The sequence below is a fragment of the Vulpes vulpes genome, chromosome 6, assembly GCF_048418805.1.
Source record: "Vulpes vulpes isolate BD-2025 chromosome 6, VulVul3, whole genome shotgun sequence".
Taxonomy (NCBI): Eukaryota; Metazoa; Chordata; class Mammalia; order Carnivora; family Canidae; genus Vulpes; species Vulpes vulpes.
In genome coordinates, this window is record NC_132785.1 from 19,818,040 (window position 1) to 19,962,218 (window position 144,179).

At 33.9% G+C, this 144,179-nt stretch overlaps 2 pseudogenes; one reads left to right on the plus strand and one right to left on the minus strand.

Annotated features, from left to right (window-relative positions):
* Positions 1-5,448: 5,448 nt before the first annotated feature.
* Positions 5,449-6,549, minus strand: LOC112933480 (CBY1-interacting BAR domain-containing protein 1 pseudogene; annotated as a pseudogene).
* Positions 6,550-13,671: 7,122 nt separating this feature from the next.
* Positions 13,672-109,492, plus strand: LOC112933483 (large ribosomal subunit protein uL1-like; annotated as a pseudogene).
* Positions 109,493-144,179: the final 34,687 nt, after the last annotated feature.

Sequence of the window (144,179 nt, forward strand, 5' to 3'; positions counted from 1 at the left end):
ATAGAATTTCTTTCTTTATTCTCAACAGGGAGAATTAAGCCTCTTATTTTTAATTTATATTTGTTTTTATCACACACACACACACACACACACACACACACACACACCCCACATGCAACAAATGGAAGTTGCCTGAGTACAGAGAATAGCAAAGTAGCATACAAATGTGTTGTTTCTCTTTGGTCTTGCCACCCTCTTAAGCTTTTATACCTTACCTTGCTAAAATGGAACAAGCACCCTTTAACAACATTTTTAGATATTTTGCACTGGTCACTTCTACTGATACCACTGCAAAGATTAAAGAGGACTTTGTATCCAGATTGGGTCTTTAGACCTAACCTCTGCTTATTGATTGTTCTGTAAAGTAACACATCCAAAGCATCACACACTCAGCATGACATTTCAGCTATTTTATAAGATATATTTTATGTCTATGGAAGAGATCTCAGGAAACCAACAAGAAAGTGACTGATATGCAGAGTCGTTTCAACAATTTGTTCTCCGACAGCTTGTCTATACCATGAAGCCAGAGAAACTTCCCTCGAGACCATTTCCTTTCTGGAAGCTTTCCACATATTCCACTCCTATTTTGGTCCCAACTATTTCCTTCATAGACATCTGACAATTTTGAGCTAGCTGCTCTTTGGTCTGTGTCTGGAAAGTTTTAAATTTGTTTCTTTTCTAGACTCCCTGCTTGCATCCTGCTGCTAACACATTTGGTTATTAAGCAATTACTCTTGATTGATTCTGTTTGCTCCAGTCTTTTCCTTTCCAACTTCTGTTAGAAATTTCCCTCCATACCTTGTGAATTGACTCCATGTATAATTCAAAGATCTCAGATTATTTCCTTTACTATTTGTGTTTCATTACTAAATATTTATCTCATTAAATCATTAGCATTCTGAATTATTTGCATTACCCCCAAAATATAATACTTATCACTTATAATGGAAAAATATATTAAGGGTAGTGTAGTTTTATACTAGCTGGAAGGAAATACAGGATAAAGCATATAATGTGTCCCTAGTTTTACTGCCAGATGGGGCCTCCCATGGAAGTTAATTTCATTTGAATTTATAAGGAAGAAATGTTCAATATCATTTAGAGCTTTAAATTTTATAAACAATTTTTTCTACTCCACATCATTTTCCTCAAATTTTACAGAAAATTAAAATAAAGAAAAAATAATTATCAAAACAGAGATTTAAGCATTCTGTAAGTCATCAGATATAGCTGCTGAGTTAAAGCACAGGAAATGGGTAATCATAACCTTTTACTTTCCCTAAATCTGATCAAATTCCATTGAATTTAATTTTCAAGGACTGTCTGGTTTTAGTTGATAATGAGCAAGCAATAGTCCTGAGCTTCAAAATCATTATTGATTGCCAGAAGGGTTGAATTAATCTGATTGAGTCTACTGCAGTCTGGTTCAAAGATGGTTAGATAAGGTAACAGATTTAAAAACTCACTGGACTGAAAGCTGTTGTAAGGTCATGGTCATCCAGCCTGTCAAATCCTTCTTTATGCCATCTACAGCAATTAAATGTGGAGGTCATAGATATGTATAACTGGGCATAAGTAGTGACACATGATAGATCAATTAATTCTGGACAATTTTAAAAATTTTAAATTCCTTTGTGATAACTTTTTTGAGAAATGTTTATAGTATTACTGGGCAGTATTTGCTTTTTTATACTTAATGAATGGAGAGCCATGAAGTTAATCACATAGCACTATTGTTAACCAGGAAAGTGCCAGTAGAACTAGGATTTGACTCCTCAATCTTAGTTGAATGAATTTCACTCACGTGTAATTCATTAAATATTTAGTTGGCTCCATTCTTCACATTTTAGATGCAAAGTAACTTTCTCAGGAAAACTTTATCCAAGCCCTAACATGCATTAGAATTGATCTCATTGCTGGATTTTTCCAAGTTGTGTATTTCTAGCAGGCATTTATCCCGGATGTGGTTTAATATTTGCTGGACAATCTGTTGTTTGTCCTCCTTTTGGAATTTATAAAAGCAATAGCACTGCTGTTTTGGGTAATTTATATTCACAGTATCTAGACCAATGAATTGTACCAAAGATTTGCTCAAAACTATTGATCAATTAAATGCATTTGTTATATTAATCTTTTTGCTTATGTAAGGGTTGTGTAGAATATCAAGTATAAAAGATACTGAGTTGGAATTAAGCAGTTTTACAGGTTACTCTGCTCCTACAATTCCCAACGTATCCCTTCATTTCAGTCCATGTAGAATAATGATACACTGGTGTGCTAGAAACATTTGAGAAATTACTGTTTATTTTTTATTTTTTATTTTTTTTATTTATTTATGATAGTCACAGAGAGAGAGAGAGAGGCAGAGACACAGGCGGAGGGAGAAGCAGGCTCCATGCACTGGGAGCCCAACGTGGGATTCGATCCCGGGTCTCCAGGATCGCGCCCTGGGCCAAAGGCAGGCGCCAAACCGCTGCGCCACCCAGGGATCCCGAAATTACTGTTTTTTAAAGTCAGATTGAACTTTTCCTTTTTCCCTACCCCAAAGATGAGCATGGTCATACAAAAATTATTAACCATTAACATTTATATGTTTATTGGCGGATATCAATTTCAAGTGTCTTGAAATAGCAATGTCTCTGTTCAGGAAGAATCACTTGAGTGGACTTTTGGTAAATAGACATTTATTGTCTGGAATGGTGGAATTAAACAATTCTGTTCTGGTTTTTTCTTTTCTAATTTCATGAGATCTGTTTTATTTAATTTTGTTTTGCTCTTTTCCTGCATAATTACCAGTATATTAAGATGAACATTAGTAAAAAAAAAAAAGGGGGGGGGGGAGTGGATACTGTTAGGAAAGATATGGAAAGAAAATGATTAAGAAACAGACTTCATTTAGACATTAAACTTTGTAGGGGGTACCTAAGTGGCTCAGTGGTTGAGAGTCTGCCTTCCTCTCAGGTCCTGATCCCAGAGTCCTGCATGGGGCGCCCCCCGCAGGGAGCCTGCTTCTCCCTCTGCCTGTGTCTCTGCCTCTCTCCCTGTGTCTCTCATGAATAAATAAATAAAATCTTAACAACAACAACAAAACCTTGTAGAATGTCGAATCAACCCCCATATTTCTGGTAATATAATGTATTTTTAAGTTCTGTAATACATATACTCCATGGTTTTAATTTATTCTGTGGTTAAATTAATAGAAATCATAAAATTTATAGCAATACTGTTTTATATATGAGTAAATTCAATGAATAAAAAGAACTTAGTAACTCTGCTTAAAATTATCCCTAATGGGACACTAGCATAATTATCACAGATATGCCAGTAACAAAACATATTTTTCAGGAACTTCAGCTTCAAGAATATTCATTCTTTTTTCATCTCTTTGTCAATGTAATTCTGGATTTCTCTCTCCTTCTCTCTCTTTTTCCCCTATCATTTTTTTCTCATGTGAGTTAGATCCTGTACTATATGTCTTGTTGAAATTAAATTGTCACTTCATCACCATGACACAATATTCACATAGTTTTAGTAAAACTAGAAAACTCATTGTTCTTTTTAGAAAATATGGATAATATTATGGACCACTATTTTTTTATTTTTGTATTTCCCCTTCCTGTTAAAGAGTAGGTACATCCAGTGAATCTTTGAACTTAAACATCTAGGAAGGGGGAGATCTATGGGCAGAGGAAATCTTTGAACTTGGCCATTGTGATAGCACTGGAGTTGATTTTAATCCAGCATCTGCATCATTTGAGACTAATTTGAATCAATAGAAAAATCATGTTGAGAATGCAGAAACATTAAGAAATTTAATACACATTACCAAAAACATAATTTTAGAAAAAATTGCATTATGAGTGATATTGTCTCTGGACTCATACATATTTTATTCAATAATATGCAGATGGAAATCTTTTATAAAAGGGTTTTTAGACTTGGGGAGCCACAATTAGGCTATCTTCTGATATAAATTTCTAACTCAGTGACATAATGGCCAAAGAACAAAAACCACGTAATACTATTTGAAACAATAAATCAAGCAAATATTCTCAAATCAATATTGGTATTAAAGATAACTTTATATTAAACATACAATTTCAAAGCAACTAAGTGGCTTTCCACAAACTGAAAGAGTCCATTATTTTGGCATCAGCTTGCTCACTTTAAGAATGAATAAGAGCGAATAACTATGAATTCTAAACTAACCCACAACTTATTATGGCATAGATATTTTTCTGTACTTTTTGAAGATGAGGACACATTTAAGTCAAACCTTAAACATATATTTTTTTGACCTTGTTATCTATGAATTCTAAACTAACCCACAGCTTATTATGGCATAGATATTTTTCTGTACTTTTTGAAGATGAGGACACATTTAAGTCAAGCCTTAAACATATATTTTTTGACCTTGTTATCTATCTTCAATAACTTTAACAAGCACATAAAGTTATATCAAAACTTCAAAAGCCACTTTTATTACTTTTTTCTAGAAAGCCTTTATTTTTCCATCACTGAAAATTGCTTTTTGTGATTAACCCAAATGATTTTGTAAATTTCATAATTTTTATATGTTAACTGGTATCCATGAAATAATAAAGAGTACAATCCCTATCCGAAGAAACAAAAGCATTGGACATACTGAAAATCTCTGATTAAATTGATTATTTTCAGGGATAAAACTACATACTGCTTCATTAGTTAGATGGTGGTTTGGTGAAATTTTTATAGACTTTTAATGATTTATGGTTTTCCATGACGTTTTCTTAGGCAAATTCCACCAAATTATAGCTTTCCAAAAGTTGTAGTATTGTGAATAATGCTTTAGTATGATAGCATTTTCAATTTAAAACCCAAATCAGGCTGAATGTGCCTTTCTTTTTGAGGGTAAAATTTATTCATAGTGCTTTTAAGACACTAATATCCTAGTTTCCTGTTACCTTTAATCAAAAGTAATTACAGTCTTGTTGAAAAGTATATTACGTATCAAATAATGAAACTTCAAGTTGTAGTAAAAGTGAAAAAAATGTAAAGGGAAAAAAAACCCTGTCTTTTTGATTAAGGCCTTATGGAATAGGATTTGTATTTAATCAGAATTACTAGAGTTCCTTTTTTGGTGATGAGTGCAAAAGAAGCAAGTGGAATTTTTAGATCTCTTGTTTTCTGACATCTTCTTTTATTCCAACTTCAGCCAAGTATGGTGTGTTGATATGAGATACTTTTGAAGCTCATAATCTTTTTTTAAAAAATGGAAACTACACAAAAATCACATATTGCTAGATTGGGTGTTGAAATTATTGGTTTATATTTCTTATAAACATCATTTCTGGTCAGCATAAATTTCCTTTAATTTCCATTTCTAGTAAGGTTTCATTTTGAGATTTAACATGTATGAAGCCAGTATAAAGTTTTACAGTTTAGTAATTCTGGATGCCAAATCATTTAAGATGAAAATTGAAATGTGATGTTTATGGAAGAAAATTGATTTTCCTCTTCTGTAATGTCTAAATCGTTGTCCTCCTCCTCATCTTCTGCTTGTTAATCCTTTCTTAGTTGACAGGTGGATAACTGTTCTGTTCCAGATACACAGTTAGCTGATGGTAATCTTAAAAGAAAAAAAAGATTTTATTTATTCATTTGAGAGAGAGAGTGAGTGAGAGAGAGAGGACAAGTGGGGGGAGGGGCAGAGGGAGAGGGAGAAGCAGACACTGGCTGAGCAAGGAGCCCATGTGGGACTCTATCACAGGACCCTAGAATCATGACTTGGACTGAAGGCAGACCCTTACTGACTGAGCCACCCAGGCGCCCTGACAGTGATCTTTGAAGGGGCCACTTTGAATTTCCTTTAACAATATCTAAACTGAAAAAAAAAATCTGGTGGATATAGAGAATTTTGGAAAACCTCTAAATCCTCCTCATCAATCTTTTGTATGTTCTCTGGTAGGCAGCAGTGTAGACTTTTAATGCTTTGCCAAGAAATAACATTTTGGTAATGATACATTCTGAAAATACAATCTTTATATCTTTTATTTTCTGCTTTCCAAAATTGTCAAAAATTTCCTCCAGAAGGCAAGTTGTTCAGGTAGGATCCATAGAAACTCTCTGCAATTTGGTTTCTGCCTGTGAAATGATATGTTGAACATCAGGGTTTCGCTGACGTGTTCTTCCTGAGTTAACTGTTTAGCTTCTCTATTCCTTTCTATTAATGTCACTTTGAGGTCTTCTGCTTTCATTTTTACAAAGGCACCATAAACCTTCAAAGGTTCAACCACTTCAGCTGCAGATCTTTCCATCTCTGTTCATTGATAATCCTAAGGTGTGGCAAACTCATCAAACTTTTCAGGCCCTGCTTTAAATTTGAGGTCTCTGTAGAGGCAAACATGCTTATTTCATGCTAAGTTTGCTTTGTCTCGCAGTCTAGTGGTTTTCTGCACATAAGCAGTGAAGATGTGGCATTGCCCTCCACAATGCGTCTCCACATTTGATAGCATCATGTGGTTCTCTGGTTTGAGCAGACTGGTTTTCCAAGCGGCACCTCCACATCTTGCCTTGTGCTCCACCAGATCCCAGGCTGGGGCCTCTGACCTGGACATACACTGAGGGGCAAACTGCCACTCCCTGGAGCCCCTCATTTTTAATGTTTTATTTTCTAATTTTTCTTATTTTGTTGTAGTAAAAAAAATCATACAAAACTTATCATCCTAACCAGTTTTAAGTGTATAGTGTGGTAGCACAACTATATGCAGTTTGTAGTGCAACACATCTCTATAACTTTTTCATCTTGCAAAGCAAGTTCTAAACCCACAGAACAACTCCCCTTTCTCCCTCTCCCTCACCTCTGGAAACCACCATTCTACTTTCTGTTTCTAAGAATTTGACTACTTTAGATACCTCATATAAGTGGAGTCATGTAGTATTTGTCGTTTTGTGACTGGCTTATTTCACTTAGCACAATGTCCTTCAAGTTTAGTATTGTAGCACAGAACAGGACTTCCTCAGTAGCATCTAGAATGTCATAATTACTTTGATGTGTTTGTTGAAAAGTTACTTAAGCAATTCAGAATGATTTTTTTTTAGATTTTAAAGCAAAGAAACTTCTTTGTGAATGATACCTAAGGAGAACGCCCATTATATAAAGTGATAATAATGATCATTTAAGTATAACTTTTTTATGCACAGTTTTATTTAATAATATTTTTAAAAAATTAATGAGTACGAGTCACTAAAATTATCTTAATAATATGATGACACAGCATGCTATGAATTCACTTTTTCATTTGAGTTCTACCTCCTGTGGTGCGCACAGATAGAGCAGATGCTCTCAAACTTTTACTTGCACACAGGCCACATGTATTATAATGACATTCGATTGAACAGAAAGGAGTAAAATCATTTCCTTTCTAAAAGTGAAATATTTATAGAAAATGGTTGTATTATGCAAAAATGATGTCCATTAAAAGTATATTATGATACACAAAAATTGAATTTAAAAATATCCCCTGTGCCTAAAACAATAGTTATAGTTAATAAAAATTCGTAAGAGGTCATGCTTGGTCATGTGTAGGGAGCAAAAGAGACAGATCTCAAACTAATTCTTGTTTCTAGCCAGAGTAGATAGCAATACTATTCATTTTTTAAGAATAAGAAATTTATGGGAGGGTACTAGTTTTTATAGAGGATAATAGCTTCAGTTTGGAAAATCTTGGGTTTTGGAGATCGATGAGTGTTCCAAGTAGAAATATTCAGCTAACATTGTATGTATGGATTCAGATTTTAGGAGAGCTCTGGACTTACAGATATTGATTTGGGAGTTAATACCATACAAGGGAAAAACTTACGTAATGAGAAGATAGAGTTCAGTTGTCTATGGGATGAGCTTAGTTCTTAATCCTAGTTAATTTATAATCTAGTCAAGAATAATCAAGAATTAACTACGTATTTTAAAAGAACAAGTGAATCCAAGTTTTGCTGAAGTCCTGTAAAGCCTCTGTGGAAACCTGCTTAAAAAACATTATCTTATAGGATAAACTAAAAGTAAAATTCAATCAAACTTTTCAAGGTAGCTCCAGTTATCTTTCTAATACTTCTGTACTTAAAATAATTTAGTGTCTTCTCACTACATACAGAAGATTTAAAAGATGACCTGAAATATTTTATGTAGATTTCATTCATATATTATGGATCTCCCTGTATTGTAAACATTTATTTTATTTTCGTTTGTTTGCCTTCACAAATTGTGAGATATTTGAGGTCAGGGACAAAATTTTATTCCTAAAGGCTAAATGTCATTTACTTTATTGATAGTGATACTTCTACTTGAAACCCTGAAAACATAGAAATTGTGACTGACATCCAAGAAATGTTGTTGGACTTAAAAATTGACCTAAAAATGAAATTCTACTGATAATGTGTTTGGCAGGCTTATTGCTTCTTCCCACCAACCAACTTACTGCTAATGTTGCTGGTCTCCCAAATGATGAGGAATCATGATTTCTCCATCTGATCAGTCTTCCCTGTTGTGAAATATCTTACTGGTCTGCAAGGACTACATAATTTACTCAATCAGATAAAACAGAGTTTAGTTGAGTATTGTCTGTGTGTGTGTGTGTGTGCGTGCACGCGTGGGTGCATGGGCTCTGAATTGAGATTCATATAGGGCCAGAGAAATGCTCTCAATTAATGTAACTATATCATCACAGACTTGGGAATCTCATTCCCTTTGCTCATGTTTATTATGATCCTTCCAGTTTGAAAACAGTGTTCTTAATAGAAAATATAAAAGCACATTTGAAGTTGACTGTTTTGTTCTTTGTATATCATCTTTACTTGAGATATTATTTGTCACAACAATAGTCCCCCTCTTTCTAGTTCTTCCCCTCCTCCTTTCCCTTCCCCTCCTTCCCCTCCTCATCTCCTCCTCCTCCTTCTCCATAACATGCTTCACAAAAAGGACTTTTTAAAGGATGTTAGCATTTACTGTACTCCTCTCTCATTTTAGGTTCAGATTTTTCTGATTCTGCTCTTAAAGTCCATGCTCTTTATTTGTCTTTGGTTAGACATCACAAACTGCTGTCTTATATACATCTCTTTAAAACTGGGCTGGTCAGAAAATAATCTTTGTAGTTCCATAAATGTCTAGGTTCTTCGCTATCTTTTGTTCTTGTTTTACTTTTTTGTTTGTTTATTTTCTTGAGTAATAAGGTTGAATGAATCAGAAATAATAACTGTGAAGTCCTGTATTCTGAGGCCTAAGAGCAACCTATGACAACATCCGAATCCAAGCCTCATATTTATGTATATTTCACCTGAATAAAAGTTTAAATGTGCACTTTTTAAAGCATGTATCCTTACTTTCTCATTTTGGATGATATACAGCATACTGCTTGTTAGAAGAGGTTATTTATAAGATTTTTAGACACCTGCAATGCGGTCTGCTTGAGGATTATTACAATAGCCTGATTTAAATATCAATTTGTCAGTTTGAAGAATTAGATTTCTACAGTATATCAAAATTGACTTTTGGTTTTTAATCAGATGGCAAACTAATGTGGGTTGCTGACTCCTTCTTTCCAGTGTAACCCTAGAGATGCTGTAGGTGGAGGACTGACAAAGTTGAGATACTCATATAAAATTTTTGAAAAAAAAAAAAAACTAGGGAAATCGAAGTGTCAGAAAATGGCAGGCCAGAGCAGTTGGAGGGACCATTGTCTCTGAGAGAACCTATGAGGGGAGCCTGTTTGTTGTGCAAATTTTGGACCCTCACAATACCCCAAGTTCCTCCTGTTCCACTCTTTCACCACTGAGACGCCAAGCAATAGAATTCCAGCTGTCAGAGGGATGGATTCAATGGGGGAACACTAATATGATTTAATGAGGATCTTATAACGAAAAGGAAGTCACTGAGCCTGCCCTTGACACTCCTTCGTGAGCCCATCACCATGGAACAGCACAACCAAAGGACATATCAATTCAGAAGTCCAGAGAGCTCCCTGCTAAGCAGAATCCCCTAGTGGGAAGGAAATAAATGGCCATCTGATGATGGTGGATCTGAGCTTGTGAGAGAAGCTGTCGGAACTGAGTCAACCTCTCACCCAAGCTGGATTTTACCTGGGATAACAAATTAATATGAGAGAAAAAAAAACAAAAATAATCAGGGAAAAGTGGGATTTTAAATACTGGTAAAAGAAAGATCTGCTCAATAAAATACAATGACCATGAGTATATATTAAAAAGAGCAATATAATTCGTCAAATGTAGTTGGAAGTTTTAGCATCTGTTTCTCAAAAATTGATAGATTTGGCAAACAAAATATAAGCAAAATTATTGAAGATCTGAATAAATAATAATTAGCTAGGATTAATAGCTGCATATTTCCACCACCAATATAAATATATTTATTCTTATTGTGCACACTTGAAACTTGACGCTTTTTTTAACTTTCTTTTTTTTAAGACTTTATTTACTTATTCATGAGAGACAGAGAGGGAGAGAGAGACAGACAGACAGAGACACAGGCAGAGGGAGAAGCCAGCTCCATGCAGGGAGCCTAATGCAGGACTTGATCCCGGGACCCCAGGATCACGCCCTGGGAGGAAAGCAGGTACTAGACCACTGAACCATCTAGGGATCCCCTAAAACTTGACAAAATTAAGCAAATATCAGATCATAATGGTACCCCAAAGGAGCCTCAAGTAAAGTCCAAATGAAACAATATAATATTTCATGACCAAATATAAAATACTAGGTATAGATAAGAAAGGATAAATTAAAAACTAACAATCATAAGACTATGTATCTGGAAAAAAATAAAATACAAGTAAATAATTTGTCAGTTTTTTAATGGGAAAAATCAGAAAGTAATTATTTAAACCTAAAAACTGAGGTTCAAATCAAGTCTGTAAACCAATATCAAGTAATTAACCTTATTTGACCCCTGAGCAAAATTTAATATCTTTGAGAATTTCCTTTCTCTTTAATACAACTCTTTCCTTGGCCTCTGTGACAATAGCTCTGTCTAGCTTTGTGGCCTGTTGCCTCAGGTCCCTTGCAAAGTAATCCTTCTTAGTCCTTCCATGAAATGCTCTAATTCCTCAAGATCAGCGTAAGACTTTATTCTCTAATTTTTCTCTTCTTTATACCTATACAAATCCATACACCTGATCAAATGCTTACAAAATACTTCCAAGCTTATACTCTGTTCTATACCTTTCCTTTGAGTGACAAACCCATATGTCCCATCTGCCTATTGACATCTCTGCTTGATTACCTAAAAGCAGATCCAACTTAAGACTCCCAAGAATATCCCTGTGACCTTTCTCTTAATCAGATTCCTCTCTAATAATGCTGATAATACTGTCCAATATATCAATGTTGTATTAATAAAACATTACTATATTGATATAAATGATACTAGCTTCTTGTGTAGTATACTTTCTATATACTTGATGATGTTCCTAATAATTTATTTATATACTTTCATGTATTCTTTTTCACCACTCCATAACCAGGGTTATTAATTGTAATCAGAACTTAAAGACTTAAAGTGATTTATAGAGAGATTTTGTAACTTGCTCAAAGTCACATAATTAGAGAGTTGCTGAGATGAGCTATGAGCCTAAGTTATCTGACTCCAGAGCCCTCACCATAATCTCTCAGCACACATAACTGAATCCTGCCAAGTCCAACTGAGCAATTTCTGAGTCCTGCCTATTCTATAATATTCACTAAATATCTATATTACTGTGAGTACCTAGATGACTGTAACAAATACCTGCCTAATGTGTAATTGCTCAAATCAACTTAAAAAAGGTATTTCATTCAGAAAATATTCCAAGATGTGATACACTTGCTTGTGCTTGACTCCCTTTCATGCAGTCTCCCTCTGTCATATGGCTTTGTGTTTCCCTATGACCTTACTGCATCTGTATCATGCTGGTAAAAGGGTGAGGGCATAGAGGGTACATGTTGGATTTTTTTTCGATCAGCTACTAACAGAAGTGGCTCATATCCCCTCTGCTCAAAGCCATTAGTTAGAACCCATTCAATAGATAATATTTAATAGGTAACTGAGGAAAGAGTAAGGAAATCTCCCCCCACTGTATGAAGGTATACATCCTTGCTCTTGTATAAAGCTATAGGCACTTCTCACGTGGCTAGCTTATATCCTCTCCCAAGTAATCTCTTTACATTTTTTCTTATTCTTTTCCAGTGTATTCTCTAATATTAACATAACCTGATCAAGTCCTTTTCTTGCTAAAAATTCTTCAATCCTTTCCATTGCTTGTGAGAAGATCTCAACTCTAGCAAGGTTTGGCCTCCCCTTGTATTTTCAACCTCATCGCACTTCATACTCTCCTTTTTCGGAGCTCCAGAGCTCCAGACTATCTTTAAGTTGCTTCATCTAGCCACAGATAATCTTTGTATATGATGATACATCTCCTTAGCATGCTGTCCACCTTCCTGGCCAGTTCTAACTCATTCTTCAAAACTAACAAACACCTCACTACCCCAGGGAAACTTCATAGCATTCTCTTTAGGCAGCACGTCCAAAATTCTGAAGTCAGTTTCTTTCATATTCTTGCTGCATATTTAATGTTCTTTCCTTACATTATAATGCTGCTTTTATTAATTCTAATAATCTAGTGCATATTAACATACATATTAGACTATTTCCGGATGGACATATTAATATCTGTTCTTCGCAAATTTTTCTATCATTCTAATGCCAGGAAGCATGTTTTTTCGAAGGGGCTAAATGGAGACTATATAAGCATTCTTTATGAAAATGTGTGTGTGTGTGTGTGTGTGTGTGTGTGTGTGTGTTAGAATAAGTGAAACTATTCAAGAAGGACGAGTGGACCCAGAAAATTTTATTTGGAGTTTTTGTGGCAAGATTCTAAATTGTACAGGGTATACCAAAATTATGTTAAAAGGGTACATCAAGACAAAAATGATTTCTTAAAAATATTTTATTTATTTATTCATGAGAGACACAGAGAGAGAGAGAGGCAGAGACACAGGCAGAGGGAGAAGCAAACTCCATGCAGGGAGCCTGATGTGGGACTCGATTCGGGGACTCCAGGATCACGCTCTGGGCCCAAGGCAGAGGCCAAAACTGTTGAGCCACCCAGAGATCCCCAAGACAAAACTGATTGTTGTCAGAGTCTGATTTGAAATTTGGGTCTTCTAACTTCCAAATCTTTGTTAAGTTGATCACGTTGTCTCAAAGAATTAGTATGCGGGTTTTTTTGTTTTGTTTTGTTTTGTTTTTTTAGTACATTCTAGTTCATTCATGTTTATAGTCTACCAACTTGCTCAGACATTAACCAGGTAATCATGAAACATACATAGATAGAATTGGCCTTTTAAATCTCAATGAATCCTAAATCATCCTTGTTCTTCACCAGGAAATTCTGAGAGATAGAAAAGAAGTTGGGAAAAAAAATTATTCCTCCTGCTCTATACCCCAAATCAAGAATTCATTGAAATATATCAAGCATTATTTTGTACTTCTTTTTGTACCAAACGTCACGTTTTTGCAAGATACAAGGAATAGAAAGATGAAAAAAATGATGAGGCTCATGCCCTTCAGCTGAATCACTCAGCAAGCAGGATTAGAAGAAAGAATCTTCAATTGTGGGGATTTTTCTCACGGTAAAAGTGGCAATGACAGTAGGAGAGAATCCCAAACAGCTGTTGAAGGATAAGGTGAGATAGGGAAGCCACAGGCATTTGGGCAGAAGGTACTCTTAGCACAACACAAAACAATTTCACATAGTCACGGATGTTTGGAAAGTGAAAGCAGCAGACAGACCACCCTGTGTGTGATCATCTGAGATGCATTGGCTCAATTTCAGCAAAACTGTCATGTAGCCTCAGGGACAGATCCATAAAAGAGAAAGCTGAAATTGGGCGGTAGCTTATAGTTCCTCAAATCCTGTTTGGGGAGAAAGGGAAAAAGGCTTGGAAAAAGGCCATACATCAGCATGTATGAAAGGTCATCCAATATGTTTTCATCAAATTCCTAATAAAAATGATAGTGTCAACACCTGCTAAGAACAGCAAAGACTAAATCAGTTCTCTGCAACAAAAAGTGTCGAACATTGGCCTCTTCAGCTTCCTCAAAGTTTGTCAAGCAGGTTGTGCTACTGACCACAGCCTGGTTTATGAATATTGAGGACCGAATTCACCACACTGGTCTAGAATGGACATAAATCACCTCTTCAGTTTTCTTAAAACAAATTGCTCCCTTCCTTCCATCACAACCTAGTGAGAAAGAACAAAATGCATATATTTCAGTGTGATGGGTGTTTTTAAAAACTCTCTTTCCCAGGTCATTTTTACGAGGTTTTATTTAGTGATTGTCTCAGTGTTCTGAATCCATGGTGCAATTTCCTATTTCAATATTTGACATTGAGACAGAGAATGGCTAAAACTTGAAATTATGCATTTCATGAAATATGTATATACATGTACATATACACATATAGATGTAATTACTACTTGTCATATAAATAAAAGGAATTGACTTTCAAAATTAAAGGTATGAACCCCATGAAATTTTTAAGTCTCTTTTTGGAATCTTTTGTCTCCAAATAATAGAAATTCTATTACATATTACTTAGAGGAAGAAAAGTAGAGAGAAAATGAGCAGAAGGAAGAACAGAAGAAGGATAGAGGGAAAGAAGGAGGAAGAATGAAAAAGAGGCGGAAGGAGGAAAAGTGACATATGTTATTAAAATATCGAAATAAGTTATAGTAGTTCACTGAGATATAGTCCAAACTTCTGAGACTGGAGTAGGAACTAGAAAGCAATTACATCCTAAGGCAGATGTGACTTGGTCCTCTTTACAATGCTGAATGACATCCTATTGCAGGTCCTCTCTGAGCATATCCTCCCTTCTGTTTCTCTTCAAGCTAGCTTTCTCCAATTCTCTGTGTGCATAGCTGTATATGGGAGCCTTGCAAATCTAGCATTCAGAGAGAAACACAAATGTTTCGCAATCCCAAATACAATTTTAGAAGACAAAGCTTCTTTTTGGCACCATTTGGATCAGGTGCCTAACCCTCTTACCTTCAGGTACGGCTAATGATTAAGGGTCACGGTTCTCAGGGGTCACATCTCAGGGTGGGAAAAATTCTTGGAAAAATGCAGGTGAGTTAGGTTCCAAATAAACCATTTAAAATGCTATTTAAAAATAAATAAAAGCAAATTCCCATTTTAAAACATCCCATTCTCATATATGAAGTTAGTGAGATCTCACATGTCTGTATGAATAGTGTATGATAGAAGTATTCTTTGAGAGCTTTCTCCCAAGCTTAATAATCTAGCCTCAAATAGCTACTGGCATTTTCAAATCCTTTGTTGAATAATTAACATGTGATTAAACTACACATAGTTAAAAGTGAACTAATTCATAAATTTTGACATTAGATTCACCCATGAAAACACAACAAATCAAGACAATGGACATAGACATACACTCCAAATCTTTCCTCATGCCTGTTTATAATTTTTCTAAATTGCTTTCTTCTCAAGCACTCCCCCATCCCTAGGCAGCCACTGTTATACCTTCTTTTGTTAAAAAACAAATCTTTATTTCTAGAAGCGTATATAAATGGAATAATAAAGAGCTGACTCTTTTGTCTCTCCTTTCACTCGGAATACTTCTGAGATACATTCATATTGTTGCATATGTTCAATATTTCATTCCTTTAATTGCTGAGTAGCATCCACTAGTATTAACACTCTAAAATTTGCTTATCCATTCATCTATTAATGGATTTTTTGGGCTACTTCCAGTATTTGCATTATACATACAAACCTGTATGAACATTTTTGCACAACTTTTTGTGTGGGCATATGCTTTTATTTATATTGGGTAAATACCTGGGTATGGAATGCCAGGACGTTTCTGAAGCAATCTTATCAGTTTGAATTCCCACCAGCAGTGCATGGAGATGCTAATATGCCTGTTTTGCCTATACTTGGTATGATCAATCATTTTAAGTTTAGTCATTCAAATATGTGTGTAGTGGAATTTCATCATGGTTTTAATTTACAATTCTTTTTTGACTAATCATGGTGACACCTTTGCATGTAACTGATTATTTGCAATCAATATATTTTCCTTTGTGATTCAAGGCTTTTGTTCATTTAATAAAATTGGTTGTTTGCTTTCTAATGATTAAGTTACAATAATTCCTTACATATTCTACATACGATCTTTTTGTTTCAAATGTGTTTTGCAAAAGGGACACAGTCTGTCTCTTACCTTCTCATTTTTTGATGAAATTCAATTCATTGATTTTTTTCTGTTATTGTTCACATTTTAAATCATATTTTAAAATTATTTACCAAAGCTAAAATCATCACTTTTTCCTAATTTTTGCTTAGATATTTTTTATTCTTACATTTATATTGATGATACATTTATGTTTATTTTTTCTGAATTAAATTTTATTTATGCTAGGGCAAACTCAAAAGGTTTTTTGTTTGTTTTCTTTTCATTTTCCCTAAATCCTACCACATTATTATCAAAAATCCCTAAACATTTGCCATGATACACTTGAAAGCAAAGCAAGTAAGACATAAATACAGATATGGATATAACATAAAAAGCCTAATTAAATTTTGAATATGATATAATGTAAGAACCAAGTTGTTGGGTTTTTTTTTTTTTTTTTTTTTTTTTGGTATTGCATAAGGCTATCCAATGTTCCAGTACCATTTGTTGACCAATTTATCATTTTCAAATTGAATCACCTTGGCATATTTATCAAAAACCAATTGCTGATATACATGTGGGACTATTGGTTCGACTAATTTATGTGTCTATTTTTAGTACAATATCTTAAAAACTTTATATAACTGTAGCTATATAAGAAGTGTTGAGGTTAAGATACTTTAAGTTCTAAAATTTTATTAATCTTTTTAGCATTGCTTTAACTATTTCAGATACATGGCTCTTCTATATACATGTTAGCTTTTTAACATTATAAATAAGCCTGCTTGTATTTTAACTGGGTTGACTTGAATATATGGGTCAATTTTGAAAGAATTAGCATTTTAATTATATTGAGTCTTCTGAGCCATTAACATAGTATATCTCTTCATTTATTTAGGTCTTTCACTTCTATCAGCAACATTTGTTTTGTAGTAGTCAATGTAAAAGTTATGCCTTTGGTCAAATATATACTTACATATTTGTTAAATATATTCCTAAGTGTTCCACATTGTTATACTATTGTAAATAGTATCTTTTATTTCAATTTCCAGATTTTCATTGTCTGAGCCTCTCCAATTTTCTTTTTTTTCCTAAGATCTGCTATTTATTTATTTATTTGATAGAGAGAAAGAAAGAGATAGTGATTGAGCGTGAGAGGGGAAGAGAGAGGGAGGGAGAAGCAGGCTCTCTGCTTAGAGCAGATACGGGGCTTGATCCCAGGACCCTGGGATCATGACATGACCCAAAGGCAGATCCTTAACTGATGAAGCCCCCCAGGCACCCTCCAATTTACTTTTAATAAAAATATATAGATACTAAAAAAAAGAATATAGATACTCCAACTTGCTTTTGATAAGAGTATGATTTATCTTTTTCCATAGTTTAAATTATAACCTATCAGTATCTTTATATTTAAATATTTTGGGATTTTTCTTGTTTGTTTCCTTGTTTTTGTAAACAGCACATAATCAAGTCTTGCGTTTTTATTCATATGATAGTCTTTGTCTTTTAGTTGGGGATTTGAAACCAGTTGTATTTGAGTATGAATGGATAATTCATACTCAATTATTCATATGAATAATTATATGACTAGATTTAAGTCTAATGTCGTATCTCTTATTATTTATTTGACCTCTGTTTTTCTTTTTCCTCTTTACCAATTTCCTTTAGATTATTGAATATTTTTTCATGATACCATTTTGATTCATTTTTCCACTATTTACCAGAAATTGTTTTGCTCTTTTAGTGATTCCTTAAACTTTCTAGTATATATTTTTAAAACAATTCATTCTACTTTCAATATATATTACACCACTCCACAAATAGTATTAAAAACTTAGAGCAGAATATGTCCATCCTCTCATGGTTTTTCTGCCATTTGTTCTCAGACATTTTATCTCTGTTTTTTTATTAGTCACACAAAAATTGTATGTATGTAGGTATGTATTGTACTGTAAGCAGTCACTTATCTTTTAAAAAGATTTGAAAGCATAGTATTTTGCATTTAACAAGTTAGTTGTTTCATGTGGAAAGGTAAATCTGTTCTCTGTTTTTTCCTCTTGGTCAGAGAAACATGCAAGGTTATCCTTTACATGAGATTTTATGCCTTATTCTTTAGAGTTATATAGTCTGTCCAAAGATAAGTATTATTTATTAATCAGATAAATAATAAGCAAAAACAAAGATAAAAGACTCTAGATTTAATCATCCTTGATACTTCAAACCAAATATTATAGTATTTGGAGATTCTGCAACAGTAAATATTTAAGCTTAAGAATCATTCTGGGTACAATTATGAATCTGAAATATTTTCTACTTTAATTTTTTCAGTTGAAAATTTCAATTTTCAATTTCAAAATTTTGTTTTGGGAAAGTAACAAGACTGTGATATCAAATTGCCACCAATTGATTGATAGATGTTTATATAATCCAGCAAACAAAATTCTGTGGGGCTATATGTATGTTTAATAGGGTCAGACAGTACAAGGGATAATAAATAAAGCTTGGATTTCTGATATCTGGGTGTCTATGAAACATCTAACAAGTACTTTAGTAGAATATTTATGTATGTGCCTAGAGTTCATTGGGGAGGTTACAAATTATTGGCAGTATTAAAAATAGCTAGCCAAGTTCTTGAGTATGAGGAAACTGTCAAAGAGAGTTAAAAAGAGAATAAAGAGGCAACCCGAGTGGCTCATCGGTGTAGCGCTGCCTTCAGCCCAGGGTGTGATCCTGGACACCCAGGATCGAGTCTCACATCAGGCTCCCTGCGTGGAGCCTGCTTCTCCCTCTGCCTGTGTCTCTGCCTCTCTCTCTCTCTCTCTCTCTCTCTCTGTGTCTCATGAATAAATAAATAAAGTCTTTAAAAAAAAAGAGAGAGAGAGAATAAAGATTAAATCTGATGTGTGATACTGGAAAACGCAAGTACACAGCCACCAATTAAAACATAAATCATATAAGAAGACAGAATGAGATAATGTTTCTAAAGCTTTATTGCATTGTTGAACTAAATTAAAAGAATTCTCTTCTCTAAATAAGAAGACTGTATTTTTTAATTCTATAACTCAAAACAGGATATTTTTCATTTCTAGATTTTAATATACAAGGAAGGATCAATTGTTTTGAAGATAATACACTCATCTACCCCTTCTTTATTTTGAGGAAAAGAAAGTCATGTTATTAAAATAGACCTAGAAATGGTGAGGGTGTAGATTAGCACATTGTCATGTAGTTGGAGACTTTTATCTGAGCTTGAAGTACATAGTTTAATTTAACAAATATTTACCAAATACGTGCTTATAACCAGTTACTATTTTTGGAGCCAAGATATATGAGTGAGTAAGGAAAAACATCTCTGAACTGATGGAGTCAGGATAGATTACATAATTTGCAGGGTTCAGTGCTAAATGAATATACATAGTCTATTGTAAAAAAAAAAAAAAGGAATTTCAAGGTGGTGAAGACAAGAGCATTAAACTAACACAAAGAATAGGTCTCTGTAATTTCACAGGTCATCCATCCATGAAGCTATTCCAGTGTGAAGTTAAATCCTGTGGGAAGAAATATATGATGTATAGAATTTTAAGTATATTCCCAATTCTGCCTTAAAATCTCCTCCCTTACATCCTAGATTTAAGAGAAGAATTTAAAAAAGAAGATATTTTCCCCTTTATATGCCTTAAAAATATACTCTGTTGGAACATTAATTTGAGTATTTCAGTAAAATTTCCATAATACTAATAAAGAATAAATACTTCTACAAATATTTAAAATAGTGACAGTTTCCATATAGGGCACATAGTAAATAAAAAATGCAGTTTAAAATTCTCCAACAGTTCACTATCACTTTTCTTATACTTGTCTTCCCAACATTGAGGTTTAATAGGTAACTTAGATTTAATATACATGCATACACATTTTAGAAGATACTATGGGATGACATACAATTTCATTTCAACAGCCAACTCACCTGCATGTCCCAGCTTCAAACATAATTAATAATACTAGCTTTTGATAGTCTACATTTTGTGAATTGGTTATCCATTGACTAGGTCAGTGCTCAATCATTCTGAATAAGCAATGTGTAAACTATCTGCAAACATTCTAACCGTAGATTCTAGAAACCCATGATATTGTTTTGTCACTGCTTCTATGTAATGATTGTGCAATGGGTTGGAATTTATTTTAGGGAATTTTATTTCCTGTTGTTCTAAAGCATGCATCTTAGTTCAAATCCATATTCAAAGTTACAATTTGGTATTCATGTTACCAAATATTTGTATAGAATTATCATCAAATTATGACTCCAAAATATTGATATTTTTTCTAAGATTTTATTTATTTATTTATTTATTTATTTATTTATTTATTTATTTATTTTTATTTATTTAAGACACAGAGAGAGGCAGAGACATAGGGAGTGAGAGAAGCAGGCTTCCCACAGAGAGCCCGATGAGGGACTTGATCCCAGGACCCTGGGATCATGACTTGAGCCGAAGGCAGATGCTCAACCACTGAGCCACCCAGGCATCCCTCCAATACTTATATTTTTCTGCAAACATGACATTAGAATATGTATGTATTTTAGCATTATCATCCCCATTCACATAGGACGATATATTCCCAATTTACCTTATCATAGAAACAACTTGTTAATTTATCTATATTTTCCTACAAAAGATTTCAGAAGATTCTAATTACATATAGCTTAGAGATGTGCCATTTGAGGATTCAGAATGACATTTAATTATATTTTTAATTCAATTTTCTTCTTTTAAAATAGTTACTCAACTTTCACAGATGTTATCTCAGTTCATATTTAACTTAAATTTCATATTGATTATTCCATTTATTGCTGACTGTGTGGTAAATTGTGTTTATTAGAGAACTCAGAAGATGATTTTTTTGATAGGGTACTATAGATGAGGCATACCAAATACTGATTTTTAATATATTCAACATCCATGTTATTTTATGATAAATTGTTTGGTTAAATTTTCTGAGTTTAATGCCTATTCCTAAAAATACAGTGCTTGATGATGAAAAATCATATGGATATAATTATTTTGCACAAATAAATATTTATTCAAGTTATCTTGTGTGCTAGGCTTCTCATTTCATCTCTAAACTTTACGTTAGCAGACAGCAAAAGGAAAACGTGGAGGAATTATTTAGGAAGTAATGCCAACAAGCTGCTAATAAGCATTAAAGTTAGAATTTTTTCCTTACAAAAAATTTACAAATGTCAAAAATTTGACAAAACTTCCAAATTTCTAATCTATATAATTTGTAATCTTTTTAAATTACTGGAGAAATTCGTATCTCTGCTTGCCAAATTTATGTGGGTTTTTTTTTTTGCCATATACCGCTCTAAGGATTAATACCTCAATATATAGTGGCCACTTTAATTTTCAGACTCCAGCTACTTTAGATGGATGTTCATTATTGTACAGGGTTCCAACTTCTCTCAACTTTTCAGGGACAAGAAAAATCTATAGCAATTTTGATTCAGAACTGGAAATATCAAGATCCAGCTGATGGCAACTTCACAGAGTATAGATCCATAACAGTATTTTCTCCCAGAGTTAGCCTGAAACAATGGAGAAGGTTGAAGCATACTTGAACTGAAAGACTCCTGAAGACATTCTAATGATACCTAAACTCCGGATCTAACGTTCTTGAGGTCATGCTGAAATTCCATCCTTGGTCTAGTGGAAACCAATTATGTACTCATTCAGTTTTTGGCGCATCCTTTCATTCTACGTAGGGTGTGTGTGTATGTGTGTGTGTAAGTAGCAACTATGTACCACCTTGGGTCTCAGCAGGAAAAAGACAGCACACTTGAAAGAGAAAATTGAAAAAAATTCAAAAGGAGTATATACAAAGGTGTGTGCAGGGTATAGAGAAATAGCAAGAGATAGCACAGTATGTGGGGAGCTAGCAAGATTGGGAGGTTTTTATCTTCATCAGATTTTTTTAAAAAGGCAAAAGCATAGAGTGATTTTCTGAACCTGAAGAGAGGATATGTGAGCTCTCCGCTTCCCACTGGAACTTTGTCCTTTGGTTAAGGAAGGCAACCAGCCTAGGAAATCCAGGACAGAGAAAGCTGGGGGAGTAAAAAAAATACTCAGTCCTCATTATCTTGAAGCCTTTTTCGCCAGTGCTTTTGGCCAGTAGCCAAACTCAACTAGCAACCTAAAGAAATAATGCAATTATTAAGACAAAATAGACTAGATTTGTTGTTGTTGTTTTGTTTTGTTTTGTTTTTAAGATTTTATTTATTTATTCATGAGAGACAGAGAGAGAGAGGCAGAGACATAGAGGGAGAAGCAGGCTCCATGCAGGAGCTCGACATGGGACTCAATCCCTGGTCTCCAGGATCACACCCTGGGCCAAAAGCAGGCGCCAAACCACTGAGCCACCCAGGTGTCCTGAGGGACTAGGTTTTAAAGAAGATTTGAGCATCTCAAGTTGAAAACAAAACTATCCAGAATTTGAAATTTATTTTATTTAGCCACTAAGAGGGTATTATCTCTCTAAAAAAACATTAAACATGGTGTATATCCTAATGCAAACTCTAAATCAAACATAATCACTAATATGTACTTTGTGAGATTTTGAAAGAAAACTTACAAAATTTCATATTCAACTTTAGTTCTTATTGGTTTAGTATATACTCACAGACTCATACAAATATGCATAAACACACATAAATCATATATTCAGCATCATGTGGCAGATAAATACCTTAAATGTAATACATTCACTATTACAACACTTCATTATAAAGAAGTTGAAGACAATTTATGAAATACTAGTTTATTATTTAAAATGCTTTCGTGGAACGAAAACTCAATTTTCTTAAGAAATTGAAAGCTTTGGCTTGTTGTTTATAGAATATACTTCTGGGGAAGTCTATCATCTTATTTCTTATTTTTCTTTTCCCTCCAGGCTCTGTCCTTACATGAGATATATATAGATGGTCCAACATAAAGACTTGGAGTGTTCAAACTATGGATTGGTTTTGTTTGTATAATGTGAATCACCTAATATATAAGGGATTTTGTTATTTACATGTTTTTTTATAATTTCATACAGCCATCTTGTTTGATAAGATCATAGCCTGGGGACACCTGGGTGGTTCAGGAGGTTGAGCATCTTCCTTTAGTTCAGGACATGATCCCAGGGTCCTGGTATCGAGTCCCACATTGGGCTCCCTGTGAGGGGCTTGCTTCTCTCTCTGCTTGTGTCTCTGCCTCTCTTTTTGTCTCTAATGAATAAATAAATAAAATCTTAAAAAAAAAAGATCTTAGCCTCAAAGTTGCATAGCTTTTATGATCTACTATAATATTTATCAATAAAAAAAGCTGGCATTAAGGGTGCCTGGGTGGCTCAGTCTATTAAGCATCTGACTTCAGCTCAGGTCATGATCCCATGGTCTTAGGATGGAACCCCACATAGGGCTCCCTGTTCAGTGGAGATCCTGTTTCCCTCTCCTGCTCTCCCTGTTTGTGCTCTCTCTCTCTCTTTCTGTCAAATAAATAAATAATAACTTAAAAAGAAACTAATCTCCAACATTTTTAAGTTATGAAAAAGTAAATGTAAGATCAAGAATATATCACAATATTATGTAAAATGCTTCCTTAAATTTGTGTGTTGAATGAGAGTATATTATCAAAAGGATATGGTCATTAGCAATCAATAAATAGCTTAATAGTGCAATTCTAAGACCCCGAAAAACACTATCGAGTAGTCAAAAACTATAGAGTAATAGTTTATTTTTTATATGTGTATTTTTTTCTGTTCTTAAAATATTAGGGAAGAGATAAATACCATATAGCAAATGTATTTTATATCTTGAACTTATGAAAATTAATGTTTGTAGGTTTTTTGGAAAAAGATGAGAACACTTTTGGGTTTGTAGGTAAGGAATGTATCATGCAAAAAGCAACACTGAGCTACATTTTGAAGAATGGGTAGGTTTTTGATAGGCAAAGAAAAAAGAAGGGTATGTCATTTATCACTCATGCATGACTCTTGAATGATAAATGGTAAAGCATGTCCAAAATACACTGATTTATGCCTTCATCTAGGTATCTTGATTTGTATCAGTTTCTTTAGAATAGTAGTTTTTGTAAGGAAATAATGGGTGATAAACCATAAAAATACTGGAACTAGATTGTAATAAACACTTTGAAAATCATGTTCCTTTCACTGTATTAAAAATGCCTTTGCTGAGGTCACATATCAATAAATTGCATGTTCCTCAGTCCTTCAGGCCTAGTCTCATGGCATCCCTTGAAATGGTTGGTTGGTCCACAGTCTTTTTTGCCTTCTGTCTTAGTCTATTTGAGCTGGTATAACAGAATATCATAGATTGGGTTGCTTATAAACAACAGAAATTTATTTCCTAAAATTCTGGAGGCTGGGAAATACAAAACCAAAGTGCCTGCAGATTGGGCGTCTGGAAAGGGCCTACTTCCTGGTTTGCAAGTGTCCATCTTCTTCTTTTACCCTTACATAGAAGAGAGGTGAAAGAACTTGAGGTCTCTTTTATGAAGACACTATCCTATTCATGAAGACTCCACCCTCATGACCTAATCACCTACCAAAGGCCCTACTTCCTAACATCATCACATTGAGAGTTTCAACATAAAAATTATGGTTAAGGAGGCAGGGAGGGAGACACAAACATTTAATTTGTAAAAGCTTCCATGTAACTCCATCTCTAGTATTGTTTTCTTTTCTTCTTAAACTTTTATCTCATCTCTCCTAATTTCCTTTGTGGGCTTATTTTTCTTTTATTTATTTCTTTTCTTTTTTTTTTAGATTTTTTTTTCTTTGAGAAAGAAAAAGAGAACAAGCAGGAAGGAAAAGCAGAGAGAGAGGGAGAAGTAGATGTGGGGCTTTATCCCAGGACGCTGAGATAATCACTTGAGTGGAAGGCAGATGCTTAATGGCCTGAGCTCCGCACCCCCCCGGCCCGCACGCTGGTGTCCCGTGGGTTTACTTTTCTTTCTGAGCTCAAAAGTTGATATTGTGCATATTGTCCTATGACCTCTTTTTTTCTCATTCTACAGAAATTCCTTAGATAACCACATATTTTCCTATAATTTTATTTAATTTTTTTTTTTTAAGAAGGGGTCGTGGGGAAGGGCAGAAGGAGAGGAAGAGAGAGTATGGAGCTCAATGCAGGGCTTGATCTCATGACCCTGAGATCATTACTGGAGCCAAAATCAAGAGTCAAATGCCTAACTTACTGAACCACCCATGTGCCCCAATATAATTTTATTTTTTAATGTTAATCAGTAAAATGCTTTGTTGATTTTACTTAATTTATATTTGAACTCTTATGGACCTTCAACACTGTATAGTCAATTATAATAGGTAGATAATATGAAGAAATTTGTAATTCAATGTGGCTAAAAATCATATTCATAACCAATGTTATATCCTTCCAACTGTCTCATCACCAGTCTGAATACTCAAGTTAGAAACATAAGTCATTATTGGCATCTACCTCATGCCTCACAGCCATATCCAATGCATCATAATTGTAGAAGAAGATTCATACATTCTTTTTAATTATTGATGTTTTGATTGCCCCCTATTCGCTTTATTCTCATCGTGTTCTGACTGAACAAATTTAATAGTTTTTATTTGCTTAGAGATTAACTTTCAAGCTTGCCAACATCATTTTCATCAATTTCTTCAGACCCAGGTTCATTTTCAAGAACGTTTTTCTGTGTTTAAAATCTTTTTAGTCTTAGAAAAAGGAACAGTATATAGGGATTGTTTCATCTACACAACATTCATTATTCGTGGAGAAAATCTTTACTGAATTTTCACAATTAACTCTAGAGATTTGTTTATAAGCCAAGACTCTTCCAAGCCTCCCAATGAACCTTATTGGTTGGAATACACATACTGGAAGAAAGAGTATAAGCAATAAGCAGACATGCCCTAAAGCAACCATATAAACCTATGGCCCATGGATTTTAATGGCATATTCAGAGTAGTGAAAATTTTAGGAATTTTTTTTTACCTATTCTGAACAAGATTGGCCATATGCATAAGAGGACTGTAATTGTTGCCCAGGGCCTCCTTTGTGATATGCTTGCTTTGTAATATATTGTGATGGGAAAAAATATATTTTACTTAGACAAGAAAGTCCTGTTTCTTCACCCTAACTTTGTAATGTCAAGTCCAGATAATTGGTGATTCTTTTGATCATTTCTTTGAGTACCTAGAAGTTTTTATAACATTACACTTAAAAGATTTTTAACTCAGCATCTTACAATTACCCTGAACATGAAAGTCAGTCTGTCTTTTAATTCTTTGAGACCAGTCACTTCTTCTGCTGTAAAAGGAATACACAGAATGGACAGTGCTTTTCAAATTTACTTCATATACCTAGAAAATATTCATTGATTGGTTCTCATTCATCAATACAGTTTTACAAAATGAGACAGTTATATACAATTACTTCAATGTCAACTATGTTGCTCCCTTTGCCATTTTTGTTATAGACTATGACACAACTCATGAATTTATTCAACCATATAAGGCTTTTTTATATCAACTTCTTTGCTGACTCATGACTCTTCTTCACAAACTCCATCATCAGCTTTGCAAGCAAGGTCATTACCTTCAGCTGGATCAACAAATGAAGGAAGGGATGTTACTATCACTCAGATTCTTCATCCATTTTACTAGTTATTTCACAAGGTTTTCTAGCACATAATTATGTGTTCCTTTTGTACTCTGCATTTTACTATCAAATACTATCTACAGAGCTTCTTGTTCACTCTTTATGATAGTACGCACTATGGTAAATGGCATATTCAACATTCATGTTATTGTTTTGCCATGTGCTTCTTTATTAAGACTATTATGTTCTCATTTGCATTTATTCAACACATCTTCTCAATGTTTTTGAGTTCAAATATGGTTCAAGAAATATTAAAAACAAGGACTAAATAAAAAAGCTTTGAACAACACATTGAGAACAAATACAAAACGTTAGATAACTCTCACTGAGTGTGACCCTGGGCTGCCTTAGAGCTAACAACATCTCAGATGCTCTTGTTGAAACTCCCTACACTTTTCAAAAATAATAGATCCAAACTTCTGTGATTTTGTTTTCAACATAGTTCAAAGATTTCTACATATATATTGCCTTTTTTTGGATCAGGGAATCTATTTTTTTTTAATTTGTAGGTATTCAGCCAAAATCATTAAATTAAAAGAATATGTATTGAAACACATATACTCTATAAAAATGATATTAAGAAACAAGGAGAATTCTAACAATTTGAAGAAGATGGCAGAGTTGACAGGTTATGCCTATAGTAAAAATTTTACTTCCCATTTGGATATATCCAAAGGAGAAAAACGCCAAAATAATTTTAAATTGGATGTGTTAATCTTATTGTTAGAAATTATGGGAAATTATTATTTTAAATTATTGTATGTATACAACACAAAAAAAGCAAGTAAGTAATTATGCCCAAGTCATTAGGAACCAAGATTTTCAGTATACAAGAAAAGAGATCAAGGCATGAGATCTAGAAAGTTAATTAAAACCTAATAGCCTCTGATTTGAATGGTGATAGTATTACGAACATATGGCTTATTTTTTAGCTTTTAAAAATTATGTAATTTTAACTCTGAGCACTGAGAAATCTTTTATTTTACATTTATTTATTTATTTATTTATTTATTTATTTATTTATTTATTTTTAAGATTGTATTTATTTATTCATGAGAGACACAGAGAGAGACACAGAGACATAGGAAGAGGGAGAAGCAGGCTCCGTGCAGGGAGCCTGATGTGGAACTCCATCCCGGCACTCTGGGATCACACCCTGAGCTGAAGGCAGATGCTCAACCACTGAGCCACCCAGGCGTCCCTGCACTGAGAAATCTTAAAAACTATAACAATTAAAAGAATGAGAATCCCTGGGCTCTTAGTTTCTATAAGTACCACTTCCCACTAGAAAAAAAAAAGTGGCTAATTCTAGGTTTGGAACAGAAAATATGAAAGATGGGACATGAATAAGACTAATGCGATTTTTGTCAATAGAATCTAGGCGTTAGCTTAAAGTGGCTCAAATGGGGTAAAAGATGAGATATTTTGGACACCAAAAACAGTTAAGATGTAATGATTTGAAGTACATTAAATATTTCAAAAATTGGCCTATCTATAATAAAAATCAGCTACAACAAAGTAGAGCCTCACTGGCCATCATTGAGACTGATAAAACACCAAGTAATTAACCTGAAAATGTTAAATAAAGGTAAAAAAAATTTTTTTAAGGGAAAAATGAGGTAACTTCTCATTAGAATTAAAGCAGGATCAGAAAAATGAGAAAGAAATATTTAATCTCTTCTTAGTTTCCCAATGCCTATATGCATATCAAATCCTATATATCAACCTTATAGTTTTGTAAGGGCAATATTAAGACTTACATTTTTCAATTTATTAGCCATTATCCACTCTTATCTCTATTTCCATATAGTAAAATTGTGGTAAGTAGCATTTAAATTTAGGTCTGTTCTATCAAGCAGTATAACTCATTGTTTTGTAAGTCACTGGATTAGTAAATAGTAAATTTAAAAATAAATGAATATTTTATGGACTAGGACAATGTTAAATGATTACATCATAAAGACATACTTTTAATATTTTTCTTAAGAGGCCCCAAACTAAAATGCAGTAGGCCTCTTGGTTCCCATGATCACTGATTTTCTAAAGTCCAAGAATCTTTATGAAATTTTAACTAGAGATTTGTTTTCATTTTATAAATGTGGGCTGCATCAAACTCTCTTCTTACCTCCATGAAGGAAATGGTGTGCTCTCTCTGGGAACGTACAAGGTTGTACATTGGATTGTACAATGGGTTGTACAATGTATATTTCGTCATTATTAGGAATAATTTAAAACTAATATTTCTCTTGTACTCAGAATGAATGTTTCAGATCAAATAATGGTATTTATGCCAAAGGCCTAGGAATGGAACACTGGAAAAAGAAAAATAAGTAATGTGGTATAGATCTTAGGTGTTTTTAATTAACATATAATCTAATAGGATAGTTTGAATTCAGATGCCTAAATATAACACAAATGGAGTAAAAAGATACATATTCTCTTCTAGTATTAATAAGAACAGAATGTATACAATATTGATTCAAAAAATAATGTACAGGGCAGCCTGGGTGGCTCAGCGGTTTAGTGCCATCTTCAGCCCAGGGCCTGATCCTGGAGACCTAGGATCAAGTCCCATGTCAGGCTCCCTTCATGGAACCTGCTTCTCCCTCTGCCTGTGTCTCTCTGTCTCTCTGTGTCTCTCATGAATAAATAAATAAAATCTTAAAAAAATAATGTACAAATATAGTATCTGTCATTGGGAATACAGTAGTTCACAAGATATGTGCATATGATCCCTGTCCTTAAAAGATCATCAAACATTTCAATGTGGAAAGTCCAACGGCAACTACCACCACTTTATTATTTACTCTGTTTCCATGAGTTCAACTTTTATTTTTTATTTTATTTTTTATTTGTTTAAAGATTTTATTTATTTATTCATAGAGACACACAGAGAGAGAGAGGCAGAGACACAGGCAAAGGGAGAAGCAGGCTCCATGCAGGGAGCCCACCGTGGGACTCGATCCAGGGTCTCCAGGATCACACCCTGGGCTGCAGGCGGCGCCAAACCGCTGCGCCACGGAGGCTGCCCCAACTTTTATTTTTTCATTTCAGATTCTATTTATGAGTGAGATTATACAATGGCTAGGGAATGGGGAAAACAGATATATGCGGTCAATGGTTGCAAACTTCCAGTTATAAGATGAATAAATTCTGGGGATCCAAGATATAGCTTGGTGGCTGCAGTGAATAATACTGTACTGTATACTTGAAATTTGCTAAGAGGACAGATCTTAGGCAGTCTTATCACACATACATAATAAAGGTAACTATATGAGGTGATGAATGTGTTAATTAAGTGGTAAAAATTTTTTCACAATATATACATGTATTAAATCATCATGTTATAAACTTTAAATAAATATAGTCTTATATTTCAATTATACCTCAATAAAGCTGAGGGAAAGCCATAAATTGAAAAAAGAGAAAGAGAGAAAGAGAGAGAAATCCCAAGGGTATTATTGTGGAACATTATGTAGCAGTAGGACAAGAGCTATTATATCAACAATGTGAAATAACTAAAGATAATGTCCCAAGAGGGATAATTTGCATTCAAGTTGATTAATACAGGACAGAGCATGTTAAGAAGAATAGCTGGCAATATGTCCTAAACAACTTCTGTTAGTAGCCAAAAGGTGTCTGAAGGGAAAAGAAGGTCTCATAATTTGATGAATAAAAACAGAACAGGAAGTAATACTCTTGTGACTTAATGTGCATTTGTTTTACTAATCCAGGTATCTTCAGGGCTTAGAGAAATTTGTCTTTATCTCTCAACAGAAGATCTTTAAAAATTGTTTTGATGCCACTCAGAATGAAACACAAATCCTATCTCACCATACCTTTCCATATTCTTTATACCTTCTAATGATACCATGGATATATCCTTAGCTCAGGCCACAGTCATGAATAAAATAACCTCAGTTGCTAGCCTCCTTTAGTCATAACAAAGTACTAAATGTTTATTTCAGCTGGTTTGCTAAAAATAAATTGTGCTTTTAGACAGAAGAAACGTAAGATGAGAATGTAGAGGTAGAACTGGAAAATTAGCAGAGTATAGAAGTCAATACTTCATCTTCATACTTGAAGGACTGCACATTATTTTTGATATGCACTTACTTGACATGTTTGCTTCAGCCCACCATATAATTGATCTTTACAAGTCGACTGACCATTTGTGCCTTCACTTTGAGAGCTGAATTGAGTCATTACCACACATGTCTGGCATCTAATAGACTCCAATGAATGTAATTACTCCAGTTTATTGGGTCAATGATCTGTGAACAAAAAATTATCTATAAAGATTTTGACAATATAGATCCAGTGAGTCATTTTATTTTAAAAATATATCTTTTACTTTGGAAGATGAAGAATTGAAAAAAGCCAAATTTTAAAAGTCTTACTAACACTATAATTATTGGATAAACAGTAAGAAATAAACAATTACTTTGCTGAAAGTCAGTAGGTAATAATCGTCTGATGATACAAAAATTAATTTCAGGTGTTGAAGCATACCAAACTGTTAATTTCCTAGGTTTTAAGAAGGGATAATAATATAACATGCTTGCTTACAAGAACATAAAAAGATTTCAAGAATTGAGGAAATATGTAGTAAAATCAATGCTTCTGTTAACTTTAGAGTTTTACTAGGGTTTTGCCTTCTTACCAAAGCAGATTACTTTTAAAAAATGTATTTTTCAAGGACTTCTAGGATATGCTTGACAGTTTTCTTTTTCTCCAAAAGGTCATCAGTGTTGTTGATTTGATAGAAAGACAAAAGTCAATTAACTGCGGATCGATAAAAGGTCATTTTTCTGATCTAGATGAGATGTTTAACCAGAAGGTTTTGAAATGTGTTTTTTAACCTAATCATAAATATTTCTGACACTGAAGGTAATGCGATTAAGGTGTATTAAACACATCAAATTATATACAACTTTTTAAAAAATATTGTTCCAACTTCATAAACAGGCATTAACATTTCAAACAATATTTAATGAGAAGGGTGGGCTTGTGAATAAAAACTAGCTAGGCAAATATTTTTGCCTTAAGTCTGATGTTACTGTAAATATCAATACAATATTGGCTAAATAAGGTCTAACTGCACAACAATAGAAATCATCCTTCAAGGATATTCACAGCCTATTTGTGTGTTTTTCTGTGAGTTATTTTAAACTCTTACCCTTGATTCAAGATATTGATGCATAGTTAGCATATCTGTTTAAGGAATTTAGCCTATAGATTGGTTTTATATTATATTAGATGCATTCTATCATAGCATGATTTTAGAATGTACTATTTGTGGTCTTCCGCATTCTATAATGATCTGTTAAAACATTACCTTTTTTAGTTCCCGGACAATGCTGCCTCAGATAAATTTTCTTTCTCTATTTAAAGATTTGAGGACCTACTAAATGCAGAAGTATAAGAGGATATCCTGCCTTCATGTATCTGCTGTCTTTAGGGTAGATAAGGAGGGAGAGTGTGATGACTCTTCTGTGATGGGTCAGAAGAAAGGGTGGAGGATGGTTAGTGGTGGTTAGTGGTAAAGGTTTGCATATAGACACATTAATGGACTGTTAAAAATACAAAGACATGAGGGGTGCCTGAGTGGCTCAGTTGGTTACGTGTTCTGCTCTCGGTTTCAGGTAGGGTCATGATCTCATGGGTTGTAGGATGGAGCCCTGCTTGACTCTGTACTCAGCAAGGATTTGCTTGGTTCCCTCCCTCTGTCCCTTACTCCGCTCATCTGCACACACACACACACTCTCTCTCTCTCTCAAATACATAAATATTAAAAAAAAAAAAAAGAATAGAAAGGTGTCACATTATACTCAGGAGCAGTAAGATAAAAATGCAGGAATGGGGAATCAGGGCATGCGCTGTGGTAGGAACATCAGAGCCCAATAGGGCAGCAGAGTACATTCCTCGATGGCCACCTGGAAAGAACTGAGTAGCAGGTGATGGAAGGTTGATCTGGGGTTAATGACTTAATATGGGCCCAGAGCTGAGGAGCAGATGTGCTCAGACTGGGACCCGAGCTTTCCATGAAGCTCTTAATTTACAGGAAGCACATAGTATAAATACTATTCTTGAGACCTGGAGTGATTGGACACGGGAGGAGGGGAAGGCAGGGATGTAGTCAGAATTAAGCTTGTGGAATCAGAAAATGGAAACTTTTCTAGTGCAGTAGAATTCTCTTCTTGCTTCAGCTGCCAAAAAATTTACAGCCAAGATTATTGCTGGATTGTTGTGTTCACCCCCAGCCAGGTAGACCGTCTTTTACTCTTAATGAACCTATTATGCTTATGCCCTGAGTCACCTTGTGTTCTTTTGGAATTGGGTGGGGCACGGTTCTTATATAAACAATGTCAGCAGTTATGAGAAAACAAAAATCAAATTATTTAAGAGACCATTGAAGAAAAATTAAATGTATATTATATGAAAAAAAGGAAAAGAACATCATATGCAGAATATAATTGATTATTTTTAAAGCAATACTAACGATAACCAGTATAATATCATAGAAGTGATTTAAAGATATCTAGGTCTAGTGGATATTGAATGCCTACTATATGCCAGGACACTGTGTGGAGAGACTTAAAAATCACTTTTATTACCACAATGAATGGTTACTATTATCATCATTATCATTTTATTTTTACTCTGACATGTGAGAGGCAAAATGTCCAAATAACAAAACAACTATAATAATAAATAACAACTACTATTTAATGTTTCTTAAGCTTATAAATCTTGGCTTCGGAAGAAATGAATACAAAATTCATTTATTATTATAATTTTCTTATGTGACGACTTATATATTTGACCAAAATCAGAAGGAAACTACTGATAATTCCTTCTCTTTCTTGTCTTATATCTGAATACTTATATAATATTAAGTACAGAAATAGTGGGCTGTGTCATGTAGCAATCAAAGTAGATTAAATGGCAAAAATTCTTTTTTAAACATTTTTATTTAAATCCAATTAATTAACATAAAGTGTATTATTAATTTCAGAGGTAGAGTTCAGTGATTCATCAATTGTATATAATCCTTTGTGCTCATTTTATCACATATGGCAAAAATTCTTGTGCATTTACAGACTCATACATTTTATTTACTAAAATAATGTTCTACTGATTTTCCTGTTTTAGTCAGTAATAACTAAACCCTCCTCAAATGCTCAGATTGGCTATTTTGATAGCAGTTATGAATGAATGAATTAGGTAGCAGTCACTCGATACAACAGTTGACAAGAACAATAGCAAGGACCTTATCATTAGGCATCATAGCAAAGCACTGAATGTTTACTTCAGTTGGTAGCTCAAAAATATGTGTTATTAGAAGAAGGATGAGGTCCAATGGCCCATGCTTTATGATACCATTTTACTAATGACAAAGTGAAATTTGCTAGCTGAATCAAGGAGTACAGAAAATTGGTGCTCAATACAAGATAGAAGTTAAGATTTGGCTGACTACATAGCAACTTCTTTTTTCTCCTAAGATACCGTAACTCTGGGTTCTTTAATGTAAACAACAGAAATTCAAATCATGGTTATTTAACTACAAAGGGCTATAAAAATCTGAGTTGTTGAGGCACTTGGGTGGCTCAGTTGGTTAAGGGTTTGACTCTTGATTTTGGCTCAGGTCATGATCTCAGAGCTGTGATATTGAGCCCCGAGTCAGGCTCCTGTCTCTGCATGGAGTCTACTGGAGATTCCCTCCCTCACCCTCCCCCCTCCCCCTACTTGCTCACGTTCTCTGAAGTAAATAAATACAATTTTAAAAAATCTGAATTGACTTTCATGGACCATTTCAGATATTTGGAAATGAAAAAAAAAAAACTTTGGTAAAGCTATTACATGTCTCATAATTATTAAAAGGGCAAGAGGAAAAATGTTAGCTGGGCTTTGAGAATTTTTCCCAAAATCAAAAGACTGTCCAAAATGAGTGAACCAACTACACACACTTTACAATCTTGAATAGCAGAAAACCACCAGTGAGATTGGTGATTTCAAAACCTATCATTAGACTCCTGATGCCAATCAACATGGCATAAGCTAATCACAACCTATCTTTCCCATTGATTACAATTAAAATCCCTAGACAATAGGAGATTGGGAGATTTGAAAGGTAAATAAAGAATAAATTCAGCAGATCCTAGATGTGACCTAGGAGCTCAACATCTTCTGAAACTGATTTGAAACTGAAGTGAAATATGTAAAATACTGGAATATAGTGGAACACATTAGAAACAACATGTAAACTCCCTCTTTCCTTTCTTTTAAAAATGTTAATAATGTTAACCTAGTGATTGTAAATTCCAACTTCTATTCTCTTCACACACACACACACACACACACACACAAAGCTTGCTCTAGATTCATCTAATCAGGTATCTGAGAAAGACTGCATCCCTTGATCAATCCACATGTAGATTTGATTTTCGTTCTTATTGTTGATGGTGGCTGTAGGGTCTGTGTTTATTTTGTTTCTTGCCCTACATTGAATTTAAGACATTTTCAGCAGAATAAAGAAGTCTTCATGGATAAAAAGACCTATGAGAACCAGAAAAGACTCAGAAGAAGGAAGTTTTATTTAAAAATAGGGTTAGGGCAGCCCGGGTGGCTCAGTGGTTTAGCGCTGCCTTCAGCCCAGGGGGATCGGGATCGAGTCCTGCATGGAGCCTGCTTCTCCCTCTGCCTGTCTCAGCCTCTCTCTCCCTGTGTCTCTCATGAATTAATAAATAAAATCTTAAAAAAATAAAAAATAAAAATAGGGTTAGATGGAGTGCCTGGGTAGCTTAGTAGGTTGTGTCTGCTTTCGGCTCAGGTCATCAACCCAGGGTCCTGAGATCAAGTCCCACATGGGGCTCTCTGCTCAGTGGGGAGCCTGTTTTTCTCTCTCCCTCTGCCTGCTGCTCTGCCTGCTTTTGCTCACTCTCTCTCCCTTTGTAAAATACATACATACATACATACATAAAATATTTAAGAAATAAAAAAAATAAAAATAGGGTTAGATAAAGAGAGGAGTGCTATGATTAGAAACATTCGTAAGTTCAAAAGTTTCTGTTGAACAGGTCAACAAAAATGTACTGAGTGATAATTTCATAAGATTTGTAAAAACGCTTTCATATATTTTTGAATAAGTAATTATACATAATATATATATACACACACACACTCTCTCTCTCTCTCTCTCTCTCTATATATATATATATCTCCATTATTTCTTTCTCTATTCTATCCATCTATCTGTCCATCCATCCTCACAGTGATTAGTACTTAGAAATTACAGATGAGAACAATTTGTGTGATAACACAGATATTAAAATTAATTGGAATAACTGATCAGCACCACTGGACAAGTTATCCAAGTTGGATCAAAGCAAGAACAGAAAATATTGCTCTTTACTCTCTTTGAACTTAACTACACCTTTTAAAGTGTTGTTACGCATTAGGAGAGCTGAGCTACTGAAAGGAGCCTATCTTATAAACAATAGAGATGGAATTACTACCACATAGCATATATTTAAGTAGGTTCGGTAAGTTAAAGGGGTTAAATATTAATTCATTTGTTAGTACTTGAGTTTTATTGTATAAAGTATGTCCATTTTGTTTCCATATAAATATTACAAAAAGTAAGGCTATCAATATAATTCTGTTCTTAGAAAAGAAAAGCTTAACGTATTTCAATTAGCAATCTCCTAGATAATTACCATTATAGTAAAATAAATACTAATTAACATGCTAATTTAGGCAATTAATTGATATCCAATCAACTCACTATAGTTGTTTTATTAAACACCAGTTAATTGTTCAAATTCTTTGCGAGTTTAATGTATAAATTTGGGCAATAAAGCACATTTAATGCTTTCCTTGTTGAGACAATTATATGGCAACTAAATTAACTTACTCTTACTCATTTAAGTTTATTACAATATCATGTATTTAGTGTACAATAAATGTGTAAACTAATTTAAATACTGAGTAAGTGCTAAGGTTTATGTAGTTCTTGACTATTTAAGCACAGTTCCATAAACCTTTCCTAGGAAGAATGATATAAACTGCTTTTTGTGGGTCTTATTCATTCTTGGCTTATTTAAATTATATTATGAATGTGTGTATATTTATATATAGATATTTACAATAAATAAATTTAATGCACTGGCCTTTGAAATTACTTAGAACTGTCTTATTCATAAAAGTAAGAATATTTGTCCTTCTAATATATGGTAATAATTTTAGAAAACCATCATCTATTAAGTAGATACCTTCAAATTATTCATTACAGTCTTTCATTTATCAGAAATTATTCAGAAGCAAATCTGAGTAAGCAACATATCTTTCTGGGATTGTTAACCATGAAAAGCTTAATGCAGTTAAAAATTACTTAGGAATCAAATGGAAACACAAACATACTAAAAGTATTTTTTCTTTTAATTTCTAAACTTTCACAACCTAAATTTAAAATAACTAATAAAGCCTTTTGCTGTTAGGTTTTTTTCCCTGATTAGTCATGTAGACATCTGCCTCTTATTCGTATTACAAATACGTTAGGAAAAATTAAGATTTATTATACAAAGTATACATATTAGCCATCTATTTTTTTCTGAAATCAGTGAAAATAGTAATATTCACTTTGATAATACAAGTTATTGGCTTCCATCCAGCCCAGCCTCTGCCTCTAATTTGACCTACCTAAAGCCCTTCCCTTCTAGGATGTGTCAGATGAGTAGTCAGCAATCTTGGGGAGATTGAATATATTTGCCTTACAAACATTTGGGCTTCTTCATTTTTATTTTGGGTCAGTTGTGTAAAGCCTATTTCACAAGTTCTTTGTGTGTGTGTGTGTGTGTGTGAATAAAACTGCCTTTTATTTATTTCATAATAATGTAGACCTGCACTGATGCCCTTTTCTGTTATATAGTATATGCCTTGTTGGCATTCCACTTAATATTGGTTTGAGCTTTGTAATAAAAATAAAGAACCGACTCTTCTCACTCAATTTTTTTCCTCACAATCTCAGAGTTTTCTCTATGGGCAGAGGGCGTCATTCCTCAGTGTCAATGTATTCAGCCAGAAACATTTGTTGAATGTCTCCACATGAATGAACTAAGCGCGGCAGATGGAGAATTCAGGGATGTAGGTACCACTCAATCCTCAGCCTCTGGTCAGTTCCTAGGAATAAGTGAGGTCCCAAACACATAATTAGTAGTGTGATATGGCCCCTGTATGTTGTCAGGAAGAATCTAAAATATCAGGAAAGAGCATAAGAAGCCCCCCTCCCTGATATGCAAAGTTTAAGCAAAGTCAAAGAAAGGAATTATTTTTCCAAGTTTCTTGGTGAGCTCAGGAATAATACTGATTTTGACAGGCAGACAATGAAAACTTCAGTGAAAAGAGAATCATATTGAAGCATAGTGATTTTGATTCTTAGAATTACAACATAGAAACTGGTTTTGTGTGAAATACAATGACTTTTGTTTTATAATGCTATCACAATCATGGAGGATAACTTGGAATGATCCTAAAGGCAAGCTATTATAAACATTTTCCATTTGCAGAAATGTAACTGCAAGGAGAAAAAATATATATATTTAGAGTGGAATATGAAAAATGAAATTATGGTAAGTCTATAAGAAGTTTACATAAAAGTAGATTTTTTTCTATTGCATGGTGTCTTAGGGTTCTCTAGAAAAATAAAACCAGTAGGAGACAGAGAGAAAGGGGGAAGCAAAGAGAGAACAAGAAAGAGAAAGATTTATTATGAGGAATTGGCTTACATGATTATGGAGGCTGAGAAGTCCTACAATCTGCCATCTGGAAACGTAGGAAAGCCAGTGTTGTCATTTCAGTCCAAGTCTAAAAGCCTGAGAACCAGAAGAGCCAATGATGTAAATCCCAGTCCAAGGGCAGGTGAAGACCTCTGTCTCAGCTCTAGCAAACAGGCTGGAAGTCAAAGGAATGAATTCCTCCTTTCTTTATGTTTTTGTTCTATTTAAGCCCTAAACAGATTGGATGATTTTCTCAGATTGGGGAGGAAAATCTGCTTTACCATGTCTACTTCTTCAAATGTTAATCTCATCTGGCTACATCTTCACAGACATAACCACAAATATAAGGAACCCCTCAGCTCAGTCAAGTTGACACAGAAAACAATCTTCACACAAGGTGGTTACAGACTATTAGTGACCAATAAAAGCAAATTATAAATAGTATATATCAGATGGTCACAGGTTTATACTGTGTATAAATGTCTTTGTATTCAAAGCCATACCTGTATTTATTTATGTCTTGAAGACATATATCAATTTTTAATAGTTTTTGTCTCTATATATTGGGCTTATAAATAATGTGTTTTTTCTTCTCAGAATTTGTCCTACAATAAACAAACATACATTATTTTTGTAATTATATGTAGTTACCTGTTGCTTTTATGAGTTTATCTTTCTCTACTCAGAAAGAAAAATTAAGCACAAATGTATTTTTTTTTTTTTTTTTGTAAGTAGAGCATAGAGCCCAATGCAGGGCTTGAACTCACAACTCTGAGATCAAGACCAGAGCTGACATCAAGAGTTGGATGCTTAATGGACAGAACAACCCCAGGCACCCTACAAATGTACATTTTTAAATTACTTTTACAAAAGGTATCTCCAATTGAATCAAGAGTAAAAGAAATCTTGTCCATAGAAAAGAGGAGAGTGCCTTCTACATTGTGGATATTCAATGCATGTATATTTATATGAAATAAGATTTCTTATCACTCACTAAATTCCTTAGCCTGTTCTGGTGTATTTATTTACAGAGAAATTATTATTTCATAGTTAGCAACACTTTTGACAGTCCATAATTTACAAAAACATTTCATTTGACAATCTGTAAGTTATAGGAATCACAATGCAGATTATTGAAAACAATAATAAATAAATAAATATTCAATAGATTGACATATATATTTCTCATGAATTGCTAATTTCATTCATCCTTAAACTCTGTTATACATCATTTGGAGGAAGTCTATGTATGAAGTTAAAGGGGCACATTTTCTTTTTCTTGATTAATCTTATTTTCCATCATTCATGTCAGGTGATGGCCATAACTCCCATGTAAGATTAAACTACTCCCAGGTTATAGTCATGCCTCTAACCAGAGGCTAAGAATTACACACAGAGACACACACATAGGTGCAGGTAGATATACACAGCTAATATTGTACCCAGATATACTTCATCAATTCTTTGTCAGGTTTAATTTCCATTTCTTTTTCCATAGTTCTTTCTACTTCTTTACTTCATAATTTTTCTCACTTTGCTTATTAGTGCTAAGAAATGTGACTGCAGACTGCCTCAAAGTGACACAGATAAGTAGCAGGTCTAAGCCAGTAGAGGATTCCAGATTCTATTCTGTACAATGACAGAGGTGAGAGTATAATTAGCTTTTAAAAAAATTTTATTGATTATCCATGCTTAAACAAGATGAGTTCTTTTCTGAATAACTTTGGCCTTTCATTTTATAATTTAAGCTTTATGCTGTAACAGTGGTTCTACACAACTGTATGTTTAAGTCATTCTGTTCCTACTATAAGACATATAGATACTTGAACAAAGGCATACAATATATGGTACATTAAAAATATATAAGTGAAAGTAATGTTTCCAATTACCTTGTGGATGCACCTTTGGTGAAAAAGAGGTCATTCATCATATGCTTAACACTTGAGAGACAAGAAAAACAAAAATATGTCATTGACTAACCCTGATTTTCCTTGCCCAAACCCAAATCAATTAACATTATGTTATTTTTAATTGGAGTCTTTAAATATGCATTTAGATAAGGAAAAACTTATATCACTGTAAGAGAGAAATCCAATAAAATTGTTTTATATTGTAATATTTGGGCAAACCTATAGTGGCCACATCCAAGGCAACTTCCTCTCTAATACATAGAATGGTGCTATTTTAGAGCTGCAGAAGACTTGAAGATTTTTTTTTTAATATCATCATTAAAAAAGGAAAGAAAGGAAACAATTCTATGAGAATTACCTGTTTTATCCAAAAGTTATAAATGTGTTGGCATTAGAATTGGAACTAAAACTCAGACTTCCTGACTCAATATACATTAGATAAATCTTTTATGTAGCACATAAATTCTTGAACATAAAATTTCAGAATTATGTGTCATCTTAAACATAGACTTCCAAAATTACATATGTTGATGCATTTAAAAACTAAATCACACTTTCCCAAAAGTTACAGCTATTTTTGACAGTGAGATAAAATCTGGGCAGTTATGAAACTATAATAAAGTATCACCTCTACCATGAGACAGTAAATAAATAAATGTGTTGTATAAAACAATAAATAAGAGAAACCAACTGTTAATCTAAACTGACCAGTTGTTTATCTGAACTAGTGATGTTTTTAGATTAATATTTTTAAATAATTCTAAAAGAATTTATAAAACCTCAAAGGAGGTAATGCAGTGGGGAAGCAATGAGAAAGGCATTTATTAACTTGTCATTCTAATAAATCTATGTAAACTGTGTAGTCAAACAATTTTTAATAAACTCTTATGTCTATAGACAACTTAAAATTGTAAAGATAATATACTTTTATTTATCATTTTCTTTCTTGTTTGAAATATTGGTGCATTTAAACAATAAACCTCCTCCCCCCAAAAGAAAAGAAAATGAAACAAATAAAAAGAAAAGAAAAAAAAATAATGACATGTATCTTTTGGTCCATGGTGAAACAATCTTATTTTACTTCTCTTGTATTTCTCAACACAAGGCAAGTAAATAGGATGGCAAATATCATTATATTCTGAAAATTACACCTGGAATACAAATATAAATCATGTCAATATGATGCCACACATACTTGGGCTCAATTTTGTCTTCTAAATATCATCCTTCTCTTCATACTTTAAATGATATGAAAAACATCAGGTTATATTAAAATTTTTTAATAGTTTCTGCTTGGAACTAGGACAAACAAATGAATATAGAGAAGGTGGGCAATGAGTTGAATGAATACTGAAAATCCTAAAAGTAAATTTGGGAAGCATGATGCACACATTCATTTGTTGACATCCACTCTATGTCATGTAGCCCAAAAGATAGTGATAAAAAAATAGCATGAACAAAATACACTCCCTTACCATAAGAAGATACACACTGATAAGGGAGACAGGAAAATGAGGAAGATATCACATATTGATGATGACTATAATCATAGAGGTATGTATCAGGTGCTGTGTGAGGCTGGAATGAGGACACTAATCACAGAAGAGGACAAAAGTAACAGTTACAGTCAGCCACTTCAAGAAAGGTGGTGATTTAGCCGAATTTTCAATAATAGTCACAGACAAGAAGAGAGGATACATCCTTCAAAGGAAGCAAGGGGAAAAAAGAAGCAGGAATGTGCAAAGGCTGAAAGAGATCTGGGACGATATTTTCAAGGTCACCGAGAGGTCAAAACTGAGGGTCCAAATTAAATGTGTAAATAATGGGACAGAACCTGTCAGTATAGAAAAGTGTACTGTCTAGGGCTTATAAGCTTAAATTTTTATGTCTACTATACTTGCCTTCAAATTCCTTTCATCTAGGGATGCCTGGGTGGTTCAGCGGTTGAGCGTCTGCCTTTGGCTCAGGGATCGAGTCCCACATCCGGCTCCTTGCAGGGAGCCTGCTTTTCCCTCTGCCTGTGTCTCTGCCTCTCTCTGTGTGTGTCTCTCATTAGTAAATAAATAAAATCTTTTTAAAAAGGCAAATTCTTTTAATCTAAATACTAGTTTTTTTACAATAAGCAAGTAACAACTTTTTTCAGTGTTCTCAACTGCAAAATGGAGTGAACACTATATATAACTTGCATGTTGTTGAAAACTTCCATGGTAATGTTTTTAAAGCCCCAACTCTCCAACTAACCAAATCTGTCCATTGTAACCATGATATATGCATTCCCAAATACAAAGGATAGCATTTATATTATCCTCAATCTCTCAATAGCATTGCAATATTTCACGCTCCTTCTTTCTGGAAGGCAATGTAGAGAACTACAATTCCACTTTCTGTTCCTCAAACTTTTCTGACATCTTACACTTAACATGTCTTTTTGTTGGGTCACGTTAATTTTGAAATTTGTCTTTTTGCATTCTCCTCATTTATAATTCTATATTTTTAGTTTTATGAATTTCTTTTATTCCCACAATCTCAAAAGCCATATACGTCTTACAAATATATATTCAAGAGCTTAGTTACCTTATCTGAGCTCTAGTCCTACATGTCTAAATGTTCACTGAGTATCCCCACTCGGTATCTTGCTAGTATCTCAATAATGGTAAAATAAAAATTATGAAATTGACTGCAAAAATACATTAATTTCCTTTGTCCTTTATTCTAGTAAGGACAGTTACTATTCAACCAGTTAAATTCTCAATTCTGAATGCTGGAAGCCAATATTGACAGCTTCATCTTCTTTCTTTCTATTCATTGTCAAATCTTGCTCATCCTGAACACAGTATATGAATTAGATTCCTCAATTTGTAACCATCTCAGCTTTCATAACCCTGTATTAGACTATTATTCAAATAGTCTTTGAACTAATCTCTTTCTCAACTCTTCTCCTATCCTGGCCACCATGTCAAACCATTCCTTAGGTATCAAATAATCTTTTTAAAATACACAACATCAAGTTTTTCAAATGCTCAGTTATTTAGTGACTTTTCTCCACCTGGATAAGATCCTAAATTTTTTTAGCCAAGATTACAAAGCCTTATAACTCTACCTGAAAATATGCCTCCTGGCCATTTTTTCCTAGCTAATATCTACAAATCCTACCGCTCTGTTAATTACTGTTTCTACAAAGAGGCATTAAGTAACCCAATCAAATTTGACCCATCCCCCTTACTCTTCATAATGTCTATTGCAGTCTTGAATGTTACATGTATTTGTATACTTTATATTTATCTCCACCACTAGCTTATGAGCTTCAAGAGGTCACGGATTTTGTATGTGACAAAAGCACATAATAGGTGCTCAAAACAGTCATTGAATATATGTGTGAATGAACAAATTAGTTATCTCTTGTAGGTATGAGTCAGCATGATCACAAGCATGAAATAGCTAAGATATATGAAAAGTTACTCTTTTTTCTTTTTTGCAACAAAGCAAATAAATTGTAAGCTAAATCCTGTGCACAAGAGTTTTGGTTAGACTATGCTATATAAACAGTAAAATTTTTAAATGAGTTCCTTTTCTGTCCAGGAGAAAAACAAAACAAAACAAAACAAAACAGCAACAACTACATCATCAATTTGAGCATTGTTTTTTTATAGACAAAAGTAATAGTATAAGAAGTAATTTTCCTCAGTTCTTCACCTTCAACCACTACTACGTAAAGCTAAAAACAATGTCATCCTATCTTTCAATTTTTGTAATCTAAGAAACCAATGTTGCTGGAAGTTTACTTTTCATCAGCAAGAGCTTGAGATATTGCTCATATAATATCAAATTGAAAGTGACAAGTTGCTGTTGTTAAGACTTCTGGTCTTTGTAGGTTTCCTAGTCTCAATGCAGATTTCTGACATCGGATCAAAGAGAACCTGTTTTGTCAAGATAATAATAATTAAAAGATGGTCGTGGAACTGGTTTATTAAGGTACTTAATCAGATTTTCTCCATAAAAACAAAATCGTTCTATTAAATCTCTTTGGCTTATTTTTAACAGATAAAAATTAATGTAGTATATGATAGCTAAATAACTTGTTACAGTAAATATTTTTTTTATTTTTTTCTCAGACAATAATAATAAGTAAATACAAAATCTGATGTGATCTATGCTACATAAAAGTCTCAAATTTACCTATGAGTACATAGTTTCTTAAACGTATGTTGAAGAACCAAAGATGCCTAAGAGAGAGATGGGAAGCTTTCTTGAACTTGCAGAAAAAGTACTGTCAGACAGATGTTTATGTCTGTGTCTATAACCATTTTTACACCTATATCTATATTTAGATCTATATGTTATTTCCCCCTCAGACACTTCTCAAACCTGGAAAATGGAAGGACCTTTTAGGTGATGACAGCCACAAGGAAGTCTTAGTATTATGCATGAAGGGGTTTCAAAAGGAAGGCATGAATTTTTTATGAAGTGTGAATGATGGCAACAGAAGATAGTGAATAGAGCCCAGGTCTTTTCTAGCCATAATTGGAGTGAGTCCAAAGAGGTACAGAAAACCAAGTAGAAGGGAAACAGGCAAAATTTGTGTCTATATTTTTGTGTATTATCATTGAACTAATTTGTCTTTTTTTTTTCACCTGAGGAAATCAAACAACAAAACAATGAAGGATTTGTGCTGATATTAGATTTTTTAAACTAATTCTTCTTTTATTTTTTACTTCAGTTTTTCTGAATTCTTGCTTGTATAAATATTTTCAGTTGCTAATTAGAAAGTAACACATAATATTTGTTAAAATTGGCTTATCAAAATGAAATATACATTTAAAAGGATCACAATACAATACTATTTTCAAATAGATCTAGAAGTATATACCCTAAAGCATAATTGATTCACTTTTCATCATTTGTGTGTATATGTATGATATCCCTAGTGTGTACCAAAACCCTATCCTGTGGCTATAAAATGTACAAAAGTGAACACTACGTAATCAAAGTCAACTCACTGTATTGGCACTGCCACATCCCTGGGAGTATTCTGGAAATGTCACTGGTGAATATTTATTAGCTAAATTCAATTGATTTTTAATTATAATACTTGAATCTTATCTGTCATTTGAGACTGTTTCTCCTCCTTAAAATTCTCTGTTTTGTCTCATTCCTCTTCTACATTTATGGCAGCTGATTCCCAAATTTCTGCTAGAAGTTGAAGAGAAATGGAAAAATTTTATCTCAGGAATGTGAGAGTTTATGCTCCTATCCTAAAAGTAGTTTTAAATGCCTGCATCACAAAGAGTAAGGATTGGGGAGTGGCCAAAGAGTAGGTCCCGAAGCTAGCACAGCAGCTAACACATATAGAAGTTCAATAAATTGGGATGCCTGGGTGGCTCAGTGGTTGAACGTCTGCCTTTGGCTTAGGGCATGATCCTGGAGACCTGGGATCAACTCCCACATCGGGGCTGCATGGAGCCTGCTTCTCCTCTCTCTGCCTGTGTCTCTGCCTTTCTCTCTGTGTCTCTCATGAATAAATAAATAAAATCTTAAAAAAAAAAGAAAAGAAGTTCAATAAATTATAATCTCTCTCTCTCCCTCTCTGTTTTTTTCATACACGAATCATTTTATTGTGCTTTTTTGCTTCAAGTTTTTGTGTCTTCCTATTCTCCATAAGACAATGTTTCAGTCATGAAAAGATCCTACATTACTTCACTCATGAAGAGATTTCCTTCTTTATATCTGACTTCACCTACTTTTTCTGTTCTCTGCAACAGTGGTGCTCTCTCTCTCTCTCTCTTTTAGATACATTATCTCATTTTATCAAATACCAGTCTGATCACATATGGTCCAAGAACACTCAAATAATAAGCCACATAGAAAGAGATGTTAAAGATTGGTCTTCAAACATTATAGCCAATGATGCCAATTGGACAGCCCTGTCCAATATGAAGTTCTGAGATGATAGAAATGCTCCACATCTGCATGATCCAATATGGTAACCCCTCATATTTGTAATTATAGATCCTCTGAGTACTTGTGGCTAGTGCAACTGAGGAACTGAATCTTTAATTTACATTTTTAAAAAGTTGTATTTATTTAAATAATCTGAACACCCAACATGTGGCTCAAACTCACAACCCTGAGATCAAGACTCTCATGTCTTCTGAGTGAGCCAACAGGTGCCCCTGAATTTTTTATTTAAATTTAAATAGCTACATGTGGCTACTACTATCATATTGAACTGCACAGATCTGGAACTTTTATTTACTAGAGGGTTGAGAATTGCAAATGCATTGGACAGGTGTGATAAAGGATTCATGATTTGTATAGTAAGTATTTTTCCTTAGATTTTATGTTTATTTAGTTTATGTCACAGAAGGCAGAGATGATTACAATTATAGGTAAATTAAAACTTTCCTCCATGCTGTTACTAAAACTCCCCCAATTTATATTCCAGGTATAAAATACTGCCTGCAGTTCCCTGAATTCACTATGCTGTTTCACACCTCAAAGACTTTGCTATTGCATATCCTCTAGAATGCCATTCCACCCTTGGCTGCCTGGTGAACACATATTTATCTATCAAAACACAGCTTATTGTCACTTTTTTTTTCATTGTCACTTTTTAAACATAGGTTTTCCAGAAACATCTAAAATATTTGAGATTCTCTCTAGAATTCCCTATTGCCCTTTATACCACCATAACAACCTTATATTTCTTTCCTATTTCCATTCTATAGTTTCCTATAATTCTGTCAAGTAGATTTTCTTGTTGACTTAATGTTTTTAGGGAATATGATGACAGTCCAGATGTTACAAATGCTGATTTCTTAATGGCCACATGAAATACATGCAATAGCTACTTCAATGAATGCAATAATAAAAAATAAACAATACACAACTTCAGATAGAGTTACATTAGTTTTTTATTACACTATTTTCATTCAATTTGTTTTAGTTTTTTTGCATGACATTTCAGTCCTTTTTAAAACTTACCCAGAAAACTCGAAACGGTGGTAATGTTTTACATTTGATAAGTGTTCTATTACATAAGTTTTATAATAGAAGATATGAAATTTATTTCATCCAATATTTTTTGTTGTTGTTTTGTTTTGTTTTGTAAGCATCGGTTGTCCTCTTTTCTTGTTTGAAAAGGGCTTACACTGAAGGAGGGCACTAAATTACTTGGATTTATCTCTCTCCTTTTGCTAGCAAAACCTTTACTCTTTTATCTTCATCTTTTAAATCTGACAGTTTGAATTTAATTTTTATCAGTTTTGTCATTCCCATTCTTTTAGCTACATGGGAGCTTGAATATCTCTCTATGGTGTATTGATTTTTGTCCTCATTTAAATATTGTAAAAATTACTATCGATTGTCTCAAGATGATCCTGACGCGCTTCCTCCCCACCCCAACAGCCTCCTTCATTACCAGTATCTTCATGCTAATGGTGTGAGGGTGACTTTGACTGGGAAAGAGCTAAATTAAACCAGGGTCGTGCTTACTGCTATGTCCTTGGAATACTTTCCTTTGGCAGCAGCACTTCCTTTCTTCCTCCCCCTGCTCTTCCTGCAGTTTTGTACAACAACTTGTTCAGATATGCAAGTATAGTACTGAGTCCAGCTTTGGTATCCATGGCAGCAATTTCTGCCCTAGTTTTATCTGACTTTTCATTTAATTCTTCTGAAAGGGCATTCATCCCTTTGTGGAGGAAGCTAATGAGGCGCTGGTACCAGAGCCCTGGTTCCTATGTGCCAAAAACAGCATCTTGCAAAGCTGCAAGACACATGACCTTGGGGAGTAAGTCTCGTTGAGTAAATTTTGCATTTCAAATATCTTCAAACATTGTCCTACAGTATTAAACTTTTTCAAGTATCAGAAATAGAAGTGGATGAATAGATTTTTCACTGAAAATTTTTTTTTCACTATTAGGGGAAAAAAGCTCTTTTTCCCTCTCTACCCACATTTGTTGAGTTTTATCCACTTTTTGAGAAATACAGAATATTCCACTTCCACTGGATACAGTGCTCCAATGAAAATTTGATAGCTATGGTCAAGAAAACTTCTTGTGCTATTTTATAAATTGCAATGGGATTTCATGGTTCATAGAACATTTAAACTCTATTGATACTTTGAAAGATCAACTCTGAAAAAGCCAATACTTGAGAAAAGTATAATACAAAATAGCAATTCATGTAGTAAAGTTATTAAACTTTACCAAATAATACATAAACAGAAATGATTTAAAAAAATGGATCAATAGTAGGTAATGTCTTTGCCATTGTCCACCTCCTTTTGTGCTAGTTAGCTCAGCTTTACATATTTGTGGCAGAAACAGTGGCTTTAGCTTCAGTTATACTCTTTTATTTATACTTTATGTAAATTAGTAAAGCTAAGCTAAATAAAGTACCTTCTTGCCTCTGGATCAGAAATTCCAGGCAGTGTATTTTAAAAGTCATATTAATCTTATACTAATACAGAAAATCACCAAAATTGCTTACAGAAAAAATTACAAAATATTATGCACTTAGGATAAGCATAAATGTCAGTTTTTCATAAAAAAATAAAAAACAGTGACTATGTATCTAAAACGCAAATCTTATTGTCTTTGTTTTATTTATGGTATTTTTATTACCATTTCTTACTATTTTCCAAAAATGCCATTATATTTAACATACACTGATCTTATCATTCTAACATATAATTGTAAATAGTACATAGATTGTATGATATGCTTAGAGATACAAAAACTATTCAATAATATTTTCTTATTAGCACTTGGTATCCTGTATATTTAGAATTTTGAGAAATCCGGTATCATTGCCATAGCAATATAATTATATAGGGCCTTAATTTTCTTAAAACGTCTTCCTGAAAATTAAAAACATATGTATAAAATATACATATCTATTTTAAGAGCAATTTTCACTTAGAATGCATAATACTATGCATAATAATGTTTGTTCTTTATTTAAGCAATAAAAACAACATTAAAACCAAGAACTCTTTTGTTGAATAGTAACCCAGGGTAACATGAGATAAGAAAGTGTCACTAAATTAATCTCTTAAAAAAATTTAGATTTTAATGACAAGAGAACATATTTTATTTCCTTTGAATAATATTTTAAGAATCATAATCTCATCTTTTGTGTCAGAGACCATAAAGGAGGCAGGACTTGTGTGCTTAATAGTGAGATTTGTCTCCAATTTAATGGGTGGGTAATATTTTAGGTAGAATAAATTTAAAGGGTATTTTTAAACTAATTATTCATTGATGCAGTAATGTTAACTAGCAACCAGAAAAGGAAAAAAAAAATAGTAATGAGAAAAAAGTACATTCTGACTGAAAAAGTATAAAGGATTAGGTTTCAAGGAAAGGCAGTTGTCACAGTCTGAAAGAAAATATCTTAGAAAACTCTAGACAAGATAGGTAAAAATTACAGCTTTCAAGGTAAGTCATAAAAACTGTAATTGTTATATAAGATAATTTTTTGCAGAATGCATGTGACATGACAGGAGCCATCCTGCATGGTATGTGTCTCTATTCATACTGTCAGATGGTAAGCCCGTATAACTTGGTAAACATACTTCACTCAAGTTTTTACCCATTAAATTAATTTCCAACTGAAAATGCTTGCCTTTACCCCTCATTTTTCAATCATAAGTAACTCACTAAATTTCACTTGTCCTTCTCTCAGGTTTATCAAAGCCTTTCCAGAGATGCATCACTCAACACCACTAACCCGGTTAACTTGAGATTGTAACACATCTCTGACGTGAAATGGAGCCTCCCTGGTAATCCCCACACTGTCCTTGGGTTTGTGTTATCTCTGCTCCATCATCTTTCTTTCATCTTCTACGTGCCAATGTGTCTTATTTGTGTACAAATTAGACTCTTTAAATCTTCTTAAATAACACAATTAAATGTTATTAGGTATTCTGATCACAGTGACCCTTTTTTAAAATAGCTGTTAGTTTAAAATCAACAAACATTTAAAGCACAATATTTTATTCCCTCTAATTTTCTTCAGATGTTGAATAGAGAGCATGAAAATATGGTTAGAAAAATAATGTGATTTTTTAACATAATCACCTCTTAATATGTGCACACCTACCAAGTTTTTCCAGACTGGAAATCCCAATTTATATTCAATGCAGTTATATCCCTCTTCATTTTGTTAAAATAATTGATACCTTGCATTAACTTCCTAATCACTCCCTAATATTCTCTATGCCTAATTAGCCCTGAATATTCTCAATGCATGCTTATACAATTTCTAACATCTAGCTAATTTTAAATACTTCCATTAGACATCAGTAGATAGCAACTTTTCTTCTGAAAATTATGTCTGCATTTTCACTGTTTACATTATCGTATATGTGAAAGATTATCTAGGCTGATATTTCTGACTTGATAATGAATTGTCTTTGTTTTCCTAGCCCTGCTTCCCTGCTCTTTTTCTCAGAATCTTTGGTAAAATGAAATAATGAAAAATCATGAAAAATCCAGATAAAATATATCAAGTAGAATTCTTAAAAGGACATTTCAAAACTAAAACTCTACAGTGAGTTTACTCGAACAACCTAAGTAGTAGCTAACAAAACACAATGTAAAAGATCAGAAAATTAATAGAAAAATAATCTGTACCTGAAGAACTACATAAAAATATGTCTTGAAGCCCAGAGCAACGAATCTGTATGATGGCACACGATCTAGGATTTTGCTGATTTAAAAATGCTTCATAAATTCTATTTTCTTTGGTTTAATTAAAATAAGTGTTTTGGTAATTATGTGTAATGATCAAAACATTTTTTCTTAATAAGTACTTTGTTTATTCATCATCATCTCTGTGTTCTCATCACTCTCATTCTGTTCTTTAAATTTTTCATAATATGATTTATTTTGTGACTTATTTTTCTCTTTGGGTGTTCCCTGTATGTTTTCCAGACCATCAGTATGTTCTTTACAGAGAACAAGAGAACTGTGCCCCAGCTGTGGTTTAATCCTGCTTTATGATTTAAGTTCATGCCTGTGGTTGTATATCCAACTGTTGAATTTTTTATCATTTTATGATAAAATTTGCCTTTTGTCCATAGTTCTTCTCTGGCAATTATTCTGACATTGTTTTAGGTCTGAATGCTTAGTGCCTCTTTTTGGCACTCGTATATGCATGCATCTTAAATAACAATGTGCATAATTACATAATTTAATTATATACATATTGAATGCTGTTCAGCTAGAACACAGGATTGCAAATCTAACACAAAAAGGAGGCTGTTTAAAGTTCCAATTTAAAATGTTTGCTTCTCCCTTTACTAATGCATGTGCTAAAGCTGACTTAGTACCCTTTCGCCCATTCTTTTAATCTCTGCAGATTTTATTGAATCTTAAATCTTCAAGCATAGTATTTGCTTTTCCTCTCAATTTTGAATCATCTGCTTCTCAGCACTCTATCCAGATTGTTAATAAATATGTTAAATAGCTATGGGCCTGAAACTAATCCTAGAGGGTCTTACTAGATGCTATTTTTTGAAAGCCCAATATGGTTCTATTAATAATAATACCTATGCATTTTAATATGGTTCTCCTTTTGATATCCACCATATTATGTTGTACTGGAATAAATTTTAATAAGATATATTTGATAATAGACTTCACAAATCCTCTATTTTGAAGTTATTATTAAGTTGAAATTGAAAGAATAGTATTCTTCATACCTATACCAAACACAACACGTGTATATAATCCTATTTAAATCCATTTTAAGCAAGTATAATAAATGAAAACATTAGGCCAATGCAGAATCACCCAGGAGGAAACCTCTAGGCAAGACACAGTCAATTACCTAATTTTCTGAACCTTCCTTGGGGTAACCCTGTAAAGCACAACAAGGGCCATGAGCATTTGAATTGATTATCTTGAGATTTCCTCTTTGGTAACCTGAAAGTGTTGAACTCATATCGAAAATGACTTCCTTCTTTAAAACCCACAGGGATTAATAAAATCAGTGCCAGAAAGGACACTTTTCGTAAAGACAGTCCCCTTGAAACTAAACCTGCATGTAGCTGAAAATGTTGGCAGTCTTAGAGACCTTAATTGTCAGAAGAAATTCTGTACATTTAAGGACCTGGAATTAAAGTTAACTGTAGCTGTTATAAGCTGCCTACAAAAATCTTATCTGGACCTTTACACAAATTACTCTTTCTTTTAGGGTCGTTTCATGTATATGTTTTTAATGTAAGCATACTTTATTTTTGTCTCATTAGCCTTTTCTTATACTTTGATGTCAAGTCAAATATATGGTTATTTCTTGATTATGCATTATTTGGGGGAAGAAACACAGATAAATAATCTGTGAAAACAGAAAACCCAAGACATTTATGTTGAACTTTAAGAGTGATTTCTTATTTGTATTTGCAATTATGTTTACACTAAATGTTCAGTACATATACATCAAGCTTGGCTACATCGCTTGCGATGTAGTCATAGCCAAGGCTAAACTTAAGAACAGCCCCAGGATCTCTTTATCTTTATGTCTGAATACTTAACTCTTTGCTCTCCTCTATCATCCAGATAGAGAGAAGCAACATAGCTCAATCATAACGCAAAAGCAAAATAAAACACTACTTTCGCAATTCATGTTTACTTTGAGAGCGGCAGGTTGAAGATATTTCGGCCAAAAATCCAGGCCCCTTCTCCCTTCCAAAGGGAAGAGATAATGGCAGGTAAAAGCAAAACTGGATAAATCAAGTTACAAAACTGAAACATGCTGGATGAGATTATACATGTAAAACAATCTCAGACATAAAATATTTCCTGAGCTGGAAAACAGGAAAGCAAGAGCCAGTTGTACCTGAAGGGAAACTGCTGTGAAAAGAAAATATCTGTAAAATGGCAGATGGGTGCCATTGGTTTGTTCCTGAGGCAAAGAAAAGCATTGTTAATTCTGGTGGGTACATTTGTCACTAGAGAGTGCTTCCTCATTACAGGGCAGAGACTGCATTAGTCCAGAGGAAATACCTTTCAGAGATGCCTACTTTTCGCCTTTGCTCCGTGCAATGTTTGGAATGTTATTTTATCTTCCTTGTTAGTTCAATAGAAAGAGGGTGCCTATGTATGGGAGATTGGATTAATATATTTCCTTTTCAATTGAGTAGAAAGGCAAATGAACATCCTGGACAATAATGCCCGAAAATTCTGAACTAGTGGACAAACATTACAAGGAATTGCATGATTAACTATGAAAGTTAAGTAGTTTGTGAGCAAATCTCCACAGTACTTACTGTACGATCATACTTGTGTTAAGTATTACAGAGGGCACAAAAAGAACATATGGTTCACTTTAGTTTTATAAGCAAAATTGTATAGGAATTTGTAAGAAAAGGCTGAAATACACAGATGTTTTATAGAGGACAGGAAATTTAAGTTGGACCTTGAAGGATGTTACCACTTGTACATTTCCAGCATGAGAAATGTTAGAAAGCTCTATCATGAGCTAAGTGTAACCTAACATGGTGATGCTGCTATTATTCACCATTATTTTCTTTTTAAAGATTTTATTTACTTATTCATGAGAGACATAAGCAGAGGGAGAAGCAGGCTCCCTAAAGGGAGTCCGATGTGGGACTTGATCCAAGGAACCCAAGATCACACCCTGAGCTGAAGGCAGATGCTCAACCACTGAGCCACTCAGGCGTCCCTCATTCACCATTATAGATGGCATTCTTTCATGTTTGCATTGTGGTTGGTTGTTATGTAATAAATTAGGATTCAGACTGAGTACTGGGTCTAAACGACTAATGTTGGAATTGAGTGAACTGACACGTCACTCAAGTAAATAATATGGCACTTTGTTATGCCAAACTTAATATCTTTCTAAAAGAAATCTACTGAAACAACCATAGACTTTCTTTGGGTGGGGAAAAAAAGGAGACCTGGAAATAAATGAATTAATTTTAGTCTAAAAAGAAAATAAACTAGTGTTGCAATGCCACCTTCCCAGGAAATCCATATTAACTATTTTGTGTAATCACATATATATTTTTTATATATTAGCAATTTTTGTTTCCTCCTAGAATTGATTGTTGAGAGTTAAAAGCATTTATGACTAATTCATTCAAATCTTTGAGAAAAGCTTACGAAGCACTACTGATTTTAAATAATTCATTTACATAGATAACTTCATTGCTTTACCTTTCCAATATGTTTATATTTCTTTATGTTTGTGTGTGTGTATGATTTTGTTAAATAAATATTATATTTAGCATTCTAAAAGATGCTTAGCTACTCCTAACTACTTTATTAAGGAAAAGTTCATATTTTGCACATTCTCTAAACTTATACAAGTTGTTTGGCGGGCTTTACAACTGTCCGTGTAATATTGGCTTTAACTATATCCAATATTATATTAACATATATTAAAAATACTAATTTTGTAAATGTTATATTCAGATCATTTATCTTTATCTGTGTATTACTACTCCTCTCTTTATCTCCCATTCCTATTTTAGTTACGTTTTAGCAGAAGTAGCATATAATTATAAAATATAGTGAGGAAACCTAAGTTTGGATTTCTGCTCTAACATTTCACTCTATAGTTCCTAAGAAGTTACTTATTTTGCTCTATCTTTGCTCTTCATCTGTAAAAATGGATACAAATTTCACCTCTTGGGGTGCCTAGGTGGCTTATTCGGTTAAGTGCTGGATTCTTGTTTTCAGCTCAGGTTGTGATCTCATGGGTTGTGGGATCTGATGGAGCCCTATGTTGGGCTCCTTGCTTAGTGAGGAGTCTGCGTGAAAGATTCTCTCCCTCTGCCCCCCGCAATTAAATAAAAAAATCTTGAAAAAAAATTCAACTATCTTGTGGGGGTTTTGTAAAGTTTATTATTTTTTGGGAGGTGTTGTAAAGTTTAATAGGATCATTTATTAAAGAGCTTGGCAACTGAGGAATACTCAATGAATATTACTAAGATTATGCTTCTTGTACTTAGAAATCTTTCCTTCTGTCCAGCATATTTGATTTCAGAACCTCATCATCAATCTGCTAGCATTTTTTTTTTTTTTGTGGATTATAACCCATTAGTTGGCTGTGGAATCAATTCACTGGATCTAATTTAATTATCTGTTAAAATGAAAATAAAATCAAATGAAAAATATCAGATCACATCAAATATAGTAAGATTAACAATTTTTATGAGACTTGTCTTAGTTATATGTGTGTGCATATAAAAATATTTTTTAGGGATCCCTGGGTGGCGCAACGGTTTGGCGCCTGCCTTTGGCCCAGGGCGCGATCCTGGAGACCCGGGATCGAATCCCACATCAGGCTCCCGGTGCATGGAGCCTGCTTCTTCCTCAGCCTGTGTCTCTGCCTCTCTCTCTCTCTCTCTGTGACTATCATAAATAAATAAAAAAAAATATATATATTTTTTATATTCTAAATCACATTAAAATTCTAAAAAACACTTTCAGTGATCCTGTATCTTACTCTGAGTGTTTATGGAGTATTTGAAGTATCTCTCTAACTTGGCATATTTGAAGTATCCCTACCTATGGAGTATTTGACATATCCCTACCACTCCCAATTCCTATTTTTCTAAAGGCTGCCAGAGTTAATTCCCTAAAAGGTGAATTTTCATAACATAACAATCTATGTTTATTTAAAAATTAAGACAAAACATAAAAATCAGTCAAATTTGGAGCTCCAAATTTAGTATGCATACAGAATTCCTTCATAAATGAATTCCAACCTCTCTCTCCTAGGAATTCTATACTCCTGTCACACTGATTTGCTCATAACTTCCTAAATGCCATGCACTTTCACCACTCTGAAATACTTTCCTTTCCAATCGTTTGCTTTTATTCATCCTTAAGTCACAACTCAATTATTTTCTACTCAGGGAAGCCTTGGCTAACTTGAAAGACAAGTGCATGCCTCCCTGGCTATCTGTCAACAGTTTGCTCTTTGATGTTAATACTGATATGTGATTTTGTCTATTTTAAACAAATAGTAAAGTTAATAGTAATGAAATAAATTTTAGCAGTGAATTTTTTCTATTAAAATATTAAATTTGCCTTATATTCAATAGTTATCAGTAATAACTTTATTACTTTGGAGCTAGAAAATGATGTTATATTTATGACAACATGTTGTATTTTTCTCTCTTGCAAGTCAAATAACTTACACAAATAGACCACTAGGAGAGCCAAATTACTAAATCCCATTATCATATTGATCATTTAATTTACATATCAATACAATATTACAGAAATATGGTCACTCTGACACATCTCTACCACTTGAAAATTTAATATTTTCAAAAGCCCACTTAACTCATTTGTTGTGGCAATCTTTCTATTTCTTTCTATATTTAAATGAGTAACACGTATTTATTTTCCATAGTACTTTATATTTTTTATAATTTGGGAATCAAGATTAACATCATTTGAGAACAAGACATGATCTTATTTGTGTTCAGCAGGCATGTCTTTATGTCTGTGTTTGTAAGTTTTATTTTTTAAATTTTGTTTTGTTTTTTGTTTCAGTTGAAGTTAAAACATGTTTTATGTCACTCCTTTAGTGGTTAAGAGAAAAATGGGAAAAATAACAGACATAGCAATATAAAAGTAGATTGCCATTCTTCCAGGAATAAGTAGAATTGAATTAAAATAATTCTGAGCCTGAGGACAATACTACACTCATATCCAAGAGGAGGGAAGGATGTAGATAGGACTTGAAAAGAAGGGGTGCCTTCTTATGCTTGACATAAAACATTTAAAAGCCCATATTTTTGTGAGAGGATCTGAGAAATACCTTCCTCACTGAATTTCACAAAGCTTCCAAGTTATTCTGTATCTGGATCCTTGGGGCTATCCCGATTTATAAAAATCAACAACTCGGAATCATATAACCAAAAAGGCATTTTTTTTTTTGCATTTGAATGAAAAACTACAACCAAGGGGAAAATACACTTCTTAGCTTATATAATAAATACAAGAAAGAAAAAAAAATACAAGAAAGAAAACTTACGTTGCAACAATGAGGTGGGGAGTGATACTAGTGTATGAAATACAGTATTCATTATTACTAACAAAAAAGTAGTCATAGTATAATATGTTGTCTTTATCATTTTATATAATTGTAAGACTTGTGAATGCACTTCCAATCTCAGTATAGCAACTCTAATGTGTGAGAAAGATTTTTAATTTCTCAATTTTATCATACTATGGGGATTTTTCAGGAAAATAATCCTTGTACAAATTGCGGAATGAGGAAGAAGGATATGTAAGATACAACACATAGTATTTATACTCACAGAACTTATAATTATGTGGAAAATAATAACATTTATAATGATGCAACAATTAGATAAATGTAGCGGCTAACCCAAATGTATGAATATATAATGGATGGTCATTCAGAGCAGTAGAAAAAGACAAGGTTTTCATGGTTGCTTTCAAGGTAATGAAGTTGAGAAATTTCCCTAAACTGATTAAGATTCAAATAAGCAGATATGAACATAAAGTACATATGTAATGTAAGTATTCAAATACCACTAATAAATTCAATATTTTAAAGTTTTGCACCATTAAAATGAAAAGCAATAGATTAACAGATGGCAATTTAATAAAATGCCTTGAGATATTGAATGTAATAATTTAACAACATAGATACAATGTTATAATAAAATAAATGATTAAGACCAAATGTGTTTATTCATAAACTTTGTCCAGTTGAGAGAGGAATTATTTTGGGTGGAACATGGTAAAAAGTGTATCTTCATAGTTTTACAATTAATTGAGTTAGTTATGACTTACAAAGATATAGTGTGATTTGAGCTGTTCCATGCAAAGAGAGTAACATAATTCAAATAATTTTAATAATGGTTTATTCAAAGGCATTGACCAGACTAGATTTGTTCATAAGGGTTTGGTTTAGTAGATAGTGGCAGATTGTCATGGAATGCCAATGCCCATAAAACCAAACCTTGTGATTCACGTTACCCACTGGGTTTATTATCATTACTAGTCCTCAAGTGTGTACAACTTTGCAATGTCAAAATGCACTTATCTATTTTATGTCAGTTTGTTGTTGGGTGGCTCAGTTGGTTAAAAGTCTGTCTTTAGCTCAGGTCATGATCTCAGGTCCTGGGATCAAGCCCTACATCTGACTGCCCACTTGGCAGGGAGTCTGCTTCTCCCTCCCTCTGCCCCCTCCCCTACTTGTGCTTCTCTCACTCTCTCTCTCTCAATAAATCAATAAAATCTTTTAAAAAATTATTTCTGCAAACTAAGCCAGAGAAAGGTTAAATATTTGCAAGTTATACATCTAGTAAGTGGAGCCTGGTTTTCTTAAGGATTTGAAGGAATATTTTACAGAAGCACATTTTCCTGAACCTTCCTGGGAAACATGCTTATTGTTGATAAAGTAACTAGAAGTGAAATGTAATTACTTTTAGACCAAGAAGACCCATCTCTTAAGTTGGTGGCAGGAAGTTCTCTCATGTCATATATCTCACGTCAGATAACTCATGAGGTAGATAATCTGAATGAAATTAGGGTTTTTTTTCAGAAGGAAGAAGGAAGTATATGTGCTGCATATGACTCAAATTGTCAGTCTTGTTCTGTGGTTTTTCTCTGCAACTATAAACATAATATGGTTACTAAATGATCACATACCAAGTGACTAAACTGATACAATGTGTGTGATCTTCATTTTTTTTTTGTAGGCGCCATACCTGAATGTAGCCCAAACTTGGGCTTGAACTCATACCCCGAGATTAAGATATGAGCCGAGATCAAGAGCCAGATACTCAACTGAGCCACCCAAGCCACCTTGATCTTTTTTAATTAATGGCATTTCATAATTGGAGGGCATTGGTTTCCTATAGATTTGTAATAACCTATCACAAATATAGCATCTTAAAATAACACTATTATCCTACAGTTTCATCCTTTAAGTTTTGTAATTTACAAATTACACTAAAATACTTACTTAAAATGGTCTGAGAGTTGTTTGACTACACTGGATATTTGATGTGTTATTATGAAAAACATTAAGGTGCCAGCCACAACTGCATTTACTGATGTAGTGCAAAAACATTTGTTTGATAATGGAGATACTTGGTTTTTGACCCAAATTATGTCAGGGGGAAACTTTTAAACATTTTGCAAGCCAATTCATTCCTGTAGCACTCAGTTGTCTCATGTGGTGATTAGACATTATCATTTTCAGACGCTTTCAGCTATACCACCTCTAAATGTCAATCTAAAATTCTGGAAAAAAATCCAAGTCTATAGGTCACCATATTATAATGATCAAACTATATGAATTGACATGTTTTTATTAGAAGAATATGAATTTAGAACTGCAGAGACTAATAGTTTCTTATAGTTCCAATTTGAGAGATATTATTTGTTGTGAAATCATGGACTTACCTTAAGTTTGCTAACACAAATAAATCTGTCTTGAGAATCCATTTTCCAAAATACCTACTGTTGTTTCAGATCATCAAGGCCCTTTAGAAAACAACTTAGCAGGTACCATCACCCACACCTGCTTATTTTGTCTTAGATCTGATTTCAGTGTGAAGAAACAAGTTGAAAACAGGTGAGACACATTTCTTTTTAAGGCAAGAAAATTTATAATCTAAACTTACAAATGGGGGGCAGCTGGGTGGCTCAGTGGTTGAGGGTCTGCCTTTGGCTCAGGGTGTGATCCCAGAGTCCTGGGATCGAGTCCTGCATCAGGTGCCTTGCAGGGAGGCTGCTTCTCCCTCTGCCTCTCTCATGAATAAATAAATAAATAAAAATTAAAAAAAATAAACAAACTTACAAGTGGGAATGGCAGAAGATGGACAGGGCAGATTTGAAAATGTAGAGAAGACTATTTACAAAAGCAGTTTTTCATGTAAACACACCCAGACCCACACAGATATGCCTAAATGCACTTTTCCAAATTTTTTCTCTGTCACACTAGTCCACAATTCAAAGTTTTAATTATTGCTATATCTTGCTAAATAGAATTTGTTTAATATTCAGTATAGAATTATCTTTAATTGAAGAATTGTGTAGCCATATGATGAGTGGGTGTTCAGAATTACCAAATTCTATCAGTACCCTAATAACTCAGAAACATATAGGTAAAGGGATTGCTTTGCTTTGGGTCAAAATTGGTTGGAAGACTTAGCGTAGATACATTGGGATCTCTGGAATACACTATAAAGATCAAAACAGAATGAAATTTGAGTATGTTGATTTCTGGGGTAGGGATACATACTATTTTAGATTTGACTACATTAAAAAATGCTCACATCACTAAGTCATCATTTATTTTCTTGCAGTGTGTAGATACCCTTAGCTTTTATTTTTGAAGTAGCCAGTACAAAATAAGCAAAACACAAAACCATTAAAAAATAAAACATTTCTAAATAGAGATGTTCTAGCTCTATTTCTTTTTCAAAGATTTTATTTATTTTTTAAATTTTAGACACAGAGTGAGAATGGTGGAGGGAGAAGCAGAGGGGGGGGGGTAAGAGGAGGGGGAAAAATCTCAGGTTCCCTGGGCTCTGAGCACCAAAGCTGAGGCAGGGCTTGATTCCCCTACCCTTAGATACTGACCTGAGCCATGACCAGAACCAAAAGCAAGAGTTGGTAGCTTAAACATCTGAGCCACCCAGGAACCCCATGTTACTGTTCTAGTTTTAAATAACCTCCATGGAGGCAACTGAGTTGCCCAGTTCGTTAAGTATCTGCCTTTGGCTCAAGTCATGATCCCCGAGTCCTAGGATCAAGTCTTACATTGGGTTCCCTACTCAACGGGGAATCTGCTTCCCCCCTCCTGTACCTTTACCCCCTGTTCCTGCTCTCTCTCTCACTCTCTCACTCTTTCTCTCAAATAAATAAAATCTTTTAAAATAAATAAATAAATAAATAAATAAATAAATAAATAAATAAATAATAAATGACTTCCATGGAGTTTCTTACTACGATGCTTTTTTATTTGGTACTGATTAAACAGTAATGTGAAAAGTTTTATTTCAAAACTGTCATGTGTCTATCAGGTAATCCATGCTAGGTGATATCTTATCTTTGATCAGTTACCTTTTTTGTTGTTGTTGTTTTGAAGCACAATGCCATAAAAATCTTTTCAAAGGAATAGTACTCTTTTAGATTAACTATTATGGCTTTTATTAGCTAGACACAGTTTTATTAGAGAAACTATCTTCCAAGAAAGGTAAAATTAAAAAAAAAAATTTAATGTGCAAGTGAAAATTTATTATTTATGATGAAAATTCAGCAGAAGAAATAGCAAGCAGTTTTCCATCTTTAGACCTTAGTTTTCAAAAGACTTTCCTAGTTTTATGGTTCTTTTATATTTCCTCTGATAGGAAAAATTCCCCCTGTCCTTCTAGATCTGACTCTAATTAAAATGAGATTAAACAAGAAATAGCTCTATGTGATGGGTTCTTCAGTTGCTACATTTTATTCACTTCAGATGTTTCCCTTCTCTGTGACAACATACTCAGAACTTCATATAGAATATTCCTCTCCCTGTGAAAAGTCACAGCTATTAATCCCCACTACAACACAAGCCTGTATTTCAATTATTAGATTGTATGTCATGTAAAAATCTTTAAAATCTAAATTGTTTCTATTGCATAGAAAATGCAAAATATTGATTAAATAAAGTTATCAGAATTAAAGCAAAACATTTTATGGCAGGTTGAGCACTAGTTAAAAATACTGTAAGATTTCCATTACAATAAAACTCAAGTCTTCTAAGCTACTTTAATTGTTGTTCCAGACTTGAGCAGCAATTGCAAATACATACAAGTCATTCTGCATGTTTCTCTGTATGTGAACAATGTAGAACAATGTAACTTACCTTTTCTGGTATTGTTTCTGAATTGTTTAAATGGCCCTTTAAATTATTGAGAAATTATCTGTATTAAGAGAAGATGTGAAGGGTTCTTTGATTTGGTTGCATCTTAGATTTAATGTCCAGAAAGAAGGCTTAGACAGAAGCAATTTTCAATCAGTTTACATTTTCTTTCACAAAAAAATTGTGAAAATGTCTGACATTTATAAAAATAACAATTGACGGAGAGTGTGGTATAACTATTATGATCATTTTTGTGTATTTTATGCTGCTTAAGAAATTGCGTCCAAAATTACAATTCTATCAGACATTATGCTTTAGGAGGAAATAGAGTTACCAGGATTTGAGGCTGCTTAAACATATTCTCTAAATACATACCATTGGAATAGAACTGGAACGATATATAGCAGAATAAATCCACTCATTGTTTTATATCTGGGCTTTGAATAACTTTAACAAACATTTGTCAGAGGAAAATGTCAGAACTTAAGATTTTTTATTGTGGTCAGCTGTGAGTATTCATTGAAATGATTACAGTCTTTGTTCAATCTAGACTTACCATTATTCGAGAAAGACATTTTAATATCTTTTTTGAAAACTTTTATGTATGTTATGCAGAATCTGTATATTGCTCCATTCATTTAAGTCTACTTCACTAAAAACTGAATTCTTGTTGTATGAAAAGATTTTAAAATGGATCAATTAAGTCTTCCACATTATGAGGATAGGATAGCAGTAAAACACAGAGAATTGAACAATGATTTCTCTAAAAGTAAATCATTAAAATAACCATCTGCATTTACAAATAGGAAGCACTGACTAGTATATCAATTATTTGCTGTAGCAAAAGAAACTATTATTTTTGAAAATCATCAATTATATTCAAATTATTTAATATTTATTAATCTTATAAGACTGCTGAGGAACAGTAGCTTCACAAGGTTCACATAATTACTGCAGTAGAGGGTAGAAAAGTTGTCAGTTTCCCAACTTAAATTCAAAATGCCATGTGGGCTTCTGGTTTAGTAGTCACTTAATTAGAATAATGTCATTGAAAAGAAGTCTAAACTGAAAGGACACCCTAATTTTAACCAATTTGATGAATAATATACAAATTTGTACAAAATTAAGTCACAGTATTTTAACATTTAAAAAAACTAATTATAAATCCCTTTCCTATAAAACTCTTTAAAACCAGCTTTTCCTTCTTAACTCCAATTTGTTGGTTCCATCCAGTGACCAAAGACAGAATCTTATAATCATTTTTAAGCTCCTTTTGCTTCTACTCTCCTATGTCCCTTTATTCCTTACATCTCAGTAGTAAGTGTAAGAAGGTTATGAAAACAGTAATGTAAAGCACAAGTAAGTCTGATGGAAAGACATCCTGTAAATATCTAGGAAGTGGATATTAAACACTGTGGGGATACTGGTAAGATTCAGTTGCAAGACGTGAGAGGCACCCGGCCAGTCACACAGCATACAATGTTCAGTCACGGTGGTGCAGGATATATTTGACAGTCCAGATGGATTCCAGCAGGCAGCTTCAGAGCAGGGAGTACTGAGACCCAAACCAGAAGAGGATTTAGAGACAGTATGCATCAAAAGACATAAGGCAGCAGGTATCAGAGCCCAGATTTTGGGCAGAGAAACAAGGGCAGGAGTCCAGAATCTAATAGGGCTGACAACATTTATCACAGTACTGATGATGAGGTATCCAATACTGATCATGGGGCTCGGAGCAAAGTCTGATTTTTTTGCAGAATTACTCAAGTGTCTGTTCTCAGGATCTTAGTTTGTCTCTAAGGATGAGCTCTGAGTTCCTTCTTGCCGTCAAAAGTTATTCAGGATCTTTAAAACTCTTCTTCCTCTATATCTTCTGTGGAGGAACTCTCTGTTTTACTCCTGTTGTAACAACAACAAAAACCAAAACAGTAAAGATTCTGTTTATCCTATTACCTATATTAGTAACCTCTTCAGTGACTACTCTACTTTTACTTCCTTTCTTCTTTAATCCAAAGCAGATAATGTTGCTTGGTTAATCTGCCTGTTAAATTCAGTAACTTTCAATGGCTTGAATTTGTGTACCAAACTGAGTGCAAATTTCTCTTTAGGATATTCAAGATTCTTTACAATAGAAACTCAATTTCCTACTTAAATCTTATTATCTACTTAAATCTTATTATCTTTAGTGCCATGCTTTACTCAGCCTTTACATGCCAGTTTGCTTCACCTATTTTGAAGAATTAGTATTTACTGGTTAGACATAGATTTTCCAAATGTTTTTCATTTGTTCTTTCTGCTGAAAATATAACCATAAACTCTGTTAAAATTTTCTTTCAATAAAAGTTGAATCTTCCCATAAATTACCACCTACCAAACTAACCTCTCCTTGTGTTCTTTCTTCATCTCCTATTCCAATAAAAAAAAAAATATTGTTTTGAATAGTGGAGGTGTGGTGGTAGGGGTTGTGAATTACTTGCAGATCCTTTTCACATATGAAAAAGAAAAATATGAGCTAGCAGAGTGTGGGGAGCATAACAGAACGAATTCAGTCTACATGACTTCTTCTTAACACAGATTTTTGAAGTTATTTTAATGATATGGTGATCCAGATAAACCAATATGACCACCAACAAAAATCTTTATTGATTGATTTTGCTATGGATGCTTTCATATTTCATCATATACATGTATTTTTTCATAGGTATATACATACATTTCATACACACATTCATATATCCACATACACATTAAGTTGGAGCTGTGTATTGCTGATTTCTACAGCTTTGGGCCGGATTTGTCTCTAGAATGACATCTGTAGTTAGATTTCTCAAGTTCAGTTGCTTGCCCAGAACTACTTGTTTATTTAATTTCAAATTTATACTCATACAGCTTTATACTTAGATTTCCATATGTTGTGCCATTCTGTCACTGAGTACAGTATGTTGAGTACAAGGTGTCATATATTTATCTCATTTCCATAACTTTTCTTATTCTTTATTAGTCTGGATGCCTAAAATTTAGGATTCTGTATAATTAAAACTGCAATAATTTTGGTAAATTAGGAAACATGATTAAGAACTATGAACAAGTGTTATCTACTCCTAATTTTTACAATAGTTAAATATTTCAAGGGAAAAGAATTGCATAAAGATCAGTCAGTGGTATCCTAACAGGGCTGTTTTTATTAGTTAATATGTAATTCTCACCACAAAAAAAAAAAAAGTGAAAATTGAGTATAATCATCTTTATGGAGATCCAAGACCTAAATTCTAATGCATTAGTATGTAGATTTTAGTCAGTATCAAAAAAGGATGGAGAAAAAGGAAAATAAATATTAAAATACACAAAAAATTAATTTTGTTAGTGTTAACTGTCATTAATACATTTTGATTACCTGATATTCTTTATTCCTACCATTGTGTCATTCTGTGTGAATATTTTAAATATTAATGTATTTTAACACCATTCTTGACCTCCAGTTTAAATTTCAATACAAAGTTCTGTTGTGCAAATATCTCCAAGAACTTCCAAAATAGAAATTCAGAAATAAATTCCTTTTCATCTGAAGGTAAGCAAATCTTAGGGGAAAAAATTGTTAATATACGTACGACTGTCCTCTTATAAAAACATATAAGGGATTTTATCACAAACAGAACAAAGTATATCAAAACAAAGAAAGTTAGCTAGATGTGGTCAACAAAGAAAGATACTTTAAAAAAAGAGAAAAGAATCAGCATTTCTGTCAGTGAAATAAAATCTACCAAGAAGATTTTAACCAAGGAAGACATGTTAAAACTTTATTTTTTTTAATAAATTAATTTTTATTGGTGTTCAATTTACCAACATACAGAAAAACACCCAGTGCTCATCCCGTCCATGTTAAAACTTTAAACGCCAATAGGAATATTTATCAAATTAAGTACTTCAAAAACTGTATTTATGTCAGCATTTTTTAAATGGTTATTTCCCAACCGTAAATAATAATGTCTTTGAATCACTACAATTCACTTGAATTTGGTTTGCTTATATTTCACAAGAAAGTTTCACTAGTTTTTTCACCGAGCAACTCACCAGACGCCAAGAAAGTGATTTGAGATAACAAAAAATTGCTTTCACAATAAAAATACAATCAGGACCTGGATTCCTGAATCTGAGGCTGTAAAATGATAAATGTATAATATAAAGAAGAAACATGGGACAACTGAGGTTACTAACAGAGCTTCCTGACCTCACTGGAGTGCTTTTTCATTTACAAAGTGATGTTCACTTAATCCTCCCTGTAACTGAATATCAGGACAAGTTTCCTCAATTGACAAAAGGGGGTAGTTTATACCAACAGCTTCGTGTCCCTTCAATCTAAATTTATTTCAGAGGTTTAGAGATGCAAAGCACATTGACAAATTAAAAAAAAAGGACTGTGTAAGGATTCTACCTTTATTCCTTTGCATGAGGATATCCAGGGTCCTGGCATCATTTGTTGAAAAAGCTATTATTTCCTCCATTGAATTGTCTCTGCACTCTTGTCAAAAATCAACTGACCATAAATGTGAGGGTTAATTTCTGGATTCTTAATTCTATTCCATTAATCTATATGTTTGTCCTTATGCCAGTACCATACTATCTGGATTTTTGAAGTTAGGAAGTGTGAGCCCTTCAGCTTTGTCCTTTCTTTTCAGGATTGAGTTGGCTGTTCATGGGTCCATATATACTTTCACATAAATTTTAGGATCAGCATCTCAGCTTTTGAAAAAAAAAAATCCAGTGAGGATTTTTATAGGAATTTTGTAGAACCTGTTTATCAGTTTGGGGAGTGCTGACATTTTAACAATATTAAGCATTCTGATTCAGGAACTTGATGTGTCTTTCCATTTATTTAGGACTTTTTGAATTTTTTTTCAATAATGTATTGTATACTCTCAATAAATAACCCTTGTTCTTGTTTTATTAAATTTATTCCTAAGTGTTTTATTAATTTTGATGCTTTTATAAGTGAAATTATTTTTTAAATCCATTTCTGTATGGTTAGTTGCTAGTATGTACAAATAAAACTGGTTGCTACTAGCTGCAGCAAGCCTTTTTATGCTTATAAAAATAAGTGTAATAATTAAGTGGGCATTTTATGTACAACCCACTAGAAGTCGAATTCTGTTTGAAGAGAGGAAGAGAAAAAAATCAATTCTTGATTTATCCAAGCTCTTCAAGTTCTCTTAAAATAAGTTTCTTTTAAAGCCCTATAGAAAATACATAGTCATATGCGCATACTAAGTTGTTAAAAGAACAAAAATGGTGCAATAAAAATTATTCCAAATAAATTCTTGGTTACTTACTACCTTTGAAAAAATCTGATATATATATTAATTGATACATTACATTTCAATATGGCTTTTGTTTCTAAATATATCTGTTCAATGCTAAGTTCAACTACTATAACAAAATCATCAACAATCACTTGCTTAGTTTTCTGTATGTTTAATTTCCTAGGCCTAATGGAATTATTAGACTTTGTTCTCTAAAACTGTTGAACTGTTTTTAATTCATAACAGAGACCAGACATGTTGAGGTTAATTTATAAAGATTTGCAGTTGTACTTGTGGGTGTGTGCCTATGCATGTGTGTGTAAGTTCTTATACATATATAAGAAAATACACACATATATATGCATCTTCATCTCGTTTTTTCAAATGGATACAGAATCCTTGTCCTCATTTGGTAGCTGTTTTTTTTTCCTTGGGATTTTTACTTTAAATCTATGTATAATTTTTAATTATAATTTTACCACTCAATGAACCTCACAATGGCAACATTTTAGCATCTATCCACCATGGCAGATGGCAAACTAATGAGGCCTGCTCTACTTGCATACTGATATCTTTTCTACATAACACTTCTCTGATCCATAGGGAGGTCAAAGAGCAATTTTTTTAATCTTCTTTGTTTCATTTGGTCCTTAAAAATCATAAGGCTGATTATTAAAGAATGTATATTTCACACCTCTTAATTACACTCGTTGACATTTATTTCATGCATTTGATGAATATGATTGAAGAAATCACTGTCAGTGCCGGAAATGTGTTTTCACAATTTGAAATTTTAAATGCAGTGTTGAGTTAACCTCAGTTACTTTCACCACATTAATTAAGTAGTCCTTCCGAATGCAGAAAATAAAATTATCTGCCAAATATGTGTGTGTGCATAAAAGACATGTACGTATTTGTATACATAGATTTTTAAAATACTAAGTATGTAATTTTTTGATGGTAGTTTATTTTAAATGTATCTTATTAATAACTTGTAAATGACTAATCTTTTCTCAGGCTTTTGCAAGCTTTCACATTTAAAGACCAATCCATTAGCAACCATTGTAGTCTGAAGATAGCCTAAAATTTATCTCCATAGTCAGTGAATACTCTCAGAAGCAAAATCATCATTAACTGAAATGACTTTCATGTGAGGAGGAGCCTTATCTAGCTTGTCCATCACTATCCTTTACACTTCTTGGCATAGGGTAGCTGTTCATTACAAAATGAAATAAAGTAATCTTAATATTCACTTATCTTGATACTTTTTCATCCTTTTCAAATGTTGGTCAAAGGAATAATTTTGTACAAGGAAGGGTCATCATGAAAAGAGTACAATATTAGCTTGAAGTTTCTTACAAGTATTGAATCAACTTACCTTAAATCAGAATTACAGATTAAAGGTATTTCCAAACAATATGTAATAAAAACAGTAAAATATGCTGATTCATTTGTTACTATTTCATGCCAATATTATACTTTCCCTCTATTAATAATATATAATAAGTCAGGCAAAGAAAGTATTTCTATTTGTTTATTCACTTAACAAAATCTTTTTCACCCACTTCTTTTAGCATTTATTTGTTGTTCATGTCTGTCTTTTCTCTCTTTACCTCTGAGCTTAGTGAAATAATTATGTCTATTTTCTCACCTTTCTTTCTTTCTATGAGTCCAAGCACACATTACTTTGCACAAGCTGTGCCCTCTAAAGTCACCAAGGGTCTTATTAGTTGCCACTAAGTAGTAACATACACTAAACTTATCTTAAATGACCTCCGTACTGGATATTATACCTGGCTCTCCAGTATTGTTTCCAATACTCCAGGTCCCACATTCAGTCCCACATTCAGATTCTGAAAGGAAGTGTGGTTATGCTAAGCCAACAAAGCTAATGTCACCCACTCAGTACCCAGGCCTGGCCAATTATTGCAAGGCAATGAACTTGCACAATTGATTGTTTCAGAAAAATGACCCAAATCACAAAAATAAGACATGAGGAGAGATTTGCTGAATGTTCCTGGGAAAGAAATCACCTCATTCCTCACAGAGAGTCAGACTATACATTGCTTCTGGATGTGGTCATGTGCAGATAAGCATTTTGGAACTGCTACAGTCATGAAGGCAGCCATCATTAGGGGAAAAAATTCAACACAGAGAAGAGGATAAACTGAGGAAATGGGCAGACAAACAGCAAGCCATAAGGAGAACAGTGTGCCATTATTTAGATGAAAGATGAAGAAAGGATACATGGCCATATTTCAATTGAAGGGTATTTTTTTCTTTTTTTAGAGAGGCAGAGAGAGGGAGGGAGGGGCAGAAGGAGAGAGAGAATCTTAGGCAGGCTCAGCCCACTCCCAGCGTGGACCCCAACACTGGGCGTGATCTCACAACCCTGAGATGAATCTGAGCTGAAATCAAGAGTTCAATGCTTAACAGACTGAACCACCTAGGCACCCTCAGTTGAAGAGTATTTAAAACAGAATTTTAAAAATACATTATCCAAACAACATTCAATCCTTTATTATCTTGTCTTGACTCTCACTCAAAATATAACTGATCTTTTACTTCTCAGAGACAACTTTGTGTTACATACAAACCTATGTAATTGCACTAGCCTTTGACCTAGTTATTATATGTTTCTTTTTCCTATTAGAACCTGAACCTTTTAGGATAGAGGTCATGGCTTTTGCATCTGTGTACACCCACCTCATGGAACATAATTGACATTGAATCATTTTTACTGGTGACCCTAATGAATTAAAAAAAGAAAACAGATTCATGAGAAATTGGTGCATGCTTTCATTAAAATAGCATTCATTCCTTAGGAAATTCAGTTCAATTCAGATTATTTATATATTTATTCATCCATGTATTTTCCAACTCATTTGAAAAAAGATGTGACATGGGTTCAGTCTGTAAATATTATAGATGACTGATATGGTTTCCTTGAGCCACGTTTTGAAAAAAAAGCCTCAAACAAAATTATGAATTTGATGTCATAAAAAGTATATTGATGTTTCTCTCCTTAGTAATTGCTAGTTATTTGGTAATGTCAATATTATTAAAAAGAATATATTTTTCTCTATCTTAAGGCAAACAGAAGAGAAGGATAATGCCAAAAAAGGGAAAGAAAAATACATGCTATAAATTTAATATAGTGATTTTTCAGATTCTAAAGTCCTTGATATTCTTGCAAACTAAGAAGGTAATTATTTTTAGTGTTTTTTAAAAGCCTAGTGGAACTTTAATTAAAGAGTAATGAATCTGCCCATAACACATATTTTGCTTTTTTCTTTTTTGATGCAATTATATCAACTAGGTATGTTGATACAGAAAGAGAGAAAACAAATTGGTAGATTCATAAATAAGCAAATTCATAAATTATTGAATATTAGTAATAATAAATCCTGTTTCAAATGAAAGAATCAAAGCAATTATGGAATTGTTACAAATTTTACTTTTTTAAAAGATTGTATTTATTTATTCATGAGAGACATAGAAAGCAAGGCAGAGACAGGCAGAGGGAGAAGCAGGCTCCATATAGGGAACCTGATATGAGACTTGATCCAAGGACCCCGAGATCACACCCTGAGCCAGAGAGAAGATCAACCACTGAGCCACCCAGGCATCCTGGGAATTGCTATAAATTTTAAAAACATTTTTCAAATAATGGAATCTGTAATGCTTAATTATAGATTCAGGGGAAGTTTTTGGCTAATTTACTTATTAAAATTGTCAGTTCTGTAAAAAATTAGAAGTATGTAATCTGGCAACAGAGATAAAGCAAAAGTGTAAAACAGGTACAATAAAAGAAACATTCATACTTTGTCAGATGTCTTTGGAACTGAGTATTTATCATGTTCACTCCTGATTCTGAAGTAGTTATTTCTGGACATTCTCCACGTCAACAGGAGAAAAACTGACATAAGAATCTATTTCCTATTTCTCTCTGACTAGGTGATTGTGAAGGGAACTCAGGTGACCTAATGTAGTTCAAAGAAAGCTTACATTTGAAATGAAGGGGAACTTCACAGAGAATCCTGGCTGGTCTCCCAGAACACTGCATTACCTTGTTCTGTTCAACACAGTCTAAAATTGGCCCTTAGTTTAAAGGCTAAGAAACCTGCTTTGCCAGCAATTGGCCCTGGAGTACGAATCCGTCTGTGAGGAATGGATTCATGTTAGCTAACCTCACAGAAAGGGGGAATATCTCCTTCAGAGTGAGAAATGCTGCTGACATCAGGGCCAGAAGAATTGAATTTCTGTGACTAAGCTTGGTCATCTTTCCCTGTAGAAATTCTACACAAAAGTCAAATCATGCCTAATATGTAAGCACATTTGCATGTAAAGCACTGTCTTAAGTGCCTTGCCTGCATTACCTAATTTAACCCTCCCAATGATCATGAGGAATCTATTATTGGTAGCCTCATTTCACAGATGAGGAAACTAAAAGTCAGAGAGGTTAAGTGAATCCCAGGAAAATAGCTAGAAAATTGGAAGAGACAGAATTTGAATTCGAGTAGTAATCAGGTTCAAGAATCAGAGTTTTACTGCAACATGCTATACTACCTTTTTGACAGGAAACATGATTTGACTGTTTTATTTTCACCTGCCTAATCCAGATTGATATTAACTTCTCCATGCTAGAGATACATCTGGAACCAGCAGAGCCCAATATTTGGATCAGAACCCTTTTATCCTTAGGCAATTATTCAGTAAGTACTATAAACTTGTGATGGTAATTCTCCATTTTCTAAATTTCCACCATAGATATGCTATTTTAAGATATTTAAATAAAGATATAGAGGGATATTAAATCAATATATATTCTAGTTTCAATTTTAAAGAGTTAAGATGCAGTATCTGGTGGCCTTGTATATCTTTTCTTTGATCCATTGCACATTGACTTTATAATTTAACTCTCAGAGAGTTCTATTAATTGTAAATTATTAAGAGAAAAAACCTTGTGGAATTCTCCTGATAACTACTAGGTCAAGATCTCTTTAACCGTTTGTATGTTGCAAGGAAAGATGGGGAAGTCATCTTTTATGCTTTATCTGCATTAGGGAGATAGGAAGATGCACAAGAGAATATTTCTTTCTTAGTCAGTTTTCCCCTTCTCCATATTCTATGGTGATAGTTAAACCAATATGATAAGAAACTAGAATTTCAGCCTTATTCATTATTATAACCCCTAAGGGATATTCTGCTTGAGGTCTTTTAATTTTGCAATTAACAAAGAAAAATTTGACCTTGTCTGATATTGTGTCTAATTGCCCAAACTTCTAATTTAAAAGACGTTCTCTAAGGATTTACACAGCTGACCCCCCCCCCCCACATGTACACACAATCTCTTACTGCTACTGTGACCTCAGAATTTTATTGTATGTTGTGAGAGATTCGAGATGAAATCGTAGATCTATATTGGCTCTCCCTTTTACAGATAGTATCTCATTATTCTTTTTCTTTTCTATAAATAGAAGGTGTTATTCTCAAATTAAGTGCTGAACAACTAAAGAATAGAGCAATGAAACTATTTAAATAACAAATATACAGTTTTGGGTCTTAAAAATATTAAGTATGTTCTATTCTAATATTTAATTTGGTCTTCTAATTTGACACTAGAGATTTAAATAGGCCAGATGTTATATTCAACTTACAAATGCAAAAACTGAGTTTCAGATATATTGTGATTGACTCAAAGCTATCAATCTCAAAAGTGAGGAATCAGGAATTTTAAACAATATCTTCCTTATTCCCTTCTTTCCCGATTTCCTCTTTCCATTACCTCAAGATCACACATCTGTTCAATGACATAGATAGCATAGTAGTCTTTTCAGAAACAAACAAAAAAAGCCCTGAAATTTCCAACTTGGATACCAAGATCATCTCTTTATTCAATTTTCTCACAAGTCTCAATTATTTTGTGATTATGAAAAAGTTTCTTAAACTAATTGTATATATGTTGCAGTAATATGCTCCAAAGCTGCAAAATACAAAACCTTAACTGTAATATTCAGATGTGAGAGTAAAAGTTCAGATAAAATTCGCATGTGTTTCTGGGGATTAAAGGAGCATGTCTTACTATTCACATGATCTACATATTAGGAAAGAATCTACAAACAAGAAAGGTAAAATTCACTTCTGGAAAGCAAAGTGACTCTGGGGCAGGCGAAGGCTTAACAGAATTTGCTTAAAATACTGGATTAGATTTGAAAAGTCTTAAAGTGATAGCACACTGACAGTAAAAAATAGTCAGTAATTTATTCTGGACTTAAAAATATACGTATTTTGGTCTGTGTTTACACTAAAACGCCCAGGTTAAAAGTAAGAGCATGTTGGAGGTGAGAAAAACTTGATGGAGGATCAAATTCGAAACATACATCTTACTTAAGGCAGTTGTGACTTAAGTTGCTTCCTTACTTTTGATTTTAGTTTTTTAATTAATGACAGGCAGTAAGTAATGTGGGATGCTCTCAACAGCCTTTTCCTTATCTGAATGGTTTTTTTCTCTCTCTTTTTGTCAACTATCATGCAGTCTCATGAGTCATGCCCACTAATCTGACTCCTAGTTTTCTGCACGAAGAAAAGGAAGGCATCCGTGCTCTGCTTCATTTCCCTCAGCAGTATTTGAATTATATCAATATTTTTCCTATACTAAGCATCATACTAAATATTTTACATAGATTTCTATACACCTATTAAAAAAAAGCTGATTTAGGTATAATTGCTATCCTCATTTTATAGATGAGTGAAGTATGCTTTAGGAAGCTGTAGCAACTTCCCTATATTTATTTTGCTGATGGTAAGCATAAGCTTTGGTCTGATAATATAACTTCATTGTGTGTGATGAATTTCTTAGAGTGAGCTTATTTTTATACATTCAGAAGGAATCTGATCTTACTCCAGGAGAGACAGAACTGGAAATAGAAAGGTAACTTGCTTTGAAGCCAGGTACACCTGGGTTCGAATTACATGTTTGTTATTTCAATAATTTCATTTTTATATTTATGAAAGAGAAACATATCCTACCTTGTAGACAGAACTGGAAATAGAAAGGTAACTTGCTTTGAAGCCAGGTACACCTGGGTTCAAATTACATGTTTGTTATTTCAATAATTTCATTTTTATATTTATGAAAGAGAAACATATCCTATCTTGTAGATACTTTTGGTAGGGCAGTGAAGGGGAATTGATATATAAAACTTCATGGACAGTAACCGAGACAAAATACACTACAAACTTGTGGCCAAAGGGAGTCAGTTCACCCCGTTGCCTATGTTCTTAAAAAGCACCTCATTGGTACCTTAACAATTTCATGGAACACAGATACTTTCTCAAGAAACAAGGAAATTAAAATGTCAAAATTAAGTATTATTTTGCTTGGACTACCACAATCTGTTGCATTATACATTCTATTTTAAAATAATAATATTAATTTTTTCCAATTATCTGTTCAATTGAGAAAATAAGCCCGACCCCTTCACTATCATAACTCAATAGAACAATAGCTATATTTCTGATTCACTGTGGAGTAAGATGTTCATATAATAGGGAAATTAGACTAAACTCCTTAAACTGATTGAAGCTTTTTCATCAGCTGCCACAAACTGAGAGAGAGAATTGTTATTTACATTCATAAACCTAGAATATACACAGAAAAAAAAAAGAAATATATATATATTGGTGATAATGAATAAATTCGTTTGAGCTTTAGGGAAGAAATTCTTCATGCCAATTTTGATTGCTATATTTTTATGTTTATATGCATGGTATTTAGGAGATTTTTTTAAATATATCTATTCAACATAAGAGGTTTTTATGAATATGATTAAATACACAGTAATCTATTCATTATCTTAATTATTTGCATGGAATGCAAATTATAGTCTGAAGCTGTTCAATCAATGTATTTTTGGAAAAGTCATGCAGAGAATCAACATTAAACAAGTATTTGCTTTCAATTAGGAATGTGTGACTTTCTTAGAGCCAATCATTTGGAAATATAATTTGCACACTAATTGTAAATTGCAAAGTCATCTTCTAGTTACATTGCTTCTTGGTCCTTATATTTTTATGTGAATTTTAGCTTTCATCTCTAGATGGTGCTCTAAGTACCTGCTTTGTGGCCAAGCAGGTTAACAGCACTATAAAAGGCAAAAGAAACAAAAGTTTAAAAATAAAGAGTGATCGAAAACCAAATAAATTGACTTAGAAAATTCCTGGAACTTTTGCTTTAGGCCAGAAAAGCATATGTTATCAGGTGATTAAGCCCATGACAAAGATGTCTGAGTGCTGGCCTTATAAGAATGAGGAAAACAGTGACTGTAGGGAAGTTTTTACATCTAGTTAGCAAACTCAGAATTGGTATTTCCTCAACTAAATTATATTTCTTTTCTAACATCCACGAATTGTGGTGTTAATCATGTGGTAGAAGAAACTATACCCACATAAATTAACCATAAATCAACTTGTTCAAGTCCTTTAAGATATTTTGGGAGCAAAGCCACAGATTAAATGCATAGATGAAAACAGTTAATCAAAGCTTTATTTAACCACCAGTGATTGGCAAACTAGGGTCTGAAAGCCAAATCCAGCCTGCTGCCTGTTCCTGTGGGTCTCATGAGCTAAGAATAGTTTTTACCTGCCTAATACTGTTTTTAAATCAGAAGAGTATGATATTTTGAGACACATAGAAATTGGACCAAGTGTGAGTTTCAGTGCCTGTAAGGTTTTATCAGAACAGTGCCATGCCCATTTATTTAAGGGTTGTTTTTACTCTAACAACAGAGTCTAGTACTGGGACAGACACCGTATGGTCTGCAAAGCCTAAAATATTTACTATCTGGCTTTTACAGAAAAAGTCTGCTCAGTTCTGTACTAAATGAAAGCCAGACTGTTGCATGATTTAGTTAGCTGCTGATATTTTTATTGGGAAGATAGCCAAAATAAGCAGATCAACTGAGCTTTAACCTGGCATCTTATATTAACATGACATAGCCAAGCCAATAGGAAATTTTTCATAATTTTAAAATTTGGTGTTTTAGGGATCCCTGGGTGGTGCAGCGGTTTGGCGCCTGCCTTTGGCCCAGGGCGTGATCTTGGAGACCCGGGATCGAATCCCATGTCAGGCTCCCGGTGCATGGAGCCTGCTTCTCCCTCTGCCTATGTCTCTGCCTCTCTCTCTCACTGTGTGCCTATCATTAAAAAAAAAAAAAAAAAAAAAAAAAAAAAAAAAAAATTGCTGTTTTAGAGGATTTCTCACTAAAGGAAATTCTGAATCTTATATTCCCAGGAACAAAATACTATGTTCAGAGATTTAAAAGTCCATGTATAGGGATCCCAGGGTGGTGCAGCGGTTTAGCGCCTGCGTTTGGCTCAGGGCGCGATCCTGGAGACCAGGGATCGAATCCCACGTCAGGCTCCCGGTGCATGGAGCCTGCTTCTCCCTCTGCCTAATCTCTGCCTCTCTCTCTTTGTGTGTGTGACTATCATAAATAAATAAAAATTTTAAAAAAAGTCCATGTATAGTTATCATTTGGTATTGAAAATTGTCATTTGGTGTCATGTAGCTAAGACAATTCCAATGCAAACCACATAGAATTTTAGTGAATTTAAATAGGCTATGAATCTGCTATCTGGCCTGTATATTCTCCTATAATTGTCCCCAGTGTGACACTTGCATATTAATAAGATTTTTGGTCTTCCTAAGTATGTTAGTTTTTATCAATTGTTCCAGCAATGTATATCTCTGGAAAGAATTACAGAAATAATGATTTCTGCTGCTACACTTCAGAGCCTTATCATTGCCTCTCTTATAACCTCTATGGTCTTCATTCTTATAATTGTGTTATCATTACTTTTGGTTTCAAGTGAGTGAAACACAACTCAAAACTACTTTAAGAGAGAAAAAAAGAATTTGTTAGAAGGACACTCAGTCACTTTATGTAATAGAAATGGAAATGAGTGGAGAGATCAGCCTTATTCCCTCAGTGCCATGTCTCTCTTTGGCATTGCTGTGCTCTCTTTTTGCACTAAGGAATGAAATTTAGGAATGGTTAAAACATTAGAAACTAAGCAGAAAGAGCAACTTTGAAAGAAAAGATACTTTATCCCCAACTATCTTTTGCAAAATGAGGTCTATGTAGAACAATGAATGGCAAAGCAATTATAGGAATAACTGAGACATTATATTTGCTGTTGTCTCAATTCTCCACTCCATTTTGTTATGACAAATTATTATACTGGGGTTGGAATTGTCTAAATTATGGAAGCACAAGCTGGAAAATATCACATTAGACATTAAACTACTGAGGAACCTTTAAATTGTGCATCTCTTCAACATAGAGCACTATCTTTGAGACAGATTTTGGAAGCTGCATCTACTGCATTTAATTTGTAGTAAGATTCTACTAGGGACAGAAATTCTAAGCTTCTTACTAGGAAGTTTTATATTAGAGTAATACATAGAAATTTATTGTAATAAATAGAAATTATTGACTCAGCCCATTTCTAGATAATATAAATAAACAGAACACAGGACTTCTATTCAAGATATTTCCTTTGGCTAAATGGCCAATTCAGGTTGCCACACAGTCAATGTGATCGACTGGGTAGTAATTAATTGGCAATTAACATGGCCCCTAACATAAACAACCATGAACTAATTTGATGAGTGAGTACAGAAATGACCACAAATCTGAACAACATGTTATTGAGTAGAAATGTATGATTACCCTTTCGTAAGCATTCTATTAATCTATACTCATAAAAAATGTATCCTGTAATATGTCAACACAGTTTTTTCATGTGCCTTTTACTAAGTACTTCAGATCCAACCCATTGACATTACGAAAAAAAAGTCCAATTCTTTTTCCTTAAAACAACATTTCTAGTAGTTGAACCAAAGATATTACATTTTCCTGATTTTTCTTTTCCCAGAGTAAAAACTTCAATTTCTAGGTCAATTTCTATTGTGACATGATTTTGTTTACCATTCTCATTGTCTGCTATACAAATTCTAGTTTGTCTATGTCTCTTTTAATATGTAGTGCCTGGTAATTAAAATACAGACAGGTTATCAGCATCTCATTTTAGATACCATAATTCTATTAGTACTATACTTTTGGCAGTTACATTACACCTTGTTCACACAGTAACATAGTAGACTAAATTGCCAAAATATATTTCACACTTGCTGCAATTAAATCCTGACTTCCCCATCCTCATTTCTGCATTATTTTCACTATAAAATTAATTATGTTAAGAAAAGAAAGTGACGTCTCATCAATAGGTTACAGACATTTTATGTATTCCTTGAACATACTTCTGTTTGCTTTAATTGTGTAATGCACTGAGCAAAAGCTTTCCTGAAAACATTGTGTGCTTAACTACAATAACTCCAAACTTTTGTGTTCATCTGAGGTGCAAAACATTGCTAAAAATCCACATGCAGAGAGTGAAATTAGACCCTTATCTGCACCATACATAGAAATCAATTCAAATAGATGAAAGACATAAATGTAACGCCTGAAACTACAAAATCCCTAGAAGAAAACGTAGGGAGGAAGTTTCCTAACATTGGTTTTGTTAATGATTTTTCTTGGATATTATACCAAAGCACAGGCAACAAAACCAAAAATAGACAGGTGGGACTCATTAAACAAAAACTACTGTGCAGCAAAGGAAACAACCAACAGAGTGAAAAGGTAACCTACAGAATGGGAGAAAATATTTTCAAACCATGTATCTATAAGAGGATAATAAGCAAAATATATAAAGGCTTACCTTGGCAATATTGTGGGTTTGGTTCAGGATCACCACAATAAAGCAAAATCACAATAAAGCAAGTCAAATACATATTTTAGCTTCCTAGTGCGTATAAAAATTATGTTTTCACATATCATTATTTATTTATTCAGTTAGTTTTTTGTATATTGTAATTTATTAAGGGTACAACAGCATTATGTTTTTAAAAAACAATATACTTGGGGATCCCTGGGTGGCTCAGAGGTGTAGCACCTGCTTTTGGCCCAGGGTGTGATCCTAGAGTCCTGGGATTGAGTCCCACATGAGGCTCCCTGCATGGAGCCTGCTTCTCCCTCTGCCTGTGTCTCTGCTTCTCTCTCTCTCTCTCTGTATCTTTCATGAATAAATAAATAAAATCTTAAAAAAAAAAAAACAATGTATGTTAACATGAATTAAAAATACTTTTTTGCTTAAAAATCCAAGCCATCATCTGAGCATTCAGTGTGTGTGTCTCAGGAAATAGGGAGGCTCAAGGATAGGACAAGAGATGGAGAAGTAGCCACTCAGCGAAGCCGTCAGACATACAACATTTACCAAGTTCCTTGTCTTAACGTGGGTATGGTTTGTGATACCCAAAAATAATTATAAATGTGACACTAAAGATCATTGATTACAGATCACCAGAACAATCAAAGTTTGAAATACTGAATTACCATAATGTGACACAATCATGATGTGAGCAAATGCTGTTAGAAAAATGGTGCCAGGGATCCCTGGGTGGCGCAGAGGCTTGGCGCCTGCTTTTGGCCCAGGGCGCGATCCTGGAGACCCAGGATCGAATCCCACGTCGGGCTCCCGGTGCATGGAGCCTGCTTCTCCCTCTGCCTGTGTCTCTGCCTCTCTCTCTCTCTCTCTCTCTCTCTGTGACTATCAATAAAAAAAAAAAAAAATTAAAATAAAAAAAATTAAAAAAAATCAAAGCCTTATTTAAAAAAAAAAAAAGAAAGAAAGAAAAATGGTGCCAATAGACTTGCTCAATGCAGGGTTGTTGCAAATCTTCAATTTGTAAAAAACATGACACCTGTGAAGCACAACAAAATGAAACACAATAAAATGGTATATGCCTATAAAGAACTCTTGTAACTCGATTGCAAAACAAGAAAAAAACACAACAAAAACAAATAGCCTGATTAAAAAATCTGCAAAGGACTTGAAAAGACATTTTTCCAAAGAAAATATACAAAATGGATGCTGTCACTAATCATCAGGGAAATGCAAATCAAAACTACAATAAGATATCACTTCACACCTTTTAGGATGAACTTTATAAAATCAAAAACATAAAGTAATAAGTGTTGGTGAGAATGTGAAGAAATCGGGACTGTCTTTCACTGTTGGTGAGAACATAAAAAGGTGCAGCTTTTGAGTTTCCTCAAAAAAGTAAAAGTAGAACTACCATATTATGTAGCGATCCCATTTTTGGGTGTTTATCCAAAAGAATTTTTTAAAAGATCTCAAAGATATACTTGCACTCCCATGTTCATTGCAGCATTATTTACAAAAACCAAGAGGTTGAAACAACCTAAATGGTCACAAAAAGACAAATGGAAATGGAAAATAAAGTACATACATACAGTAGAATATTATTCAGCTTTTAAAAAGAAGGGAATCTTGTCTTCTACTACAATATGGATGAACCCTAAGGACATCAGACTAAGTGAAATAAGCCAATCACAAAAAGACAAATCATGAGGTTTGAAGTAAATTGATATGTCTAAAATAGTCAAAATCATAGAAACAGAGAGTAGAATGGTAGTTGCCAGGGACTATGAGAGAGATTAGGGGACTGATGTGTCATAGGAATAAAGTTCCAGAAATGCGATAAGAAAACTTTCTAGTGATCTGCTATGCAACAATGTGCATTTAAGTCAGCAGTCCTGTACACTAACAAATTTAAGAGAGTAGATTTCAGGTTATGTGTTTTTTATTACCTAAATAAATAAATACCAGATCAACAATAACAAACTCAGTTGGAGGAACTAAAGAAAAAATATTTCACTTTGAAATTTTTGAAAAATAATCTTCATAATTAAAATGATCAATGAAACTATGCCTAGTAACTTTCCCTAAAGGTGTACACAAATGATATGATGCACTCTTTCAGTAGTAGAGCATTTGGGGTACAAAACGGTTCAGACAGGACAGATGAACTATTAGGGGAAAAAGCTCCAGATTTAACTGGTCAGTTTATTATCCAGGAAACCATTGGACAAGTTCTTTAACCTCTAGCTTTCTCTTGTCAGATAAGTGAGAATAACACACTACCTGAAGTATTCTTAGATATTAGGTATTAGGTATTCTGTGTTTTTCTTAGATAGCAATGTCCTTCTAAAATTCCCTAAAATTTCTCACACAGCTGCTTCTCTGCCTGAATGGCCCTCAATCTCAAGTCTGCGTGAAATATTTCATTGTATCCTTCAGGTCCCCGCCGCCCAAAGCCATTAGTAATTTTCCCATATGCCTTTTGTGACATATGCAGGCACAATATTTCTATCATTGTGCTTTCAAAGACAAGTGAACTTCGAGCAGAGGACGGAAGAAAACATGACATCCCCACTAGGTGATAGATGTTGGTATAGTCATCTTCTGTACATCATAGAGGAGCCTGGTTAAGCCTTGCATTGGAGGCCCAATGGGCAGTGGGAGGTGTCACCAGGAAAACCCTTTTGGGGATTATTCTTTGGAATGAAATGTAAGTCACTGTAACTATTTTCAATAATATCATTTCAAATAAGTGTCACTTTTAATAATCAATTTTTAGGCAATTGATTTACCTAAATGTGATGTTTCCAAGAGATCTTTCAGGTTATCTGTAAAGTACTTCTGTTTTCACAGAAGTTAACTGTGGCTGCAGACTTCACAGTTCCAGCTCTCTGGGGCAAACTTTTGTAGAATACTATCCTACTATTCTACACAAGAGTTTCCTAGTAGTTATCATTTGCACAAAGTTTATATCTTAAGAATGCTTAGCCCCAACGTAAACCACATGCTAGATGTAGAATTTTTAGATACGTAGCTAAATTCATTAGTCTTGCCTGGTTTTTAAATGTGTCTTTAATATCCCATTTTAGTATCATTTCACACCCTGTAAGTATAAATACATATAAGGTATGACTTGCAGGGTTATTAATTCAGGTCTATTAAATACATGACAGTCTTGTTTTCTTTTGATTTGATTTTCTTTTGACTTTCAAAGTATTTTATGGCTTTGTGTGTGTCGGCCGCGAAGTATTGGCTGAGAGAAGAAACACTATACTCATTGGCATCAGATGGAGCTCTGGACTTACATCAGCTGATCATTAGCTGAATAATCTTACTAAAAATCCCTCTGATAGTTTTATCCTGAATGAAGCACCCAGTTCCCTTCCTTGAGAATTCTATAGCTTAGTTTCCTTATCTGCAAAATGACTTGGTTGAATTAGGCTATTTCTCAAGTACAGTATGAGTTTACCTGGGAGACATTATGTACTTTATTCAGTATTCCCCAAAAGATAGTTTTGATTTAGTACCTTTAGTTAACATTAAATATAAAAATGTAAACAGAATAAGTACAAACTTGAAAACCATTCAAATACTGACAATTGAAGGCCTGAAGCAGAAGCCTCTGCTGTACTAGGAAGGAAAGAGCTGTTTGTTTTTCATTTAATAAAGGTAATGGAACACCTTGTAAATCCTACGCTTGTAAATTCAAAATTAAAACTCTATGTCTCTAACGGGTGTGATAAGTTATTTAATGTAAAAGTTTAGATTGAATGAAGTTTCTTTAATTTGTATAGTACCTAACAGTGTAAAACACTTTTGGCCTGAATATAATTCCATTAGGTCTGCACAGTTACACTGGGGGAATGGAGAGAGGTGGAAGGGAGCCAAGGTGCTGAGGTTAGCTGAGGAATGCATGCTGGTTTTGTTTCTGACACTTTAGCAATGTGTGTGATTTTAGTGCATGCCGCCCCAAAGAAAACCACAGCTGTGGGAGTCAAAAGACTTGCCCAGGGGCATAATCAAATAATTGGAAGAGTTTGCTTTGATTAGAGTTAGGTATTCAGATCCCATATTCTGTTTCTTCCCCTAAAAGATAATGGATCTCAGATACACATGTAATTCTAATTCCATTCCTGTAGCTCAGAGAATGGCAAATCAGGTTTGAAACAAGGAGGAAAAAATGCATTCTTCATCAATGACTAACATACCAACATCTTATTTTAAACAAATTACAATATAGAAAGAAACAGCAAAAATCTCCTTCCATTTAAAATATGAGAAAGCTGTTTTAAATGAGATAGTAGCGATACATCACATGTAAAACAATCACTTAATATAGTTCTTAAAATGTGATTCCTGATGCATTTCAGAATAGAGCCTGAATTCCATGGCTAAAAACACTGGTTCCACCAATTGTTATTCTAAAGAGAAATATAAATGTATCAGTGAGGTGCATGACCAAAAATTTGAAATACTGTCAGGGACCATCATTTTTGCCCCAAATAGGAGCAGTTTCTCCAGTGATTTTGATTGGCATTTTGAAATGTGCTTGTGAATAAAACAGAAAGAAAATGGCATACCTCACATTCCAATGCCCACACAGAGATAATAATGGAAGCAATGTTTTATGGGTCATTGGGGAAGGCAATCCCATCTGAATGTTTGCTTCTGAGGATGATAAGAGCAGAGTGAATATTCTTCTGCATCATATAACCTGGACTAGAGGAAGAACTGATGGATGATGATTGATTTAATACAAAAAGGCTGGGCAACAGAGGGTGGAAGACAAGGGAAACAAACAAACAAACTGAACAGGAGTTATTCTAGATTCTTTGGTGTGATAAATTCAAAGCTCTGAATTTACTCAGCCCTAAGAGTACATCTATAACTTTGCCCCCATCTGTGCCCTTAGGTGTAAAAGGATAATGGAATTATAGAGTCAAGGCAGACAAAATGTTAAGAGAGACAAGTTTGTTTATTTGTTTGTTTCCATGACTAGAATAAGTGCTTCCTCCCCAACTTTCTGAAACAGATGGTTGTCTGGTCTAGGATAAAAGATTAGTAGTAAAGGAAATTCTTCAGCCCTGCCCAGAAGCACACAGTCTGTGCTGGCAGGCAGTAATCAGAGACAAACTGCCCCTTTTGAAGCAATGTTTTTAAGAAAGCTTGAATTTGAGAGGTAGAGCAGTAAATAGGATTATTCCATTTCTTACTGTTCTCTCTCCCATCCCCTGAAAACCGCCTTGCAGCCCCTTCCCTTATCAGTAGTACACTGAATTCACCTAAAATCCTTCTATGTCTTAGAGATCACCTGGAAAAATAAAATTTCTTTCTGTTTTCATACATAGACTGTAAAACAGGATAAGCCGATCTTATGCATAATAATTGTATATAAAAGTCATCTGATTGTTTACTATTTTTTAACTAAGAAGTGGAGAAGGAATTATGCATGGTCATAGTCTGAGCTACCTACATTGCTAGGAAGAAAAGAGTCATGTATTAAACACAATAATTACTTAGAACATAGAAAGGAATTTGCCAGATAATGCTTTCTCCACCAATAAACACACTTGCACACACTTGAACACACATACATGATTTCATGTGATTTTGGGAGGCAATTTGGTGGGATTTTAAAGTTTGTGTTCATGCCACTTATGAGTTAAGGCCCCCTGACTATATTACACTTCTCATTCAACTTTTGTTATCAGTGACTTCCACATGAACAATGGACTTGTTAATTATCAGTCACTTTTAGGTATATATCTAGTGCATTTGATAATCAAGCGTTGGCAAGTCAACTTTTATGACTTTGAGCGGAACTTCTGGGAACAGAGAAGATGTCAAAATAAAACAACAATGTGAGTGATATATGGGCTTAAAAAACAAGGAGTTTTGCTAGGTTTTATGGTATAGAGAAAGATGGACCAAGACATAAGTACTTGATCAGATAAGAAAGCAAACCAAAATGATTTCCTGATATTCTTTTTATTTTTTAAGATTTTATTTATTTATTTATTTATTTATTTATTTATTTATTTATGAGAGACACACAGAGAGAGGCAGAGATATAGGCAAAGGGAGAAGCAGGCTCCCTGAGGGGAGCCTGATGCGGGACTCAACCCCAGCATCCTGGGATCACGACCTGAGCTGAAGGCAGACACTCAACCACTGAGCCACACAGGCATCTGATTCCATGATACTCTTATGCTTTATGTCTAATAAAGAAGTTGTGTCAACATGACACAACTTCATCAGGCATGGAAACTTAGTGTGGGCTGACCAGAAACCAGAAAAATGGGCTTTCTAAAAAGATAGCATAAAATCCAGGATTGTATCTTTCTCTTGGTTGGAGAAGTGCTTCTCACTGTCACACCAGGGGTGAGCCTGAATATCGTTTTGACAATATTGAGACATCTGTGCCTCATTCTGCTTTATCTCTCTTGTTTTTTTTTTCCCCTTTTCTTGCATTCAGAAAATTAGACTAATCACTCTGAGAGAATCAGCATTATGACAGTAATATTAGCGTGACCTGTCTAAACATTTCACCATGCTTTTGAAATGCTATTATTTTACTTTCTTTTTCCTGATGTAGCATTAACATACATTCAGTTAAGTTGAAGTAAGTAAACTCAAAGTAAGTATATAAGTATTTTTTAAATACTAAGTGGTAACTTTATTAATTTTTACCCTGGTCTTCTCCACTGTAGATTAAACAATTGGAAGCTGTGTTATTCTTGGCCGACATTACATTTTCTGGTTTATAATTTATTTCTAGTACTTATACAACTTCTCCACAACCACATTAAGGAAATTAAAAAATCTTTGTTCAAAGACATGTTATACATGATTATAAAGCCTATGCTTTATTTTACTGAGACTTCAGACAAGAGGGAAAATTTGACCAGACTAGGGATTTTTTTTTTTGCGTTTATTAAAAAAAACTGTTCCAGCAATGTCCATAATGGCCAAACTATGGAAATAGCTAAATATCCATTGAGGGGTGAAAAGATAAAGAAGATGTGGTCTATACACACAATGGAATATTAATCAGCCATCAGAAAGGGTGATATCTCACCGTTCACATCAATATGGATGGAACTGGAGGGTATTATGCTGAGCAAAATAGGTCAATCAGAGAAAGACAAAGACAAATATCTTATGGTTTCACTCATATGAGAAATAACAGAAATAGCGCAGAGGAATGGGAAGAAGTCAGACAGGTAGACAAACTATGCGAGATTCTTAATTATGGGAAAGAAACTGGGGGTTGCTGGAGGAAAGGAGGTGGAGGGATGGGATAACTGGGTGATGGGCATTAAGGACGGCACATGATGTGATGAGCACTGGGTGATATGTGCAACTGTTGACTTACTGAGCTCTACATTTGAAACTAATGATGTTCTATATGTTGGCTCACTGAATTTAAATAAAAAATAAAATAACTGTTCCATTAAATATTTTTCAACTTATGGACAAAATATTGTCTCCTTTTTTATTTGTTGAGTTGAGTCACTTAGAAATAGGTGCAAGTTCTTTTTTTTTTAAAGATATTTATTTATTTGAGGAGAGAGAGGGGCAGGAGAGGGAGAAAGAATCTTAAGCAGACTCCTTGGTGAGTATTGAGCTGGATGCGGGGCTCAATCTCACAACCCAGAGGTCACGACCCTGACAGCTGAGCTTAAACCAAGAGTCAAATGCTTAACTGACTGTGCCACCTAAGAGGCCCAACAAGTGCAACTTCTTGACACACCTAGCTATGTGCTTCCCTTTGGCATAGCTTTAGGGACAAAGTAAAAATAATTACTTGGGAGTTAGGTTTTCACAAAAGGTCATGATTAAGTTGAGAAAGACAAAATAAAACCGAAACCAAAATTCCAGAGATATTAAGATTGAGAGATCCTGAAGGACAATGGAATTAAGAGACGGCACAAGACATAAAGGTGAGGCAAATGACCATGCATTATTATTATTATCATCATTGAAAATCCCCAAATCTTGAAAACTTGATGGCTAGGCTTTTTTTTTTTTCTTCAGTCATTTCAGACATTCATTTAAAACTGTCATACGACATGAAAGATGCAAATTTGTGACAGCTTTACCCTGTACCTGCTCAGTTGGAAATTACTGACTAATTCTTTTTTATGTTTAAGTGGCTTTGTGTAAGATATGGAAACAATGCTAACTCTCATTCTCCTCTAATAAGACAAATGTAAAATATTTCACTTACTTTGTATAATATTTGACCAAGAACAATTAATTTTTTAAAAAAAAGAATCTTTATGTTTTAAAGTTTCATAGCCCAGGGAAGAGTAAGAGATGAAGAAGAACAATAATGTAAGGAACAATAATAATGATATATGATACAATAATAGAAAATCTATGGAGACATTACTTTGTCATCCAACTTACAGGAAGACCAAGGAGTTCAGAGATTTTCCCTGAGTTTTGTCTATCTCAAAAACTGGGCTCTCACTTTCAAAAAAAAAAAAAAAAAAAAACAGTCCAAAACAAAACAAAATGCTTACCTGTTGGACACACTGTGAGTACATTTTATAGGGGAAAAAAAAAGGGAGAATAAGAGTTCACTTGAAAAAAAAACTTATGGCATGATTTAGAGAGGAGAATTTATAGACCATTAAGGGGAAAAGTTTGTAAGAAATAGCCAGGTACTTGTAAGCGACTCAGATTTGTTTGTTTAATTATTTCTGTTTCTGAGCAGCAGGGAAATATTTCTGGATTCCTGCTGCTAGTGAATCTTTTTTAACATAAATATTTTCCTTCCTTCCTTATTACATGTATTTTCAAGATTGTTCATATAAATTAAAACTTTCCATTCTACTTGCTCTTCTAAACTTGGCTTTGACACAGCCCCATTGTGCAGGTGAGTTTTCATGGTAGGAGAGAATATTCTAGGTTCCTCTTCTTGAATCTGGACATGTCTGTGATTCACTTGCATCTAATTGAATGTAGTACAAGTAATGCTGTATGACCTGTAAGGTGAGACTATTCAAAGTGGTGCACTTTGTGTCTGGTTTCTTTGACATCATGGGCATACAAGGAGCTCTGAGCAAAGGAGCTAGTGTCCTGAAGCCTCAATTCAAGGAAGCTGACACAAGCCCATGCTGAGAGGCTCCAGACTAGGGAGAAAGAGAAAGATGTCTTACCCACTCACTAACTGCTCAAGCTCCCTTTTCTTCCGGCGCTTACCACAGCCTATCAGCAACCTCATGAGACAGAGAGGCGGTACCCTTGAGTTGAGTCTTTCTGAATTCCTGAACCAAGAATCCTTGCTATTTTGAGATGATTTGTAAAATTTGAGATGATTTGTAATACAGAAATAAATACCAGTAAAAGATTTAGTCTTTCTAATGGGCCTATGATTGGAGAGATACAATGGATAGAGATGAAATGGGTTTGCATTTTCAATTTCTCACCATTTTAACTTTTTAAAATGTTTTCAATGTGTTTAGTTTTTCTTTTTCAACAGTTGTAGTTGTTTCTGTGATGAAAACTAAACCATGCAACAATTAGACTTAATTTGATTTTAAAGAATGACTTCAAAGATATGTCATTAATTGAATTTATAATTCTTTATATTTATAAATCATTACAGTGGTGGGGTTAAAGATGCATTAAGTAGGTATGATACTCCAATAGTATAATGCCTAACATGCTAGAATATTACATTAATTTATCAAAAAGGAAAATAAACATATTTACTGAAAGCCTTCATAACAGATTTTATTCTGGGTATAAGAAGATAATGATAGTATGGACCTCAAGGATTTCTTAGTCAGTTCCAAGAAAAAAATACATTATGTATATATATGTATTATATATCTTATATATGCACAATATGCTACTACATGCCATACTCTATATTACGTATAATATATAATATACATTACATGTCTATATAAGTATATGTACTATGCTTGTGCATGTAAATGTATGAGGCACAATAGTATTATATTATATAATGCTTATATATGAAATATATGATGTATTATTAAATATACAACATATAGTTATATACAGCTATATACATTATATATTTATGCTAATGTTATTTATATTGTGTACTGTATATTATTTATTGCATATATGTTAGTATTATCTATAAATATAATACTTACATATATGTATTTAACAAATTCAAATAAGTTTTAACCTAGAAAAGAAGTGCCGAGAATCCCCAAAGCTGGGGAGATTTGTGGGGAAAGTTGTCAGTGCTCAGAAACTTGTAGAGCCACAGGGACAGAGGGCATGACTGCTTTAGAAACCAGTGCCAGGCTAAAACAAGATTAAAAGAACTCAGATTTGGCAGGGCTTTGAGAACAAAATTCATCTACTTTATTTTGTTCTAGAGCTGGTTCCTCACTTCCTGATGGTCTTGATTTTACCTGTTATTGTAGTTAATAGTAACATACAGTGGCTGATTTTCATGAATTTGCATGAATTTATTCACTTTAACTTTACCATTTTAAGCCAAGCACATTTAGCTTGACATCTCATGTTCAGCCAGACCCCAGTGAGCTTCCAAATTGAATGTAAAACAGGTGAACTTCAGCCAGCTCTTTTGGGTTCACCAGGTTTTGACAAGTATTGTCATATTTTAAAAAGAAACCTGGTGATGAACTCAAAAGGAATCACAAAACCTTATGAATTCTCAAGAATTTGCTACAAAAACTGAATGACTAAACTAAATTGAAATAGTGAACCCAGGTTTCAGCTAATCCAGAAACAATGAAATACTTCATTTAGAAACCTAAGCAGGGTCTAGACAAACTTGACTTTTTTCTAAAATTGAACTCCAAGTAGCTGAGTTTGCATGCTATTGGATTTGAAATGAAATCTCTCCTTGACGTTTGCTGAGACTAAAAGTATGAATTTTTAAAAGCCCTAGGAAGAGAGAAAGAGGTATTTCTTAATTCCCTGATTAAACATTAAAGGGAACTTCAAGATCATTTGTCTAAAGAATTATAACTCGGTTCGTTTTTGGAGTAAAGATAGCCAAATAGTTTTCAATACTCTTCAACAGCTGGGTTTTATTTCTCTTCCGATTAAAAATGGGCCGGCCAGTAACCTCTGGTGAGTTTCATGAATGTAATTCTATCCCAGTTTCTGCAGGTACAGCCTTCACAACAACTAGCAGGTTCTACGTCCACTATTTTGGAAAATTTATTTTTAGAGCACTGAACTTCATGCAAGTAGTATATTACTGAGGAGACCACTAGGAAAGTCCTAAAACAGGGTTCTAATTTAAGCGAGTCTTCCAGATGACCCTGTGAAGGCACTTGGCATGTAAATAAAATGTTCTCATATCTCTAGACTGGCCCAGAAAGCAACCGAACAGCTTGAGTGATCATAGACATTCAACTTCACCACGTGAAGAAGTATTGACTTCCAAAGTGCTGCTGAAATTCCTGACCACACTTCATTGGTTTAGGTGGCAAAATTTTGGGGTGCTCCCTTATGCAGCTTAGCTACAATGGATTATATTATTAAATTAACCTCATTATTACTCTTTAGAAGGTAAATGAAATACCTTGATTTTAGTAACAGCTGTCTTCAATGACATATTCTCCCAAAATTTGATCAGTTTTACAGTTTGCACTGAAAGTGTGAATTCCTTCAAGGAAGGAATGATGCTAACCAAGAAATGTTTTCAATCTAAGTCACCTCTCAAGGGCAGTTCTCCCATGTGACATCCAAAATACCAGCCCAGAATTCAAAATCAACTTACATCAAAAACAAACAAAATTATATGAAACAATAATAAAAAATAGAATGATAATATAATGTACGTGAATCATTGTCTAGGATTTCTTCCTGACGTTATGAAAACAAGTCATCTTAATCTAGTATGTGATTTCTCACAAAACTAACAGTCATAGTCAGCTGTTTTTCAATTGATTCTGATTTTTGCAATATAAATGACCAATTTCTGCACCATTGATTCAACTAGTCATGCAGTCAATAGCACAACAGAAAATGCCATGAAGAACAGACTATTTTGGAATCTTTTATTGTAAAAGCTTGGCGATAGTTTGTAAGACCATAAACTAAATTGATGTTTATTCCTTTGCAAAAGTATCATCCAAGTCTTTGAAAATAATGTCCTAAGAATAACTTTAATATCCCAATAGAAGAAATTAATTTAAAACATTTTCAGTTACTTCTAAGTAAAATTATCTGATAAACTGTAAAAACAATTGTATTAATACAAGTGATGTATTATAAAGAAGTCAGGAGAACATATAGGAAACAAATTTCACTGAAATAAAGAATAAACTATTATTCCTTTATAATATTCACTTACAGAGTTGGAAGGATGATAACAAAAGTTCCGAATCATTCTGTTTAATATTATGTTGTAATTTATCTCAATGATGATGATCATCATAATAATATATATTTTGATATTCTACAAGCTCAAATCACAAAACTTTGAAATCAAACTTTTTCCTTGTCACTGGGTCTAAAGATTTTACCTCTGTAGGTTCTACTTCTTCAATACTTTAAATTTATTTTTCATAAAATTTTCTGTGTATTGCAATCTAATGTCTTTGCATTTTCTAGTTTAATCTCTAATCCATTCTTCAATCACTTTTATAACACCCCTGGGAAGAAGTGATGCATATAATGCTTAAAACGCCACCCTAATTCCTGATGCACCTCTTTCTTCTTGTGGACAGCTCAGAATGTTGGAGTGTTCTTTATTATATTGAGCAGAAATTCAATTATTTATTTTACTTCCATTTGTTATACAACCCTTGGAGACATATAGAACATTTTACACATCTTTGCAGATATTTGAGGATATCTATTATATACTTTGTATTGGATCCTTTCCCCATTAAAGATAATAAAATCCTCCAGTTCTTCTTCACTTGACAAAAGGCACTTCACCATCCATATGGCTATTGTGAATCTGATTTTCTCAAAACACAAAACTCAGAATTTATAACATACTAATTCTGACCTAAATAGCATTGGGTAGAATAGATCTATACCATTTTATTTTAGCACTCTAATTAATTAATTCATACAATAAACATTTTTAAGGAGTTATTCTTACCTTGCATTGTCCTGAAACTAGAAATCTAGCAATCTAAAGTGAAGGAGAAAACATCAAAAGTTCTGCTCTTATGAAGCCTATTTAGTGTATGTATGTGTGGTGGGTGCTATGGAGGCAACACAATAAAGTGAAACTGAATGAATTATGTACTGTGCTAGAGAATGAAAAGTGCTACAGAGGAAAAAAACAAAAGAGAAAATCAAAGGGATAGAGAACAACAGACACGGTGGCTGCAAATGCCATTATAGGAACCACAGTGATAAGAAGATAGTTGAGCAATGGCCTCAAGAGAATGACAAAGAAAAATACAGAGGTTTGGGTTATCATATTCCGGGCAAGGAAACTAGTCCAAAAGTTATGAAGAGGGAGCAAGTTTGGCATGTTAGAAAAATGATAGGATGTCATTAAGTGCAAGATGACTGGAGAATGAAATTCTACTCTATTATTTTTAATACTCTCTTGTCTTGTGCCTCATTTTCTTTTCCCTTATTAGATTTTTTTTTTTTTTTTATTTATGATAGTCATACAGAGAGAAAGAGAGGCAGAGACACAGGCAGAGGGAGAAGCAGGCTCCATGCACCGGGAGCCCGATGTGGGATTCGATCCCGGGTCTCCAGGATCGCGCCCTGGGCCAAAGGCAGGCGCCAAACCGCTGCGCCACCCAGGGATCCCCCCTTATTAGATTTGATCCTTCATTGCAAATATCGTCCCATATATTTGATATTCCTCTTGGAATTTTGTCACCAGTGAATGTGAATTTTTCTATGATGTGACTCACATCATTGATTATATTATCAAACATAATGCTGGCCAGGTCAGACTCCTGAATTATGGCATTAGAAAATGCTTTCTGCTTCTTAAGAGTTATCATCACACATCGATCATGGAAACAATTGTGTTTTTGAGAGCTTTCCCATTTTTTTTATTTAAAGAAATATTTAAATTTTTGTTTTATATGTATAATAATATCTCCCTATATAAAATTGAATGTTAAAAATAATCAGTAAAATCTTTGTGTAAAACTGTATGTATAATATTCACAGTATTTATATCTTCATATATATATAAAAGATATATATTTCAAAGTAGGGTGATATCACTTCTATTTTGGATAGTTAAGTAGAAAGTTCATGAGGTGGTTGATTATGAACAGGAACTGAAATATGAAGAGGATAACAATGACTATAAATGGAGGGCAGAACAAGAATCAAAGACACATAGATGGGGAAAAAAAACGTACATTCAGTGGTTGTAAAGTAGAGCAGTTTGATGTCAAAATGTCACATAGGTAGCTCTGAGGCTAGAAGATATTTTAAGGCTACACTGTCCTTAAAAACAACTATAAGGCATTACAACCTGAAAGAGCAATAAGAAGGTTTTGAGTTAAAACGAACAAAGGGAAAAAGAGGGAGAGAAACCAAAAATCAGACTCAACTACAGAGAACAAGTAGATGGTTACTAGAGGGAAGGTGGGTGGAGAGATGGGTGAAACAGTTGAAGGTGGTTAAGAGAGCACAGAGTAATATATAGGATTGTTGAATCACTATATTGTACATTTGAAATTAATATAACACCGTATGTTAACTATACTGGAATTTAAAAAAATAAAGAAAGAAGATTTGAGTTGGATTCTAAGAACATTACTTAGTTTTTCTATAGTTAAGAATATGCAGGAGAGTTTAGAAGGTGTAGTTACCAAGATTACAATAATGCAAAAGGTCTACTGTCAATTGCAATCAGAGGAAAAGATAAATGTCACAAATTTGGAAGGGTGAAAAAGTTATAATCCCCAAAGACCAGTGTCTATAGTTCTCTTTAGGTTTTAGTAGATGGTTATGAAAAATAATGAATAAATTAATTAAGCTGACTGAATTAATTAGTCTTTGTTAGAATTAACATCAAGATGAAATGGAATGAGGATAAAATTAAATTTCCATGTAAATAAATCAAAACTACAAAAATATATAATGATAAAAATAATCAAGTTTTAAAATAAGAAATACCCAAGAATCTTCATGTCCTCTGTGCTCTGTGTCAGCCAAGTATGTGACATGCCAGCCTAGACACCTAATGCTATTTTAGACTTCAATATTATATAAATAGTACACAGATCAAAAAGGTTACAATCTCTCTGGGTATTGGTCATAGAGCATCTGGTAAACCAGGTATAGTATTTCCTCATATCTCTATTTCTTGTAGGATAAAAGCTAGAGGCATGTTTAAGGCTTTGTTGAATTTAACTCCAACCATTACTTGGAGCCACATCTTTAGTAGCCACCTGTCCTCCACTAATTTATCTGCAAACCTCCTCAGAGCCTTCTCCCTCAAGGCCTTAAAGGGGTCAAGAAGTTAAAGTAAAAAGGAGAGGTTAGTGATGAATAATAGAATGAAAAATCCATCTGAAAACAGTCACTTTTTTGGGTAAGCTGTAGGCTGCCTGCTAGCCATCTGTGGCTATTAACTTTGCAAAGAACCTACTTGGCAGTATTCACCATTCCAGAAATTGTCTTGTTTTCATTTCTTCTCTGATTACATTTATAGTTTTCTCTTACATAGATTTTAATTATTCTCTCAACATTCATGTTCCAAGAAAAATTGAAGCTATCCTATGAAGATTTCTTCTGGTGTACCAACCAGGAAACATCCCTCCTGTTATGTTGCTACAGCAGTTCATAGATATGTTTGCTTGAAGGATCATAATATTATATTGTATTATTTTTACTTTAAAAAATCTGTTAAATTTTTTCATTACAATTTCATATACACACACCCCAAATCAAAACTTAAATTCAATTAAAAATTAAAATAAAAGCATCTAATTGTTAATAACCTACAAAGATTTATATTCTTCATGGCTTCTTGGTTAGGAGTAAAGACAAAACAGCTTATTTTTATTTTTTTAAGATTTATTTATTTATTAGAGAGAGAGAGAGAGCACATGAACCTGAGTGGGGAAGGGAGGGGCAGAGAGAGAAGAGAGAGAGAGAATCTCAAGCCAACTCCCTACTGAGCATGGCCTGATTCAGGGCTGGATCCCAGGACCATGAGATCATGACCTGAGCCAAAATCAAGGGTTGAATGCTTAACTAATTGCCACCCGGGAGCCCCAATAGTTTATTTTAATTTTGGGAAGAAAATCAATCTTCCTTAAAAATAAACCATCCATCATTGTTTAGGGCTTGGGAGAATTGTAGATAACTCTGGGGCCTAACTGTTTACTGGTGATTTTTTTTTTTAATACTGTGGAAAACACATATAGGATTGGGTTCAGAGAGATGAGAACAGATCCATCTCAGGGTCCTTGCTGAGTTAATAAAGAGAGAGACAGAGACAGAGAGACAGAGACAGGGAGAGAGAATAAATGAGAGTTATTTGTGTCTTGTGGACTTTAAATAAATGGAAGGACTTTAGTAACATAAGTGTTAAACAGATGTAGTGAAAGTGAAATAAGGATCAGCTAGCAAATGAAGAGTGTATGATTAGAAAGAGAAATGCTAGAGGTAAACCAAGTTTTAATTAACACAGAGCATTTGCAGATTGTGGCAATATCTAAGGTGGCGCCTTTGGGTATAGAAAGCTACCAAGAAATATAGAGAAAGACATATGGGGTAGAAGATAATCAGAAATTCTTAGATTCTGGTGCTGTATTGGTCATTGACATGAGCAATACATCAACAAAGAGAATAGTATAACTTTAAGTAAAACAGAAATAATGAGCTGGGTGCCAAGTATTTCAATTAATTCTGGGAGTATTGTTAAAATGTCAGTAGATTACAGCAATAACTAGCATAGTGGATACTTGAGCCGCCTATCATGAGCCTCAAATGAGGAAGTTATTTTACACAGGTGTTAAAGAGTTTAAACATTTTAATGAGGAGCTAGGTGAATGCTAGCCACCTATCCATGAGACTTGGGAAAGTAAGTGAACTTATTAGACAGGATTTAAGTGAAAACAGTATCTAGGAACTGAACAAGATTATTTTTTTAGCAGAGGCAAGAGTCAGAAGAGTCAGAATTTTAAAAAACTTTAAGTTGCAAGTAGAATTGTTTAGTATGAAATGGATATTCTAAAATTCACTGTGGTACCATTTGGCAAGAAAGAAGCTGTGCAATTATAATTTTGGTAATAAAAGCTACAAAACAATTTGCAGACAAAAATAATAAAAATGAAAGAGGAATAGAGTCTTTCATTCACAGAAGTATGAATGGCATGAATATTCACATGTTGACATTAAACCGGCCTCATATTCCAAAAGAAGTGTGCTCAAATTATGATGTACTCTAGAATAGATTTCCTAATATCTAGGTAAGAAATTTAGGATACTGTGGTTTTAAATAGGCTGTCAGTAGAAATAGTTTATTATTCTAAATGTTCTCCATACTGGATGAGCCACTTTAAGTAATGATTTCACACTTGCAATTTTTTTATACTTTTTAAATTCATGAATATAGCAAGATATTGTCTTTAAACATTTGTCTTCTCCAAAAGGCCTTATAAGAGACAATTTCCCTATTGATTCAGAGACATGATTATGGCCTTGAGATAAAATAAGTTCTTTATAACATGAATATAGGAAAAAGAAACAGTGTCTAGTTTCATACCTGCAAATTAGGTTCTAGAAGCTCATGTCAAATCCAACAGAGAGAGATCTCACAACATCTTTAATTTACCAATTTGAACATATGGAAAGGAAACAAAGACACAGAAACCATTGTGGTCATACTTGGCATATGATGCAGAGCCACATTAGCTGTTTGGGGGATTTTTTTTTCTCCCTATTTGTATATAATTCCCATGAACTATTGAGTGGCACTGAGCTCTGATCCAAGATCATCAAAGCCTAAGAGGGGACTCTGGCTTATAGAAACAAATTCCTTTTCAATGGTTTGGGGTGCTTATAATTAGGATATTCATTCCTTACATTTATAATCTCAATTTCCACCAGTTTTCTTTCTTCTTTTTCTTTCTTTCTTTCTTTCTTTCTTTCTTTCTTTCTTTCTTTCTTTCTCTTTCTTTCTTTCTTTCTTTCTTTCTTTCTTTCTTCTTTCTTTCTTTCTTTTTCTTTCTTCTTCTTTCTTTCTTTCTCTTTCTTTCTTCTTTTTTCTTATCTTGCACTCTCAAATGGGATCTGTTGCAGATAATTATCTGATCAGCCTGTTCATGAAACGTCCCATCCTCAGTCCCTCTTCTTTCAAAGGAAAGAATTTGATTAAAAAGAATATATCTGACATAATAGTAGTATTAGAAAAAATGACAATGTATTTATAAAATAATCTTTATAATTTATAAAATATTGTCTTTCTTAGTGTGACTGAAAACTGAAGCACTTAAAAGTACTGATAAAGTAAACAAAAAAGTTTAAAAATAAAATCAAAGATTATCAACAGATCGTCCTCTATAAAGAGTTTATGAAAATGAAATATCCTAAAACTCACCAGATAACTGAGAAAAAGACATGACTAGAAATATACAAGGACTATAACGAAAATGAATCTTTTTAAATAAATCTTAACCATATGGAAAGACAGTCAATTTCACTCATGGAAAGGTAACTTAAAACTAAAATCAAAACCACTTTTCTCTATCAAATTGGCAAAAAGCAAAATGTTTGACTACTTCATCAGAAAAGACTCAGGGAAATTAGTGGGAGTGTACAAACTATGCTCCATATAAAAAAATATCAGTACAAATGTGAAGGTATATTTTCTTCAAGATTTTGAGTAGTTTTACCACAGATATACTTAGCTTTCTGAAATAGCATATGGTCAATACTTTTCACTGCGACTTTCTGCAATAACTAAACAAAACAGGCCTTTATCACCACTACATCATCCTGGTATAGTTCTTTCCTGATCACTACCCTTCTGAGTGTCAAGAATTTGATACCTCTGTCCCATCATTTAAGGCCATTGCTGCCATGCTTGTTTATTCAAGTGCATACCAGCCTTAACCACAGTCCTCTTTCTACCTTTCATTTTTAGTATCAACTAAAATTGTATAAAAAAGGGAAAATCACAGAATTTGATTTTCCTTTGAAGGGAGAGGCACAGAGAGAGAGGCAGAAACATAGAGAGAGAAGCAGGCTCCTTGCAGGGAGTCCAATGTGGGACTTGCTATGGGAATCGTTGTGGGACTCTATCTGGGACTTGATCCCCAGACACGGGATCACACCCTGAGCCAAAGGCAGATGCTCAACCACTGAGCCACCCAGGTGTCCCTTAGACACCATTTTTATGAGCTCCTTTACACTTTGCATATTGTAACCTTTTCATGAGTGCTAGGTCCTGTTGCTTCACTAATTATGTTACCAGTATACTGACCAGCAGGCTCCCCAACAAGCAGCACCATCACTTGAGAACTTATAGAACTGTAAATACAGTGGCCTCAACCCAAAGTGATGCAAGTAAAGTTTGAGAACCACAGTTCTACATCATTAAATTGAATTAATTGACAGTTACCTAAGGAAAGGAATCTGTTTAGAGAGGAAAGGTACATGTAGTTCAAGGAGAAAGACTGTTACAAGTTGTAACCAAGTACCTAAAATGTTTTACCTGCTTCGCAATTTTGCTTAGGGCTACCACGTTTACATCAATGTTTTGACAAGGAAGGATTTTTCAGTATGATGGAAAATGATCACAAAGATTGTATAGGAGTTGCAAGATGAACTAGCTCTAACTATCTTTCCAGCAGGGTGGATAGCCAGATATAAATGAGCCTCAGCATTAGCTATTAATCTTAGCTAACTTAATTGGGGTTATATATTACTTTATTACTTGTTTCTTATTTACACATCTAAATTTGTTCTTGGATTATACCTACTTTTTTTTCCCTGCTTGATTCTTTCTCTCCTTAAATGTTCAGAGCTTTACATTTTACATTTTATTTGTTGAAACTCAAGCATTTATGTAGTTTAAAATCCATCCACTCTAGTAGTGAAAGCTTGATTATATTAAATAATAAAGCAATTTCAATTCAATTTCAAACAATACAAATTGATATCATCTTCTTTTACACTTTATTACTGTGGTACAGTGACCTTTAAATTGCAGCTTTGGTGTTACGATGATATAGATGGTGTTGTCAGTGAAATAATTTTTACATTGTTTAATGCCAATTAACAATTTACTCCTCAAAGAGTAAACTCTATACGGGGAAATTATTAGAAGGTTAGAAGCAGAGATCAAAGCAAGTACACTGACTCAGTCATACTAATAAACCTATCTCAGTCGGCTAGTAGGTAATAGGCAAAAATAGGTGAAACTGGGGAAATTCAGATTTTCAGTTACTGGGCTGAATAACTCCCCAGATTCCTAGCCTGATTGCTGCCTGAAAACCTGCATTTGTGTTGATGAAAAATCAATAAATATATGCTTCTTGTTCTTGTACAAGTCAACATCAGGAATATGCTAATATTTATAAATCTGACCATTTCAAAGACTTTATCGTATTAAAAGTATTATTTGTTTCATTTTCAAATAAAAAAGAGTTATTGGGTTTAAGAACTTAATGGAAAATATATGAAAAAAACCCACTTCATTGATTTAGATATACCTGTATTCTAGCATGTAGAATATTATTTCTAATTTAGCAGACACTAAATAAATAATATGTAATCCATCAATAGTTTTCTATGATTTTCATTTATCTCTACAAGTTTAATTGATGCTAAAGAATGAATGGTAGAAAGTGGATTGTGGTTAGGGTTGATGTACACTTGAATAAATAACCATGGCAGTAGTAACAATGAGAAATGATACAGAGGACCAGAAACAGAGGAAGGATTTATTTTTCTTTTTTCTTTTTTAAGATTTTATTTATTTATTCATGAGAGACACAGAGAGAAAGAGAGAGGCAGTGACACAGGCAGAGGGAGAAGCAGGCTCCCTGCAGGGAGCACGACGTGGGACTCGAATCCCAGGATCCCAGGATCACACCCTGGGCTGAAGGTGGCGCTAAACCGTTGAGCCACCAGGGCTGCCCAGGATTTATTTTTCTGATGAGTTCTACATCATCTTGCAACTTAAAAACTATCTTTAGCTTTGGAACACTTGTACTGAGGCAAAACTGACTTGGAAAGACGAGTTTATGGATATTGTCAACAATAACAAGTTAAAGTAGAAACTGATCATAGCAGCAGAAATTATCAAGTTAAAATAAGATGATCTGAGCTAGGATTAAAAAAATAATGCATTTAATTTTGAGGATACATGACCAGGAGTTTCAAGTCCAAAATTAATGTCATGACTTCATTGGGAAAACTTCCTAGGAGATAGTGTCAGCTGCTGAGAGAGAGAAAAAAGTAAAGTTGGTTATCAGTCAGGAAACACAAGATTTTTATACAAACTGAACTGTAGTTTGAGAACAGACTCATTGGTCAATTTCAAGTGTCAGGAAACACAAGATTTTTATACACACTGAACTGCAGTTTGAGAACAGACTCATTGGTCAATTTCAAGTTTAAAAAATTCTTCCAAAAAGATTGGATTTATCAATAATGTTTTGTCTTTTTTTTTTTTTTTTTTTTTCAAATGGATAGGGCTCTGTTTTGGGAGCCTAGCTAGAGGTAATTGATAGACCATGTCTTATTGACTAGAGAACAGTAATAGAAACTTCTTATGAAATTAAAGAAAATATGATCTTTATCAACCTCTTGCATCAAGCACAACATAAGATATAAGAGGTTTTTATTCTTAAATAGTATTCGCCCCTCAAATAAGAAGTGATTTATACAAATAATTTAATGTGTCTGAGTGCTTGACTCTTAGAAAGAGTGCCAATAAAATCCATTACTTACATTTTCATCAGTCTTTGACGATAGAACTGAAATTAATTTGCTCCAAGAGTACAAGATATAGTCTTTACATTTTGCTCCATGTAATTTTGTCTTAGCATTTAATTAATCTTTTCAAATACATAGCAGTTAGATGAAAAATGTCTTGTTGATTCTTTTTACTGTAAAATTCAGAGAAACTTGTGCTTGATGTGTAATTGAATCCTATTAAACTAAACAAGAATTTTGTTTGATTCTTAAGGCCAAGAAAATGAAGTTTTAAATAAAGGCCTAACAAAATAGAAAGATGTCACCGTCTTTTTTGGTCTCTTTTGTTTCTTTCATCATATTTTGGTTACATAAGAATATAAATAACTGATTTAGCATCAACTTCACTTGAGACAAACTTTTCCATATTATGAAAATAAAACTAAAACAGACCAAAAGACCCCCCAAATCCTTGTAATATTTATTAATCATTTAAAATGTTAAAATTCAGAGTTTAGGTCTAAATGGAAAAGGAACATTTGTCTGATTTTTGATCATGTAACCAATACACTTATTCCTATGACATGCTTTTAATGGAAATTAGCAATTATTATGGATTAAATGACTAGATTTGGTTTTTTGGGAAAAAATACACTGTTAAAATAATTTTCACTAATTTAGATTAGGAAGAAATGTATTGCCAAATGTATTTTTTTTCCTGCTTATTTTTTGTCATTTGTTTTAGTTTGTTTTTCCATTTTAGCTGCTGTGGTCACAAAAAATTCCACTTCTGTAATATTGTCATTCACTGATTAGTCATACATTTTACATGAAAAAAAAAAGCACATAACCTCATGTAGGATATATATTCCTTTTTTACATTCTCCTTAGTGTTTCTATTAAATTTATATGGAAAAAAATTTGATCAGGTACTATTTCCTTATAGTGGACTTTCTAGCCCATCAATTAAAAACAGTTCTTTTTTTTTAATATGTTTAAAATCATTCTTTTTGTCTCAAACAAAGATCTTTTTGCATAAAAAGTTCTCTTAATTGTATGTCTGTCATAGAAATGAAAAGTCTGGTGGTTGCAATGAGGCATTGACAATTTCCTTAGCAACAGCCTGAGTCAGCACCTGCAATAGACACTAGATTGGTTTTACTACATGTAATAGTAGTCAAGCGTGAGTGTGTTCATTCACTATGAGATCTTGCTAATTTTTGTAGTAGTTGTTGTTGAATTTGGAAAAAGTTATCCCAAACTAGTACTCGGCAGAAGGATGGAAGGTAATCTGGACTGAGGATTAAGTGACACAGTCATTGTCCCCTTGGACACTGCTTTGGTAACATCACTGCTGCTTTCAAGATTATACTAAGTGCGTTTATAGCAGCAAACACTTCCTGCACACAGAGTTCAGTCACTTACACTGTACATTAAAAAAAAAAACCCAAGATATACCAAATATCCACTCATTCTTGATGTTTCTGCTGCCTTAAGATAATACAGAACTATGATATACAGAATATTGTGAAAAAGTCAAAAAAGGCTTATGAGAGGATATACTGTTTGAGCCATAAGGAAAAACAGGTATGAGTCAGATAAAGTTGGGAGATGTTGTGAGGAAATAGCCTTAACAAAGACTTTTGGATTAAAAAGATGGCATAGAAATTGTCATAGGAGTTGATTAGGGTTCAAGACCATGAGCAGGGAGGTGAGACTGACAATGTGGGCACTTGTCAGAAGGCAAAACTTGAAGGACAGTCTCTGTCAGCTTAAGGAGGTGAAATTTGATACGAGATAAGGAATAATTGCAGAATTTTACCTGGAATGTGTTGGGATCATATTTGTTTTTGAGGTAGTTAACTCAGTAATTATGAAGAAAATCTATGATAAGAACCATAATGCAGGCAACAAAGAAAATTGAGACTGTTTTAGTTATGCAATTAAGAAAAGCAAATATTCTGATATAGGACATGGAAAGAGCTATATACGTGCTATGAATTTTGAAAATTTTTGAGTTTCATTGAACACTGTGAATATAATAGTGGGAAGAGTTTAACATAAATGTCAGTACTCTTGAGTAACTGGATTGATGGAGGCATCTCCAATCAAGATGCAGAGTAGGGACAAGTTAAGAATAAAATGTGAAAATTAAGTTAATAAATGCCGATTATAAGATGCACCTGGAAAATTCAGATATAGGGCAGTCCGGGTGGCGCCGCAGTTTAGCGCCACCTGCAGCCCAGGGTGTGATCCTGGAGACCCGGGATGGAGTCCCACGTCGGGCTCCCTGCATGGAGCCTGCTTCTTTCTCTGCCTGTGCCTCTGCCTCTCTTTTGCTCTCTCTGAATAAATAAAAAAATAAATCTTAAAAAAAAAATAAAAGAAAATTCAGATATAGATATCTAGAAGCCAATCAAATCCATGGTCTGTGGTTCAGGAAATAGTAATGGCCTTGAGTACTGAATTGAGAAATCAGTAGAGTGTAGGCGGTGGTTGAAACAAAATGAGAATGGGTGAGATCACCTGAGAAAATATATTGCTAAGAACAGTGAGCTAAAAATAAAATCCTGAGTAGTAACATTATTTAATGGGTCATGAAAGAAAAAAGAATCTCATCAAGATAAAATGAGGGATTAACCAAAGACATCTGAGGAGAACGAAGATAGTGTGGCAAAATTAATAGTCAGAGGAGTAGAGATTTATTAAGTGAGCAAGAAAAAAAATCCTGACAAATAGCATGTGATTTACAATATTAGGATATTACCGTCAAACATATTAAATTGATGAAAACTCAATTTAGTTGGCAGATGAGTTCCTGGGAAGTAAAGAAGGGAAAGATCATGTGTGTACTACTCTTTCAAGAAATTTGGATAAAAGGAAACAGAAGTAGATTGGATCTATAACTTAATACAACGTCCAAGCAGAGAAACTAATCAATAATGGATGAATCAAGAGTGAGACAGAATGGGAAAAAGGATGGGCATCTCTGGATGTTGCAAGTCCCACAGGGAGCCACATATTCAGAATCATTTCATGAGATTTCTGAAAACAAAGCCAAAGGCATATGTTCTATTCAGCATATTTAAACTTTCATATCATTTGCTTATTTATGATGTCATATATCCTTATAGCAGTTTTTATAGGCAAACTCATCTATTGTATATTCAGAGTTACAGTTTTGACCAATAAATCTAATCTTAATCAGAAATATAATGAAATAGAAAATTTATATTTAATTTTATTTTTTTTCTAAGCAATTTGAAATGTGGAAAGAAAAGAGGAGAGCCATAAAAACATGTTGACAGAAAATGGAACTTAGCTTCCTTTATGGAATTCAAAAGTTGGTGAGATATTTTGCATCAAAAAATAGTAAACTATTACATGAGTTAATATAAATATTTAATAGACTGGCTGATATATTCTATTCAAGTTCGACTAGCAGCTTCACATCCCTTCAGTCTTTCCACTCCTGGCTGCCCTAACACCTGTTCTACTCAATTCTGAAATAAAATGTACATCAGATTTTCTTAGTGGATTGTAAACATGTTCAAAGGCAGTCCAGGGTGAGGATGTGTGCATGGTGCAAATTGCTTTTTAATATTTCTAGATATATAAACCTCCCCTTAGCCATCCTCCTCACACAACTTCATATTAACCTAATGATCTGTCTATAACAAATTGTCGAACTACATTTTGCTGCCAAACTGTTTTACAGTTAAGCTGTTGCTTTGTGCTTGCCCCTTTTTGTTCAGCCAAATAATTTGCTACTCAGATCCATGGCATAGTAAAAAGTGATACACAGGGATTTGGAATGGATGTAATCATGTACACAGCAAGACAAATACCACCAATTTATTTCCAATGTATTCCACTATGCATATTTTGTATTTAGGAGTAGGATTACAGCTTTACTGAGGAAACAAAATATAAAGAGACTTATTTTATTATTGTTTAACATTCAAAAATAATATTCATAAGTATATCATGATAATTCACAATATTAAATATTGAATAGTATCTCCCTGTTCAAGAAATGTTTTGTAACTCTTAATTCCACTGTTAGATGAATACCTTATAATTATGTAATAATAATATTCATCATCTATGTACCTCAGATTTAATTTTCAACTTTGATTCAAATGACATTTGACCTCCAAAAGAATATAGTACTCCTCCCCTAAGAAGAAATACTATAAGCCAGAAACACAATGCTACAGCTGCACAATACAATAAAGGTAATGAAAGTTACCTGAATAATTTTCCAGCAGCCTTTGTTTTATGAGTTTCTGATTCTTAAGATCATCATAACCATTCAATTATTGTATATTTCCTTCACGATTGTTAACTTTCTCTAGCTTTTGACCAACTAAGATTTCATGTTAAATTATGCTTAACTATTCTTACTTATGTGTAATTTCTTTTAACCCAGATTTAGATGAAGGTACAGTTTTCAACTTATTAAGGCTTTTAAAAAATATATTATCCTGAATTTTTCCCACTAATTATGACAAGATTGAATTGGCTGATTACAATTCATGATTTGGGTGATTTCTGAAAAGACTTGTATCAGAAAATATAGTATCAATTTTCAGGGGGCTGATTTCACTTATTTATTTTTTAGGTTGATAAATTTTTAATGAGGGGTTAATTTGTTCTTGGCTCTGTGTTAAAACACATTTACTATTCTCAAGGACCTAATTCATTAAAAGGTTCTTGCCCAAGGCTGAAACTAAAAACAATTGCTTTAAAAATAAATGCTCAAAATGAAATGCTCATATGGACATTTATTTATATAAATTATATACATGATACATAGGTATAATATTTAATGATAGATAAGTCTTAATGAGAATAGAATTTTAGGTATAACAGATTTCTCATTTTCTTATCAATTAGCTCATCAGTTGCATTTTCTTAGTCTTATAAATTAAAATTCTGCCATTGTCTACAAGCAGAAAGTGTTTTCAAGAGCTCTTTGTTTTATAAGACCAGACTAATATTGCAATGATTTTCCCCCTCATCAGTTGATTTTTTCTGATTAACAAGTTCATGATTAATTTGCTAATCAGAAAATTCTACATTTTTTCACTTCTTTCCATTTTACTCTCTGCAACACTGACACTGTCCATAAACCTTCACTCAACAAACTTTCTACTCTTCACATCTATAACCCTCAACTAACCTTTATTTGATTTCTTTTCTTTCTGTTCTTATTCATCCCCTCACCAATTGGTCGGTTAGTCTGTCAATAACGAGAAATAATTAGAAATAAACTTTAGCCTCAAGGAATTCAAAGAAACATAATGCGATTTTCCAAACCTCCTTCTTTCTATTAATTTAACAAAGATGTTCAGCCATTTCCACACCTCAAATTCTTTTTTTTTTTTTTAAGATTTAAGATTTTATTTATTTATTATTGAGAGACAGAGAGAGAGAGAGAGAGAGAGAGAGACTGAGGCAGAGACACAAGCAGAGGAAGGAGCAGGTTCCCTGCATGGAGCCTGACATGGGACTTGATCCCCAGTCTCCAGGATCACACCCTGGGCTGAAGGCAGACACTAAACCACTGAGCCACCTGGGCTGTCCCAGACCTCAAATTCTTTAAGACTCTCAAATATTTGTCTGTGGTTTCAAATTCCACCTGAAGTTCTAATTGCACCCAACTCTTGACTCTTGACAAAAACACTGAGAGCTTGAGAAATGAGTCAAGTGCTAACTTGCTGAAGCTTTAGTCAAGTCCCATAACATTTTAGTCCTCTTTTGCTCCACCAAATAAAAATGAAATTAAACTAGATTACCACTGAAACTTTTTATAAACCTAATATTCTATAATGCCACAAGTGGCTTCTGCTTGGGTGTCCCAAGCATGCCATCTTTCACCATAAATTAGTCTCCCCTCATAAAGTCTCTGTCAGCTAGGACTGCCATGATCTTCATTATATATACAAGTTATCTCTTTTTTTGCCCTTTCCTGATCATGAAATCTAATTAGTTGCCCAAATGAAATAATCAGGGATTTTATTACCTCTATCATTTTGGGCAAAATTCAAGATATCATTCAAGATATAAGACAAAAAATATATTATTGAGTGATATATATGGGAACTTTCTGATTAGAGTTGTATTTATCATGTTACAGTGTTCAAGAAATGCAAATTGGCATATAGTTTCAGTTATCTTAGAAAAAAATAAACTTTTGGTGTTCAAGTTTTCTACGGTTCTTTTTAAGCATATGACCCTATAGCTTAGTATATATAAAGTGAGTTTGGAGCACCTGGGTAGCTCATTTGATTAGGCATCCAACTCTTGATTTTGGCTCAGGTCAGGATCTCAGGGTATTGGATTTGAACTCCACATTGGGACTCTGCGCTCATCAGGGAGCCTCCTCAAGGATTCTCTTTCTCTCTCTGTACTGCCTCCCACTCTCCCACTCTCTCAAATAAATAAAATCTTTAAAAAAGCTTCAAAGCTCTATAATATTAAAAAATAACAAACTAAACTAAACTAAAATGAAATAAAATTAGTTCAAGTCTGGAAAGAAAGATGTGACATAAAATGAGGATAAAAAACAATGTAGAAGCAAATACTGAAGGACTTTATGTATCATATTAAGGGATTTGATTTTTATTTTAAAGGCAAGGTGTTCCCATTGAACTAATTTGTATTGAATTGTGATATGATCATCTTCATTTTAAAAGATAATATTTTATATCAAGTTACAAAATGAATTGGAGAAAAATGATTGTAAGTAGAAAGACCACTTATGAAGTTTTGGCTGAAACTCAGATATAAGATGATAAAGGCCTATCCAGGTTCTTGTTAGGAGAAATAAGCAAAAAAGATATTATTGGAGAAATTTAAAGATCTATAATTAATAGGCCATTTTTATACCAAATTTTATGCAGGAAATAAGACAGGCAGGAGTCAAGGAAGACAACAGTGTTATGGTGTAAGCCATATTATAGTGGATGATTATGCTTCTCACCAAAGTAGGGGATTGATGAAGGGGAGACATCATTGAGGAAATAACTTGCTTGTAGATTTTGAGCTGGGTATGGGATGTGTAAGTAGAGGACTGGAATATGTAGCTGCATGTTTGTTCTCTGTGTCTGCTCAAGAGTTACAAAAGGGTAAATGGGAAGCCAAGTGGTCTGAATTGAGGTTCCCACTTCTACTTCAATAAGAAAAGCTCCATTTTTATATGTTAGATTTTCATGAAGTGTTTCCTATGTACAAATATTTCCAAAGCTTTAATAAAGTCAAATGAGATGACAAGTTGACAAGTTGTGACTTTCTTGCAAACACACATTTTCTGACTTGTGGTCCAGTAATCTCAAACTTATTCATATATATTTATAATTTTTAGAGAACTATACCTGAGTACACTAATGTGACAATAGATATATATCACTGGCAGAAAATCTGTGTGAGAGATTGAGAAACTTTTTATAAAAAGTCAGATTGGAGCTGCAGATCAGCCTGAAGAACTATGACCCTCAGAAGGACAAACGCTTCTCGGGCACCGTCAGGCTTAAGTCCACCCCCCGCCCCAAGTTCTGTGTGTTTTGGGGGACCAGCAACACTGTGATGAGGCCAAGGCAGTGGACATTCCCCACATGGACATTGAAGCGCTGAAGAAACTCAACAAGAATAAAAAACTAGTCAAGAAGCTGGCCAAGAAGTATGATGCCTTTTTGGCTTCAGAATCTCTGATCAAGCAGATTCCATGAATCCTGGGTCCAGGCCTGAATAAAGCTGGCAAGTTCCCTTCCTTGCTGACCCACAATGAGAACATGGTGGCCAAAGTGGATGAAGTGAAGTCCACCATCAAATTCCAGATGAAGAAGGTGCTATGTCTGGCAGTGGCTGTTGGCCACGTGAAGATGACGGACGATGAGCTTGTGTACAACATCCACTTAGCTGTCAATTTCCTGGTGTCCTTGCTCAAGAAGAATTGGCAGAACGTCCGGGCTTTGTACATCAAGAACACCATGGGCAAACCCCAGCGCCTTTACTAAGACCGTTTAATAAATCCTAGTGCTACCGTTACAAAAAAAAAAAAAAAAAAAAGGCAATTTACAGGGCAATTTACACATTCAATGCAATCCCTATCAAAATACCATGGACTTTTTTCAGAGAGTTGGAACAAATAATCTTAAGATTTATGTGGAATCAGAAAGGAACCAAATAGCCATCACAATGCCGGATTTTAAGTTGTACTACAAAGCTGTGATCATCAAGACAGTGTGGTACTGGCACAAAAACAGACACATAGATCAATGGAACAGAATAGAGAATCCAGAAGTGGACCCTCAACTCTATGGTCAACTAATATTCGACAAAGCAGGAAAGACCATCCACTGGAAAAAGGACAGTCTCTTCAATAAATGGTGCTGGGAAAATTGGACAGCCATGTGCAGAAGAATGAAACTAGACCATTCTCTTACACCAGACACAAAGATAAACTCAAAATGGATGCAAGATCTAAATGTGAGACAAGAATCCATCAAAATCCTAGAGGAGAACACAGGCAACACCCTTTTTGAACTTGGCCACAGCAACTTCTTGCAAGATACATCTATGAAGGTGAGGGAAACAAAAGCAAAAATTATTGGGACTTAATCAAGATAAAAAGTCAACAAAAACTAAAAGACAACCTACAGAATGGGAGAAGATATTTTCAAATGACATATCAGATGAAGGGCTAGTATCCAAGATCTATAAAGAACTTATTAAACTCAACAGCAAAGAAACAAACAATCCAATCATGAAATGGGCAAAACATGAACAGAAATTTCACAGAGGAAGACATAGACATGACCAACAAACACATGAAAAATGCTCTGCATTACTTTCCATCAGGGCAATACAAATTAAACCCACAATGAGATACCACCTCACACCAGTGAGAATGGTGAAAATTAACAAGACAGGAACAATACATGTTGGAGAGGATGTGGAGAAAGGGGAACTTTCTTGCGCTGTTGGTGGGAATGTGAACTGGTGCAGCCACTCTGGAAAACTGTGTGGAGGTTCCTCAAAGAGTTAAAAGTAGAGCTGCCCTATGACCCAGCAATTGCACTGCTGGGGATTTACCCCAAAGATACAGATGCATTGAAAAACTGAGACACCTGCACCCCGATGTTTATAGCAGCAATATCCACAATAACCAAACTGTGGAAGGAGCCTTGGGGTCCATCGAAAGATGAATGGATAAAAAAGATGTGGTCTATGTATACAATGGAATATTACTCAGCCATTAGAAACCATGAATACCCACTATTTGCTTCAAGGTGGATAGAACTGGAAAGTATTATGCTGAGTGAAGTAAATCAATTGGAGGACAAACATTATATGGTTTCATGCGTTCAGGGAATATAAAAAATAGTGAGAGGGATTAAAAGGGAAATGAGAGAAAATGAGTGGGAAATATTAGAGAGGGGGGAAAAACAATAGAGACTCCTAACTCTGGGAAACGAACAAGGGGTAGTGGAAGGGGAGGTTGGAGGGGGTTTGGGGTGACTGGATGACGGGCACTGACAGGGACACTTGACGGGATGAGTACTGGGTATTATACTATATGTTGGGAAATCGAACTCCAATAAAAAAAAATACCAAAAAAAGTCAGATAGGATAGGTAAAACTTCTAGTTATAAAATAAATGCCATGAAGATGCAATGTACGTTATGACAGCTATAGTTGATAATACTGTTGCATATTTGAAAGTTGCTAAGAGAGTAAATCTTAAAAGTTCTAATCACAAGAAAAATAATTTTGTAACTATGTGTGGTAAAGAATGTTAACTTGCTGTGATGATTACATCATAATATATGCAAATATCAAATCATTGCTCTCCACCTGAAACTGGTATGATGTTATAAGTGATTATACCTCAATAAAAAGTCAAGTAATAGATATTTTAGCTTTTTTCAAGCCAGATAGTGTCTTCACAACTACTCAAATTTGCTGTTTGTAGAGCTAAAGCATCCATAAAGAGTACACATAAAGAGTACATAAAGAGTAAAGGGTGTGGCTGTGTTTAAAAAAAATCATTTTACAAGAAATTTTTTTTACCAGCAAGATTTGGCCCACAAGCTACAGTCTGCTGATCTCTGTACTATGTAATTCATTGGTCATGGACTCAGACTGTAGGACTCATTTAAGAGTAGTTGAAGGTGATAAGAAATAGAAAAGAGATTTCTGTTCTAATCTATAGAGTACTAGACTGTAAAGTCATTTTAATATCACAAAAAAGAGGTCTCCTCTTTCAAAGCAGACAGCATTGTAGTTAGAAAAAAAGGGGGAGAATATTGTATTTGCCACCAAAAATATGTGACCGTTATACATCCCAATCCTAGAAAATAGATTACCAGATTCCATGAGAGGTATTAAAACCTTGGTTCACAATTCTTTAGATGGATAAAGACAAAATAATTGTCTATAAGCAACCAGTTTGAGAAAAAGAAAATAAAGTATCCTTAATAGACAACTCAGAATCACATTTAATTCTTACATATGAGTGGGATGAGAGAAATCATCTGTAATTGTACATTTCAGAAGAAATTTATCTTGAATTCATGAAAATTAAAAAAAAATTTTGACACTAGAATGAGAGTGCTGTGTGTTCTTTGCCATTGTGTTGAAAGATTTAAGTATGTTTAGCCACGTAGTTCTTTTAAAATTCAGCACTGGGTACTTAGCATTCTCTTCTACTACAACAGAGCTGTTATACAATGAAAAGAAATATGAGGAGGCTGAGGTATCTCTACTACACACTTTTTAATGTTTTTTCTTGCCAGAGAAGTGATTCTTTGGCCCTTCACTATTTGGCTTGCTTGCTCTTTTCTGTTTCCTTTTCAGGGCAATGAATAATGTGTCAAAGTGTGAGGTGCATATGAATTGAACACAGAAAGGAGAGTTATTATTAACACTCAATTGTTAACATTTTGCATTGTATTTATTGGATTGGAAGGGGAAGGGGATATTTAGAATTTGGCATATATATATATATATATATAAATAACATATATATATATATAAAACTTAATATTCTAACATTCTAGAATTGTTTCAGGAATAAAAACGTGCCTTTTCTTAAAAAAACAGCCTTCTAAATTTTCCCATTAAAAATAAGACAAAATGTCCTTAATACCAAAGATAAACTTAAAATGAAAATTGTGTATATGTAATCACTTAATTTAGGGAAATATATATCTTTGGAAGTGTGAAAAAATAATTCTGCCTTAACTAATAATGCTGTTTTGAAGATTAAGAAGGTAGTTAGTAACTTCAGATTTTCTTTTTCTTTTTTAGCAAGGTAAGACAAAAATCACCACAGAAAAAGGAAAATGCTAAAATGTCCTCATTTATCACTTGTGAGGGTAAGGTGTATCCTACTGTTATTAAATGTTTAATGTAGCTGTTGGCAGGTGTGTATAATGAGCTATGTTTCAAGTCTGGGACACTGTTAATATAACTATTTCTCATTCACCTGCTGCAAAGTGTGGAAATTGTCCCTACTCTTTTGAAAATTCATTACAGTATTATTTCCTTATAGTTAAAATGGTTTGTGGCATACAATTGTTTTGGGATCTGTTCAATTTTATTTGCTTTAAATAAAATGGACATTTTTCTTTGTTGAGGAATATAAAACAGCCGCTAGTTTTACTGAATTTAAGAAGACTTTGGTTATTAAAGGTCAAGTGCATTGAAGGGTACTTCTTATTTGATAAAACTTTACAGGACCTATTTAAGCCTAAAATTCCTTCAATGAAGTTATATGCTGTGTTGTGTCTTATTAAATTCATTTATTTTGGTGGCTCAGTGGTTAAGCATCTGTCTTCAGTCCAGGGCATGATCCTGGAGTCCCAGGATCAATACCCTCATCGGGCTTCTGCATGGAGCCCGCTTCTCCCTCTGCCTGTGCCTCTGCCTCTCTCTGTGTCTCTCCTGAATAAATAAACAAAATATTTAAAAATTAAAAAATTCATTTATTTTAGTTTGACCATCTTTAGAACATCTTGATTTAATTCCTTCAAATGAATGCTATTCCATCAATTCAACTTGTACTCAGATGAAATTAATAAATATATAATAGGAATTATAATTGGGAAATATTAATATGTCAACTTTTAAAGTAGTAAAATATTTTGTAGTTATATACTTCACATTAAAGATTCCCAAACTGTAGCATGTGTAAGTATAAACTATATAGGTTATTTTTTTTTTAAATCCAAGGTATCAAATCCAAAAGGTTTTTTATTCATGAGACTCAACAAAACATGCATTCCTATAAAGAAGTCCATGTGATTCTGATGCAAAGTGTAAGCCAACTGAACAGAGAAGTACACCTAAATAAATAGTTATAAGGAAACCATTCTGAATATTAAAGACACAACTATAAAACCTCTGCAGAAAAACAGGGAGCAAGGTATTTGCACAAAATCTGTGCTGAACATAAAGGTAGTTTTGAAGAAAACACAAATATCTCCTTTCTCAGAAATATATTTCAATTTTGATGGTATTATAACACTGATGTTATTAATTTCTATAACACTTATTACTAGAAAAAAATAAAAAATACATAGTGATCTGTTCTTTTAAAGAAATAAAAGAAAAAGTGGATATTTGAAGTGAACATCCTAAATTAGATTTTAACATAAAGTCTATATATTTACTCTTTATTGAAAATATGTACTGTATGGTATATCTATATAGTCCACACTATATAATAATCACCTGTAGCACTCATTATAAGTGCAGTCTTGATCCCACATTCAAGGCTTCTGATCTGGCAAGCATACTTACAGACAAAATACTTGCATTTTGTAATCCTCCCTATAACATGGCCCTGATCCAACTGATTTGTGCACCACATTCTGAGAACACTGATCAGGGTAAAAAGACTGCAAATGAAAAAAATTATTCATAAAATACAATTGGTCTGAACTTTACCAGAATAACAAGAGGACTGTGTCTAAATCAAGAAGTAATTCAGTTGTTTCCACTTTAAGACACTCAAAGTTGCCTAGCTTAACCTATTAGGAAGAATTTCCTATCTACTTCTCAGATATATTTAAAGAGTTCTCAATAATTATTATAATATTTCTTGAAATAAGAGTATAAGATTAAAATTCATATTGCTTTTCCTTAAAAGCCCTACTCAAGGCCTAGGGGAAATGTGAATGAAATGCAAACAAAAGTAAGTCGAGCCTAGTTAGAAAGAAAGAACACACCATATATGGTCTAAGTTAATGCCCTTTTAGTTTCAAGTAATATAAAGTCAATCAATATATTTGAGCAAAAAAGAGTTTTACTATAAGCCAACAAAGTGTCTTACAGACCCAAGGGACGAACAGCCAGACCTCATCAGGAAATCAGGAGTTATGTTCTGAATTTCTAATTCTTTCCCTCTAGAACCACATAGTCTCACATACTCATATCAATTTTCATATTTACTTCCTTCTTTTCTTCAAAATAAGCTTTCCCTGACCACCCATAAGAGTGAGTTTAAAAATAACCATTTGTAGCTCCTATCTTGTCAATTCTCTTCTTCCTTAGTTTTTATACTCTTAAGAATGATTTTTATCACAAATGTAATTTTTAAAACATATTTTAGGTCATATTTTGACAATATTTAAGTCAAATGTTTCCACAATCCTTCAGCCAAGACATTCAACATTTATTTATTTAAGAGATAGTATTTAGAATCAACAATGTTCTTGACATTTGTCATAAATTTGTAAGAAAAAAATACATAACAATTTGCAGTCTAAAAAAAATTGCAGTCTAAAAGATAAAATAGAGTAGGAAGAGAAGCAAACAACTCAATTACATATAAGTTACACAGTAGGAGACTCTCAGAGAGTGTTCCTAAGTCTTTTTACAGAATGAAATGAGACATCACAAAGGCCATGTTTGAAAAGACATTTGAAGGATAAGTATAGGCTTTTTAGATGGACAAAGCAAAAGAATATCTGAGTTAGAGGGGAGAGAAGATATAAAGTAAAGTCAAGTGGATATGAAACATCACAGTTTGTGAAGGGAAAGATAAATCTTATACTATGAAAGAGGCATGAGATGTAAGTAAGAGAATAGCAAGGATTTTGGTGAGATAAGAAGCCAAAAATTATAGATCAGAATCTATGCAATAGATCAGTAAATCATGAGAATCATACATATCAATCAACATCTTTCATTTTCACACCTAGTATTCATATTATCCTTTTCTGATGTACTACAATTTTCCTCAGGATACCTCACCTCCATAAGCTTAGTCAAAGATTTGGTGAATATTCTTGGTATCCAGGCTCAGATATGTGAGTCAATGTTGGTCAGTTAGAACAAATACTTGCCAAACCACAATGACTGGTTAAGAGATAATATCATTACATACAAATTATAGAGATTTTTTTTTTCTCTTGTGACTGCTGTGAAAGATATTGGCAATCCACTCAACCACCTGTATTCTTACATATATGAAATGCTTACTTCCTAGGAAATGACAGCGATTTTCATAAAAGAAGATTTTAGCCCTCCTTCCAAATTTCTACAAATGATTTTGTAAATGAAACATCTGGCACACAGTTAGAAATAACCATGCATATAAGGCGACAACAAAATATGAGTGAAAAGCAGAGGTAATAAAAAGAAAGAGCTATTTAAAAGGAGACCCACAATGAATCAAATTAAGCAAACAATCACAAATTTCAAATTATATATCCAATGATCAAAGAAGTTAAAAAAATTGAGAATTTTGGTAGAGAATTGGAGATCATGGCAAAAAAAGAAAATACATGGAAACTATAGAATCCAAAAAATAAAATAAGTAGAAAAGTTCTGCTTCCAAACAAAATGATGTCATACAGAATAGATTTTTCCTGGAACAACCAAAGAGAAAAAAGAGAAGAGAAGAGAAAAGAAGAGAAGAGAAGAGAAGAGAAGAGAAGAGAAGAGAAGAGAAGAGAAGAGAAGAGAAGGAAAAGGAAGAGGAGAGGAGAGGAGAGGGGAGGGGAGGGGAGGGGAGGAGAGGAGAGAAGAGGAGAGGAGGGGAGAGGAGGGGAGAGGAGAAAGAAAAATATTGAAATGATTTTCATCAGACAGGACAAGATGAAATCAACAATGGCCTTAAATTACAGTCTCACTAGAGTTCTGGGCTGATGGAAGTGACAGGATAGTGAAACCAAGGAAGCTGGATTTTGCAGAACAGGTCAGAGAGAGAACTCCAAAGTGCCACAGAAAGCCTACCACTTGTGAACACTAACACTTGTATATAAGGAAACTACACAAAGCCAGGGAAGAAATGACCTACAAGACTGAGAGGGGAAAAAAGCCTGTAGTTCACACAGAGCTGGGAGAAGTGCCCATTCCCAACTAGAATATATTATTCATGGAGCACTGGTTAGACTAAACAGAAGATCCTTCTACAAGTGGTAGGGAATAACTATCCCTACACTAAGCACTCTTTTTGGCTCCACTTAATGAATCTTAAAAGCAAGACCAAAGAGAATTGAACTGTTTCCACGTAAGTTAACCATGTACAAAAGATAAAGCAATAATATTTACAGGAATTAAAAATATTCAGCTCCAAGGGCACCTGGGTGGTTCTGTTGGTTAAGCCACCACTCTTGATTTCAGCTCAGATCATGATCTCAGGGTCATGATCTTAGCCCTGACTCAGGGCTCCATGCTCCGTACAGATTCTGCCTGAGAGTCTTCCTCTCTTTCCCTCTGCCCCTCCCCCCAGCTCTCTCTCTCTCTCTCTCTCTCTCTCTCTCTCGATCTCTCTAAAAATAAAATAAATAAATCTTTGAAAAAAATATCCAGGCCCTAAAGGGTAAAATCACAATGCCTGGTATCCAGTTAAAAACTAATAGGCATATAGGAGCCAGGCAAATGCTCCACATAATGAAGAGAAGAATCCACGGAAACTGACCCAGATATGATACATATACTAAAATCAGCAGATAAGTTATTTAGAATAGTTAATATAACTGAATTACCTATTATCAAATATATAACTGAAAGCTGAAAAAAGACAAAAATATAATTTCTAGAAATAACACTACACTATGTGAAACAAAAAACCACGCTGAAACATATCACAAGTAGAAGAGACATTGAAGAAAAAATCTTGATAAATTTTAGTCTTGAAGACACAGCAGTATAAACACCCCAAAATGAAACAGAGAAAAAGAGAAAAAAAATTGGAATATCAGTGAGTGATGAGATAAATTGAAGAAGCCCAATATATGTATATTTTGAGTCACCAAAGGAAAGAAGAGGAGTTACAGAAAAATATTTAAAAAATTAATTGCTAAAAGCTTCCAAACATAATTAAAAATTCACAAATACAAGAAACTCAGTGAAACTCAAGATCCACAGACATGAAGAAAACTTCAAGACATCATAATCATATTTCTCAAAATTGGTAGTAAAAAGAATATCTTAAAAGCAGTCAGAAGAAGATGCCAGATTTTGTACAATGGAACAAAATAAGTAATTAGAACATCTGATTTCTTATTCAAAACAATAAGCAAACAAAACAAAACATAACAATAAGCAAAAGATTGTGAAACAACACTTTTAAAGTACTAAAAGCAAAAGACTGGCAACCTTGGGGTTCTATAGCCAGAAAAAATATCTTTTATAAACACAAGTGAAATAAGAACTCTTAAGACCCACAGAAGCAGAAATACTTTATAAACAGCATACCTACATTCTAAAAAATATTGTAAGAACTACTTCAAGCATGAAGAAAAAAAGAGTACATGGTAGTACTCTTGTTATACAGTAGTAAGAAACATAGAAAATAGTAATTACCTAATCAAGACATAATATATTTTTCTTATTATTTAAATCCCCTTATAAGAATTGGACTATATAAACATAAGTAAAATATAGCATAAAGATTATGATGACTCTAAAAGTAAAATATATGACTACAAAAACACAAAAGCTGGAATGAGAGAAATAAACATATACTCCTGTATGATCTTTTTATGCATAATGTGTTATTATATCTCTTTAAAGGAGACTATCGTAGGTTAAGGGTGTAACATATACACTGAAGCAACTATCCACATTTATTATCCAATAACCCAACTGAAGAGATCAAATGGAGTCATAAAAAAATAAATATGCAATCCAAAGGAAAGCACAGAAAGAAGAAAAAGGGAACAAAGAACAGATGGACAAATAAAACTATATAGCAAGCTGATAGATTAAAATCTAACCACATCACTAATCACATTAAATTTAAATAGTCTAAATACCCCAACTAAAAGAAAGATATTATCATATTGGGTAAAATCAAGCCCAAATCAAATGCTTCCCATAAGAAACCAACTTTAAATAAAAAGGCTCAAATGAAGTAAAGTAAAAAGAATTGGAAAATATATTTTATGCTTGCACTAAAAAGCTGGGATAGCTGTATTAATATTAGGAAAATTAGATTTCAGAGGAAAGAATATCACTGAAGATAAAAAAGTTTATAGTCAAAGGGAGTCAATTCATCAAGAATCATAATACATCAAAATTATTTATGTATATAATAGAGAAAGATCATAAAGTGAAATGCATAGTTTTAAGGAGAAATGGACAAATCTACCATTATAACTAATTCAATATTCTTTCTCAATAATTAATAGAGGTAGACAGAAAATCAGTAAATATGGATTTCAAAAGCACTATCAACCAACTTGTCTTAATTTACATTTAATAGTTTTCCCAACAAACAACAGCAGAATATAGCAAGATAATCCACATTTTGGCCACAATACAATTCTCAATGTACTAGATTTAAGTATTATGAGATATGCTTTCTTGACACAATGGAATTTTATAAATACCTTTTATGATATAATAAAAAATGTCAAATACTTAGAAATAAAAATTTTGCTCTTCTGCATATAGAATATTATGGAACATTGAGAAAATAAAAGAATCAAAACAAAGGAAGAAATATGACATGCTGATAAATTCAAAGACTAAATATTATAAGCTGGATCAATATATCGATAGATTCTTTGTGGAACACTACAAGATGTTGTAAAAATATAGAAAAATGAAAATAATAAAGATAAGGTAATACTGAAAAAAATAGCTAGGAAGACTTATACTGGTAGATATTGAGCCTTATTATAAAGTTAAAATAATAAACTGATCAGTTTATCAGTATATTATAGGTATAAGAATAAGAAAATAAATCTGTGAAGAAGTTCAGAAATATCATCCCTCATATGTAGAAATCTGATTCATAACAAACAAATCCTACAAATCAGTAGGGAAAGTATAAACTTCTCATTAAGTGGTACCAAGTCAACTGGTAATCCATATTAAAATTAAAAAAATCAACCCTACATCATTTTATATTGAAGAAAAATAAGCTAAGTTTGAGTGGATTTTAGATGTATATCAGAAAGCTGTAATATAAAAGCTTTTAGATAATCATATAGGAGAAAATTTTAGTGAAGTTATAGTAGGGAAAGAGTTTAAAATAGTATCTAATCAGTGATAATCAAATAATAATACATAAAATGATAATAAATTTGGTGATATTCCAGTTTGGCAGTTTTGATTATTGAAAAATAATCAAGTGAAGGGGTGCCTGGGTGGCTCAATGGGTTGAGTGGCTGACTCTTGTTTTTGGCTCAGGTCATGATCTCAGGGTGGAGAGATAGAACCTCAGAGCCCCAAGTTGGGTTCCTTGCTCAGCAGGGAAACTGCTTGAGATTCTTTCCTTCTTATTTTCCCTCCATCTCTCCCCCTGCTCCTTCCTCTCTCTCAAATAAATAAATAAAATCTTAAAAAGAGATCAAGTGAAAATTCAAGCTACAATGTGAAAGTAGATATTTTAACACTTATTTGCTGATGAAAGCTGGTATCCGGACTATATAACAAACTTGTACAAAATCAAGAAGAAAAAACAACTGACTAAAATAAATGAGCAAAAATTATAAAAAAGATGCTTTACAAAAAAAAAAAGATATCTGTATAGTATGATCTGTTTATTTAAAAATTCATTCAATCTCACTAGTAGGAAAATGTAAAGTAGAATAAATAGATTCCTCTTTCATTAAAATAGCTCAGATGGAAAACACTGACTATCTCAACTGCTATCAGGGATGAGGAGCAACTGGACCTCTTTATATTGCTGCTAACAATAATCACTCAGCAGAATGCTTTAGCATTATCTGGTAAAATTGAATATATGCACACTATGAACAATTAGTTCCATTCCTAGGCATATCTTCTACACAAATACATTACATGTGCATTGACAAACATTTATAGGAATATTCATGATGGTATATTCTACAATAACCTCAAAGGCAAACAATATACACCTGTACCAACAGTTGAACAGATACATAAATAATGGTGTAGCCATACAACTGCATTCTACTGAAAATGAAAATGTATGAAGTACAAATATATATCAAAATGTGGATGAATCGCACATATGTAATATTAAGCAAAGAAAACCAACACAAAAGAATACAAAATGTACCATTTTATTAATATCAAATTAAGATCGAAAAAATCATATTATAGAACATTCAGATTCATTTTCGTTTTTTTTTTGTTTGTTTGTTTGTTTTATATTTTTTATTATTATTTTTTTATCAGATTCATTTTCAAGTGGTGAAAGTATAAAGAAAAACAGCAAAGTTGGGCAGCCTGGGTGGCTCAGCGATTTAGCGCCACCTTCAGCCCAGGGCATGATCCTGGAGACCTGGCATCGAGTCCCACATCAGGCTCCCTGCATGGAGCCTGCTTCTCCCTCGGCCTGTGTCTCAGCCTCTCTCTCTCTGTGTCGCTCATGAATAAATAAATAAAATATTAAAAAAAAAAACAAAACAGCAAAGTTTTTACCATAAACAGCAAGATAGTGGCTTCCTGGGAAGGGAGGGAGGGAAGGTATAAGAAGGGATAATGATTAGGATAGGCTACAAAGTAGAAGAGTGTTGTCCTATTTCTCAAACTGTGTTGCTTACAATGGTATTAATTTTGTGTGAAATCACTGAGTGGTCCTTTGTTTCGCTTTCTAAGAGGGGGAGGGAAGAAATAAATATTTCTGTATGTGTATTATTTTTGTTAGTAAATGTTTAAAAATAAATTATTTAATAATCTTAAAGTACACTTGTAAATCAGGAAAAAAATGCATTGTCAAACCATGTGATTCCTAGTTTCTTTAATTCCAGTGTCATGAACTTGGACTTGATATTTATAACTTAGTTTGAAATGCTACACTTATGACCTATATATATATTTCTCCTAGTTACATTTCTCTCTCAGTCTCAGTTTTATCTTTAAGATGAAAGTTAAAACATTTTTTACAAGACAAAGATATATCAGGATGCCTGAGTGTATCTGTATCAGAATCAAGTCGATTAAGGGATTGCTCTTGGTTTCGGCTCAGGTCATGATCTCAGGGTCACAGGATTCAGCTCTGCATAGGGCTCCACACTCAGTGGGAAGTCTGCTGGAGATTCTTTCCCTCTCCCTCTGCCCATGCCCCTCCTTGTTTGTTCTCTCTTTCTCTTTCTCTTAAATAAATAAATAAATCTCAAACACATACACACACACACATGCACACGACATATCTTAGAAGTCATATGGATTGAATGGAGTAATGTTGATTTTAACTCAGAAATATATAGGTCAAAGCCTGACTCTTTTTTCCAGTCTTACTGCTAAAACCTTCAGTCAAGGCACCATGGCCTTTTACCAGAATTCCAACATCTGCATTCCTATGTTTCAGGTGCATTTTCAAACTTAGTTCTCCTTTAAAAACATATTCATAACATCTTTTCCTTCATGTAGCACTTCACTTGAAAACCTTTCACTATAGGATGAAGTTCCATTTCCTTATTATGACAGAGAGGGTTCTTTCCCAATTCTATACATGACTCCCTCTCTATTCACGTTTTTTCACAAATCTGCCTCAAATCTATCCTTCCACCACAAGAACTCTTCACAGTCCCCTATGCTCTTGTTACTCCGTATCTTTGAACAAAGTGATATCTGGCTGAAATGTGCCCTTTTGTTGTCTCTGTCTGACAAATGCTTATTCTTCCTTCAAGATAAAGCTAAAATTATCCTCTTATATAAAATCTTATGGGTTTCCCTTGACATATTCAACATGAACTTCTCTCAGGACATCATCAGTATCTCTGCACAACTCCACGGGGAATTTGGCATGATCTCTTAGTCTCTATCTAGATTAGTAGTTGGCCAAATTTTAGTACTTTGCTGGCATTTCCCTAGAAGTATTTTTTCCCTTTCTCGAACAGGTCCAAGAATAAATAAAAAGGAAGAGATAAGGGCTGGCAAGCAGTAATGAGGGGAAAAAAAAACTATGTCAGTGCTATGGATGGGATGCTTGGGTGGCTCAGTGGTTGAATGTCTGCCTTTGGCTCAGGCTGTGATCCGGGATCTGGGATCGATTCCCTGCATTGGGCTCCCCACAAGGAACCTGCCTCTCCGTGTGTCTCTCATGAGTTAATAAATAAAATAGTTTTTAAAAAATGCTATGGAGATAAGTCTAAAAGGTGTTTTGTTGTTGTTGTTTTGGTTTTGGTTTTGGTTTTTGCTTTACCTAGCTCTACCCCCCAAATTTTGTGCTGTGTCAGGGTGTTCTCAACAGAAGCAAGTGAAAAAGGGATGATGGACAGCTGTGGTTTTACCACTGAACTTGAAGGAATTTAAATGCCACAACCCTTGAAAGAATAGAAATGAAAGTACAGCCAATGCAGGCTAGAGGCTTTCATACACTTAGACGTCAGGACGAGTCAATTTTGATGTTCAACACCCATATCTAATCTTTTTTTAACCATGTTGCATTCCACTGCTGCTTAACTGAAGATATCACTTCCTTTTAGAATACCAGCCATTTTCACTCTTTTTAAAATATCTGCCCACTGAGTAATGCTCAGGGGAATTGGAAAGCATTCTCCCATGAATAAATCTTGTTCCTACGCAGATAGGCCATACACGAGTTTTGTCCTCGTAAAAAAGAGCTCCATCACCAACCTGTAATTTGGAGTGTGAAATTTGGAAACCTTTTAATAGATTTATCTTTGTGAAGCCAATTCTTTTCATGATTCCAGAATTCTCACAATTAGCATTTACATAGGCCTTTTAGGGAAGCTCAGTTTCAGCTAATTTGGAAGAGAATTGCTTATCTCACCTAAATACTCACCTGGGGCATGCAAAGTAAATTTTGGACACCCTATGTCATCCCAAATGATCAGACAGAGTTCACAATGGGAATTTCATGTTTTTGTACATCTTGCAAGAGAGGCACTCAACCGCCCTTTCTCCTGGATTATCTTTCAGGATAGTTGTATTATCCCCTTTTTTTTTTACTTTTTTTTTTAAAAATAATAGACTTCATTTTTTTAGAGCCATTTTAGGTTTATAGAAAGTTGAACAGATACTACATATCTTCTACATACCTCCATTTCCTCATGTGAGTTTCCTCTGTTACTAACATTTTGCACTAGTGTGATAATTTGTTAAAATAATGAACCAATATTGGTGCATTATTATTAGCTAAAGTCCATGATTTATGTTAGAGTTCATCCTTTGTGTTGTGCAATTTGATGGGTTTTGGCAAATGCATAATGTCATGTATCCACCATTAGAGTTTCATGCAGAATAGTTTCAGTGCCCTAAAAATCTCTGTTCTAGCTTTTCATTCCTCTCCCACTTCCCAAAGCCCCTGGGAACCACTGATCTTTTTCTTTCTCTGTAGTTTTTGCCTTTTTCTGACTGTCATGTGGATCATACAGTATATAGCAATGATAATAAGAAATATACATTTAGTCTTTGTGCTCTTTTCCTGATACAGAGCTTTAAAAACTCCTGGAATTTCCTGTGTGATAGGGATTAAGGGATCATCTTTTGTTATTCCCAACAAGTTCCTTTCAACCCTGCCTGAGTTAATAAGGTGACTTTGGGTGGACCCCTTAGATAGCCTCAGGATTGGTGCTGATTGCTTGAGGAAAGAACTATGTGCTTAAAGAGTTGAAATTTCATCACTCTGGATCTCCAGGAAGGAGAATGGGACTGGAGCTTGAGTTCAATGACCAAGGACCAATGTTTTAATCAATAATGCTTATGTAAGGGAACCTCCAGATAAACTCCTGAAGGATGGGAGCTTATGGGGTGGTAAACATTATTGAGGTATTGGGAGAGTAACACTCTCAGAGAGGGTATGGGAAGTTTTGCGCCCTTTTCACTATGCTTGCACTATGCAGAGCAATTTGGCTATTCCTTTATAGCAAACCAGTAATAGTATATAAAGTGTTTTCTTGAGTTTTGTGAGGCGTTCTAGCAAATTATCAAATACACACAGGGATTCGTGGAAACTTCCTGAATTTATGACCAGTTGCTTAGAAGTACAGGTGGCAACCTGAAACTTCAACTGGTTTCTTTTTTTTTTTTTTTTAACATTTGTTTTTATTTAAGTTTGATTTGCCAACATATAGTTCAACTGGCTTCTAAAGTGGGAACGGTCTTGTGCTAACTCCAGGCAATTAGAGTCAGAATTGAACTGAATTACAGAATACCCAATTGGTGTCTGCAGAATTAGAGAAGTGGTTGAGATCAGAAAAACCCACAGATTTTGTATCAGAAGTGTTGTGAGAAAAAACAGCCCAAAGTAACCTTTTCAGACTTGCTTCTTTCACCTAGTAATATGCACTTACTGTTTTTCCATGTTTTTTTTTTGTTTGTTTGTTTTTTTTGTGGCTTGATAGCTCACTTACTTTTATAGCTGAGTAAAATTCCATTGTATGGAAATATTTGTTTATCTGGTCACTTTCTGAAGGATAATTATGAATAAAGCTGCTCTGAATATTTGTATGCAGTATTTTTGTGTGTGGACATAAATTTTCACTTTGCTTGGGTAAATTCCAAGGTAACTCATTGCTGGATCACATGGTGAGAGTATGATTAACTATGTTGGAAACTTCCAAAATGTCTTCCAAAGTGACAGTACTGCTGCATTCCTACCAGCATTGAATGAGTGCTCTTACTGCTCTTCATTCTTGATAGCATTAGTTATTGTCAGTTTTTTTTTTTTAATTTTAGTGATTCCAATAGTTGTATAATAGAATCTCATTTTTGTTTTAATTTAAAATCTCCTAATAACATATGAATTTGGGTGTCTTTAAATGCTTATTTGCCATCTGTATATCTTCTCTGGGGAGTAATCTATTCAGATCTTTTGCCCATTTTTAAATTAGATTGTTGATATTCTTATGGCTGAGTTTTAAGTGTTGTTTAGTATATTTTAAATATAAGTGTTTTACCGGTTATGTGTTTTGCACATACTCCCTCCAGGGTATAGCTTTTTTTCCCTCACTTTCGTAACAATGTCATTTGCACAGGAGAAGTTATCAATTTTAATGAAGTGCAACTTAACAACGTTTTCTTTCATGGATCATGCTTTTAGTAGGAACTAGTTCACATAGATTTTCTACTATATTATCTTCCAGAAATTATATAATTTTCTTTTTTATATTTAAGTCTATGATACATTTTGAGATAAATTTTGTGCAAATATAAGTTCTATGTTTAAATTCTGGGTTTTTTTTTTTTTTTGCATATAGATGTCCAATTAGTTTATCACAGTTCATTAAAAATACCGTTTTGTTTTTTTTTTTCTCCATTGTATTACCTTTCTCCTTTGTCAAAGTTCAGTTAACTATATTTGTGACCCTATTTCTGGGCCCCTTATTTTGTTTCATTGACCAACTGATCTATTTATCTGTTCAACAGTGCCATGCTGTTTTGGCTTCTAGAGCTATAAAATATGTCTTGAAATTGGTAGGTTAATCCTCCAATGTTCTTCATTTAAGTATTATGGTGTTTGGTTTTGTTTGTTCATTTCTGATGAGAAACTGAATGTCATCTATATTCTGTCCTCTATAGGTAAGGTATGTCTTCCTTCTGGTTTCCTTTTCCTTCCTTCTGGTTTCCTGCAATTTTGATATGATATACCTATGGGTAGTAGATTTTTAAAAATTTTTATTTATTCATTAGGGATGCAGAGAAAGAGGCAGAGACATAGGCAGGAACAGGAACTGAGATAAATAAGCCTTTCTCATGAGGGTTTATATTTATTGGGATATTAGTGACACTGTGTTTAGTCTTTGATGTAATTGTAGATGTCTGGAGCTTTAAACTTCTCCAGTGTTCCTATTTTTGTCTCTCTTGTTTCGGGGATTCTCTAGAAACTTTTGTTTTGTTTTGTTTTAAAGATTTTATTTATTTTATTTGAGAGACAGAGAGAGAGAGAGAGAGAGACAGGCAGACACAGGCAGAGGGAGAAGCAGACTTCATGCAGGGAGCCCATTGTGGGACTCCATCCCGGGACTACAGGATCAGGCCCTGGGCGGAAGGCGGCGCTAAACAGCTGAGCCACCCAGGCTGCCCTAGAAACTTTTCCTTAAATAGACTCTCAACCTTGTGGTTCTATCAGCTGTATCCTCTGGTATTATACAGAAGCCTTGTCAATGCGGTGGTGAAATGTAGGGCGGGAGAAGCACTCTACCATTCTATGATTAATTCTCAGTGTTGTAGGGGGTGTATTCCCAGAGATGTGAATTTAACAAGTGCTCCTTTGCTTTTATTTTTCTTTATAGGTGAGGAGGACTTGGGCAGGCTAAATTTCTTCTATTTTAGGCAGATAGTTTCTCTTGAGAGCTGATGGACAAAAGTATCTGGTTATATTTCAGAATGTTACCTTTCCTCCTGCTGCTGCATAAGGAGATTTCTCTTTGGTTTTCAATGTAAGAATATGTTAGAGCTTGGAGATCCCTGGGTGGCGCAGCGGTTTGGCGCCTGCCTTTGGCCCAGGGCGCGATCCTGGAGACCCGGGATCGAATCCCACGTCGGGCTCCCGGTGCATGGAGCCTGCTTCTCCCTCTGCCTATGTCTCTGCCTCTCTCTCTCTCTCTCTCACTGTGTGCCTGTAATAAATAAAGAAAAATTTAAAAAAAAAATAAATAAAAAGGAAGAGAGTCTATAAAAAGGCTTTAAAAAATATATATATGTTAGAGCTTCAGGGGATAAAGCTATGAAAGTGTGTGGCCCACCTAAGTCTGGGCCTCCAGAAATCTTTAATTCCCAAACTACTCCCCAATTAGCCTCCAGTAGTTTATCAATTACAGTTTAGATTTTTCTACCAGTTTCTGGCTCCTGCTAGTGGTTTTGTTTCTGCTAAGCTACAATTTTCTGTATTCTAGTTTAGGGGGGGTAAGTTTGCCCTGTGACATCAATTCTTTGATGAACCTCCAAAAAGCATTGTTGAATTTTTAGTTTACTATTTTCTTGCTATGATAATGGAAGTGATGATTCCCAAGCTATTTACATGTCAAAGCGAAAAACAGAACTAACTACCTTTTTAAGGATGTTTCTGTAACAAACAGCCTTGTAAAAAAGAGATAATGTTTCCTCCCAGGAAAAAAGGGCAGGTTTGTATATCATTTGTAGAATAGTGCTTCCCTCCATATCAAATAGGAGGCATGCATGCAATCTAGAATTGAAAAGATAATATCTCCCTCCAGAGCAAAGGGCAGGCATGTTAACTACCCATTATAAGAGACTGAGATTCCCTATGCTCAGGGGTTTTCTGTAATGCTATCCACTGTGTCTCCAGTGTTATCTGAACCTCTTTTTGTCATTCTGTGAGAATTAGATCTCACAAAAATCATGCAAATATGCTTATACTTTGACTACTATTTTGTTTACAAATAGAGAAAAATCTCAGACACTTCACAGTTCCTCACACAAAACATACCTTCAAAAATTAGAGAAAGATTTTCCAGATATTTTCAGATGATGGCATAATAAGAATACAGACAATTAATAGTATTTACTTTGAAAAATTCCAATACCTAGCATAGTACAAGGTACAAAATAAATGCCATTTAAATTTTGTGCTGATTAATTTTACTGTCAATTTGGAGGGATTTGGGGATAAGATTAATATTTAAATCAGTGAACTTTGAGTAAACAGATTACTTTGCATAATGTGGGTGGGCATCTCCAATCAGTTGAAGGCCTGAATAGAACGAAAAGAGCAGCCTCCTAGAGCAAGAGTGAATTCTCCAATAGACTACTTTCAGACTTTATCTGGCCCACCTTAGGACAGGAACTGCACCATTAGCTCACTCTGTGTCTCAAGCCTGCCAACCCACATTGCAGATTTTGGACTTCCTAGCCTCTATAATCACATGAGCTAACTCTTAATGATAATTTTTTTTCCATTGGTATCCACATGCTATTGGTTCTGGTTTTCTGGAAAACCTTGACTGATACAAATGTCTTGAAAATATATGGGACTGTGAGATATAATAGATAATTCAGAGAAATAGGTAGGAAGATGGCAAGTCCATTTGCTTCAGTTCTTTAGCAAAAGAACAGTAAGACAACATATTGAAAGCCCAAAAACTGTGTAAGTATGATTGACTTTTGAAGAGTTTATGAACCTATATACTAAAAAGAACTTACTTCATTTGGAACCTAAAATAAATCTGGTAACTCGCTTTTATTACCCCATTGTTTTTATCCATTTATGTATTAAATAAGAAGCTACTAAAGGGATGAGTACATATTCACAACTCCTCTAAGTGACTACAGTAAACTTGAAAAACCAAAAAGATGAAAAAGGTTCTTTTTTTAATTTAAAATTTATCAACTGGGGAATCCCTGGGTGGCTCAGCGGTTTAGCGCCTGCCTTTGGCACACGGCGTGACCTGGAGTCCCCAGATCGAGTCCCACGTCGGGCTCCCGGCATGGAGCCTGCTTCTTCCTCCTCCTATGTCTCTGCCTCGCTCTCTCTCTATGTCTATCATGAATAAATAAATAAATAAATCTTAAAAAAAATAAAATTTATCAACTTAGTGAGTTACTTATTACCTGATTTCTTTCTCCATGGGACTTCAAAGAACAAATACCTGCATAATTTGTATTTTTAATTGATAATCGGCTTATGCTGGACATAGGAATGGAATTAGGTATCAGGATGAGGCAGTGTTGAGCCACAGAGCATCAGACACGACCAAGAGAACCAGTTGGATGGCTATGAAATTGTGAAGCAGAGTAATTAGAATTTTACAAAACCATCAAAAAAAATTCAGACATTTCCTGGAGAAAGAAGATTTTAGAAATAAATTGTCATAAGTACATCAGTACACATAGAATTGAAATATTTATATGAATACGAAATATATCCCATTGAAATTTTGCTTATCATAGGCCAACTGTAATTTTAATAGATTCTTAATGGAATTATTTCCCTAGCAATGTTTAGCCTCTGAAATTCTTTGCATCATTGCTCAACTATTCAGATCCCAATATATGGCTTTATGGTCATATCAAATCACAAAAGTTATGTTTTTATATTAATAAAAGCTTAATGTTTACTTAATGTTAATTCAATCTTAAAATCTGTACTTTAGGTGCTTAAGCATGTACAATTAATACAGAAAGCTAATGTTTCTGTTTTGAACAATCAGCAAAGAAAAAGCATGTCAGTGCCTTCAGTCACTTTCTAAAAGTTTTCCAATTGCAATTTTTTGTTTTGATAACCTAGAGTCCGTTGATAATACGAAGCTGCCTTTATAGAATAATATAATCATGGTTTCTATAATGACTTCACTAGGTTACATGGAGTCATCTCATTGAATCTGATGGTCCTCATCAAAATTTAAATTTGAAATATCATCATTGATATATTTTTCCATATTTCCTGATTAGATTGGTCAATGTACCAGTTTGTGGGAAGACTTCTGTTGCTCCTAACTTTAATTACCCACATGGGTTGCTGACACTTTTTACTTGAAAAACATAAAGGAGTTGGATGATATTTCTGGCAATCACTTCTAACAAATGTTTTCATTCTATTGCCAACCTCCTCCTCCTCCTCCTCCTTCTTTTTTTAAGGAGTTATTTATTTTAGAGAGAAAGAGAGAGTATGAGAGGGGCAATGGGCAGATGAAGAGGAAGAGACAGACTCTTAAGCAGACTCTGCTGAGTGTGGAGCCCAATGCAGGGCTTGATCTCACCTCTCTGAGATAGTGACCTGAGCTGAGTCAGCTGTTAAAGTGACTGAGCCACTCAGGTGCCCCTCATTCTATTACGATTGTTACAAAGTAATATGGCACCCACTGAAGTCTTGTGGAGAAAAATTAAGGCCATCCCACCAAAAGTTTAGCATTAGCACAAGTACAGCCATCTTAGGTCCTTGTGAATAAGAGCAGAACTTTACGGGAAAAACTGCAGAATGTCCTCAATGTCCTCGGCAGGTAGGCAGGTAATCCCATATCAGAAAGACAACAGAGCCCACACCCGTGGTAGAAAGTCCCATCTTAGAATGAGAACAGAGCTCAATGCCCTTGAAAGCCCCATATCAGAATGTAAACAGAACTTGAGAAATTTTTCCAACCCTTCTGAAAATCCCCTAGACCAGCCTATAAAAAACCCAGCTGTAACCCACTTTGGGGTCCAAGTCCCTGCTCCGCTGTGTCAGGTATACTTGGACCCAAGCTCGAGCTTGCTAATAAACCCTCATGCGCTTGCATCGGTGTCGGCTCCTTGGTGGTTTCTCGGATTCGCAATCTTGGGCACAACAGTCTAACTTGAAAAAAAAAATTGTAATAATTCCTAAAATAACCAGTTTATAGTTAAAACTCAAGTTATTAAGGTGAGACTTTGGACTTAGACTTTAAAGTTGATGCTGGAACTTAGGGGATAGTTGGATGGAATAAATTTATCTTGCATGTGAGAAGGATATGAATTGTGGGGCAAAAGCAGAAAGCTATAGACTGAATATGTCTCCCTCAAGTTCTTATGTTCCAATCTAATCCCCAGTATGATAGTATTTGGGGGTGGGGCCTTTGGGGTGGTTGGGTCATGAGTATGGACACCCCATGAATGGAACTAATGTCCTTATAATAGAGACCCCGTAGAGTTCCCTTGCCCCTTTTGCCCTGTGGGGACACATCAAGAAGACAGCTGTCTATGAACTCACCAAACACTGATTCTGCCTAGGCTTTGATCTTGGGCTTCCCAGCTTCCAGACTGTGAGAAATAAATGTGTGTTGTTTATAAGCCACTGAATCTATGTTACTCTTTTACCGCAGCCTAAACTAAGACAGACTTAATACTGCATTGTTGGGGGGCACCTGGGTGGCTCAGTGGTTGAGCGTCTACCTTCAGCTCAGGGTGTGATCCGGGAGTCCTGGGATCTAGTCCTGCTTCTGTCTCCACCTCTCTCTGTGTGTCTCATGAATAAATAAATAAAATCTTAAAAAATATATAGCATTTTTTAAAGAGTTAAAATGAAGTAGAATACTATTACAACTTGGAATTGTTTATACCCACAATGCCTCATTGTAAAAGGCATGCAAACTCTGTATGAACCTTCATGCAAAGCAACTATTTAACAACCATGTTTATAGATGATTGGAAAATTATTTAAGTACACCCTTACATGAAAGCATGTTAGTTATACATAGTCGCTTTACCCAATTCAATTCTCTTATGGGGAACTGGATGGGGAATTTATAGCTAAGAAATAAGACATTTCGTTTTTTTCCTTTTGAAGAAAATAAACTACCACTGGTGTGATGTTGGGCATAAGTGTCATCTATCCTAAATATATATTATTTCTCCTCTATTTGGATCTTTTAGATTTGCTACTTATCTAATTATTTGCACTGTACCAAAGTTTCTAAATGCTTATAGTATTTTCAGAAATTAAAGATTCCTATCAAAAAATAAAGTGGGGGCAGCCCTGGTGACTCAGTGGTTTAGCGCCACCTTCAGCCTAGGGCGTGATCCTAGAGATCCGGGATGGAGTCCCACGTCAGGCTCCCTGCATGGAGCCTGCTTCTCCCTCTGCCTGTGTCTGTGCCTCTCTCTCTCTCTCTCTCTCTCTCTCTCTCTCTGTGTCTCTCATGAATAAATAAAATCTTTTTTAAAAAAGTGGGCTTTGCACATAAAGAAATACAGTACTGCTTGTTTCCCATTTCTCTCTTTCCAGTTCATTTTAATTAATATTTTATACAATGATATGCAATGATTTGATAGTACTAGGAAAGACAGCTTTAAATGTCCCTTCAGCTTGACTAAACCTTAGGTTTCTTCCCAATTGTAAGCATTTGATCTCCCTTTTCTTAGAAAACTTGCAATTGCAAATCCTCTCTTCCCCTTTGAGATGTAAATCTTTTTTTTTTTAAGAAGAAAGTTCTTTTTTTTTTTTTATTTATGATAGTCACACAGAGAGAGCGAGAGAGGCAGAGACACAGGCAGAGGGAGAAGCAGGCTCTATGCACCGGGAACCCGACGTGGGATTTGATCCTGGGTCTCCAGGATTGCGCCCTGGGCCAAAGGCAGGCGCTAAACCACTGCGCCACCCAGGGATCCCGAGTTGCAAATCTTCTACAAGCCAAGAATGTCTTTCTCAAGGATCTGGGAGCCATCCTTTTGAAATGTAATCGTCAGGGAAAGAACCATACCTATTTGCCAGCCTCTGTGGGAGGGTGGGAGCCTAACTTCAATGAGCACCAATTAGCCAGCACTGATGGCTTAATCACATTCACCAACCTACCCAGTAATGTTCTCCAGTACTTTTCCACTAACTAATTCTAGGGATGCAAGACACTTGCCTTTGTTTTAGAGAGGAGTTCAATCTGCTCCCCCTTGTAATAGTCTTAAATAAATTCTTATTCATTATTTTAACAAGTGTCCGTTATAAATTTTTCATTGGTAATATGGTGCAAAGTCATCCCATTTACTCACCCTTTAAAATTTTAATAATCTGAAATATTAATTTTAAGAGTAAATGTATATTAGACAAAAACCAACACTGAAAAAACAATTTTTGTGTTTAAACTTTGAGAAATATGTTTTTGTCTTCCTTATTCTAAACTCAATTACATCTTTGCCAGTGTGTGGATCTTGTTGATAACAGCTACCAATTTGTGATAATTTAATTTGTAAAATTAAATGCTAAACCATGAAATTTTCAAAAAGAGGCTCAAAAAAATTATTTTCTGGAAAATCCAGTGAGTATTAAGTGAAGCTGACTACTTTTGGCGAAATAAAAAGGATGCTCTTTACATTACTAATTAAAATCTTTTGATTCATCTCTCAAAATGCCCAGTAGAATAGTCACCTTGTGAATTGTCACACAGACACGTGAGAATTCCCCCCGCTGGGGCCATGGAATGTTCTTGCCATTTCCAGTTGTTCCCCTCTGCCCCTCCTAATTAAACCCAAATTATCCAAACAATGGCTGGCAATCAGCAAGAACCATTTCTTCCATTCTGTGAAATTTGTATGACATCTTCCATTAAAGCCCTATAAACCATTCCCCCTCTTCTTCAGAGTCTTCTCATGTGGGTCTTTCTTGAATAAAGACTTAAACTGATAATACATTACTTGATTTTTATTCCCCACAAAAAAATATTTCCATGCAATATGTCACTCTTGTAAAATTCAATTTGTATATATGTATATATATATAATTATATATTATGGTATGTATATTATATAATGCAATGTTATTCTGTTGTGAGGTTAAAAAATATTACATTGAGGTATAAATATGCTTACCTTTCCACACATTAGAGAAATGCAAAAGAAATTATCCTCAGCTACTATTTCCAAAGTGTTTTTGGCAGACTAATCTCAAGAGGAATTTTAATCAGATAACTCTGAGATCTACTAGAGATTGAAGGCCAGGAACACCAGTGTTGCCACATCACAGCACATGCCAAGTATGATGCTACTTGTGTGTCACAGAGGCTTCAGCTGAAGGCAGTGGGAAGTTTATGCTAGGAATTAGATAGAACCAGCCCAGGGCTGAAAAGGCCCCAGGACTCAACCCACCCCATCATAAGAGCAAGCTCTGATCTAGGCACAATTTACATTAGTTTTTTAAAAGCTCTAATAAATTCCGTCTTTTAGAGGAACTCTTTAACTCTTCCTATTGTTGTTTGCTTGCTTGTTTATTTTTTAATTCCAGCCTAGGTTTAAAGTTTTCTTTTTTAAAATAAAACCTATTCTGGGAAAATATTTTGGAAAATACTGTTCTAATATTTTTTATGGGAAACGATCTTTTTATATAAGTTATGACCTTTACACATAAAAAATGAGAGAGAAAGAAATATAAACAATATTTTATGAAATGTCTTCAAATATTCCTTGGCTGCAAATTCTGGCAATTATTCAAATCTACAAAGGACATTGGGTCAACTGTAGCAAATTTAATCACATCTATCCAACAGTTTTAGGAAATGGCCCTTTGCTTTGCAACACTCTACTAATTTCTTCTGTGTTTTTTTTTAATATTGCATTTTCGTAATGCAATCTTCATATATCTCCTCACAATTCCTCATGCATTCCAGATATTATGTAGTTGATAGAAGGTATATTTGTGAGTCGATTAATGATTTTCCATTTTCTAAAGGAAAGCGTTTAGTGTTTATAGTGTTTTGGTATAAAATTTGCATATTTAAAAATGAATATATGATCACTATATATAATTATTCATTATTTAAATATATAACATTTCATCATAAATACTATTAGCACAATTATATTTAACTTACCACTTGTGGTACTAGAAATAATAAAATTTACAAATGTTATCTGTATTACAAGCTTTCTTACAATTCAGCCAAATAAACCCTTTTGATTGAACTTAAATTGAGAATATTTTTCAATGCCATAAATAATGCTTAAATGTTCCCAATTCCACTAAGATTGCTGTAGAAATAATACATAAAATAGAGTCATTTGCTTTAACAGAGCACTTTTTAGTGAAATAAGACTTTAAAGCACAGTATAGCGAGAGTAGTTATTAAAAAGACATCGAAGCAAAACCAAATAGGAAGAATTTATGCTCTTGAGTGCTTTGCCGAAATCCTTTCAGTCGTGTTGAAGCAAGATTGAGTCTATGCTTTCCCAGTTTTGTGTGTCAGGTAAAACATAGCAGGGGGTGAAATGAATTCATCTTTCTGTCTTCAAGTAAACTAAAAGCAATTTTTGTCTTCCCATGTGGTCACTTGAGGTGCTTGTCATGTTCAAGCTAATGATATCAGGCACCCTCAGGTTGTTTAAGTATTCATGAAGTAATTAAATTCTCATTAACATATAAATAAAAGAAAACTGAAAACAAGTTTAGCAGGCACCTAACATCTGTTCTAATGCTTTTAAGTATTAAAATGTGCCACACACAGAAGGAAAAGTGCATTCTGTTCTGGGAAGTATTTTGCATAGATTATTTATAGAAACTGTAATTAAACTGATTTGGCATATTAAAAAAAGTTAACAGCCGAGCATTATTTAGATCGTTTGTTAGTCTCTGTCACCTCAATAAGGAATTAAAAATAGATATGGGAAAAGTAAAATTGGGTTTTGTTTGTTTTACATTTCAGATAAAATTATCAGAATAGTTGAAGTTTATTTCCATCCTGAAACAAGATGGTTAAATTTCGCTCTATACAGGCGTACATCCCATTTTGCAGCTGCAACCAAAAGCCCTTTTCACTGTAAATTATAAAATGGCTTGGGTGCTTGTCCAAACATGTCACATAAATCTATAAATTTACCTTATTCACATATACAGATGATTTCCTCTTTAGTGCCTTTTATATATGGATTTGTCAAATGATAAAGTGAAATGTATTAAAGAAAATCTTACCTTTCATTATTAACTGTTTGATTTCATGTTATTTGCCACTTATACTAGATTTTTTTTTCATGCCATGTACTATATTTTAAAATTGCACATTTCCCAAACCTTTTGCTGTTTCTTAATTTTCCCAAACAAATTTGCCATTCAAATAAAATAAGTTAACTTGTCTGACCTGGAATTATAAAATCTATATGTTCACTAAAATAAGGAGGCCATGAGATCAAAATACTGTGACCCAAGTATGAGTGGGAATTGTAGGAGAGGGAAAGAAATTTTCCCTCTACCCTTCTAAATTTTTGCTTGGGACCCCTGCATCCAATACAGATTAACAAGAGAAAACCATTGGATGCAGGGGACCAGTAAAGGTACTATAGAAACAGTCCACGTGGAAATGATGGCTTGACTATGATGACAGTGGGGGACAGATAAGTTGTCAAATTTTGGTTATGTTTTGAAGATGAAGGCAATGTTACCTGGGACAGAAGAGGAGTAAAGGGAAAATCCAAGGTTTGTTTTTTTTTTTTTTCTGAGAAATTTGAAGAACAGTCATCATTTAATGAGATTAAGACTGGGTAGAGTATCATTAAGGATCAGTTTTGAATGTGTCACATTTTAAATGTCTCTTATCCAACCAAGCACATTAATCAAATAGGCAATTGAATGTATGGGACTGTTTCAGTGGCAAGATGCAGACCAGTGATATAAACCTTGGTAGGTAGGAGAAAATTAATGGCATTTAAAATCATTAGACTAGAGGAGATCACAAATAAGATGGATGTAAATAGAGGAGAAAAGAGGCTTGAGGGCTGAGCTATTGAGCACGGCAAAATTTTAAGGTCAACGAGATTAAAAGAAATGGTCCATGAGGTCAGAAAAAATACCAGAAAAATGTGGTTTCTCAGAAGCCCTGTGAAAAAAAGGGTTTCAAGAGGAGGAAATAATTAACACTGGCAAAGGTCAAGTAAGGTGAAGACTGAAAATTTATTATTGAATTTTGCAACATTGAGCTCACTGGTGATTTTGATTAGAAAAGCTTTGTTGAAAGGATCCAGGTTAATGAGTGATTGAATGGGATAAGAGAAAATGTCAAGAGAAGAATCTGAAACAGGGAATGAATATAGACAACTGAGGATTAATTTTTTAAAAGTAATATATTAACACATCTGTTTTGTGTAAATCACGTAATCTGCTTAGATAGGTACTTGGGGCACAACCACATGTCTTAGTGGAGCCTCCTGGTGGTCCTAGGACCGCCACCAGCAGCTGTGCCTTCAACAGAAAATTGAAAACCTGTTTCTGGACTAAAGACCATCAGTGGAAAGTTTCTTTATTTTGTACTTGCAATCCATTTCTCCTTTTTACCCCTGAGCCACCACTTTCCCCTGCCCCCCTGCCCTTCCTCTTTTGCTCTCTTCAGTGTATTAGTACACAATTCCCTGTTTTAAATTCCCTGGGTTAAATCCTTCCAGTTGGAATATCTAGCATTTCTTTCGTTCCTGACTAGACCTGAATGTTAAAATGGCTAATTGTGGTCTTCATTTTCATACCTTGCTTATGTTTTTCTTTTTCTAGGATAGTCTTATAGTTTTTTCCCCCTATGAATTTAAAATGTAGAGTACTTTAAGTATTCTGTTATTCTTTTGTGTAGATGTAGAGCTTTCTCCAGTAACTCCAGGTAGGTCACATGGACATTTCCTTCTCCAAACTTGAATGGCAGTCATTAGTTGAAATGTATAACATAGCAGTCACACTGTACATGGATAAACAAAAATATACACCTTTTCAATATTAATTAGATGAATTATTTGTGGAAAATAAAATGTTGTCCTGTAAGTTCTGTGTGGTACAGTAATTTAAAAAGTTCTTTAGGTAAAGTTATTGGATTTCTCTGTGTCCTCCCCTCCTCACTCTCACTCAAAACTTGCTTGGTCTTAAAAGGTCTTGTAGGGATTAAAGATAAATAAATGCCCAGATCCATACAATGTCCTCTGTACCCTGGTCTCTCTGTCCTAACATCTGAACTGATTCTTGGGTGGGTGGCAGATTCCATGCACATAAATTTTTAAAAAACACTTTATTTATTTATTGATGATAGAGAGAGAGAGGCAGAGACATAGGCAGAAGTAGAAATAGGCTCCTGACGGGGAGACTAATGCAGGACTCGATCCCAGGACCCCAGGATCACGACCTGAGCCAAAAGCAGAATCTCAACCACTAAGCCATTCAGGTGCCTCTCATGCGCATAAATTTTGTTTGTCCCTTATAGCTTAAGTCTAAGGATGATATGTTTCAGGCCCACATCTCCCTTTCCCCAGAAATTTCCTAATTCCCTTTCTATGTGACTTGACCCTTTCTTTCTTCACTCTCACTGACAGCCCACGTTTCTTTGCTTGCCTGTCATTTGGCATGAGAAGTGAAACCAATATAATTTCCTTTTTCTTATTTTAAACAATACTGAGAATAATGAAAGGAACTTAGCTACGTTCTCTAGGAGATTATTGCTATCGGACAATAAGATTGTGTATCATCTAAAATAGCTCATGTAAGATGACTTAACAGTTGGTGTATCACAATTTTAAGACCTTCATCTCTAGGTTTTTTAGCAATTCAAAGATATTATGTAATGATATCTGGCCAATATCAAACAAAATATTCTGACAGATAACTTCTTCTGAAATATTAGTAAGATTCCATTAAGATAGTATTTTCCCTTACTACCAGGAGTCTAATGAACTTAACTATGCTTGATCAAAAATTATTATTTTTTTTCTCCTAGAGGTCTTTTAGGAAATCAATTGACTGATAATTAGTCCTTTCTGTTTTAGACAGTCTTCATGATATACCCACTGGGTTCCTGTATAGTTACTCTCTATATGGGAAATGTAGGAAATTCAATGTTTCATAGACAACAAACAAGAATGGTGACTTGAAATAGCTAAATTCTGACCTTACTGCCTATCCACTCTACACCAGCAAGTTTAACTTGATGTGGCCAAGTACAGATTAGTATGAACAGTTTGTAAGGTAGTCTTTTTCCAAAATTTCAAACATTTTGGTGGGAAAAAACCTTCTGTCTGTAGAAATGCTCCAACCCATTTAGCAAGTCTGTTTCCTTTGGAACAAAACTCAGAGAGAGGTCAGGCTGGGATTTAGCTCATTATTTCTATTTTTTAAAAAAGATTTTAATTATTTACTGATGAGAAACACAGAGAGAGAAAGGCAGAGACATAGGCAGAGGGAGAAGCAGGCTCCACGCAGGAAGCCCAATGTGGAACTTGGTTCTGGGATTCTGGGATCATGCCCTGAGCCAAAGGCAGAGTGCTCAGCCAATGAACCCTCACTACTTTTAAAATCTCCTGATAATCTCTGTGATCAGAAATAAAGATAAGTCTCCATTTCCTTTCTTTTTTACTTCCTTTAGACAAAAATCCACTGTTAAATCCAGTCATTTAATAAACTCAAGAGAAATTTTTGTGGTCAAAAAGCTCAATTTTGAGAGTAATGATAATATATTATGATTCTTTTCCTCCTCCCAAAACAAGAAGTTTTCTACCACAGATAATTTTGGCCTCTGAGGATATTTGGCAACGTCTGGAAACATTTGATTGACACAATTTGGGGGATGTTATGGATATTTACTGATAAATATTCTTAAATTCACAGAACATCCCCCAACAATAAGGAATTATCTAACACAAAAATGTTGAGGCTGAAAAACCCTTTCTAGACAATATCACCCTTTCTTAAAATAGACCATTAATAAATACATTTAGGTAGGGATGCCTGGGTGACTCATTCAGTTGAGCAATGGACTCTCAGTCTGGGATCAGGTCATTTATCTCATGGATTGTGAAAATGAGCCCCATGTTTCAGGCTCTGCACTCAGCAGGGAGTCTACTTGAAGATTCTCTGCCCCTGCCGCTCCCCCCCACTCATGTACACACTCTTTTTCTCAAATAAATAATAAATCATTAAAATAAATAAATATATTTACATATAATGATAACTTTTTTTTTACTTTATGGACAATGAGTAGGACATTATTTGTTTTTTCTTCATTTATGTATTATTTTTGTCTAGCGTAGCTGAAATATTGGTGTATCAAAGTGATTATAATGTATTATTCTTTTCATAAGACTTTCCAGACAAGCAGTATCTTAATTTGCAACACAATTCAGTAAGTATTTACTACACATTTATTATGCATAACTATTCCTGGAGGAACCAAATATGTCTAAATGAAAGTTTCCTTCAATCTAGGGGCTTAAAATCAGTAAGACCTAATCCAATAAGAACTATAATTAAAGTTTAAAAAAACATATTTGAAAGGAGAGGGGAGCAAAAGATTAATTCTTGCTGGGAAGTTATGGGAAGGTCTTATTCAAGCAATAAGATTTAAGCATGCTGGGAAATAATGTGAAAGTATTCAAGAAAAAGAACATGGTGACAAATGCAGCAATCTAAATTCCACAGTAAAGATGAGTTAATTCTAATCATCTTAACTCATTTAATATGCTTCATATGAGAAGTGAGGATTAAAAGAGATTTAAAGGATATTTTAAAAAGGTAAATTGTCATCTGGGTATTGGAGATTGTCTTTAAGCATATGGTTGCACATGAAAATATGCATGGAAAATGGAAGCAAACTTGGACATGCATAGAAATGGAATATTTGAATTTCAGATTGGTTGTTTTACATGTTGTACACTAATAAGTATTCATTTTGCATTTTCTTTGGAAGAGCAAATTGAAAGCATTTGCCTAATCAACAATATAGGTATATCTTCAAACTTGTATTTTCTTGTAGACCAAGATTTGATTTAATCACAGGTTAATAAGATATGTTTGGCCTCTTCATATGTAAGTTTGATTTCATAGGGTTTTGGAGGCTGTTTGTTAAGATTTTGCTTACATTATGTGGTAAATTAACAAAGATACAGCTAAATTAATTCATTTATACAAATTATTTTTTCCATATTGTAAACTTTGAGGAGTGTAAAAGGAAAATGTTCTCTTTTCATGCTATTATAGGCCAGTAGAATCTCATCAAAAATTTCTCAAAGGTCAGTAAGTTGTGTTCATAAAAGCAAATTTCAATCATCTTGGACATACTCAGCAATTGCCATGCTTATGTATTATGCTTGACTATTCAAGTTCAAAAAAAAAAAAAGCATTTTGAGGTCCATTAGATTGTTTTTAGATGGGACAACCTATAAGCTAATTTCAGCTCTGAGGAAACTTTTGAGGAATATTTGTTTATTTTATATTACATAATTTGAAACAAAAAATTGCTTATTAACTTCAATTTGCAATCTAAAAATCTTAACATTACTATTGAAACTATTGTATTTATTGTTTCAAAATTCTATTTTCAAAATTGTTGAATCAATTTTGGAATACTGATATTTGTAATATTAAAAGTGATAGTAAATAAAAATTTAATAATGTTCACACAAAAATATGTTATTGTAGTCAAATGCTACATGAATTACAACCTGTATCCCTTAAGCAACATTACTGAATAAAACATTATTTTAATAATAACCACTAGTTTGCACATGCTTAACACAAATTTCATATTGATTTAAATTATTTTAACAGAAAATATTTGACAAGTTTAGAAAGCAGCTATTCCTGAATGTTCATATAACTCCTCTAGGTCCATAGAAAGATATTTATCATTTTGAAATATCAGTTTCTGGGAGAAGCAGAATATTTTCTGAAATATGTGTGATCTGTGACACCCAAGACATTTCTATATATGGCTAGCAGAGTGGGCTCATTCCTAGTCAATCCATTTATTCTTGATATTCAGTGCTAAACACTGAACACAATGATTGAATTACTCAAGTATATATGTTACCTGTTCATGACAGAAATTATCAGATGTGTCTACATCACAGACATTTGTTCTACACATATGCTGGGCCTGATGTTTCCATTAGAGACACGTTAGCTTTTCAGGTCACTGGGTGAACACTTCGTATTTATATAATAGAATCAGAGTTTCTGAAAATATGAATTATGCCATGAAAAAAATCAACATCTTTGGAAGCATACTAATTCTTTTATGAGAGTAGAATATTTTTAAGCAATTTTTTTTTTTTTGCAACTGCAAAGGTGAGGCAGCAAATAGTGTAAAAATTAACCTTAGTAGTTTAAAATAATTAACTTAGAACCAAATGGTAACTCGATCTCTGTGAGTGGCTCAGTAGTAATTATGTACCATTTTAGAACTAGACTTAAGAAAGCCATTTTAAATGAAATTGATCATAATCATAAAGCGAGTAAATAGGAAAAAAGGGATTTGAACTTTTAGCCTTAGTGACTTTCCATTAGAATCAGAAGAGCTCTTACAATAAAGGCTTTCTTATTTGCCACTTATAGAGGGTCAAATACCCTCTTTCTATTGTCTTATTATCCGGCCTTGTTATTAGAATAATGGTTTTCATGAGAGGTCTGCAGGTTTCCCATTATCAAGCATGGATACAAGATATGTGAATAAGACAACTTGAGTTTTCAGCATCAGAGTTCATGAGGTCACTTAGTTTTGAGGAGGGGGAGCTTCATTTCGGACTAGAACTTCTCAGCTGACAGAATAACTGAATACTTATAGACTGGGCAGCAGTATGAAAGGAGGTTATTATTTTCCATTCTTATTATGTATAAGTATGCAAATCAGGAAAAGATATTTTCTCCTTCTGGGTAGTTCTATAGTTCCTAAAACAGTATTTTGTCTATGGTTACCTATAATGTATGTATGCACACATACAGAAACATATACAAATGTGTATATGTACACACACACATACATCCACACATATATATGGAAGATGCTACAGATAATTGTACTAGATAGATGTTTCGATTTTGTTCTTATTCAAATGCCTTTATTTCAGTAAGATGGATCTATTGAATTTCCACATGTTCTCTTCTTACCCAAAAAGTTTTAAGAGAAACCATCTCTGTGCACGGTTATTGCTGTGTTATGGTCAAGCATCATGCATTGTAGCAGACAGGAAACAGATAAATTGCACATAACTCATATGTGTTATCTAAGCCAGAGCACTAATGTTATTCTTTTTTTTTTTTTTTTAATTTTTTTTATTTATTTATGATAGTCATACAGAGAGAAAGAGAGAGGCAGAGACACAGGCGGAGGGAGAAGCAGGCTCCATGCACCGGGAGCCCGATGTGGGATTCGATCCCGGGTCTCCAGGATCGCGCCCTGGGCCAAAGGCAGGCGCCAAACCGCTGCGCCACCCAGGGATCCCCTAATGTTATTCTTTTTTCCAAATGAAATATAATTTGGACCCATATCTAAATAAGTGACTTACAATGAATAAAATGGCACATACAAACATGATTAAAATATATCAACAAAATATATTTAAATTATTTTATTATTATTTTGCTCATTAAACAAAGCCTGTAAGCACAATTTAAAATATCATTTACGTAAATGGTATTTCTTTAGAATATTTTTTTTAGAGATGTATAGAAATAGTATGAGAATACCATTGCCTCTGGTTTATGTTTTCTTAAAACAACTTCAGGGTTCAGTGAATTTTAATGAACACAAATAATAATAGCCATATAATAAAATAAATTAAAAGATATAGGCCCAAAGCAGTTATCTGTAACTTAAGTGCATTTTCTTAGAATACTAGAAAAACAAGACTCAGAATAGGCTGCAAATAATTTAATTTGTCTGTAGTTCATGAAAGGCAAATTGTATTTTCCTTTATATGTTTTTGCATTTCCTGAATGTCTACTTTTACAATATAAGAATGTATTTTAAATATATTAAAAATACATTTTTAAAATGGGTGGCATATATTACTATGCTTTTAAAAGTAGGTCTTTCATAGTTGAAATAATCTGCATGTCTATTGGGCTTTCACTGTCTTAAAGTTCTACTGGAAACCAGAGCATTCACTGACTAAATTCATGAAATTATATATAGGCTTGACTCTTACTGGCTTCTCTGTGACTCTGTAAGTAACATGTTTCACGTGTAAATGTC